Genomic DNA, 144,179 nt, shown 5'->3' with positions numbered 1-144,179 from the left:
TGATCGTATTATGGTATCAAATATAAATATTTAAGCAATATCACACTCGTAGCCATGCGATATGGCTCTATATCAGCACGGCTGTGATTCGGCTGAACGCAATGTATGATATTGCGTTTAAACAGTTCGATGGCACAAGTGTGTCAATAAATAAGAAACAACAATAGAGTGTCTTTAAAATCACCACCATGGATTTAAATCTCAATTTGCCAGTTTAGAACTAGTAATGCATGAATGTTGAGTTGCTTCATTGAAGCTTATTGTAGTATGTAGAGAAGAGTATTATGAAAGAGAGATTGACAAAATGAGTGCATTTATACCTGCATCTAGCTGATATTCTTCAGGACAATCTTAAATTCATAATCACAAAATCACTGAAACTTTGTTTCAGTCCCTTGCAATATAAAAGTCTTTGTTACTGACTGATGAAAGATCTAATAGTGTAATAATGTAACTTTCACTAAAGTCGAAATCACAATCACTAAAGGATCCTTTCTCAATAACAATTACAGCATGTTATTTATATAAAATACTATTATTGAAAAGTAATATTTAAATACACTTTATTAGCCTTTATAAAAGTTTAAGTTTTTTTACAGTAGGAAATAAACTCAAGCAAACATGTTCAGTTGAAAGTACAAAAGCAGCGCTAGTTATTACAGGATATATCAGTTAAATAAAAATGTATGAAAAGTAATGAAACTTAACTTTGCCCTTGGCCAAATCGTTTTTCTCTGGAACAAGTTATAGATAAATAAGACCAAATATTGCCTGATAGATATACCTAAAATGAATTATACCTCAAACACTATCTATGTAAGAGCCAGCGGCAAATTCCTGAAGGACTGGCCGAGATAAAGCTGATCTCGGTGGGTACATGAACGCTGAATGGCCGCTGATAGCCTGAAGCTTGCATATGTATATAGGATATACTAATTTTTGTCTTTTGGAAGCTGCATTCAAAAATTTGAGGGGCTCCTTTGGTTTGAATGGGCATGATGCCTTTGGGAATACTCTTAATTTTGTTTTCCAAAAGACACAGCTGTTTCATATTCTCATTGGTTGGTGAATGGCTTCGTCAGAGCGTACAGCAAAAGTCAAAACTTTTGGTTGCTTGATAGATCATTATTTTTACAGACCCTTACATTTTTCCTTTAGGCACATTGAAATGGGTTTGCATTGTTTTTTGACAGTGTGTAAACTAATGTGTAGTCCCTTGTGTGGGAATGCTTTCAATTTTCAACAAGATATATACTGTTTTAGAAGTTTGTGGAGCCTATGATTCTTTTCAGTGAGTAAACGTGTGCCACTACTGATTTGGGCTAATAGAAATGTACATACTTTTTGTATTTTCAGATAAAATACTGTGGAAAGGTATATGTATAATTCAATTTGTTTCAGGCCGTAATTGGAGTTCTCTGTCTTTTGTGATCTGGCAAGTTTGGCTGAGTTAACACGGGTTATCATCCTTTCATTAATAAGCTACTTGTGATTGTTGGGACTTTTTGTTTGGTTCAGAAACTTTCTGCAGTTTGGAAAAATTACTTTTATTTTGACAGCAAGAGCACCTTAAATCAGGAAGGCCTACTGGAGTCTAATAGCCAAGCCATGAAGTAGCACAGCAGCATGCATGTTAGGAGATCCTGTTTGAACCAAGCGGAACATTTGGGGGATTACCTGTTTCAGAGGAGTACCTGTTTTTAAGGAGTGTTTTCAGATTTGGTTTTTTTTTTTGGTCTTCTTGAAGTCGTTTATTGATTATTTGCCAATCAAAAGTCATAGTTATTATTAGTGATGGGAAACGTCTCAGTTATGTATGTAACCCTCGTTCCCTGAAGGAAAGTATGGGAGACGTTATGTTGACGTGACAACGTAATTGTCTACAGAAGACTCCTCTCAGACCCCCAACTGACTGGGGCGGAAGGCCTGCGTAGAGGGAGTTCAAACTGCTATCCCATTATAACCCACACAGTGGAACTAACAAGGCCTAACAACTAACAAGGCCTGCTCCTCATCCTCCCTGACTTTGCTCAGGGTCTGTGCTAGAAGGCTCACTGGGGGAAACGCATACTTGCGTAGGCCCGGGGGCCAGCTGTGTGCCAGTGTGTCCGTGCTGAAGGTGCCCTCAGTCAGGAAGTAGAACAACTGGTAGTGGGACGTGTCCGGGGTGGCAAACAGATCTACCTGTGTGGTTCCGAAGCGCCTCCATATCAGCTGGACCACCTGGGGATGGAGTCGCCATGTTCCCGGTAGCACCTGCTGCCGTAAGAGCTCGTCGGCTGCATGGTTGAGCAGACCCGGAATATGAATGGCACGAAGCAACCTCAGATGCTTCTGACTCCAAAGGAGGAGATGGCGGGCGAGTTGTGACATGAGGCGGAAGCGTAGACCACCTTGGCGGTTGATGTATGCAACGGCCGCAGTGCTGTCCATATGGACCAGTACATGCTTGCCTAGTAGCGGCGTTTTGAAGTGGCAAGTGCAAGGTGTACTGCTAACAACTCGAGGCAGTTGATGTGCCAATGCAGTTGAGGCCCCGTCCACAGACCTGAAGCTGCATGCCCATTGTACATGGCCCCCCAGCCGATGGCAGAGGCATCTGTGGAAACCACAACATGCCTGGACACTTGTTCTAGGGGAGCACCTGCCCGAAGAAACGAAGGGTCCGACCACGGGCTGAGAGTTTGGCGACAGTGCGGAGTGATAGAAACTCGGCACAAGCCCCTCTGCCACACCCATCTCGGGACTCGATCATGTTGAAGTGGCCTCATATGAAGCAATCCGAAGCTGCAGATGCCATATGCCCCAGGAGCCTCTGAAATAGTTTCAGTGGTGCCCACTGCCCTGCGTCTGAGCCACTGTTCATTTCGTTAACGAAAACAATTATGAAAAATATTTGTTTTTTTCCTGACAAAGACAAGACGATGAGAGACGACACCCACGTAATTAAACAATAACTATATCAACTATATCAACACATGCAATATCGTTGACGAAAAAAGACAAGACTGAAATGTGTTTAAAAAAATAAAAACTTGACCAAGACCACTTGTTTTTGTTGAATAAAGGAGACGACAACACATTATAGACTCTTTTTACGAGCGTTCATGCTTAAGGTTGCCAGATTTCAATCATTTAAACCCAGAGCTTTTCTGTTTAAAGAACACGTTTTCTACCCGGTCTTTTCAATAGTATCTGGCAACCATGCACATGCGCTGTTTCTACACTGCTGAAGAAGCGCTGATGATCTGAAAACACAAACAAGTAAGCTTGAGTTCAGCGATCTTCATTTGAGATTTTCTATTTAAATTAAAGTGTAGTTCAGTCACGTGTTCTGTCATGAGCCGCTTGCGCTCTTTTTGTGACTAAATCTGCGATAAAAATATATCCAGCAGTGTTTTTAATGTTTATCATATTATACAAGCAAGAATGCAATGTTTCCTGAATATCCACACAATTTCAAATGTGACATTGATTTTATACAACAGTTCAAAAAACAAAAGGGTAACATCAAGTGATGTACTAAATTTAAAACAGTATTGTCAGTAGGCTTATTGCTCTATTTTGCAACGAAAACCATAGCAGAACTGCAGCACACAGCAGTGATTCGTGAACAAATCTGTGGCTTTGAACGAATTGTGAGATTCAATGATCCATTCATAAATACAGCCACTTGCTTTGTTACTGAATGAATGGATGACTCGATGACTCACTCATAAAGACAGTGACTTTAATAATTTAATATTTAAAAGTATCACTTCGTTTTTACCATCATTGCATATTTATTGAACATTGTTTTATTTAAAGCATTATTTATTTTATAAAGGTATTTATAAAGGTAAAAAACTAACTGGAAAAATCGACTAAAGGGGGCAAATTTTGTCCCTTAATGGAAAAGGTGTGACTGCAGTCTAAGTGGAAGAGAGGGGGTACCAGGGGGTACGACACAGTAAAAAATTGGAGAACCACTGAACTAAGGAAAAGGGATATGTAGAATTGCACTTGTGCTACTGCTAAAGAGTGCAAAGTCAATACAGCCTGTTACCTTGATTCAAATGTCTCATAAGCTTAATTGAATTGGCCTAGAGAGAAAATGTATAATGAATTTTTTTTTTTTATAAAGACTACACATAAAATAGCTACCAAAATGAATGTCAGTTACTGCAGTTTTACTAAAAGTAATGACTAAAAGTTGACAAAAAATGCAACGACTTTTCGTCAACTAAAACTAGACTAAAACTATGAAAGACAAACCGACTAAAATGTGACTAAGACCAAAAAGCATTTTTGTCTGAAGATGAAGACTAAGAATGGAAAAATGGCTGCCAAAATGAACACTGGTCTGAGCAAGCTCACGCAGTCCGACACAGTCCAACGTCGAACGTGAATGACTGAAAGGGAACCGAGGCTTTCCAAAGCATTTGAGGCTTTCATGAAATTGTACCGAAAAACAGTTCATTACTCAAAGCTTTTGACACAATGCGCATTAGCGAAATCTGGTGGTCAGACTTGTTTTATCCACCATATCTAACAAATGATGGCGGAGCAGAGGATATACGGTTTGAAAAGCATGCAACCAAACAAAGCTTCCGAAGTCCATGACATACAAGAGTGGGATTAATACAGTTCTATATAATCTGATCTAATCTCATCTAAATTAAATTGTGCCAATGAGAGCACAACTCGTGTAGCCTGGTCAATGGATTCACATACTGATCAATAACATAAAGCATACAAGTATGTGATCATAATTAACAATTGAAGTGAGTATTTAAAAATATTTTGCTGTTTAACCCTTATGTTATGTTCGGGGTCTCTATAAAACATTATTAAGTGCAATAGAGGTGTGATGTGCATTCAGTTATAGAGTCGTTTGATCTCCTACTTGATCTCCTACTGACAGCCCTCGATGTGACAGGATAATGATCTCCCTTTTGTGCATCAGGTGGGGGTTTTAAATTTTGTTGCATGACTTTTGAAGCTTCAAACGTCATCAGTCATGTGGTATTGTCATTTTGATACAAGCATCAGTACAGTGTGTGATACAATAGTGCTTTGAAAACTGCGTCGGAGAATCAGAGTCCCGAAATCAACCATCCCATCGCTAGTTATTATATCAAGTTATTTTTGGTGCCATTGGTCTTTTAGCATATTTGGTTGATTGGATGATGGTTCATACACATGGACTGTTTGATCAAGAACCCTAGGTTAAATGTTATTTTTTTTCTGATTTGAGTTATCAATATACTTTGTGTGTATACTTTGTTAACCTGCTTATGCCTGACTTTCCTTTCTTTCAAGCATTTATGCAGCTTTCTTGCCTTTCATTCAGGAATTGTGAACACAGTAATTACTGGTTTACAAAAGCTGCAAGCCAAGTTTATTATCTTTTAATATTTATTTATTTTTAAATGTATTAGTTTTTTTTTTGTTTTTTTGTTTTTTCTTATCCAGTTGATGATTTTTAGATTAACATAGCAAATATGCACAGTACCCAGATAAAAGTTTTCATAGTAGCTGCCCTCCCTTGGTATTTGCAATTATTTTTCCATTCTGTACTGTAATTTCTAACACTGAATCTTTTTAAAATATTGAAGTAGATATTTGGGTCTTCTGGAACTCCTGTCATGTCAGGGCCATTACTAGCAGTAGTTTGCAGGCAAGACTAATGCAGTATATATTGAGCCATAATAATAATGTTTATATTAGGTAATTGAATTGAACATTTATACTTATTCTTCACATTTGCCTTTTGTTCTTTTATAATATTATGATGACATTTTTGTATAACTCATGTATGATACCCTGATTATAGGATATTTAAAATTGTGTGCCTCAGCAGAACTATAAAGTAGAATAATCCTTACAAGATAGTCTTTTATATGAAATGTCACACATCAGGGTTTTACATTAGGAACAGGAAAGTGGAGAAAACCAGTGTGAAGTTTAGTAAGTATTTCAGCTCCCCATTTCACTTTCTTCTTATTTCAGTTTCTTCCTCCTTATTTTTGGTCTTAAAATTAGGGACAAAAATGGACTGCAGTGTAACATGCTATTAAGGGAGAGTTGAAAGTCAGCGGGCGGCTAGTGTTTGCTGCGGGAATGCAAAAGCAATAAAGGCTCCTCAAATCATCCACTGCTACAGTGACAAAAGAGGCTCATGGTTTTCTGTTTCTTGATATGTAGTTTCACCACACACTGCGCATCTGACTTTGATGAGCTTAAAAAAAAAAGTATAAACTCAGGGCACGTCCTGGGGAACTCTGAGACATTTAATCTGTGGTGGAACTGATCGCAGTTGACCAAATAATCTGCCAATTCCCTTCACCGGACTGCAACGCAACAGAGGCTAAGTCCCTGGCCCTCTCATCCCAGAGAGCTTGCTCAGCACTATAAAGAAGTATTAAATCCCATGAAGAAAAAATGCGAGGTTTCAAAGTAAGAAGATGATGAGTGGACATATACGTTGAGGCAAGGTTTTCTATCTGGATATATTATAGCTGTCACAACTTTCTCCCAATCTCTCGGGGAGAATATTTGGCAGTTCTTTAGGTTACGTATTTGATTTTGTGATGATGATGATAATAAGAAGTACATGGGAGGTTGTATTGGGAAATGTACAGTACATATCATCTACAGCTGATGACAGCTAAAACACTTGTTACATGCCAGTCTGTTGCCAGGTCAGGGAGAAAGTTGAACAACGGGGATGATAACTGCTGCTCACCCCATGAAATGGATTATAAGTGTTTTAATCAGTGGTTTTCTAATTAATTTAGAGTGAAAATAAAAGCAAGAGAACAGCGCGTATACATGCTGTAGGTGTGGAGCTATTTCTCCTTCCTCCTCCTTCTCTCTCTGTTAATTTTTATATGCACAAATGCTTAAAACACAAATATCCAAATATCCACAAGCAGAACACACTCATAGGCCACATTTATAGAGTGAGACATTCTTGCCAGAAGCAATGACAATGTAGTCCATATGGAGTTATTTCACTCTACTAAATAATGACAAATTTAATGTGAGTTTTATTTTAATAGGATTTATGTTTGTTGAAGGGAACTATCATGTATTATTTAAATTTAAACATTATTATTTTGTTTTGTGGACTATATGTAAACACCTATTATGTGAAATAGCTTATTCAGGACAGTAGCAGATAAAAAATAAAAATAAAAAAAAAAGCAATTTTGATTATTCCTCATATTTTGTTAAAATTATTAACATTCTGCCAATTCTGCATGTTGCAAATATAGTTGTAAGCGCATGTCTCTCAAGGTCATATATAACGTATATTTGTATGACCTAGATAGACAAGGTACAAGTTAGTCTTTTTTGTGTGTGTGTGTGTGTGTGTGTGTGTGTGTGTGTGTCTGTGTGTGTGTGTGTCTCCTCTCCCTGCTTCATGAAGTGGTACTTGAGTTGTGTAGCTACATGTATTAAATTGACTGAACAAAGACTCCCCACTCCCCTACCACAGGGTAAGTCATTCAATCCAAAACGGAGACATTGTGTTTCCTTGATTTTGTTGTCATCACACACATGTTCTAGAGGTAGCTGTACTGGTTTCTCTGAGACTTTGTCACTTCTACTCTCTTACCATGCTGGCAGTTGGAGTGGGACAGCAGGCACAAGCTGGGAATCATTCCAGGAGCCTTTCTCAAGCTGAATATTCATCTTCATTAGGGCATCATCACCCCACCACACTCCAGTGCTGATTCCTTTTAACACTGAGTGAATGTGCAAAACGGGTGCTGGGTGAGGTGACATGATGGGAATGAGGCTCAAAGTAAGGTGGAATATTGAATGAGTGACAGAGCCGGGGAGGACAGGGCGAGCTTGAACAAGATTATGAAGGACATGCTGATCTCACAGCTCAGCTTCGGCAATGTGCCCCTTGAACTGATACTGCCAAACTAAAAAAATCAAGGACATTAGCAAAATAACTTTCTTTGATATGTTTCTTATCTTTTTAATGTTTAGTCCCTAGACGATTAATAAATGGGCTGATCATGTATAGGTTTTCTTGACACAGATTAATGTGCACCTCTATTATTATTATTTCAATTTAGATAAATTTGAGTGCAGAATCTTCTCTTGGGTCTCTTCTGTTTTTTTGTTTGTTTTTGTTTGTTTTGTTTTTGTTTTTCAATGAAAAAACTTTCTTTCAATGAAGTCAAGTAATCATTTATGAGAACATGGCTTGAAGCAAACTCTACATAGCTGTGTTTTACATTAACTGATACATATTAATACTAATGATGCATTTTCATCTATCTCATACATTCAAAGCTGATTGTGTTTACTCTCTTGATAATGAGTTTGAACATTGGTGAATTGGTGTGAATTTTCTAGATGCTTAAAATACGATTCAATTTACAACTTCAATACGTATGCTTCATACACATTATACTATCAATTCCATGTTCCATTTTACTTAATTTCTAATTCATGCTTCCTGGGTTTCTACTGAAATTGATGTATATGACAGAAAAAGATTTGAAAGATGTATATGTTGGTAATGGTGACCTATGTTGGAGGAAGTAGATTCCACTCTTTTCTTTAGGATTCAGAGACCGAGCCGAAAGTGAATACAAAAACAGATAGTCTGGGGCACTGGGTATTAAAAATCAGCATTACCAGCCAATTACAGCACTACATTATGGCTTGTGGGCTTTGGGATTCCATGCTGTAATCAGTGATGCCTGTCAGATCCTGTCTAAAATGTTAGAAAACCTTCCAGGGGTGCGTTCTCCGATAACGTTGTCTCTTAGCGCGCTACGAAGACTCAAAAGGTACACCTTAACTACAGGTATACCTTTCCTACGTGTGTTCTCCGAACTATACCTTAGGATGTTGCTTATGGTAAACCTTTTTAAGTTCGACCTTAGCAGGTGCTTTCCATGGTGGAGGCGCTGAATAGGTTGATATCGATGCCTCGATGATCGATTGTGCGCTCTTTCCTTCACAGCGGTATAGGTAAAGTATTGAGAAAACAATGTTCTTTATAAAGAAGCGTTTTAGAAATAGTACAAACTGCATTTATCGGGGCTCATTGAAATATGTACATGCAGAAATAATTATGAGTATGTGTTTATAATTTAGCAAGTGTGCAATCCCAAACCCTTACGGCCATAATAAGTGTGTTAATGTTCTCCACAACGTATGCTGATTATCCACCAGCCATGTAGTTGTCATACACTAACTGGCTCCGCGGACGGCGCCGTCTTTGATTTAAAACAAGTAGGCTACTCGCTGTCTCGCTGCCATAGCTATAAAGTTTGTGTAAACTCATCTTTCTTTATATAGACTCCTAAGCCTTTTCTGTCAAATGGTTCGCCAGCTGATGTGCCTTAGGATAGTAATTAAAAAAGCTAACAACCATTAGTGTATGGAAACTTTATTAATGAAAACACTTCCATACACTGGGTGTAGGCTATAACAACTTAAGTATTTTATGTGTAAAATTTTAAAGTAAAGTAAAAATGTAATTTTAATACTAAATCAGATTTTATATTAAATGTTCATATAAGATTTTCTATGTGTAATTAAACTGCGATGTAAAAAAGCTTTTTGCGTAGTGGTGGCCACTAGCGGTATGAACCGTCAGCAGCGATAAGGTATAGCTATAAGAGCGCTCCAGACCAACCTTACGAACGTATGACTTACAGAAGGTATACTTAACTAAGAAGGTTTCGGAAACCACGTATTAACGATAAGGTACTTCTTAAGGTACAACTTAAGAACGACGTAGCGTTAAGGTAGTTTCGGAGAACGCAGCCCAGAAGGGTATACATTAAAGCTTTGTTTATAGTTTTCTACTCCTGCATTTGCTACTAAATATCCTGTATGTGTCATGAGACATGTTCTTGTATGTATTAATGTGAACAAAACTTAAAGCTGTAGTCTACGATGTTGAAAATCGGTCGAGAAAGCCTGAGACAGTTGTGAAGTTTTAAAAAACTCATCCCGCCCCTCCACACACACCCCCCTCCCTTCTGTGCTACCTGATCCCTCCCACCGGGAAACGACCTAAACAACGTCACTCAGTCAAGCTGTGATCACCGGTAGTAAACATTGGCGCATCTTGTTCAAATTCCGATCGGCTCGAACAGAAACTGAATATATACTGAAATATATTCAAGCACTTCAAGAAATATAATCACTTTGACCCGTGATAGGCGATGCTAAACGGCTAACATTCCAATGCCGACCGGCAGCATAAGCATGTTGTCAGACTGATAAAAAGCTATTATGTAACACCTCACACCATAAAAGTAAAAAATAAATGCTTACCTGCTCAACAAAAAGTCAGCCGTGTCAGCGTCGTTTTTTTTGGTTTGTTTTTTCTCCATTGCTCAGCTGATGCTACTTTGCTAGCTACCATAGACTGTCAGCTGCTTGCCCGCGAAATTTCATGACGCAGGAGGGGGGCGGGGTGGGGTGCGGTGGGGTGGAGACGCGAGCGTCAAGAGGAGCGGGGGATTGGATGAGAGCAGTTGACCAATGTAAGCTGTCCGGCCGGACAGCTTACATTGGTCAACTTCTCTGCAGCTGTACACCCAATAGAGTGAATGGATTTTTTTCATTCTTTTTTCTCTTCATATTGTTAGGACTGTACTGTAGAACCATAACCAGCATCTAAACGAGGTTATTAATAATGAACAATCTTTGAAATCGTAGACCATAGCTTTAAGAGTATTTGGAGAGGAAATTGGCATGGTATGAAATACTCATAGTTAATTTGATTTTGACATGAACAGTAGTACACCTCTACTTTTGCTGCCGTGTCTTTGTCTTTGAAGTCTTTGAATAGAAAGTTCAAAATAACAGCATTTATTTGAAATAGAAATGCTTTAAATGAAATATAACATTACAAATGCATTTACTGTCCTTTCTGAACAATGTGATGTGTGCTTTCCAAATAAAAGTATTAATGTCTTACAAAAAAGAAAAATACTTTGAATGGTAGTGTATAATACTAATTTCATCTGTGTATAGCTTCTTTCTGATGGTTAAACTGATGGTTTTACAGCCGTGCCTGCTCTCCCCAGGGGGAATTTTTAAAATGTTTAACCTGAAAAAATCGACCTATAAATGTCTCACTTATAATTTGTCCACAATTAGCAGGGGAAGAAAAAGGTATTTTAACACTGAAAAAAATCACCTTTAACATTTAAACATTTATGTTTTGAGGAATATGTATATAGAACTGAAACAACTGATCCTGCAATGCATTTATTTTAAAAGCCAACACCATTATGAAGTCAGGAAGAGTTCAGGCAGCACCTTCTGTCGCTCCCTCTGTTTGTCTACCTCCCTTGTGTTTAATATCACTCCATCACTACGGGCATATATCACCAGTCCAGTCAGGCCATGATGCTGTGATAAGCAGCCTCCCTCATCAGGTCATGAATTTCTGGAGCTGGATTTCTTCAAGTGTCCATATTATCATAGCACTGAATGTGATATTATCATAGTGATATTGTGTTTTTCACCTGTCACATGCCATCAATGTGATGTTGGCACTGACTGAAGCAGATCCTGTCCTGATGAATTCAGTTCATGGTACACCTCTTGTATAGTGCTGTTTAAGATGAGGGTCATAATTTGAAACCATAAACATCAGTCAGAAGAAATGTTCACAGTCAGTCAGTCTTGTCTATGACAGAGTCATGGGATTCTCATGAGCTCCAGTCAGGTTGGGTTTTATGGGTTGTGGGGAACCCTTAGGGAATACTTAATAAACAGCCATAAAACTGACCAATAAACATGCTTGACTAGTCTCCCAATGGGCCAGTGGCATTCCTGTAAGGGGGAAATACTTGAGGGGATGATGTTGTAGAGTTTTTTTCTGGTTTCAAAAGAGGAGAAAATAAAATATCTGAAAAAATGCTTTATGGCTGTGCTTTCCTTTTATGATGGATGGTTGGAGACATCATGCGCTTGGCTTAGCTGTAGGATAATGTAAGATGTCAGTTTTACCTTTTGGACCGGGCTCGTTTTGAATGTGTTACACAGACTGCTGGTTTCATAAACCTCCCCTGAAATCATTTGCAAGTCAGTAATATTTGGACACACCATGCTTTCTTTCTCAATTTGTTGCTGTTGTGTCCAGTGTTTGTGGTTCTGCTTTAGCTGCCAGAATTCATTATCTGCCATGCTAAAAATATTACAGATTTGTCCTGAGAACGGGTGTCAGAGGGGCAGAGAATGGTCAAGAAAAAAAAAAAAGACTGGCACAGTAACAACTGTCCAGGCAAAATGAATAACCTCATACCCAGATTACCCCTAGTCAAACGAAAAGCAGCAAAGGCTTAATAAATAACTCATTGTCCACAGGCTCACTGCTTGCATTGATGTGAAGCAAACTATCAGGTTTGTTTGAAGCCACAACAAACTGTACTATTGAAATGTATAAGCTCACTGGAAAATGTGCCTCTACCTTAATTTTTGAAAAACTCAAAAAATAAACGTACCTATACACATCACTGCAGTTTCCACTACACTAGTGCCAATACAACAATGAGATTATGTTTACAGGTGCAAATTATTAATGAATAAAGACTTATTTTCGCATGGTTCCTTGCAGGATATGGTACAACAGGGCTAAAGGCGTACCAGGGTAAAGGCACATTTTATTTTATTCCCCTCTTAACCACTAGATTGTGCAAAACCTTTCCGCAGCACTTTCCTAAATATTTGCTTTGCAAAATGCACATGGAAATTCGGCCAATCGCGGGCAGCAGTGCAAAGTTAATTCAAAGTTAAAAGTGATCTAATATTTAATGTTTTTTTGTTTTTGTTTTTTATGTACATTTAAAGGCACAATATGTAACTTTTTTGCTTTAAAAATAGCAACAATTACTATATCTATGTTATATATTTTTTTTAGTTGTGTACTTACATTATCCCGACTGTTTCCAACAACTTTCAAACCAGGAGAAATTTGTAATTTAATTCGAAGACACGGCACGTTTCTTTATTTCCGTTTTGTCGCCGTCAATGGCGTCATATCCGCGTTGTCCCTGGTTTCCGCTCATACTGCCATGGTAACCAGAGCCCTCTGATAGTAACCAAAGCGACAGACGCAGACAACTGTGTAGTTCGCAATGTCTATTTGCACGCTGTTGTTGTTTCGTTCAAACATTATGGACCATGGCAAGCAGACTTTGGATAAAAAAGGAGAACTAAAACGAGAATCAATATCAGTGCGGTGTTTTCGAGATGCCTAGAGCTCCCATAGACAGTATATAAACGAGAGCTCCACGTCCGAGACTTCGACCGCTTCTACATGTACTTTATTAAACAGGAGAGCACATTTACATAAAACTAATCAATGTTATATAGTTCAACAATGATAAAATGTTATAATATGATCTGTATGTTATTCTAATGTTGATCTAGCTTACTGCTAGTCTCATACAGACAAACTAACACATCAATTTCAACACATTCAAATGCAGTTTAGTGTGATAGTGTAATGTTAGACCAGGTGAAACAGCACTGCGTTACCTCACAAGTTTAATTTGTCTAATAAACTGACCTGTGAGTAGTAATTCTGCACTTGCGTGTAGTTCGGTAGAATGAAATGTCCATATTCCTTTTATATCCACGGGACTCGCGTCGCGTGTGGAGCTGATAGCTGTCTCTTAGCAATCCCGAACTGCTTCATATTACAGTCATGATAAAAACATCGATGTATTTACTCATCCATAAACATTATTAGATCGGTTGGCTTGACGTTGACGACAAGATCCATAATTCTTAGCAAATGTTGCGTCATCAAACTACGCCTTTGTTATTGTAAAGAGTTTAGCGACCCTTAGCGGCGAAAAATTCCATACTGTACGTTTAAGTAGCAAATGAGAATCAATAAAATCTATATATTTTGAGTCAAAGGTCTTGTTAATGATTTTCAGTTTTGTTCCAGGTAAGTAAAGCAACAGTTTTGCAATAACGGAAGAATATGTAAAAGTATAGTATTTGGGGTAACATCTGCTGTTGGGGCTAAAGGCACAATAATTAACATGATAATAATAATCTGGCTGACTTTTCCATTTGTTTACATGACTCAGATGGTAAATATCATATTTGGGTGTCCACCTTAGAGATAATCAACATATTTATAATTAATCCATCATATTTAGAAATGTGATATTTATCATATTATATAATAAAATGTATGTATTGTTACTATTGTAATGCTCAGTATGTTTCAGAATGTTTACTTTTTTAAATAATTGTATTTAAATTATATATACATATTATACATGAACATATTTTAATGTCAGTGTATGTATTGAATTTTTTTTGTCGTTTGCCCCATGCTGGCGAGCCATTTACCCTGTGTGTGGGTTAAATGGCCCACTTTGCCACCTTATACATTTATACGATTTTTAAACATAAACTAATTTTTTTTACTGTATGAACGTTTTTATTGAACATTGATGGAGTAACAGATTTTGTGTAAAAAAAAAAAAAAAAAAAATATATATATATATATATATATATATATATATTTATTTATTTTTTTTTTTTTTTTTACACAAAATCTGTTACTCCATCAATGTTCAATAAAAACGTTCATACAGTATTTTTTCTGTTGCCATACATTATGGGCGTAGTGAAAAGCACATTTGTCTTTAGCCCCTTTAGCTAAAGTGTGCCTTTAGCCCCGTTGTACGCCATGACCTCAAAACAGCATTGCATTACAGAGACTCAAGCTAGAATGGCATGGTGGCGTCAGCAAATGCGTTTTTATCTAACGTTTGCTTTTGTTACCTATTGGTTAGGTTTAGCGTTGGGTTTAGTGTAGGTGGTACGTTATTTTCAAAAGCGATAGAGAATTAAACCTTTAGCGGCACTCGCCGGGCATTTTATTTCCGAACCAACATAATAAAACATTGCCAGATTCAGGTTCATCTGTTGTGGAGAAAACTGAAAGTGATTTTGCCAATCACTTTTAAAGTGTCCCAAAACATGCAAGCAGCAACATAATATCGTTTTGGTAGAGGTATTTTCATCATTTTCATTGAGGTTGAAAATACTAAAGTAGCTACTATATGCTCCTTTTGACGTTTCCTCACCCGTATGTACAGAGTTAAGTCATGCTGACCTGGATCTCAACAGGGATTTTAAAAAGGTAGGAGTTCATAATGAGGCATAAGTTGTGGTTGTTAGATATGTTATGCTCAATCAGCGAATATGGCCTCTAGAGCCTCTACATCCCCCCAGGCACTCTCCCCCACTTCTGACAGATAGCCACAGCCTCAGATACTCTTCTCTTTACAATTAAAGATTAATGGGAGAAAGGGATTTCAGTGTGATTTCAGATCACAGAGATTAATTGCATCCTCTTTTTCTTTTTGTCTTTTTACAACTCTCTCCCATCATTTTGCACCCACACATAAAACTAGTGGTGATTTTTGTCAACATGAACACTGAGAAATGAATAGCCCATTTAGTTAGATTCCTGCGGGATCTTGCCACAGTGTAGCTGGACAGGTTCAGGCTGAATTGGGCTATTTTATCATTCAAACCTTCTTTCTTCTTCCATTTGCCTGCTTTACTCTATTATTTTCACTTCTTTTTAACTTTGTAGCCTGACAAAAAGTCTCTTGTTGACTAAAGTCAAGTCATCTTTATAGCGCTTTTAACAATGTAGATTGTTCCAAAGCGGCTTTACAGAGATACAAGGATAGTTTAAAGTAACAGATATTGGTTTGGCTTTATAGCAGTTCTTGAATAAAGTTATTTTCCGGCTAAAGTTAATTTGATTGATTCACTTCGGTCGCAACGATCATTAGTTATTAACTTAGGGGCCGCTAACACAACACCGCTTTAACAGGAAACTCTACACTTTAAACGCGAAACCTGTGAGAAGAACGCTGATGGCAGACTAAACGCTGATGGCAGACTAAAGGGGTCAGTCCCTTGTAGGGGTGTCACGATATATCGCAATAAAAAAATGCAACTATGTATCGTGGATAGTGACTATATATATTGAGTATAGTTCACCCAAAATAAAACTTACTGTGTGAGAAAACAGTTTTAGTGTCAATACTGCTTTAAACTACTATATATAATGTTGAATATAATGTAAAATAGTACCCTGGTAATCCAGAGTTCTTGCGAGAGCACAAGTTGAATTTGCTCAGCGAGTTACTCTGGTGTCGAGTAATGATGCTCATTAAATATGCCCCTCGATCTGAGCTGCACCAATCACATCGGGTTATCTGATATAGGCGGGCCAGAGGTGAGATGACGACAGCGCTGTGACGTCGAAGTCATTAGTAAACATTGCAAGATGGCTATGGATGAATACCAGTTGTTTGAAACTGCTACAATGAACAAGTTAGACCTGGCTTTTTATCTAAAAGAGGAGCAGAAGATGCCGCTCGAATCGTTCCTTTGCAAGAAGGACGTTTTTGCTCTTTTGCTGACCGGATACGGTAAGAGTATAATCTACCAGTTAGCTCTGCTGGTAGCTAAGCGTATGGGGTTTATTGTTGTGATTGGTCGTAGTGTTATCCAGTTGCGTGCAATGAGATTTTCAAATGCATGCTTGGTGCCGCCCCTCGAGCTGAGCGATTTTCATTAGTCGATGCCAGGCCATTAATCTTTTAGATTTAGGTCTGGATTTCCAGGCTGGTAAAATAGTGCAATTGTGGAATATTTTTTTTTGATAATGCCAAATGTCTTATGTTACCAGTACAAAGCAGCCTACATTATTTTAAATATATCTAGCCAGTGACAGAGTTCAAGCATATTCCTCTAAAATAATTTTGTATTTTCAGCTTCAGAATCATGAATATTTTTTATTCTGGTGTCACTATTGCCCTGTGCATTGGGTTTCCAGCACTAAGACCAAGCCTATTAATTTACACTCCCAATGTAATATATACAAAATAAATAAATAGCATTTTAATCAACAGTACATTTTTTGTTAACTTTTTATCATATGTCTTGGAGTATCGCAATAATATCGCATTGTGAGTTCAGTATCATGATATGTATCGAATCGTGACATGAGGGTATCGTTACACCCCTAGTCCCTTGTACTGATGAGAGAATTATCTGGCCACTAAAGCTTGAAAAATTATGCACCGTCTTGTATGAATAAATCATTATATACACTATAGATCCTTCAGAAATCATTCTAATATACTGATTTGGTGCTCAGGAAACATTTATTATCAATGTTGAAAGCGGTTGTGCTGTTTAATATTTGTTGAGGGGAGGTGGGATGGGGGGTTATGGTACTTCTTCCAGGAATCTTTGATAAATAGATATTTGGGCTTATATTATTGTGCAAGATACAAACACCTGAGAACAGCTCATGCTGCTGATTTAATAGTGTAACGATCACCAGTGAGAGTGCCCGGGATAACTATCGGGCACTCCAACCCGGACAATCACCACACATCCACAGACTCCATTCCCCATAATCCTTTGTCCAGACCATCATCACATTCACCTGTGTCTCATTATCTTGTTTACTCACCCTATATAAGCCTGGTTCTTTCTGCCATTACCTGTGAAGTCTTGTTTAGTGCCTCTACTGCAATCCCGAGCATTCTCTCTGTTCTTCCCATGTTCTTGGTTTTTGATCTTTGCCCGTTTCTTGGATCCCCCTTTTTGCTTGTGTCCCCTGACTTGTTTGTTTGTTTGGACTGCTTACTTTGTGTTTATGATCTCTTGCCTCTAATCGGGATTATGCTTTTGGATTACCCTTTAAAATAAATACTGCATTTGGATCCTCAACCTTTGTGTCTCAGAGCAGTGTGTGACAAATAGTTTCAAAAATTAAATGATACTAATATAATTCACTTCATGACCTCATATAGTACCAGTTTACAGCAGCTTCATCAAGTCTTGAAACATAATTTATATTTCTAGGCCACTTTCTAATAATGTAAAGTGCAAGGCCATAGTAAGAGGCTTCAGTTCATCATGTCCTGCACTGTAGAGTTTGTGCTACAATGCATGCTTTGAATCATGTTCTGCAAGAGTCTTGAATTCTGCAGTAGCATTTAAAGGGTTTCTGCTGCTTTTAATATTACCTTATAATATTAAGAACTTGCTCTGTGTGGCAAGTACAGACTGGCTGTTGTTGTAGTCTTTGTATTGCTCATTGTATTATTATGTGTGTATTCAACTGTAAAAACTAGTTTGTGACGCATTGGCACGTGTCAGTGTATGTGTGGACTTTCAGTTTGTGTTTTGATTGGTTCCTGTTTTCCTTTGTTCTTTTCCCGCCACTCCTTTGTTTCTATGGTTACTGTCATTGTCAGTTCAGTTGTATCACCTGTTTAGTCTATCATCGTTATCTGTATCACCTGTGTTCAGTTAATCAGTGTCATCTGTGTTTGTATTTAAGTTCCGTCTGTCATCGTCCGATTTCAGTTACATTTAGTTTGTGTTGTTACCTGTTCTGTGTTTAATTACAATAAACCTTCGTTTTGGAAAATATATCATTGTCTCCGTCTGCCTTCCTGAAACCACCCGTGACACATATACTTTAAAAAATCCTCAATGGTGATCTTTTTGGGAGTTGTAGGTATTGGCATGTAACGTTTACACTGACATTTTGACATTCACTAAATATTAAAATATTGACAAAACATTTAGAAAAGTACAAATCTTTATGAATCATTTTGCATCGTTTATATTTATTTTGGATGGCAGTGAACATTTAATGTATGAAAATAAAATATATTTACTTGCTTATAAACAACTAATTACTAATAAGATCACATTGAAGAATCAGTCCAAGCTCAGGGCAGCTAAATGGAAAGGGAGCAATTCTAAAAATGCTGGTGATTTGAGTAAGTATCAGTTTTTGTCAACTTGGCCACTGCCAATGCCGCACCATGACAAGATCGACATGACTTTGAAATCCCGCCACCTGTTCAAGATATCCAATTATCTTCTGTGCCCTACACCATCATCACCACCTTACTGCATGTTGAGGACTTTTAATATGATACATTTGTAACAAACAGCAGCCACTTTTCACACATTCACAAACTCCACAAACAACTGCTTTTCTTCAACCCCAAATCCACTTCTAAAAGGCAACCGTCCTCTCAGCAATCGCACAAATCTGCAACACATCACTTGACACTGGCATCTTTCCCAGCACTTTTAAGCAGGCTCGCTAGCCTTACTGCTCAAAAACTAGTGGAAGATTACAGACCAACTCCTGTTCTTGGCAAAACAAAAACACTTGAACAAATTATTGTTAGTAAGGTCTCTTGTTTTCTTTCTTTGAACAACCTGCTGGATGACAAACAATCGGGACTCAAAATTGCCCATTTCGTAGAGACCAGCTCTTGGTGAAAAACCCTTTGAGTGGTGAGAGGTGCTCCCAAATCATCTGTCCACACTGGACCTGTCTGCCATCTGAGCAGTACATCAGTGTATGACCCTGTCTACTCTTGGATACATCACAGGAACCGCACTTGGTTTGAAACCTACCTCAGATGTCGATCCTTTCAAGGTAACTTGACCGTTTGTTTCAGAACCTGGTCCATTTTCTCCCTTAGTTCATTTAATTTAGGCATATATGAACACAGCAATTGCGCTCGGATCCACACCAAAACAATCGCTCCAAAATCGCCTGAATAAGGGTGTCTCGGCCCGATTAAAAATTAACTCGGGTAGTTCGAATGAGGTGAGAAAGCAATATGACCCAACAGATCAAGCGTTATCATAATTGATAACGGTAAATGTGTTATATAAAAAAACAAAAAACAATGTCTGATTCTGATGAGCACATTAGTTATTGCAGTTTATAACCAAAGAGCACCTCTTCATCTTAAAATGTTGTGTATATGTGTGTGTGTGTGTGTGTATATATATTAGGGCTGGGAATCGATAAAAAAAAAAAAACGAATTAATTGCACAATTTGCTGTAATTAATTGCAATTAATTGCATTTCCCCCAACCGTGTAATCATCAATATTTAAACTTAGAATCACAGAAAATAGCCCTATATTAAAATAATATTAAACATCAATATATCAATATATTATTGTTTTTCAATAATCAATTAACATAATTTAATAGATTTTTTTATTTTTTATTTTTTTTTAACTAATTATCAAAATAAAATATAGTCCTACAAAGCTATAATTACCAGAGCATGTGATCAGAGCAGGTCATTTTACCATTGTTGCCCAGCATGACTATACCAGCTCAGTAGGGCTATTGCAAACAGAAGTCTACTACTGAGAAATTTCACATTATTTGAGTGGACTTTGCTTTTCCAGCTCGTGATCGGAACATGATTGGAGCATTTGGGCCGTTAACGACAGAGCAGAACGCGCAGCGCAAACACGTGAACATTGAGCACATACACACACACACACACACACACACACACGCGGAACGGAGATCGCGGCGCATATACGGAGTGGAAAAGACCCGCTCATGAAAGCTGCGCGAGAATGAAACCTGATCGCCGAACACGGAGGGGCGGGACGGCATATTTTCGGCTTTTTCAATAGCAGCCGCAACAGGAAATCATTAAAACGAGGCAAAAAAAAAAAAAAAAAGTGCTGCGTCAATTTTTTTTTTTTTTACGCTTAAACATCTCAAATTAATCGCAAAGATTAACGCGTTAATTCCCCCAGCCCTAATATATATATATATATATATATATATATATATACACAATATTTTTTTAATTTTGTGATTTTGTGAATAAAAATAAATTTTTATTTTAAATATAATTTAATGTAGCTCACGGAGTGAATTTGTCAATCCATCTTGATGGGAACTCTGACCAATAAGAGTACAGTTTACTCACATGTGTAACAAATTAAGTCCATTTTTTTGGAACAAAGCAAACGATCTACAGGTCTGAAAACTTCTAACCACTTTAGCGGTTGGCCTCCTTCTCTCAATTTATCCAACCTCACTCGGTCCAACCATTCAGACACACTGATTTTCCACCTATAGGCTGATGACATGTAGACCTACCTGTCATTTCAGTCTGACAACCACAAAGTGTCTGTAGGGGCAGAGTCACAACTCTCTTTGTCTTGCTCCACTGGATTCTAGTAGCTGCCTGCATCAATTTCAAAGTGTTGGTGCTTCTGTACAGCCACAGAATGTGTATACTACACTTACTGAGGCTGATGGGAAGGAGAGTTTTCTCCTATTCCTTTTCCTCTTCATTTTCTTTCAGTGGTAGAACTTTCATTAAAAGTTCATAATCTTCAAGAAACTGAAAACAGTTCTGCATGCTCTTGATCTGGAATCACTTAACACTTTTTTTAAATATATTTATTATCCTTTAAAATTTAGTATTTGCAACTTGAACAATGATGAATATAATCAACCCGTTCTCATACCCAAGGCGTCACTTTCAACCATGCTTCAATATCTAAACCTACCCAACCGAAGCGTCACATATTGACGCTAAAGGGTGCTTTGAGCGTCAGATATTGACGCTTCCGAAAGCGTCAGTTACATGACGCCTAAACCTACCCATAACCGAAGCGTCACATATGGACGCTAAAGGGTGCTTTGAGCGTCAGATATTGAAGCATGGTTGAAAGTGACAAAAAGTGACGCCTTAGGTATGAGAATGTGTTGATATAATGCAGAAAATCTCCACCTTCAACCTCAGCAAATTCTTCTTATGTACTAAAGAGACTAAAGAGTTGAAGAGACTAAACAAACTGATATTTGGGCATTTAAAATCCCACACTGAAATACATTCTGCTATCAGAGATACAAAATCTCTTTTTTATAAAAGAGGATTATAAATAAATAAAGCAAATTTAGTACTTTACTAACTATGAGCAAATTTAGAAGGAATAACAGTGATGGGCATGCTATATAACTAACAACAACTGTGGGCTAATCTGACTAGTAGTTTCACGTGCCCTCTGACAAACCTTCCCTTATTTTAGCATCAGCCTCTCATCTGGTTATGTGGCCTTTTACACAAATTGTTGCACTGTGTTTGAATGTCAAGGGTTGTTGCAGGCATTTTAAATCTGCACTGATGGATATTGGCAAACAGCTTGCTTTTGTGAGTAAGGATAACCTTCCATTTGATCAATCTTGCACCTGTCACAAAGACTATTCCCCCCAATAAATCAATAACTCACGTTTGTTTGTCCCAATGCTTTATATTCCTCTCTCACCCTCTTTCTGCTTATCTGTCTTTCTCTCTCCTCTTTTGTTCTCCCACTTTGTCTAGTGATAATTCACAGCATATACACTTAACATTTTATTATGTAATTGAGGCTGTCACTGAGGTTGATAGAAACAAGCATATTTTGATGTTTAGTACATGCTAATTATTACTTCATCGTTATCCTTATAAAATGAAGGGGTGAATTAACACAATAACTTTTCATGCAGCCTAATAATCTAGACTGGTTTCCTAATGACTTTCACAATCAGACTCGGAAATACCTGGCATATTATAAAGTGTTTCTTTGGAGAATAAATAAATGAATTTAAAGGCATATTATAAACCAAATATCACATCCATTAGTAAGAGAAGCTCTTAATGTATCTGTTGTATTGTTCTTGGTTTTCTTACTTCCTGTACTCTTTTCTTGCATACAACTTTATGACACACAACCAAATGTGTGTCATTCTAAAATGTCCCTTTCCAAATCTATGCATGCCTGCAGGATTTTTTGCCACAAATTTTGCATTCATTCAGAGATGTTTAGTTATTGGGGGAAAAGGGGGGAAATATGCCAATTCTAATTCTCACCTTTTAAAAGACATTTTCATTCTTGACTAACTTAGATAGACAAGACAGTTGTTATGGTAACAGTATTGCTGCTATTTGCAAGTGCTGAAATTGTGTTCAGAATGTATGCAATGCACATATGAACTGTTTCCGTCTGATTGCTGAATTTATGATACACATAAATGGTGCTTTTGGAATCTGCATATGGATTGGATTGATTTCAGATGGAAGAAAAATCTGTGCATGCAAACCGTCTATAATAAATAAAAATTACACTTCTGAATGTTCATCCCACGTAGAGTATAAAGGAAATTGGTTGTCTCTGCAGAACGGCCTACACTGTCCTTCAGAGAAAAGGTTTATGGAATCTCCGTATGGATGGTGGCACTGAATATATCTGGAGTATCTGGATGTGTCTGACAATGTAGACCAATGGGAGTTTTAATCACCAAACAATTGCAATGAACTTTAAAGCTGAGCAGGACTCCTTGCTTGACAAAAAAAAAAATGTTCTGTTAAGATTATCTCAGCTCATAGAAAAGTTATTTCCTTTTAATTTCATGTTCAAACTGAGTCATTATGTTGTAATGCTCACAGGAACAAGTCTGTAGATTGTGCAATTACATTTCTAGAACAAAACGCTTTTGGTGCAGTGGTGCATTCCCAGAGGCGTCCCGAGATCCTTGGTTGCAATGTTAGAAGGGGCTGTTCTAACGTCTTTTGTACCAATCTTATTGGGTGTAGACCACATAAACCACTTATTAATTAGAAGATAGGAATCCCACTGTGGACTTTTTTTTTTTTCCAGTGAACGTGAGGAGCCTCAATCCCCATCTGCACGGAAAAGTCCTGCTTTAAGCTTTGTGTAAGCACAGCAAGCAATCTCCGCACATGGCTGAATCCTCAGTGTGGGGGGTTCACAGGATAATATTCTCAGGGTGACTGTCATAGAGGATTAGATGTTCAAAATGGTGGCACTGCAGTGTTTCCAAGGTAGTCATTTGTTCTCTGCAAATCTGCAGTCCTACAGAGCATTTCTCATGTTTTTTTCTTTTTTTCTTGTTTTTTCTTGAAAGCTTATAAATGGCTGAGCTGTCCAGCAGAGTTGATCTAAATATGTTAATATTCAGCACAGAGAAAGATTGATAGATCCACTTCAGTCTCTGTTACAAAACAACAGCTCATAGTCTGTGTGTCTGTCAAAAATAAAACTTCCACACACAAAAAAAAAAAACAAAAAAAAAAAAAACACATGAGCAGGAGGCAACAACACTGTTTACACTGTCAGATGAATAACTGTCTTTGAGCATGTCAGCTTGACGTGTCTGTGGCTTCAGCTGAACAATGACATTTGATAAAAAATGTGTTTGTCCTAAAATAAACTAAGTGCCAAGGCTTTTGCACTTGCAATATAATTAAAATGCAGGTCTCCTTTTAAGTAATGTAGTGTAATGTATATAAATAAACATGCTAACACTATAAACTAAGGTTCATTTTAACATTAGTTGATGCATTAGGTGTTAATGAATACTAATGCACCTATCCTTGTTTATTTATTCATGGTTAATATTAATTTATTCATAAACTTTTTAACATTTTCAAGTTGTATAAATTCACATTAGATGATATATTATTGAACTTTATTGTACTGTGCTGTGTTGTGTTAATATTAATGTTGATGTTAATTGTATGAACACATACAGAGATCATTATATATTTTTTAATTCTGTTTTAATATTAGAAAGGTCCACAGTGGACCACATCTGGTAAAAGGTTATTGTTGTTAAAATCATGTTTTAAAAAAAAAAAAATATATATATATATATATATATATATAATGAGACCATTTATTAATTGACTTCAGTTATTTAAAACATTCTAATTTCATCTGAGGAGAAGTGCATATTTCATAAAGCTTGCCATTTTTAATGACACACACATCAATGAATGTCTGATCTAAAAATAGTCTCTGCTAATCTCTTTGCTATAGACAATCCATAAACTTAAGTCATCATTTCAAGTTTATTCCTTCGTTTTAACACATTCCACTGCAATCGTCTTGTTAGTTGTCTTGCAATACTTGCCCAAACACCCCCCCCCCCAACACACACACACACACACACACACACAGACACACACACACACCCCACACACACACACACACATTCTCTTTAGAGTCTGAGTTGTGCATGCGGAGTGATCATAATGAGCCTCCTCTCATCTCCTCCCAAATGGAGAAGGTGTCAGTCTTAATGAGCGCTATTAAAGGTAACTTGTGCCATTATCACGCCACCTCTGTTATTTATGGCAACCATCAGAGCCTACTTTTAGAAGCCCAGCTCAAATTGGATCATGTTAAATGGTTGTTCATGTCCAGTTGCTTCCTTTCATGATGGGAGGTCTGCTACTGTATCCTATTCTAATCAACTTGTACAACTTATTAAGACAGGTAGATGGAGCAGCTTTGCCCCGAGGAGCGCTTCATTCAGCCGCATGACAGTTTATGAATCTTGGTGCCAAAGAATGAGCACTTGGCTCATGGCTAAATGTGAGTGAGGCTTGTGGCCCACCATATGCTCATACTAATTCGGTTCACATCATATCACATTCTAGTGAAATAAGTTCACTGCCAAGATATTATCATGTGCAAAATGCACGTTTGTACCTGGTATTCCCAGCAACGTATTTGACACGGGTCCATTTGTGTGCTTTAAGTTTTGGAATTATCGGAGGACAATTTGGGTAAATGCAAGTGGGGAATAATCTCAGTAAATGTAAGTGGATGTAAATAAATAAATAAATAAGTTAAGTGTAATTAATAGGAGGGCCAATATGAAACCCATGATAATCAAATCTGGTGTGTTTTTCAATTTGCGTGATTAAGATCTTAGTAGGGTTGTTCGTTTAGAATCCAGGTTGTTCATTCTCAAAATGTCAGCATATCAAAATTCTGAACACTGCACTTAATTATCTGCAGAGCTTTAAAATCATCAACGTAAAAACTAATTAACTTTAATTTGCTACCAATTAAAATTTGACTTTTAGGAGTGTTAATATGCTAATCATGGCACTAAACCTATGCTGGAAACTGTTTACACATCACAGGCCCCCGAGGCCATGAATGGAAGCTTGTGTGTGTGTGTGTGTGTGTGTGTGTGTGTGTGTGTGTGTGTGTGTGTGTGTGTGTGTGTGTGTGTGTGTGTGTGTGTGTGTGTGTGTGTGTGTGTGTGTGTGTGTGTGTGTGTGTGTGTCAGCACAGAAAGATGGGGAAGCGATGGTGGGAAGTCTTGTCATAAATTTGTAAATCATTATTCATGCATTTGGAGTGAACTTTGACTATTTAATTCCTTTGCTGGATTGGTGAGCGACCTTTGGAATTCTGGTGAACAGATGTTATGAGTGCACACTTGATGGCTGAATGACTAGATTTTCCAAAATAACATGGAGAAAACAAGTCAACATATCGTGGAATACTTTTATGACAGTGAATATGTAAGTGATTACAGTGCTTGATATGCATTGCAATGCAATATTTCTTTGTGTTGAGCCCAAACTTAACATAATGAATGCATTTAAGCTCTTTTGTAGGTCATCTTAGTGTGCTATCTATTTTTTGTAAATTTTACAAAATAAACGTAAGGAAGGATTATAGAGTATGTTTGAAAACTACCTATTAACTTAGATTTTGATTGCTGAACATTATAAATGGTATGGTCATACTTAGTCTCACGTAGCCACTCCTTCAGACTGACTGCAGAAGGTCTGGGCTCCATAGCAGCTTTCATTGGCTAAGGACCGCCTAGAGGCCGTCTGACTGACATGAAAATTAACTAATTACTGCTCGTTTTGTTCAGAATCATGTTTAAAGGGACAATGTGTAGCTTTTTAGGTATTTTATTATCTAAAAGCAATATTTTTAATCATAAATATGTCCTCAATGGTGTACAAATACATATGCCAATGATCTGACTTATCCTCGTAAACGAAGAATTTATTATCTTTATATACATGGGACGGGTAGGTCCACGGAGGCTTCCATGTAGTTCCGCCATCTTGAAAAACTATAATAGCAGAGAGGGACAAAAAGTTCTAGGCCAACGAAGAATTTATTATCTTTATATACATGGGACAGGTAGGTCCACGGAGGCTTCCATGTAGTTCCGCCATCTTGAAAAACTATAATAGCAGAGAGGGACAAAAAGTACTAGGCCAACGCGTTTCCACAACGCGTTTTCGTTCAGAGCCAGTGTCACGTGACTGAAGCCAGCAGAAGCGGAGAAGCAGAGCAGTGAGAGGTGCTTGTCACTGCACCGGCAAGTTTAAAAGGCTGCACTGCACGGTTATTTATAATGGAGGACCATACATATGCCTAAGGAGTCACAGGATAAGGAGTCCTCGTCGTCGAAAAAGTCCAAAATAGACCGTAAATGGAAACGTGATCGGAGATTACAAAAAACAAGGGTTAATGTCGGGATAGCTAATGCAGGAGAAAGCTTTCAAAAGAGACGCTGAAGTTGCCTGCTTTCTTCTCGACAGGTAAGTCATTGTTACGGTCTTAATTACAAGCTTTTCATTGCTTGGTTGTGTACTTTATTAGTTTATAGACAGTATAACATTTATAGTTAAAAGTTAAACAGGCTCTTTGATGAATAGCAGCTACTGAGTAAAGTAGAGAAGGTCCTAAAAGCAAGGTTGTAAGTTTTGTTTGTTCAAAACTAACATTCGTTTGTTCGTTGTGTCAAGTTGCAGTTTGTTTGAAATAACAAACCAGTTCACCCGAAGGAAAACTCGATGAAGTGCTATTAGAAGCTTAACTTTTTGGTACATAACGGCTACCGTAGATGCAACACGCATTTTAAAAAGTGAGGCGCTGTAGAGCACTATTCGTTTGAATGCAAAATACAATTTCACCACTAGATGGGAGAAAATCCTACTAAATGTCCCTTTAAGGGCGTGACAATTTAATGTCGATGTCTCTACAGTAACAGACCGCCGTGTAAAACTCTTGGATGTATTTTAAAGAGTCTATGCTGTGACCTTCAATCCAACAGTTAGTTTATCCTGATAAGTGTTTATTGTCACAGTTGTGAACACAATGACTTTCTTCTTCCATAAGGGGGTTTGGCATCATGACATCTTTGTTTCCAGGCAGACCGTTAAATAATGTGACATACAAGTCTCCTGGAAATTCTGTAGAACTCAACTAATCAGATGACAAGTGCTTCCAATTGTGTGTGCCACATGCATCAGATGTTCAGACAACGTTCCTTGTGACGTCTGAGGCTGAGTCTAGGTCATACATGACTTTTTTTCCATTGATTTAAATGTGAGAGATCAGAGACATAAGCACATGAAGAAGTTTTGTTTGGTGTGAGCTGACCTACAAATTTGCATAGCTAAAGGACACTTGACCAATAGAAGATCTAAACATCACAGGTGACGTAATGAGCAATTTTGCATGTTCTAAGTGATCACTGTAAAATTTGCACATGCGTATGGTGCAGTGTGTTATTTCTCAAAGTCGTTGCTGAATATTGTTGATATTTGAAATCAACTCAAACAAACACACCCCTCTCTTCATTGCTCCGCCTCCAATCCTAACCGCCCTGCTCTGAGTCGGTCTCAAACCCTGATTGCTGGCATGCGAGGCTGGTGCACTAACAAGGACGCTAAACGGTAAACAACGCATTTTCTAACAAGGAAGGACAACAAATGAACATACAGTACAGAAGAGTAAATATAAGCAAGAGTTTGTTGTTAGTTGCCAACAGCACAGTAGCTCCAGACAAACAATGACACTCAAACCCAGAGTTACTCACGTATGGAGAAGAATCAAAGTAACCTCCGCGTCGGTTTTCAGGCCTTCCCGCTTCGCTCTCTCTAGCGCTGGAAATCTTTTCTAATATTAATGCGGGTCCTAAAGCTCTTTCCTGATCATAACCCTTCATTTTCCAGTGATATTCTTATGAGCTTTTCTATTTTGTAATGTCTCTCAGCCATCTCTCTTTCTACAGTCTTTCTTCAAATCTCCCTCTTTTGCTTGTTCTCTCTCCTCCACCGTCACACGCCCCCCTAAAGCTGATTGGCTGCTTGTTTGTTGTTGTGTCTGTGCGACCAACTTTCAAACAGCGTTTTTCAAATATTGCTTACCCCACCTTTATCTGTTTAAACCTGCCATTATGAGGCACAGTTACAGTGTAGATCCTTGTGCACAGCTGACAGAAAACAAGACATTTGCTTAATGTCATGACAATGGCAAAGCAGCTCTGATTTGGGATTTCATTTACATAAAATCATTTACACAGAACCAAAGCCAGTGAAATCTAATCTTACCTAAAACTTGAACACTTATCTTTTGCTGCTTTACAAGCGCTTGCATTTCTGTCAGGAAATTCAAATCCAGTTTTACTCATCCCCTTAAATAAGTTAGCCTGGAAATCGAGTAATGAAAATCGCCCAACTCGAGGGGCGGCACCAAGCGTGCATTTGAAAATCACACTGCACGCAATTGGATAACACTATGACCAATCACTGCCATGATTGCACTGTCACTAGCACTGTCATCATCTGTTAAGCTCCAAGCATGCATTTGAAAATCTCACTGCACGCAATTGTACAATACTACGACCAATCACTGTCGTCATCGTGCTGTCACTAGCGCTGTCGTCATCTGTTTAGCTCGCCTCTGGCCCGCCAATATCAGATACACCGATGTGATTGGTGCAGCTCGGCTACAAGGGCATAGTTAATGAGCATCATTGCTCAATGCCAGAGTAACTCACTGAGCAAATTCAAATTGTGCTCTCGTGAGAACTCTGGATTTCCAGGGTATAAATAAGTTAGGATAGAGATAGAAAGAGGTTGCTGTAGGGTTTTTCTAGAGTCAGACCACGCAACTTTATTTGTTATTTGTGTCATAGAGATTCTATTACACTGAATGAACACTCAATTTGCAGGGATGGAGAGTCATCCACCTGAAACCGTTATTATACAGTTGAGACTGCTCTTTAAAGAATAGTGTCTCATTCTTGCTTTGGTTGAGGTGAAATCGATAAACACAGTCCATTATCTTTTTGTCTTGTAGGATTGTGTTTTGAATGGAGAGTCCAACGGTGATGCTTATTTACCACCAGAGCTGTGGAAAAGTTAATAGTTGCACAACTCCACGTCATTAAATACTGCACATGCTTGAACATGGGTATCAGACATTTCACAGTTAAATCTCAGATATGAAAAAGGGCATTTATAAATTCTTTGTGTATTTATTTATAATCTCTGAATGCATTTTTAGCGTCTTTGAAGAGTACTATAAATTGCTTCCTATATGCCATATTGGAAGAAGCATGAGGGTACAAAATATTGAGACATGCCAACACTATGATTTATGAATCACAAGAGATTAGAATGCTTGGCAGGCAAAAGTCTTCAGTAAGAAAGACAATTGTTTTAGACATAACCTCACATCTATGTGAAACAGCTGGGAAAATCCCCAAGTAATTGCCTCTCTAAATGATTTGATGTAAATTTAGAGACAAATGAATAAATCACGGCTTGTTTCCTGTTTGTTTGCAGAGGCTGTTGTCGCCATTTGCAAATGACAGGGCTGAGGTGTGTGGAGAAGGGTGCCAGCAGTTCACGGCGCACCAGGCCTGTGATTAATTCCACTGACAATGTAGTAACCAATGATCGATTGAGGAAGCTTGGGCTGTAAAGACCGTTTCCCCTTCACTTACTTTGCCTTTTTCAGAAGACGTCTGATATTTTGATCACCGGTAAAGGCTGTGTCAGTGGAATTAATCAATGACATAGAGAAAGAACCACTGGAGAGCAGCTTGACAAACTGCGCAGCAGAACTGAAATAGAGTTAAATAGGATGTCGGGCATGATGCAAATGTGAGCAGTTTTATACCCATGATCATTTTGTGAGGTGACAACCACAAGTAAACTATAAAATTAGTAAAGAAAAACCAGGGATATAAATGACATTGTTTGGATTGTGATTGATAATGGTGATATTGTGGTGCTCATTGTGACTTTGTCATCCATGTAAGGGTGAGGAATAAATCTCTCTCTCTCTCTCTCTCTCTCTCTCTCTCTGTATATATATATATAAGTTGTAGCAAAGCAGCCCTTTTCAAGCCTTAAAAATGTAGCAGAATGGCTGAGGAATACTAGTATACTCTATAATATTACTACATATTTGAGTAATATTTAAAGATAATAGGTAACATGTAGATAACTATATTTTTTGGTTCTCAAGCATTATCGTCACCATCTTCAAGATTTGGCATCTGATATATTATGATCAATATCTTGTTTTATCTATCCGTGAAGGCTGCTGTGTTATTGCACAATTATTTATATGTATTTATAATCATATATTATTTTTTTAATATAGATGTCTCAATATCTTGAAGTGAGGCTAAGAATTTATTGAACATCTGTATCTGCAAGGTTTAATCTCTGAGGTTTAACTGACCTCAGCCAAGAAAACTCCTGATGTCTGCTTGATGTTTGGCCACTAGAGGGAGCCAGTGGAAGCGGAGCTTTGTCTGTATCTCGACCTGAAGAGTCTTCCATTCATGTGGACAAGACACATGTCAAGATAAATCCTGTGTGCACTAATGAATGCTGAGGAAATGGTGTGTTTATTTCAATGCATTTTCTCTTTGAGTAAACTGGGCTGAATGTTTGCAAATAATGCATTCAGCTTATTAGGAGTTGATATTTAACAGAGCTCCTCACAGCATCAATTCAGGGTCTCATGTGAAGATACTAAAACAGCAGATTATTGTTTATTTATCCAGTGTGATCAGAACATTTAGCTGTATAGTTGTAGGTTTAAACATGAAATCGTAAGATTGGGTGCCTAATGCCAACATCTGGAGTCTTTTGTTTTAGATTAATTGACTAATTTTCATTCCTCATTTTATTCCAAAAAGCTTTGAATTTCATCCCTCATTGCCACAGTGAATCTCTCAAAGTCTCACACATTCTAAAATAAAAGAAGATCTCAGTCTAGACTTTTGGAAAACAATGGCTCTGACTCAGACTGAAATCATGATAAGCATGTATTGCCTAATTTTCATACAGGCCTGGTTTCACAGGCAATGCTTAGATTAAGCCAGGATTAGGCCTTAGTTCAATTAGGACATTTAAATAGCTTTTATAAACGTGTCTTAGAAGAAAAAAAAAAGAAAAAAACATTGTTTGTTTAAGTGTTTTAAAGAAGTCTTAAATAGGCATAATTGACTGCAGTGGCACCGAATTACAATTAGCGTTGCGTAATGCAAAGCATATTGCATCACATAAAAATATGCAATCACGCCAACATTTAAATTTACTTTTAAGAATGTGGCATATAGCCCATTTAAAATGATTGCACAATGCGAAAATAACTTAAAAGTGAAAATTGTTTAATTTGCTCACCTGGCCAAAATTAATTGTGGCGATGAGATGCTTAAACAGTATGTAAAATCTCATTGCATTCCATGCACGAGCTGGAATGAGACGGAAAAAAAGAGGACCGTCGCACAAGTGTCCAGACGCGTCACACGTATGGATGCTTTGTTAGCCGAATGCGTTTGATAAAGGTAATGGTAAATGGACTGCATTTATATAGCGCTTTCACAGACCTATGGCCACCAAAGCGCTTTACATAGCCTCACATTCACCCATTCACTCACTCATACATACACCGACGGCAAGGTAGGGTAAAAGGGAGATAGGGAAAAACACCAACGCACTGACATAAAAGTTCAGTATTCCCAAGGTAGGGCGCGTGCATTCATTGCCAGGGCTGAGGACCTGCCTCTTTATCAGCCCAATGAGCGCGACAGAGGGGAGGCTCTTCCCACCAAACACCTCTCGTCCATCTCTCCTCACTCCTCCACTCAGCGAGCGGGCTTGCCGGAGCTCACCGACACGCTGTCAACGCCAAGCCACTAAACTCTACGGATCCTAATTGTTCCCAACCGCGTCTGTCAACTTATTCTCCTTATTATTTTCTTGACTATATTCATTTGACAGAAAATTGACAAAAAAGACAAGTACCAGCAATATTGCAAAACAAGTCACGTCTTTTTATTTTCCTTCTCTGATATGTTCTATCCCCTGTGAATGACATGGAACGGACGTCCGGATGATATACAGTAAGTACTAAAGACTTATTAACAGGCGGAGGAGAGGTTTTACACAGTATATGTCGTTTGGCGGAAGGCGCGTGCATTTTTACTCGCCTGAAATACTGGATGTTTCGTTTGATGCTGTTTGCGCTACAGTGATTGATCCGAAAGCGAGACAGATTGACAGCCTGCTGACCAGACCATAAGCTCCCGTTGCCCATCATTTGTTTTGCATCGTTCAAGAATGTCGTGCATCGAATTAATTGTGTTCACTTCACAGAAGAACGTGGTCTGCGAACGTCTTGGTTAATCAACTTGGTCAACTCGTCGTGGCATGTGTGTTTTGCAGTTCTCTACTGCTTCTAGAGTATAATTTTCTGCTTTTAAGTATCATGCTTCTCTTACTCATTCGAAAGAGGCAGAAAGCGAGCATAAATATAGTAAGCGACTTTTTTTTTTTTTTTTTTTTTGAGGAGCTGTCCACTCATGGTGGTGCTGAAACCGCAAGTGATTTAAGCATCGTCTTTGCTCGCCGAGTCTCTATATGGTGTTAGAGTGCAATAAAGCTTTACTGCTCGCTGAAGTTACACTGTGGAAGGAAGACTAAGCGGTGCATGTTTCAAATGTGTGGCTTGCTTACTAGCAAACAGGTCAATTATTTAAATTAATTGTGTGCACAACTATTTCAGAAATCAAACATGTACTTGTCTGCTGTGTACTGCATTAAAGACTGAATTTCTCTTAACCTTCTTACTGGTGCCTGGTTGCATCAATGCCTGGGAACATATGAAATAATAGATAACAGAGTTCTCCGGAGGGTGCTGCTTGAAACCATTCAGCTAAATAATCCGGTTTAGTGAAATGCAGATTATGATTTTTGTATGGTCAACCAAGAAAAAAAAGGACTTGCTGTTTGTATTTGAATTGAAATCAAGTGCATGAACAAATTGCAAATTGCAAAAAAAACAAACAAAAATTGTGTAAGTACAGACTCTCTTCTTATAAGCATTGCAGAGTAAATTGTTAAAAATAGTTATATCATGTATGTTATGTTTTCAGATATATAAATCCTGTTTTTTTTAATCATTCTGCAAACTCTAAATTATACCGTATTGTGATAATATGTCAAGGGCATTGAAAGCAATTGGTTTTGGGAAATGAAAGCAGCTCATGAGCATGATGAGATACTGTTTTTTCTTATCTACCCTGTGATTTTCAAGCATTTATACTTTATGCTGCAGTCATGTGTCGGAAATTATTTTCTTTTTATACCTCAAAATTACTGTAGGATGACTGTTTTCGCATTAACAAGCATTGCAATCTGAAACATTAATTGGCTTGATTTTATAGTTCCTATACGTTTCCAATAGCTTATGTTTGCACTGTACTATATACTCCTATAGAAGACAGATGTGCTCTGACTTGTTTATTTGGCATTCTGATGTCATATCAAACTGACCTTGAGACTTCACTCCTCAAGCTTGTCAGTTTTATTTACATGCACTTCCTGTAAGTCTGCATTTGTCTCTCCCCTCTAGATCTCTTACATTGATGAACCAACTAATGGATGTCACATTTTGCAGTACGCCTTCCTTCTCTGTGTTCTGGAGACAGATCAGAGTACATCCGTGACCCTCCTCACAACATGAACTCAACCTGGGGGATACGTAGAACAAAAGAGTAACCATTCAGCTGTTTGTCAGCTGGTCAACCCCTGAATTTTGGAGGGGAAGCAAAAGAAGAAAAAAAAAGGCTACAAGAAAATATTACAAAAATGCTAAAACGAGGAGAGGAGATGCAGCGAGATCTATGGACTTCTCTCCTGCTAGTATGGATTACTTGTGTGCCGTACTCTTCCATGGCTTCGTTAAACAATCAGTCGCAAAGTTTACAAACGGCATCAGCCATGATCCCGCGAAACCGGCCAAGCGAAGGACAAAGAATCCTCAGTCGTGCCAAGAGAGGATGGGTTTGGAATCAAATGTTTGTGTTGGAGGAGTTCTCTGGACCCGATCCAATTCTGGTTGGCAGGGTGAGTAGTCTAATTGTCGGCTGAATATTAAGCTTACTTATCATGTGGAAACATTAATTCTGCTGCCTCAATGCCTTTTCGTTTGACATTTTGTGAAGGAGCAATAATTGCCGTGAAGAAGAGGGCAAGGTTGGCATTGCTGACTCTCGCACACTTTCCATCTTTTACAGTTCAATTAGGAAAATGCAGCTCTGAATGCTAATTTATGCATGGTGTTGTATTTCACAGAGTCTGAGAAACTTCTGCAACACATATCGTATGAAGGGTTGCCCCAAATCTAATTTTATAGCTGTAATGTGCAGCGTGCTGCATGCATGTGTGTGTATGCAGAGAGGTGAAGTGGTATGGAGATAATTAGGGGATAGGAGAGTGACCTGGCACCGGACCTGTGCAGAGAGCTCTGGGTCCTGAGAGGACTGCAGTATGAGCAGGCCAAAGCAGCTTGTTCACAGATCACTGCAAGCGTGAACCTCGGGAGCCCAACCTGGCACTATGCTTGTCCAACCACTTGCACATTACCGTAGCCAACAAGACAATGCTCGTTCCTCAAAATATAATTTAGTTTTTTCTTCAAACAAGATGAATCTTTCATGTTACTACCTTGCATTGACAACTCATTTTTATAAGGTTGATTTGACCTTTCATAGTAATTAGTTGTTAATCGAAAATTCTCTTAAGACATACTTTATATATATATATATATATATATATATATATATATATATATATATATATATATATATATATTTTTTTTTTTTTTTTTTTATTAAAACAACTTTTAATTAAAAAAAAAAAAGTTTTCTGTAAGGTTGCATTAGCTTCACCAAATGAACACCATCTCCACCATCAGTGAGGTGGAAAATAACATCCTTTGTGTGTCCAAAATTTGGCAGGACCTCAGCTAATTAAGGCCTCTCACTTGAATTCTCTACTGTGTCTGCTCTCCCCCCCTCCTGTCACTCAGGCATGTGAATAAAACATGTGCTCTCATGTGGCCTTTACACCTGTGTTTTCCCAATATCGGCGTGACACAAAAAAGTCCTTAAGAGCAGCATACATTTTTCAAGAGCTGCAATTAAGCAGCCTTTGTTGGATTCTGCCGTAGCTTTTGATCAGCAGAAATGCATAAACAAACACAACAATTGGGCCCCCCGTGATGATCTCCAAGGTATAAGGGCAAATGAATATGATGCTTTCAGACTGACACTTTCACAATGCTATAGGGCTCTCTGTGTGTGATGGAGACTGCTGGGAGCGCTCAAACGGTGATGTGCCGTTCTGCTCTTCTCTAATGTGCTGTGCTGTATTTAAGGTCATGGAGTACTGTATTTGTGCCAGTGAGCAGAATGATTGTCTGTAGGAGGACAATGCATGGAAAGTGAAGGTGAATGGTTGGACATAAGGGGTGCAGTCTGTACTCTGCTTCATTGGTTGGTCCAGTATTGATTGAGCTTCAATTTTATTGCTGTTTTTTTTTTTTTTTTTTTTTAAACAAACCACAAGGTTAAGTGCTCAAGAGAATGGCTTGCAGAGCTCAGATAAGTTCCATGTTGCAGCGAGATAGGAAGCCATGCTGTTAGAAGAGATTGAACGCTGCTCCTCTCTCTCACCGCCTCACTCCATCACCTAAGATCTGCAATCCTCCCTCACTCTGTCTCTCTAATTAAAAAATGAATCAAATAAAGAGTGGGAGGTGTGTGATTCAAATGGGTCATTCGAATCAGCATGTTTTTTTTTTTTTTTTTTTTTCCTTTTCCTGCCATCTCTGCCAGGCATGTGGTTGTGGGCTGATTACCGAGGAACCTCAGGCCGAGATTACACTCATTTCATCCTTTAGCTTTTATTACGTGTCGGTCTGATGTTTAATTATACACCCGGCTCCTGTCTTGTCAGTGCCCGAACTCCCCTTGAGCACCAGCTGCCAGTCGGAGGAGACGATTAGCATACGTGTAGAAGTGGGCATGGCAGGGCTAAGAGAGACAGTAGAGGGAGAGAGAGGAAGAGTTAGCTACGGTAGATGACAGCACGCTTCTCACTGTTTCACATGGTCTCGGTGGTCTGACTCAATGGGAATACAGCTCACCATCACCTGGTTCTGAAAGGTGCGGCACACACACGGCAAACTCCTTTAACAAGACTGTAGGTGGTTGTGGAATTATAGGGGAATCCAGGGCTAGCTGTCACACTCTTTACTATAATAGTAATTCTAAGGGTTTGTTTGAAAGTTAATTTCTGTGTAGACACTTACACTACCGTTCAAAAGTTTGTGGTCGGTAATATTTTTAACATGTTTTTGACAGATGTCTTCTAAGTCTGCCTTTATTCGGTGAAAAAAATACAGTAAAATCAGTAACATTGTGAAAGAGTATTACAATTATAAAGTATAATAACATTTTTATATTTATTCCTGTGATTGCAAAGCTGAATTTTCAGCAGCCATTACTCCATTCTTTAATGTCACATGATCCTTCAGAGATCATTCTAATATGCTGATTTTCTGCTAAAGAAATTAATGTTTCAGAAACCGTGGTAAATAAAAATAAATAAATAAATAAATTGTTTGATTTATAGAAAACAGTAGACATTTGCAGTAGACATTTTCTGTAACAAGTCTATGCTGTCACTTTTGATCAATATAATGCCACCTTGCTCAATAAAAGCTTGTGTAAAAGTAAGTTGTGTACCTACCTAGTCTAAATTTGGTACACCTTGCATAGTACACATTAGTACACTACATGGGGTAAGTTTTAACAACCTATGACTTTTTAATAAAATGAATCAGAAACAGTTCAAATGTAATAAATGGAAATGTTTTTGGCCATCAAAAATAATTTATAATATTTGTCACATTTAAAACACATTTATTAGTATGAATTTTGGTTTGTAGGATACAATTTGCAAAAATGATATGTTATCTATTCTGCGTAATTGGACTATTAAGTAAAACCTTACTGAGAAATAGCACTGCATCCCAGTGTACCAACTAGCTGTCTCCTGTTTTGCATTCATAAGCTTTCACCACAAATAAATGATTTCGGACATGAAACAAAATGACCACTGTATTATTTAGCTATAAATCCATTATATCCTTAATATATGGATTGCACATGGGATTTCTAACTAAGTTGTAAGTGTATTACATTTGAATGCAGGACATTTTTATATAAACACTCCTAACAGTGATGGGCAGAACAGAACAAATTGTAGTCTTTGCCCAACAAAGAGTGACATGGATGTGTTTACTTAAAGTATTGTCAGTTTTATTACAGCATATGTCAGTTAGATGCTATCTCACACATGGCTTTGTTCCCCCTCTTTTAGCTGCAGCGTGTTTTGATGGCTAATCACAATGGACATCATTATTTTCTTTGGAGTGCAGATGTACTCTACAAAAATTAATAGCACTGCTGTGTGATGTCTTGTCTTACCATGATGTGCTCAGTGATGGGATTATGTGTGTTTGTAGCATAAAGAGAATGGATAATATGCGATTCGTATTTAGAAATCCGAGCTAAAGAACAAGATCACTGGAAATGAATACAAGAGAATGGCATTGATTCTTTATTCACAAAAGAAAATGTGTCTGTGGACATTTGTTTGCTTTACAGGAGGGAATGACAACACTTGATAGATAGTGTGCATGAACTGGAAAGCCATCAGCCAGACTTTAGACATTCCCTGTTACTTTTATTATAGAAAGATTTATCAAGAAATTGTGTTTTGCTCAAGCAAAGTTGATTTGACACATGTCTTCTTTATGCTGATGTCCAGTGTACTGTGAAGCTGATTTCAGCATTAAAGCCAGAATAACTGCTCATTCTATGATTTTGGGACATATTTTTTTAAGGGGGAGGGACATTTACCAGCACAGATTTGGCCTACATAAAGGCATGCCTCCATTTTGAGTTTAAACCCATATTATTATCTCTCATTTTCTCCATTCAACACAAATTAAGCAATAATGCATCCATGTAAATAAGCGTGTGAGCACAGTATTATTCTCCAACGCTTCATTAAATGCGAGCCTACAACTTAACCCTGAAATATTCATTATGTTATTATTAATTACATTACAATATTAAATATGAATAACTTTGCTATCAAATATTAATTAGTAGCGCTCTGTCATTTTGTAATGAAAGCCAGAGTGGATTAGTTTCACTGAGCACAATGACTGGAGCTAAGAAGGGATATAAATCTAACGTTGGTCCGCGTTAAAGCTACACTTCTCTAATTCCAAAATAAAATAGCCGTTTTACAGTCGAGGGACACTGTAGAAATGCAGGTTTCTAAAAATGCTTTAGTGGCATTTGTAAGTGTGCCCTATAGCTATGGAGAAAAGAAAAATATTGTGACAGTTTGAATGTAAGGTGCAGTGAATCCCTGAAACGGACAATCGATTCATGTTCTCTGTGCTGCCTGTGATGGGATTTGCTGTTAACTGCCACTTTGTTTTTTGCTACCATGACACATTGCTGGGAATCCACTGAAACTGTCCCAACTGTTTTACTCCTCCTTTCTCAAGGAGAGATAATCTCTGTGGAGAACAATATCTCAGTGATTGTTTCAGAAGATTTCTTGATGAAGCTATGGTTGATCACAACAAGTACGACCTTTTGTATTGCTACAATTGTAATATATGCGCACAATGAGCATTTCTCTGGTTCATTCGCTCCTGGTCACAGTCTGTACTGAGTGGTGCAAGTTAGACCACAGAACAGTACTTGCCCTGTTCAACCTTCTTGACACCTCATGAATTATCTATATTCCTCCCACTGATCCACTCTGGAGAGTTACAGCTCTAACTCTCAGCTGTTTTGCTCCGTGTTTCTGGTGCTCTGAAAAATGCTACAGTTTCTCACTTTCAGGTAACTGAACCTGTTTACCAGTCACCTAGCCTCAGACTGCATGCCTACGAACCACCCACAGACATTTTGCATCTGATGCATGTTGAATACAAATCTGGAAAGCACTTTATCAAGTAAATTATATCCTGATTGGATGATTTTACACAACTTGTGAGAGTAAGGTCACAGAGGTGTGTGTGCGTGTGTGTGTGTGTTTTAATCAGTTATTTTGGAAACAAATGCATACAAATATAGTGAGTGCTTATGAAAATGAAATAATCATGGATTTGCTTGTTTGAGACTTTGAGTTTTGCGTGAGCCAATTAAAATAGACATTCACACTTGAAACTACATATTCTGGATTGATGTGAAAAGATTAGACTAGCGTTTGGAAAATTTGTGTATACTGAAAATTACTACAAAGTATTTCTATTTTGTTGTGGTTATATATATAGCAATGTATTGTTCACCCCAAAAATGAAAACTGTCATTTACTCATCTTCATGTCATTCCAAACCTGTATGATTTTTTTTAATTTAATTTTTTTTATCTTTTGTTCTGCAGAACACAAAAGAAGAAATTTTGAAAAAAACATTGACTTTCATAGCATGGAAATGTCTCTAAATTGTGTTCTTCCATGTTTCTCAGTAGAAAGAATATCATACAGGTTTGGAACGATATGAGGGTGAGTCAATTATGACACCATTTTAATTTGTGTATGATCTATCCCTTTAAGATGTGATGTGTCAGTATTTGTATTGACCTGAAAATTGGTCTTTAGCTTCTCTCTTTAATGTTTGGTGTGATAATCTTAAAGTGATCATAAATGTTACAAGATTATAACCAGTGGGTCCAGGATACTGCTGTGAAGTATAAGCCGGTCCTTCCATTTCATTACATGCTTATGGTGCATCACACAACTTCGTTCCTTGCTTCTATCAGACGAGGGGATTTTTAGCAGATCAAAGGTCCACCTCCTGATCCCCACACGATTCACCCCTGCCAACACACAGTCTGATCTGAGACTGTCTTGTGTGTTAATCTGCATTTGCTCAGGTTAGGAAGGAGGCAGCGCAGGTTGTAATGGATATCGAGCAGTTGCGTGTGATTGAAGGCCCGACGAGTGGGCTCTAACGAGGGTATTAGTGGACTTATCAGTAACCGAAGTAATGAGATGCTGATCATCACCACTGGCCACTGCATCCATCTGAAGCTCTTGATCTGACCTGTGATTGGGATTGTGTCATTGGTGATGCAGAAGGAGAGATGAATGGATTGTCTTCTGTTTTGAACTTTGTACCACTTTTATGGATAGGGCTGGTGAAGATAGGACAGGTAATGACAATGTGATCTCATTAGTAATCACAGATATTCACATTTAATAGACGCAGTCTTCAGTGTCACGTAATCAGAACTCATTCTAATTTGCTGAATTTCTTTTTGTTATCGATGTTGAAAACAGTTGTGCTACTTAATATTGTTGTGAAAACTAGTACTTTTTTTTCTGGATTCTTTGACAAATAGAATGTTTAAAAAAAACTGAATTTATAGCAATCTTTTGTAGCATTATCCATTTTTTTTGCTGTTACTTTAATCAGTTTAATTGTTGCTGAAATATTCATTTCTTAAAAAAGAAAAAAAAAAGACTAAAATATTTTATTCACACATTTTGTTTTTAAATGTTCTGTTTCTACAGCTGTGCATACTCTTATTCTTAGATGCTGTCAATATGTCCAGTATTAAACTGTATATCCAATTGTATAAACATGTATGTGTAAATGGTACAAATACCTACACATACCAATTAGATCAAGCTGTAAATAATGAGGGCAGCAGGATTGGACTATGACGAAGTGAAAGCCTAGATACAAATTCATATTGTTTGCATGAGCTTAACCACTGACCAACACCTGCTCCGTTTTACTGTTATCAAAATAAATATCTCACAGTGGTTTACATATCAGTGCAATATTATCAATATCCAAGAATCCTTCAGCACAAGTCAGAGCTCCTCTTTTTCTCATTGCCTCACCATTAAATTCAGCACAATTTGTTCTGTACTTTCTATTTCATGCCTCTTATTCAATGTGTTATTTCACCCAAGAGCTGTGGGTCCTGCGGGCCTTTAAAGCCATTGTGCCACTGCTAGGTGAGCTGAGCAAAGTCTGTTGTCTCTCTGTCTTTCTCAGTGTCTCTCTCTCTCCGCACAGTGCTGTAATAAAACACCAGAACCCTGCACAGCGTCCAGCTGAGCTGTGGGATCACATTAACACCTCTCGGACCAGCCCGACAGCTTGTCTATAGCTCCGTGTTGTTGTCTTCGTCCCCATTAATAAGGTCTGCTTGTATATGTGTGTGTGTGTGTGTGTGTACTTGTCTACCTGTCTAATAGGGGACCTTGGTGCCGTTACACACTCACCAACAGGGGACCACCGAGCCAAGTGGGCTAATTTTTCAAGTCCCCTGTTGGTCATGCTTTAAAACAAGTTCAAATCAAGTAAAAAAACGTTATGGTGAAGTTCTTTACATTTTTGACCAAGTGGGGACCTGTGTGTGTGTGTGTGTGTGGTTTAAGTCCATACTCAGCAGCCCCCCTGTAGGCTGGAGCAGGAACTGTAATGTGTGTGTGTGTGTGTGTGTGTGTGTGTGCGTGTGATTGCTACATGTGTGTGAAAAGTTTTAACTTGACAGAAGAGCATTTCTTGAGCTAAGCATATTTCCATTACAACACGAGGTCACTGTACAATCGCAATTACAGACAAAAGGCCTTTTCCATCTGCCTTTCAGCAGGTGCTCTTGAATCATTAAATATGTATACTGGCCAGCATTTAAATAAATAACTGCTGGCATTTTATTTCTCTCTCCGATTGCCATGTCTTAATACCCCTCGCAGCATCTCTGCTCTCTCTTTCTCGCTCTCTCTTTCTCTCACACACACACACAAACACACACAGAGCATATGATATACAGCTCCAGGAGGTGTAATGAGCCAGTGTGGCAGAGGTGTGACAACACCAGAGCACCTTTGCAGTGACTTATAGGGTCTGGTTGCGGCGAGAGTTGTTTGAGGTGTAAATCCCACATCCCTCGGTGGTAACAAGAACACAAACAAACATAGGCACACTTTGTCCCTCTGCTCTGAATCCTCTTCCTAAGTGACACCAGGGCTTGGGATGAGGAATCTGCATGCCGTCCTCATCTGTCCTCCTCGGGATGTTGTGGGAAACCACAATGAACGCTGTGTAAACCGTTTTTTTTTTTTTTTTTTTTCTGCTGCGTTGAAGAGGCAGGAGCAAGCGCAGTCTTATAGTCTCGCCAGTGAGGAAAAGTGAGATTACACGGGCGGAAAAAAGCCAGACTCAACCAACTGTACACAGAGACAATTTTATTCACGCTGTCAGGAAATGGCAGCGTGTATACTGAATATCCACAGCCATCTTTTCTGCTCATCTCTGTTCATTAAGTGAAAAGATATCATCTGTACAAAGGCCGCCCACCTCGATTCGTACAGGCGAGGAAGAAAATCCATACATCGACAAACCTTTTATAACCGTCTTTCTCTGTGGACCAGATAGTCACATGCTTTTTGATGCCTTGCTTTAACCTCAGAGGCTGTGGTGGATTCTATCTCATTTCTGCTCTTTGATTAAATTTGTGCATGCTCAGGTTTGAATAAAACATCTTAGGTCAAGTATTATAGCCTCCTTTAGAGGAGTTATGAGACACTAATCGTGATCTGGCCTTGAACAGGATGGTGGAGACGGCCTATACCCACCTGGGTACTTCACATACCTGATGTTACCTTTGTTTGCCAGCAGTCTCTGGGTTTTGGCTGTTGAGAGAATGTGGAGGTGGTGCATGTAGCTGCTAAATGAAGGCTTTTGGCAGAGCGCCTTGAACTCTGCGTGGACTAATCACTGGAATTAAGTAGTTAACCTTTACTGTGTCGCCTGGGCTCAATCTTTCACTGCTAAAGCGTGTTATATGGCCCTTTCACTCAGCGCTGTGAGAACCTCTGTATCACACTGTGTTTACTGTAGTCAACTCGCTATACAAACTGACCGAAGGTATTATGAATGATTATTTATTTAGTTAGTTCTTCTTATTTTTTATTTTATTTTTTATTTTTATTGTTTCTCTAAGTCATTGCTGGAATTAGCATTTTGAATGTGTGTATTGCTATACTGCATAGCAGAGTTTTGGTCAGCAGTAGTGACACACAGGGGTCAGTGTTAATCTGTTCAATGAATGTTTGTTGACGTCTCATCTTTGATTACAAACAGGGAAGGGAGGGGAGGGGAGGGTAGATATTTTTAATTAATGAAATATTTGATATAATGAACTGAATGAAGCAGAACACAACTTAGAACTCACATCTAGAAGGAGAATTCTAGAAAGAAAATTCTAGTCAGAATGTCATAAATACATGGTTGCATGTGATATAGTACATTCCTAAACATGTACTATATCACTTGTCAGTCTTATCAATCACTGGATACTTAACACTCCATTTAAAAGTTTTGGCGTCAGTAAGATATTTAACATTTTTGACAAGAGACATTAACAAGTCTCTTGTGCTCACCAAAGCAATTGAAAACATTAAATCAATAATATTGTGATTTAAAAATAAAATAAAATAATAAAACCGTTTTATTTCAATGTATTTTACAAATTCCTGTGATTGCAAAGCTGAATTTTCAGCATCATTACTCCAGTCTTCAGTGCCGCATGATCATTGTTCAGAAATCATTCTAATATGCTGATATGCTGCTCGAGAAATAAGTGTTTTCAGTGTTGAAAATTGTTATTAATGTTCAATGTTGCTTCCTGATTTTTTTTTTTTTTTTTTGTAGAAACTGTGATACATTTTGCTCAGGTTTGAATGAATAGAACCTTCAAAAGAACAGCATTTATTTGAAATGGAAATCTGTTGTAAGATTATAGATTTGTATGGTCACTTTTGATCATTTTATCATAAAAAATATCCATTTAAATTTAATAGTGCACACTTTCACTTGTTTTCAATTCAGCAACACTTACAGGTTGCATTTTATGTTGATATCTTTAGTATATCGCTAGCCTTTAAATGTTAATTAGAAATGCCATGGTTGATCTATTACAGGACATTATTGCCTGCTAAAATGTTATTATCATAGACTAAAATTATATGTAATATTTGTCAGAATAAAATGGACTATAATTAACGAATAACACTTAAATAATGACTACATTTTTTGAGGCTTTTTCATTAAGACAGAGGAAAAAAAAAAACAAAGAAGAAGAAAAACCACTAGTTATAGCTCTGCTTTAAAAAAAAATGTACACTCAAAAAAAAATTCCCACTCAGTTCTGTTGGATTAAATCTGACCAGAACAAAACCGAACTACATGTAACTGCTCTCTTGCTGAGAGCACGTGGTTTAGTTTAAGCTCTGGCAGCTAGGCTAATTTCTCCATCATTTTCGGATTGCAATTATTCAATCCTGATTACTTTAACACTTGATTATAATTATTTAAACCTTCTAATTGCTCAGTGGTATAGTCATTGTGGGCTGCTAAGTCGTCATCCAGTGAGTCAGTGGATGCTTGGCAGGGCTGAGCAGCTCGATTCTGCAGACGGCACCCTGCGTCAGGGGAACTGCAGTCGGAAGGGCTTATCCCAGGCTCCCTCATCCCATGAAAAGCCTAGGAGCCAAACTGGGAAGATAGAGTAATCTTGTTGAAAATGGATGTCGCTATTGTGCTTTTTGATGTGTAGTTGGCCGCATGGTTAACTGGGAGCAAACGTGGGCAGGCGAGGTGTAGACAATGGGAGCGGGTGGGAGGAGAGTCCTATTTCGAGATCTTTAAAAACAGCCACCATTCACTGCTGCCTGCCCGAGCTCCAAAATAACAACAAAAGAGGAAGTAAACCCCTTCTTCCGGTGCATTCTGGCATTGTTGGACCTCCTGTTGTTGATGTCAGTTACTGCTTGCCAGCCATTTTGAGAAGAACAAAAAGTAACCATGGTGAATCGATTGCCCCCGGTTGTCTCAGCGACACACCTGCGAGATTGTCTGCCAGTAAAGTGTGGCACAGACCTTTATTGAAAATTAACTATTTTCGTTTAATGATCCAGCTTGAGAGAGCTGGAAAATAACCCAGAAAATAAGCAAAGACCTTGTGTGACGTGCTTGTGCATGGGAATCAATAATCAGCATGTGATATATTGTTTCACGCCATTGTGATTCTGTGTAAATTAAGCCTCCTTTGCGCTGCATTAAAAAGTCTGCGTAAACACAGTATGTTTTCCTGCTTTTATGCAGATTGTACAGCATGTAGATCAGCGATTCTCAACCAGGGGTCCAGGACCCACTATAGGGGGCCTTAGCAAACTGGGCCTCAAGATGACTTAAGTCAAGATGATGTAGTCAATCATTTTATCCCTTAAGACTCAACTTCAATCAACACGAACAGGAAAGTTTTTTTTTTTTTTTTTTTTACTGTGAAGAAATGTTTTATTCATGCCTTAAAATAGCTTAAATGTAAGTATAAACCCTTGTTTCATAAATACGTGGATTCATAAAAATGCAAATGAGCTCCACCTATTTTAATTATTTAATTAATTTAAAGAAAGTAGGCCCATAAATTAATATGTTTTGAAATCAAAACTCGGGCCAGGGAGCTATTGAATATTGTGGAGGGCAATGGGTGGTCTTGGACAGAGGTTCTACAGAAATTGTTAAATGCATGCTGGTTTGTATCAACATGAGGATGTGTAAATTATGATTTTTTTTTATTTTTTTTGGGTGGACCATCCCTTTGACAATAAAATAGTCTCATAACGCTGCATATAATCAGGTCATATGCCATTATGCACACATACACGCGCTCGCTCACACACATCAGTCGCAAATGACTTTTCTCACATCTACATCCCGACAATGTCCAAACATGATCCATTCTAGTCTAGCCATCCTAAAAAATACTGATTAAATCCAACAAAACGAAGCAAATCTCGTCACAGATCCTGTTGTAATAGTAAAAGGTTTTAACATGTTAATGCGCTGGGTGGGTTTTGCAGACAACATTTCATCTAATTTCAATTCCACTTTTCCTCTTCTTGGCATTGAGAGGTTGCATGAAAAATTCAAGCCGTTATAATATGAGATCCAGATGAATCATGAATCCTTAATGGCTATCAGGCTTGTATAGGCCGGCCTCTGGAATTACACTCAAAGAATGATGACTTTCTTTGTACTGGGTCAGTTGCCCGTGTCTTTGTATATATGTGTGTGAGGAGTATTGTAGTGTGAGGAACAGAACAAGGTCCTCTGTTGTGCCGTTCATGCAGATGTGAGCTTACACCTGCATGCTATAGAGACAGAGAAAAGAATTGGAGACACACTACTCCACATGTATCGGTTTTTGTCATTTTGTCAAAGGTAGGCCTACAATATGTACGATTTTTGTAAAAAAACACTTGCACAGTGTTATATATTTTGTTCAATTGCGTACTTACATCATCCTAAATATTTCCATGAATTTGTAAATTCAGAGAAATTCACGATTTTAAATAGCGCCCGTCCCTTGTCACTTGTCGCCTGTCAATGACGTAATATTTTACGTACTGGTTTCCACTTGTACTGCCACAGTAACCATGGCAACAGATGTGGACAACTGCATAATGTCTAGTGGAACACTGTTATTGTTTCGTTCAAACATTAAAGACCAAGGAAAGCAGACTTTGGGACAAAAGGATAAATAAAACGAGGATAAATATTGGCGTGGCGTTTTCGAGATGCCGAGAGCTTCCCAACAAACTTCGTCTTGACAGAGATGCCACTCTTACATGTGCTTTATTAGACAGGTGAGCAGATGTAAATAAAACAAATCGACGTTATATAGCTCAACATGATGAAATATTCGAATATGATCAGTTTGTTTTTCTAATGTTGATCTAGCTTACCCCTAGTCTCATACAGCCAAACAAACTAACACATACTGTAGAATAGCATTATAACTTTCAACACACTCAAATGCAGTTTAGTATGATAGTGTAGACCAAGTGAAACAGTGCTGCGTTACCTCACAATTTTAATTCGTCAAATAAACTGACCTGTATTTAGTATTTCAGCACTTGCTGGCAAGTTAGTTCGGTAGAATGAAATGTCCTCATTCCTTTATATTCCCGGGACTCGCGTGTGGCGCTGATATCTGTATCTCATTAGCAATCGTGCCCTGCTTCATACCACAGTCCTGTTAAAAAACACACTCATCCATAAACATTATTTCCCCATAAACATTATTAGATCCATCAACATGACAAAAAGTTCCATGATTCCACGCTCATTCACTAAGCCATCAATCTACGCCTTTGTTATTGTTTTGAAGAGGTTTTGCCCTTAGTGGCAAAAAAATACATATTGTAACTTTAAAGTTCATTAGCTTGTGCTGCTGTAGTGGACGTGTATGATGGTGTGAAAAGATATATAAAGGAAGTGTGGTCTCTCTCTCTCTCTCTCTCTCTCTCTCTCTCTCTCTCTCTCTCTCTCTCTCTCTCTCTCTCTCACCTCCTACACTAATGTGTCAAAAAACAGAGATGTCAAAATCATTAGTATCTATGATTACTGTTATTTAGGACTTTCCAAGAATCACATTTTCTATTGAGTTGCCAAACTGATTGGTTACAACATTTAACAAAAATGGTTTTCTGAAAGAACACACACATGGCATGGCGTTGAGACACATTGTGCAATTTCTCCAGATGGTGTATGATTCCCTCAGTGTTAGAGAGCTATCGGCATTTTCAAAATGATATTGGGTATCTGTTGTATGTCCTTGCTACAGGAAATTCATATGTGTTCAGAGTGCAAATGTTTAAATCCTCATGTTCTTTGACTACCTTCCTTTTTTATTATAGCATGCTCTCAGGCAAACACAAACACATACGTAAAGCCTGACGTGCAATCACACAGGAACATGAACACATAAGTGGAGACAGACTGTGCGCCGAAAATTCTTGGCCAATAACACATCTGTGATGTCATGCCAAACATTACAGGTGCTCACATTACAAATGCAAGGTCACTGTCGTGCTGCCGCTGTGTATTTTTATCTATGTGGAGGAAGCTGAAAACAACATGTCAGGAAGTCTTTCTAATGCTCGGCTAGCTGTATGGCTCAATATTTTCACAAATCCTGAAACTAAGAACACTTAGTCAAAGGGGATGACCAGGCTAGCCAATTGTGCTCCTGCAGATCGATGCAATTTCACATTGCCATGTTTCAGCCCATTTGTCTGTGTCTCTCAGACACTTTTAGAAACGTTCCAGGGCATGTTTCTCCAGTTCAAGAAGGCATTGCGGTGTGTTGTTTTTCCTCCAGACCTTAACCGCGGACTGCAGTTAAATGGGAATGTAAGTTTTGCTTATCAGTCGGTTGTGGGCGTGCCGTGTCTGCTTGCCAGAAATCTATCTCAGAGACGACCCGCCCGTGTGCATGACCTTGTTCTTTTGTTAACGCATAGAGTTTTCATAAATACCGTGCTGATATCGCAGGCTTGATAATTACTGCGTTCCTTCACACCCGGCCTCTTTTATTAGTTTCCTGACAATGGGCTACATCGCTGCAGGGCCAACAAAAACTCACTCCCCCTGCCTCCTCTCAGGGACACTGACATCTGAATATTGGTAATAAAGCAAAGAACACATGATTTTAAAATATCACTCTCAGAGCTTAGTTTGAAAAATATCCTCCTTCTAAGCACTACAGACATTGAGTCTCATTCACTTATATAATACGCACATGTAATTTTGTGCAAATCCCCACAAAGATGGTAATATCCGAAATCCTTGTCCTTGCGGGGACATTTTGTGATCTCCATGAGGAAAACATGACTTTGTCTGAAAATGTAAACATTTTGAAAGTTTTCTGTGATGGGTAGGTTTAGGGGTAGGGTTAGTGTGAGGGATATTGTGTGGGTTTTTTTTTTTTCTTTTTTTTTTTTTTCTTTTTAAGTAGAAATCATGATTTATCACATGATTAAATTTATTTGGATCTTTAGGATTTCATTTAGAACTAACTGAAACATATTAACGCAAATTACGGAACACTGGTGAACCTTAGAACATGTGAGAAACAGTTATTTTAGAGTAAATTGTAATAATATTTCACAATATTACAGATCTTACCGACCCCAAACTTTTGAACTATAGTATAGATTTTAAAAGTAAATAAGGAAGTTATGCTACATCTTATTGCAAAGTAATATACATGATATGCAGTATATTTGAATCTAGACCTCTATAGGTGTTAATTATGTTTTACAACCTGTATGCACAATATTTATAAAGATTTGAGCAAGGAGACGGTTACCTGTGCACTTCTTGAATCCATCCATCCAAACTTTTTTTTTTTTTTCTGGCCACACATTTGTAATTATTAATAATGAATGAGATAGAATTATGTCCTTAAAATTTGTGTGACTGTTCATACATAATGGAGAACTACAGTTAGCTCTGAATCTGCAGACTTATTCATTTACTTATCATTCAAAAATGTTCAGTTTTCCAAAAAAAAAAGAAAGAAAGAAAGAAACACTTTATTTACTTCGCTACATAAAAAAAAAAAAATATGATTATTATTTTTTCCCCCTTTTTTTCAGCAAAATGTAAAAGTATGTTGTTTAGAAAAATAAAATACATTTTGGCAGTATCACTCTATATGCTCTGTCCTTGCCTATATACTTCGGTAATAAGCCTATCAGGTGATTATGATGGAGAAATGATGAGGAGGAAAAGGAGATTACAGCAGTGATGTTCAGGCTGTTGGAAGGACCTGTACACATGTTATTGGATTTTTTGGGGTCTCTTGCCAGGAATTTGTCCTTGTCAATACAGATCACACTCTATAGGTCAGACTCTGGGGAATAGGTCACAATGTGGTTTGATCTGAACGAACTGAGGGAAGAGAGAGAGAGGGAGAGAGAGAGAGAGAGAGAGAGAGAGAGAGAGAGAGAGAGAGAGAGAGAGAGAGAGAGAGAGAGAGAGAGAGAGAGAGAGAGAGAGAGAGAGAGAGAGAGAGAGAGAGAGAGAGAGAGAGAGAGATAGTTATAGTCTTAACAATATAGTTATATTGGTTTACTGCTCCTCTCAATATATTATATATGGCAACACTTTATAATGGAAAACTAACTTTTATTTTATCACATGTGTGAGTGATATCAGTGCTTGGTAATAAGGACACATCCTGTGTGCAGGAGTACAATCTGGACCCAAAGAGGGTGGATGGCGATGGGAACTAACTACTTATGTGTGAGAGGGGCTGAGTTGGATGTGTCTGTTAGGGAACATAATTACTACTAATGACCATTAGGAGTTCAGTTTTCACCCTCCAGGGATTGGTGAAAGGGCTTTCGCCTTATCAGTTGATTAGTGCAAATCGAGGAGGCCGGATCCAGCATGTTAAGTAAACGGGACTGAGAAGTGTAGCATTATCTGGGGAAGACTAATGGAGCAGCGCAGAGTTCATCCTGAGCTAATGTGAGCCCGCATATACGGAACCACTTACAGATAATATCAAAAATGTAACCACCTCCCCATCCCACCCCAAACACCACACATCCTCGGATCCACCACACACATCACTTTCCTTATTACTAGGGTGGCAAAATTCCGGGAATTTTCAAGGCTGGAAACTTTCCATGGGAATTAACAGGAATATATGGGAATTAACGGGAGTTAATTGGAATGAACTGGGAATTTGCAAAAGAGGAGAGATTGCTCGGGAGATTGGTATGGTAATAGAGATTGGCATTGTAATAGTTATGGCAATGTTAATGTAGTTTGGTCTTGGTGGAATAGATCTGCTATGCTGCTGCTGCTGCTGAGCAAGTACCGAGAATTGCTACTGCCAATACACTGCAAAAAAATGCTTTTCTTACTTAGTATTTTTGTTTTGTTTCCAGTCCAAATATCTAAAAATTCTTAAATCAAGAAGCATTTACTAGAGAAGTAAAATGACATAAGAAATTCTATTTTGTTTTAAGATAAAAAGAAAGTAATTTAAGTAATTTTTTCTTAAAACGAGCAAAATTATCTGCCAATGGGGTAAGCAAAAAAAATCTGAATAAGAATGGAAAACAAGAAAAAAAATCTTAATTCAAATGGATAACAAGATTATTTTGCTTACCCCATTGGCAGATAATTTTGCTTGTTTTAAGCAGAAATTACTTAAATTACTTTCTTTTTATCTTAAAACAAAATAGAATTTCTTATGTCATTTTACTTCTCTAGTAAACGCTTCTTGATGTAAGAATTTTTAGATATTTGGACTGGAAACAAAACAAAAATACTAATTAAGAAAGCATTTTTTGCAGTGTACATTCACAGACATTGCTGTGAGCATGCAAGACATGCTGCATATATGCTGCCTAATAATTCTGCACACCTGAATTTAAGGCGTTTTTCATTTCCAGCCTTCATGAACAATTATATATCACTTATAAATGATTAAATACAAAATTAGTAGTAGTTATTAAGATTATTATGGTTTGGAATTGGCAAAATATTCCTGGGAATAAGATATGATTAGAAAATAAACGTGCCTAATAATTCTGCACGCACTGTATATCAATATGCAAAAAAAAAAAAAAAAAAAAAAAAAAAAAATGTTTATGTTTTGTATATGATACAGTTTATATACATTTCCACAAATTTCCAATTAATTCCCATAAATTCTCTAAAATTTCTGTTAAGTTTCCAACTTCAAAATTTAGTTTCTGAAAATTTACCGGATATTTTCCGCCCATTGTGAGCGCGGCCCCTACTTATTACACGGCTCTGTGGAATATTTGATTCTGATTGGTCATTCACAACATCCGATGGGTAATGTCCCCATTAACAACCGCTAAAAACTAATAACACAGGCTCATCGGGTATCTGTCACTGAAGTTGGCGCTATAGGATTGCTAGTAACGTTGTTGTTTTTTTGTTTGTTGTGTTTGCTAGGAACGTTCTTTCCTCATGGAAGTTTTGTGTTTCATGAGCTAATAAAATATTAAAACTCCGTCAAATCAATATTTTGTTATTTTGTACAGTTGTTTAATTAGGCCTATGTTATCCGGTATGGCGGACTCGCTCTCTCTTGTTTCATACAAATGCAACTGCTGCCATTTTGCGACTATTGTTTTGTACACTGTAATGGATTATAAGATAACAAACAGGATTGTTAAAACAACATTTTAAAACCGTTTCATCAAATCAATATATCTTATCCCCATAATTATTTATGTGGCGAAATGCTGTGTGGTTTGACAGTACTTTATCCCTTAAATGTCCGTCTGGTTTTAACTTGCCGCTTGAACAACAGATTATTCCTCTGAAGCTTTACGTTTAAAGAGCTAATAAAATCAGATCAATATTTCATGTGTCATTTCATATTCCTCCGCATTGCATCGGGGTCCTGATCACCCTATCGGGGTTTATTCTGTGATAACAACCGGCTGGATGTACATTATCCCTTACTCATAGCACTGCTCATGTTGCTTTTCCACTAGCCCTGCTTAATTTCATATGCAAATGAACCGTATATATATATATATATATATATATATATATATATATATATATATATATATACAGTTCATATTTCTTTCTTCTTTTTTTTTTTTATATATTTCTTTCTTCTTGGATTTGGCCTCTTGTGAAGGAAATTACAGCCAAAGCAATTAGTTGTTGATGGAGCAGTATCGCCGAAAAGATCACATGAGGTACACACAGGACCACTTTTGATGTGTTCTGATTAATCCATAATTGGACAAGGGCTGGGAGGGATAAGACCATGTCATACACGCCTGGACATGTTCTCTCGCCTCTGGTATGCTAATGGCATAGGTTTAGCATAAACCATATAATCGTGTTTACTGGGTAAACTCACATTCAATTTCAGGCCGAGCGGAATGATGGAGATTGAGAGATGAAAGTGGGTGGATGATGAATAATCTTGTGCGTCACATGCACCGCAGATAACTTATCAGACATTTATTGATTATTCAATATTTGTACTCATCAATCCTTACTTTGAATTATTATATCTTTAAAAAGACAGGAGGTAATAATCAGTTTCATATTGATTGCCATATAAACCAAGCTGTGAGATCCTGTTAAACAAACATTGTATATTAGTTGAGAGTCCTTGTTAAACAAATATCTCAGATTGGCTTATACTGTAGATATACACAAACCCCATAATTACTCATTGAAAAGACAAATTGAAGCAGACCCATATGATGATGCATCTTCTGCTGTACATGTGCGAATAATAAACCAGCAGCTGTATTGTAAATATGTAGGCTTGTACTGAATGAAAAGACAGCAGGTGGTTTATTGCCCTACAACTTTATGTCTGTGCTCTCATCCAAGCGGCAGATAGAAACATGCCATGTAAAAAAAAAAAAAAAAAAAAAAATTCAAATGAATGCCTCTGTACTGTAGTACAGATATATCGAGAATGCTATTTGGAATTAGTCTTTGGAATACAGACGCATTATTATAAAGTAATACAGAAGGTGTTTTGAGTCTATGTATTTATATAGTTCAATGGCCCTACTTGTTTGATTAAATAATCAAAATATGAGGAAAATATTTTAGATGTTTTAAATATTTTAAATGTTAAAAACAACCACTAAACCACTTTGTTTATCTGACAAAAATATTTGAAAAAAAAAAGGCAAACTACAGCTAAAGATTGTATTTGACTATGCAAAAAAACAAAAAATGCATAGAAAAAAACAGGATAAAAACACACATTGACTACAACATAATCAGTTATTAATATTCCGGATCTCTCAAGCACAACTATGCTTACACAATCTTTAAAAACACTTTTAATAATATTTAAATAAAGGGTGACGATGTAAATTTTCCTTGGCCGGACATCATTTTGGCCACTACTACATAATATTACATTCTTTATCCCTTCTGGACTAGCATGTGTATCATCATGCCCAAACCATAAATGGAGAGCAACAAAGAAAGGGAATACAAATTGGTGTGTGCAAAACATCCTGCTTTGAACGGGAAAATAAAAAGCCATTTATATGTATTTTTCACCCAAAATTAATGTCAGCATTTACTCACCCTCATGCCTTTCCAAGCATCAGGAAAACAGCAGATTCTGCTATAAATAACTCCTATAGTATTTCATGAAAGAAAGGAAGTCATACATCAGGGTAAGTAAATTATGTCAAAATGTTCATAATGAGGGAACTGTTACTTCAATATGATTCTATGACTCTGTCCTGTAGACTTCTGTCCCCTTCAAATAGCTCCCACTGATCTAATTTATAATCCCATTATATTATATTTCCTCAAGTGATTTTTTTTTCTTCAAAATTTGAATTGTCTCTCTCTCTCTCTCTCTCTCTCTCTCTCTTTTTTTTTATCTTCCTGAGTTGGAGCATCCCCCAAATGTAGAAAAGAAAATAAGTGAGGAAGAAAGAGATGAAAAAAAAAAAAAAAAAGTTGTGTTGCAGCATTTTTGCCTGTGCAGTGGAATCCCTTGAAGGGATTTCATTTTTATTCATCTCCTTGGGACCACAGGACCTTTAAACAGAGCCATGCGCTGAAAGAAGAACACAATTATAATTCCGATATCTTGTACAGTAAATGTAAACAGATAGCAGTCTGCCTCTCTGCCCTCCTCTGTCTCCCAAAAGGCAAGTAATGAGGTAGAATAGATGTAATCGTCTTGAGCAGCGGCTTTTTACCTCAGTGATTCTTTTTCTCAAATTGAAAAGTATTGGCTGGTCTACGACTGCGAGCCAGAGAGATGGACTTTAAAAATTTATGGGAGCACTGAGATTTCACCGTAAGCATTAAAGTGATTTGTAAACAGTATAATATATGACTGCTTATAAATGGAACAGTCTTTTTTTCTTCTTTCATCCTAACAAAGGAGGAATATCTTAATTTCTTACAAGAGCTGTGTTTTGTCGCCAGCTTAATTTCAGGGTGGTTTTTAAAGTGCCAGGCTCAAAGGGGGATATAAACAAACACGGTCCCCCCAGATGCCCTCACAAGAGCAAAATGGTGGAAAACTTTGATTTGATGTCTTTTGTTAAATTTGTGAATCTGGAATTCTCCATGCAAGAGGTTTTTTTTTTTTCCTTTTTTCCTTTCCCCAATTTAATTTATTACAGAATATTTTGAGCTGCATATTGTCTTGGGACCCATATTAGCCTTTCTTGTGTGTGTTTCAAAGCTTCTAGTGAGCAGAAACACTTTCGATATGCTTATCGTACTATTTTAGGCAGCAATTTTAAATGCATTATTGATCTTTTGCATTATTAATAGCATACAGTATTGAGATTTTTGCTCCTTCACCTCATTTCTCTCACAAACCGGCTCGCAACTTCAAAATGCAATTTGTTAGAGTGCATTTTGAACGGACTCAAGTCCTTTTTCTATGAGCTCTCCGACTGATGTATCTCAATGGTTTGGCATCAGGCTTATGCATTAACAGACCGTCCTTTCCCCTACGTTTTTCATTAGTTTTGTGTGTGTGTGTGTGTGTGTGTGTGTGTGTGTGTGTTTTGTGTGTGTTTGTTGTACTAAACCACAGCATTGTTCATTTTAAAGTCACCATGAAATCATAATTGACAATTTTTGTCTTTTGTGTACAGTAGTCAACATTTGAAGTCGATCACAAAAGTTGTCCTAAGACAAGAATGGGTATTGTTTAAAATTCATGTATAACTTTGATGAAAGGTTTTGATCCACTTCAAATGTTGACTACTGTATTATTGCAATGTTTATTATATTTGATATATCCATGTACGTCATTATTATTTTCAATTATTTTCAATTATTTATTCATGTGACATGTTTACAAGTGCAAGGATGGGAAAGTATGTCAGTCACATGAGATCACAGCAATTAGAAAACGACATCTATCCAACAATCCAATCAGTTCCTGATGGAAAAAAAAAATGAAGTTCCTCCCTACATACAGCCATTTCACTCAGATATACATAGGAAAGAAAAGACGGTAACAACTTCCGTTTCATGTCGACTTTAAAACCTGGCTTGGCAAATTATAAAAGAAAAATCCTGTAATCTGAAACCAAATACGAGCTCATATCATCCTACAGAGCCTTGCACTCACTCCATGTATTTTTTTTTTTTTTTTGCATGACATCCCATGAATGACTTGACTGACAGCTCAGAGTCGACACCTTCCACTCCATAGATTTTACATTGTCTGTGCATCACTAAGCGTGTGGGTTTTAAAGATAAGGAAAAAGTTAACCCCCTCCCCAAAAAAGTGGGAAAAAGCTGGTTGTGCATTCCGAATCCTTGCCTGGGGACAAATTTTACGGCATCAGTGTCACAACAGACGGATGACTTGCTACAGAGTGTCTTCCCAGTCTTTTTAGACAGTGAAGACAGACTCTGCCTGTGACTTCCCTTCACGGCTCCCTCGCTGATTTACGTGTGGTGGGGGGCGGGCCATCTGGGATCATCACATTTACTGCCTGCCCGGGCTGGCCCCCACTAAATGACTAACTCCATGAGATTGAATTTGTATGCTAAAGGTCAGAGTAGTAGATCAAGACTGCATATGGGTGGAGAAATACATTCTGGAACTTAAGTAAATGGATAAACTTGCTATGCTCCAAGGGGTGCTTCCAACATTTTGTGTTTTAGCCACATTGAAAGTTCTGGTTTAAATCTATTAGGAGATGCTAGATAATTGACGCTTTCGCATTTTACTGGCCGTATATGCGTGTGGTCTAGGCGGATTCACTTGTCCTCATGCAAAACACAGCTGAACTGCTGTGTCATTACAACTGACCTGTTTATGCTTCATAGATGTCCAAGACTATCCCCTAATTCTTCTCTGAAAGGATAATGTATTCTAGCATTTGCCCTTGCAATTTTTCCTCGCTATTTTTTTTTTTTTTTCATAATTTCTATTCAAGCAAAGAAAAGTGAAATTTCTTTCAGATAATGATACGTTTAATAATATTAAATGCCTGAACACGCTTCACGAAAGTACAAATCAAATATATGCCGAAGTCCATTAATACTAATCTTACTGCAAGATGACAGTCCATGCGAGAATTACTTTACTTTTTTTTTTTTGATTGTCCTCGTTTTTCAGTCAGATGTTCCAAGACAGCCATTTTGCTTCAATACATGTCACCATTTTTTTTTTTTTTTCTTGTGTTGCTGGACCAAGATTATAGGTTTGAGACCATTACAATGGCAAGGTGGTTTGAGGTCTATTTAGTGACCCATTTTTCAGGAAAAGTTGTTGCTATCAGAGCTTTTGTAAGCTATTTTAATAAGGCTTGGTGACTGTAGATGTAAGTGTGCTGGGTTACAGTGACACTAATCAAAAGCATCACAGTGTGAGTGACAGAATCAAAGTGAACGCGTACAGAGGGGAATTCGCTGACATCCTGTTTTTCTGTAATTAAATATGTGTGGGAAAACGCATGATTTTTTTTTTTCCATTCTGGCAGAGAACAGAGATGCAAAAAGAAAAAGAAAAAAGGAAAACAATATGAAAACAGATCTGCATCATCCCTTGGGTACATTATTTTTCTTAGTGAGAGAGAGGACAAATTATGAGAGATGGGGAGCGAGAAAAGTCCTCTCGTGACATTTGCATCTTTTCATAGCCTGATAGTAGATCAGTACCATGGAAGGTTTCTTGGCTATTACTCTCTCATTCTCACTTTCTTATTTGCTTTTCTGCTACTCAGGTCAACGGATTAGTGCCCTGGTTCTGTGGATGGAAGCATTTTTTCTCATGTTGTGACTAAATTGTTATTGGGACCTGTAAGAGCAAAGGCAGGAGCACAGGGCAAAAGTGAGATTGATGAGTGTTTGGGCACTTTCCTCGAGACCCCTTCGCATCTGGCAAGAACAAAGGCAGGCGAGTGTGACAGCCAGCATCCATCTCCCAGTCAGGGGTGACATGAAGGGGCCGTGCATACAGGGACACCCCCAACCGTCCTCCTTCCAGTTGGCCTTCATTGTCAGGAAGGGCCCCATGTGTTTGAGTGGCCTTCGCTGTTAGTCCCTTTTATAAGAGAAGGGGTTTCCAATCCTGCTCCTGGAGGGCCAATGTCCTGCACAGTTTAGCTCCAACCTGCCCAAACATACTTGTCTGTAATATATCTGTCTGTCTGTCTGTTCTATCTATCATTGTTTCGTTCTGTCATTTTATTGTTCTGTTTGTGTGTAACTAAGGGCCCTTTCACACCTACCTTGTTTGGTCCGGATTTTCAGACTTTTCAGTTTGGTCCGAATCAAAATTACAGGTGGGAAACCTCCCCCGGACCACGGTCCGGACCAAACAGACAAAATTTGGTCAGACGAAAAGAGGTAGTCTCGGTCCGGATCAAACTGAGCAAAGGTTTGGTTCGTTTCTAGTGTGGAAGCATTTTCTGTTTGGTTCGGAATTTCAGACCATTTACAGGAAGTACCGGTGGTTCCCACGTAGCCTAAACAACTGAAGAAGAATATTTATGTGCAGATCTGTCAGTCCTACCCACAGCGTTTCTTCCAGCTGATTCAAACACGCGCCCGTACACACACACACACATACATTTGTCCTGTGTCCTGCTGGCGACGATAAAACGTTCGCACAATGAGGACGTTCATTTGGCGAATTTGAACTAGCCTCGAGTATAGTTGGTGCTGTAGGGAGTAATGCCATAATAATAAAAGTATAGTGGCAACGATATGCGTCTGTTCATTCAGTCAAAGTTACCCGCCGACTTGACAACACGCTGACGTCAGACGCACGTCCGTTTACAAACCAATCAATGTCAAGATGCAGCCCACATAGATGATGATGACAGGACACAAGTATGTCATGTAAAGTTCTTTAGTGCGCTCGCATAATTGCAATGTGAAACCAAACCAAAACTAACCAAATGTATACAATGTATCAAAACATGACCTTTGTGCGGACTTTCAGGTGTGAAAACGCCCTAAAGCTTTATTGCTTGAAAATAACAAGGCTTTGTCAAGCCAACATTCAAAGTTAGTCTTGGCGTACTTTGCTTTTCTAGTTAAACATAAGTTATATGAAATTAAATTAAATTTGAAATTTGACATAATTCAGATTTCAATATAAGGAAGTTTTTTTTTTTTTTTTTATTCTGCATCCTGTTTACTACCTCCATTAAAATTAATTTCAAATTTGGGAATCAAATTGGAATTGAAAGGGCGTTCTCTATTTAATCGAATGCTACACAACTATGCTGATCCAATCTAAGTAAAGCCATTGAAGAGAGATTTTAAATTATTTTATTTACAGTGAAATTCAAAACAGGATATTTGTTTCATGAATTTATATATAGCCTAAAAACAACAAAGACTGGAATCCACCCCACTATTTAGTATTTTTTTTTGATCCGGAGCCTGTAAATGGGCAGCCTGACTTCATGGTGCTGGGCCTAAAAGCAGGGAGGCAGTGAATACTCTTCACAGTGGTGAGTAGATGACACATTGTTCGAGTTTTCAGTCATACCAGTCCATTCACCAGTAATGCTAATCGCACTATGCATGCACTCTGATGTAAATTGCTGGTAAGGGGGGAAAGCTGCTGTCAGCTGATGTGCCTGCAGTGCAGCGTGAAATCTCTGTTGACACTACTGATGGGCATTTCAGACAGAGAATAAAAATGGATGCATAATTTGACCGTGGTCATTTGAAGGGTCCATTTTTATGTTTTTTTTTTTTGTCTTCTCTCCATCAACAAGCACTATATTTGTCAAGAGGTCCAGCTGAACTTCCAGGAATCTGAATTTGTTACATTTAGGAATGGGTTCTTTTCACAATTGATGTATATGTTAATTAAACAATCTCGTAATTTCTGCTTGGGTTTAGTATATTCTTCAGACTGTTTTTCACAGTGATGATAGGTTCACAAGTAATTCAAAAGATAGAGATTACCTCTATATTTGTCTTCCCAAAGAAAGAAGATGAAAGTAAAATAAATATCTGCTGTGGGAATTTATATGCTGGGTAAATTGCTCAATGTTGCCCTCGGCACACACCAAAAAAGAAATTCTAGAAACACAGGTGCTAAAACAGTGCAGCAAAACAATGATGTTTTGGGACCTGTGAAATTTGTAAGATGCTTTCATCATTTAGTATGGCTTTCATGAAATGTACACTACACCTTAAGGGGAAAACAAGAAAGGATGCTCACCCTTTGTATTCATGTGTATGAAACTACCCCTTGCCTCTTGCCTGCTGGTTTCTAAACTCGAGACTTAGTCGCACATACGCATTTGTGCATGCACACACAACAGGCACACACATATTCGGTTTGCATGCAGTCTTCAGTCTGTAAGACAAAGGAACTGCTTGTTGCCACATCTACTCTGCCATGATGTGACATGTTAAAACAGAGTTCTCTGTAATTCTACATTAGAACAGACAGCGAGCATAGCTAGTGCTGCCTGAGCACCGAACCCCCCTCTGTCCCTGAAGCCTTTTGTAGGGACATCCAATAGACACTTTAAAGAAAAGAACATGATAATTGCAGCTCCTATCAGTCCATTGGTCTCTGCCAAGGAGAGATGGATGAGTTATTTGCATGTCTAATGACTCTGTAGTAACTTCATGGCCTTAGGGATATGCTGGAAAATAAAAATGAACATGACATAGTGGCATGTCATTTTCAGGTCAGTGTGATGCTTACCATGGCTGCATTTGTTTAATCAAAAAAAATACAATTTGATAAAAATATTACTATATAAAATGACTGTTTTCTATTTGAATATATCTTACAATGTAATTTATACCCATGATGACAAAGCTGAATTTTCAGCATCATTACTCCAGTCTTCAGTGTCATGTGATCCTTCAGAAATCATTCTAATATGCTGATTTGCTGCTCAATAAACATTTATTATCATCAACAAGCTTGAAAGCAGTTGTGCTGCTTAATATTTAATGAAAACTGTCATACACATTTTCTTTATTTTTTATTTTTTAATGAATAGAAAGTTCAAAAGAACAGCTTTTATTTGAAATAGAAAACTTTGGTCACACTTTAGATTAGAGTCCAATTCTCACTATTAACTAATAATTAACTATGACTTTTGCCTCAATAAACTTCTAATTACTGCTTATTAATAGTTAGTAAAGTAGTTGTTAAGTTTAGGAATTGGGTAGGACTGGGCATGTAGAATATGGTCATGCATAATAAGGTATTAATATGTGCTTCATAAGTACTAATAAACAGCCAATATCCTAGTAATATGCATGCTAATAAGCAAATAGTTAATAGTGAGAATTGGATCCCAAACTAAAGTTTGACCAAAGTTTTTGTAACATTGTCTTTACCGTCACTTTGATGGGAAATTAACGTGGGTTTGAGTGTCATTGTTTGTCTGGAGCTGATGTGCTGTTGGCAACTAACAACAAACTCTTGTTTGTATTTACTCCTGTGTATGTAGGTTCATTTTTTGTGCTTCCTTGTCGTTCGTTCATCATCTTCGCTCTATTTTTCATGAAGAATTGTTTTGTTGCACTTCTGCTACGATAAATAGACATTCACTCTTGCATTGCATGTGTAACAGAGGCCAGCTAGTGAGAGTTGTGCAGGCTGATGAATGCTAGAGAATGTGTTGTTTACTGTTTAGCGTCCTTGCGATCAGGGTTCGAGACCGACTCGGAGCAGGGCGGTTAGGATTGGAGGCGGAGCAATGAAGAGAGGGGTGTGTTTGTTTGGGTTGATTTCATATATCAATAACTTTCAGCAACGACTTTGAGAAATAACATAATGCACCTTTAATCTTATCACACCCACCTGAAAATGACATTCCAGTACCACTAAAGTATTAGTGATACAGTTGACAATTTAATTTCATATTTCAATTTAGTCAGTTTGTCCTTGATTTATTTACTTATTTACTGATTTATGGACTGTGTATGTCTACACGATGTACAGTATATTACCAATTCACCTGTTTAAACACACCTTTATAATAATAATAATAATAATAATAATAATAATAATTATTATTATTAGTTGTTGTACAATGTTAATGGTTGGCAGATCTTTGAATATCAGATCAGTTTTTAGCACACCAGAAGTTCAGAGTCACAGCCAGTCTTAAACAGGAGCCGTCCCGGGCCAGACCCGACGTGTTGCTTGTGATGGTGTTACTTGTGTGAAATCAATGCATGTTTTAACAGGAGAATTGGTAATCACATCCTGTAGCAGTCCACGGTCCATTCAGCCACTCAGTAAATGAAGTGGGGGAAAGAACAGACTACACTGAAATATGAAATTAGAATCTCAATGTCTAGTATCTGGACACAAATAAAGCTCCTTTACAGAGTCTTGTATCTTGATCTGTAGCTGGATCTTCTTCATGCAAATCTATCTGTTTTTGGTTTGATTACATTTGCTTTGCGTGGCAATAACAATTTCTCTATTTGGTTCCTTCTCAGCACAGTAGGAATAAATCAGGAGCACGGGAAGGGTAATCATGTACCTAGGAAGGTTACGGAGAAAGCCACTCCATTCAAGGCACCGTGTGGTATTCATTAGTCAAGCATGCATGCTTACTCTCATTGTTTTGCATCAGGGCATTTTTAATTTTCTCTGAAGGTAGGATTCTTGTTTTATTGAATGCATCCAGTATGAAACGTAATTACAAAAAAATATATAATAATAATATATATATTATATACACTAATTCAATTGCATATACTGTATAATTGTTTCAATTGCACATTGTGTTTGGTGGAACCTATTAAACGTGAAACAGGTTTTTATTGGCAGAAGAGTAAAGGTGGCATCTCTTTTGATAAAACAATTGGCAATGCAAGAATTTAAGAATAGAATCAGGCAGCATGCATTCTTTTTCTTAAGGAAAGTATTTGTATTCAGATTAAGGTGTCATTCATCCATTCATTTTGTAAGTATATCTGCACTTACCTTATACTGCCCATTTTCAATGTCTGAAACAGAATGAATTCTACATGAGAAGGAGAAACAAGTCTTACATTCATGCTTATGCATAAATAATGCTAAATAAAGAGTTATATTAACAGGTTTTGAATGACTGATAACATGAAATACACTTGAATAAAAAAAGACTTATAAAAACCATAATTAATAAATAAAGTATAGTGTTGTTGAATGACATATTCTTGCCGTTATTCGTAGTTTCAGTTTGTGAAAAAACATAGCAGATGGTGAAAGTAGAGAGTTGAGAAATAATAAGGGGAAGAGGGAAATGAGTATTCGACGCGACACATGACTAGATTTGAACCTACATCTCCCACATGAGCACCACGTGCCAAACACAAGGGCTGTAACTTCATCTAGATTGGCAAAATTAAAAGATAATATAGTAGGGAAGGCGTGTTGCACTACATATTGCCTATATACAGTAGCATTGACATGAATTATAGCGATGCTGATAATGAGCAGAAGTAATTTAATGTCATTAGTGGCTGGTAAAATATAGATGCATTGCTTCTGAAATCCATTACGCGGATTTACTCTTGCAACATGCATGATCTCCATAAACCCTTTCAGTTGGCACTATGCACAAACTGTGGTGACACTTAAACCATGCCTAATTGACTGTTGAGATGGTCCTTGGGTTGGGGCTCTGCTGACATTTTTTAAAGCTGAGTGACACCATATCTCTGTAGGTGATATGAATCTTCTCTTCTGACTCAGGTCATCTCTGCCAATTGCCTTGACAAGAGGCAAAATCATTAATTTGCAATGTCCGGCTTAACGCTCCACTTTAGTGTGCAGCCGGTAGGCGTAGGGGGATTGAGGGGTCCTCATTACGGAGCCGCTGATTGTTCCACGCGCTACTATAATAAAGGTTCATCTCCAGCAGCCACTGACATATTTTCTCCCGAACTGACAATAAAAGTTGTACTCCACGGCAGTGGTACAGAGAGAGACGGGTGTAAAACCAACCGTTGTTTCTCTTCGGCTCCAGTCGGGCAGCTCTGAAGGCTAATCCACACAAGTGTGCTGGCAGATTTAAGATGGCCCAGGATTTTACATATCCCACTTTTGCTGTTATATTTTTCAGTGTCATACTCGAAGTTTTCTGTTATGAGTTTAACAAAACATTGGTATGTTGTTGTTTTCTTTGACCTTCTTTCACCTTTTTAGCTTTAATGGAATGATTTTTCTACATTTGTATAGGATTATTAAAACAAAACTATTCATAAAAAACATTACCAGACCATGCGTGTTAAAGGATTTGACGGAAAAAATATGGACGCCGTCAGATGTTAGTGCACTGGTGTTGCCTTGGCAACCCGGATAATAACAGACTGCCTCCACTCCGCAGCCGTACTTTCAGTCGATTGTTTGCACATTGAGATTAAGCGATCACTCGTCAGAATGGTACTGGTGTGAGCACAAGCTTGCAATGTTGTCTGTATACATAGGGCATAGGGGTGAACAAATGGAGGAAGTGAAGTTTTGCAGCGATGACATTTTGTTCATTGCGGAAATCCATACTAATATTTATTATCGTTAATTTTATTGAATGCATGAAGTGAAAATCACTGGAAAGAAAAAAAAAAAAGTTTCCCATCAGAAAATGCACATCATTAATTTGGGCTAATTCAGGGGTTTTCGTAGAATGAAGACTGTTGTGAAGCTGATGTGTTAATGAGATAGATATTTCATGTGGAATGATAGGATAATTAGGAGAACAAAAGTGCAAGGTGTGACAATTTAAGTGTGTGTGCTTTGTCAGTGTCTGGAAATGGCACCGCTGAGACAACATATGCATAAAACTATAGTTATTAAGCAATTGCTTTTTTTTTTTTTTTTTCTTGAAGTCTGCATTTCAAAGCTCACGCTGTCCTTGTTACTGCATTCTCAAGTGTACTTCCACCTCACACCAGGCTGTTTATATATTACCTCAATAAATGGAACTAAAGTTGCTGTACAGATGTGTTTTGGGAGGAAAAATAATGTTAAGGCGATGGTTCACCCAGACTGAAAATTCTCTCATTATTTACTCACACTCATGTCATTCTGAACCCATACATTTGAATTATTATTTGTGGAATACAAAAGAAGATAATTTGAAGGCTATTCAAAAGTTTGAAAGAAGTCGCTCGCCAAGGTTGCAGTTATTTTATCAAAAATACAGTAAAACAACAATATTGTGAAATATGATTACACTGTAAAAAAAGTGATTAACTTGAAAAAATAAGGCAACCAATCACAGTCAACTTAAGTTACCTCAACTAATTTGCCAAAAAAAAAATAAAAAAATAAAAAATAAATGTTCATCCGATGAGTAACAGGCAGTCCTTTGAATTGAAATATTCTTGTCCAGGCAGCTGAAGATTAAAGCATTTAACAATGCAAGGGGCTATATAATTGTTCTTTCATCTCCATGTTTGATTTTCAATGTTAACTATATGATATGAACATTATTTGCCTCTTAAAACTAAGGGCAAACATTTTACCATTATAGGCAAATGTATTGCATATAAACGTTGCAATAAGATCATATTCTGTACCTCAACACACAAATCTCAAACATGAACTCTGAGAAATATGACAGCTAAATTACATTGACCACAACAGCAGCAGCATTAATTAAGCCAGTAATGCAGAGCAATGATCATTTTTAAATAATAGTTACAACTTTATATATATATATATATACAGTAAATATATATATATATATATATATATATATATATATATATATATATATATATATATATATATATATATATATAGAGAGAGAGAGAGAGAGAGATATATATAGATAGATCAATGTAAAAATATTTTGTTCAGATAACTCTATTTGAAAAGTTGGGACAACATTTGGTAATGTTTTGAACAAATACATGAGAATCTAGGTAAGGTCAACAAAACATTGTTTGTTAGCAACACATTTACACATCTTGTTTAGTTCACTCAAGTTAATAAACTGACTCATCCTTCTAAATCAGATTTTTTACAGTGTACAATTTAAAATAACTGCTTTTTAGTATATTTTAAAATATGATTCCTGAATTGAACATGGTACATAACATAAACAAATAAGATTTGTGAACTGTAGATGATCAGCGATTCAATTGTTCCAGTTTCTACCAACCTTCCACTGATACATGATTTCTATAAAGTATAGTGTCATATATAATAAAAAAAATGCTCAATGAATGCATTGTAAAGAAAAAACAAACAACAATTTATTTATTTATTTATTTAAATAAATAAAGTGAGCTAAAAATAAAAGTGAGAATTTTTTTTAAGCTTCTTTCCTTTTTGCTTGGCAGGTATTTGTCCGTCAATCCCCCCCTTCCTCATCCCTTTTTTTTTTTTTTTTTGCACAGCCCAATTGCCTTCTCGTTCTGGAACTGTGACCTGATGACTGGTTTCAAGTTGGTAACAGGGCCCTGAGGCAGCTGTGAGCAGAACGCTTTGACCTCCACTCTCTACTAGCGATGTATGAAGAAGTGAATGACAGATAGATGGGATACACAACCCAAGCATTACCTGGAAATCCAGGACTTACCCTGACCTTTTACCATTTTTTTTTTTTTTTTTTTTTACAATTCAGCCGTCACAGTAAAGCACTAGAATTTCGAAGAGACTATGCAACATTTGGTGGTGGGATTTAATTATTTTATGCAATTGATTACAGGCATTGATCTGGTCCGGCTCGAGTGGTATTAGCTACATCTTGAAGTAACCTCAAACCTCCTCCTTTGTTTCTCTTTTCAGCTCCATACGGATTTGGACGTGGGGAATAAGAACATCAAGTATGTGCTGGCAGGGGAAGGGGCGGGCACCATCTTTGCCATCAACGAGAGGACGGGGGACATTCACGCCATGAAAAGGCTAGACCGGGAGGAGAAGGCCGAGTACACGCTCACGGCGCAGGTCGTCGACAGAGACTCTGACCATCCTCTGGAACCACCGTCAGAGTTCATCATCAAAGTGCAAGACATCAATGACAACCCCCCACAGTTCATTGAGGGGCCTTACAAAGGTTCAGTGCCAGAGATGTCCCAAGTGGGTGAGTGATCTCCTTTCATCATCTCCGGTTGTCTCAGCTGAACAATGACACGAGGCCCTTTATCTCACAGTGAAGCAGACAAAAGCTCTGACAAAGTATACAAGTAACAGAAATAAAGACGCCATGATCTAAGAATAGACACAAAGAAATAGGAGGTGACTGGAATTTCTCATTACTGTGTCTGAAGATTGATATGACAATATATGTGTATGCTGGTGTCCAGTCATATTTTAACCTTACAAACTAGTGAACAAAGTTCAGCATTGAAGCATAATGGGGTCCACCACTGAGAGTGTCGAGTTTCACCATAAAAAAGCTTTTTCTTTTTCAAGCTACATACTGTAATGTATTCATAAGTTCTCACGCATTTGTAGCAATGCATTCTAATGAATGTCTCCTTAACACTAGTTTTAAATAGAGCTCATACTCAGTTGACAAAGCCTGCGTGAGATTTCTCCGTACTATCCCGTGCCTGACCTTGAGATGGATCTTGAGTACGCGTAAGGCGGTGAAGGGAATCTCATAATAGTGCCACTAAAGGGATTCATTATAACCCCCATGACATTCTGAAAGCCGTGTTGTGCTGCAATGTGCACTGCATGTTGTGTTATGCTGAGAAATGTTCTCATTTTCTCCGGAAAGTATACAGACGGCTGTTGTGTGTTTTTCAACTCTTGCGCAAAGAAATGGCTGTATAAAGAACCTAAACTCATGACTTGATTTGTTTTTGCTGTTTATGGTTTATACACAACATGAAGTAATGTAATGCAGACAGGATAACTATATGCATTAATATAGATTATAGATGAGAGTACATGGAGTTACAGGAAGTGCTATTAATAAAATGATTAATGGAAAACAGAACTAAAGCTGCCCTGCGCTTCAAGTGTTTTTAACTCCCGACCCAATGCTTTCTTTTGAAGTGTAGAAAGCAATTGGGGGAATATCGCCCTTCTTCAAGTACATTATAACCCAGTCATGTGTAGCACAGGGCTTCCTTGTTTCCCTTAAAACCTTGACTTCTTCATATGGGCATTTTCCCCTCTGCGTTTGTTCTGTCATATTTTCTCAGCACTTAGAGCATACAGAATTGGAGCTATAGGTGAGAGTCTTTTTCTCTGTTCTGCTTTCAGACTAATGCACTCAATTGAAATCCTCCGTGTAGTTTTCTGAGGGATTTGACAGTGAAGTGTGGGATACAGCAGACGGTGAGGGTGAAAAGCACAGTGATGATGGAGGAGGGCAGGAAAGGGAATACAGCAAAAGATGCCTGAAGTTGAATTCTTTCACGATTGTTCTTTCCTTTTGTCACTGCTGATCAATTAAACATTAGCTGATGTTCTCTTGTTTGCTTGAAAGGGATTCTCAATGACTTGTTTTGGTCTTATAAAGTATTTATGTTGTGGGAGACACTCATAGAGAGAATCAAAAGCTCTTTGGCTGGGAGAGAAAAACAACAAACAGACAAATGAGGAAGCCTCTTTTATTTTCTGTCTCATGTACACAAATTACAGAAGTTTACTTCTCATCCTCATGTCGCATGATTTGTTTTCTAATAAAGGTCTGACAATAAGTTTTCTGAAGAAGTTGTGAGGTTTGTTTGGGTTCCTGAAGTTCAGAAGATGTGTTATAGGGGGCGCTATTAGGCACCTTCTGAAAGAGGACTGAATCTCCTGATCAAAAGACATGTGAAGAAGAAGCAGAAACAAGCGGTAGCACATGTAAGCAGATGTATAATAGCGCAATCATCAACATTAAACAGCATATAAATCAAAACTGCTTAATGTTGAATGAAATATCGACCCAGGACGAGGACTGTACAACCTTTGTGGGTGATGATGGACTCGATCGACTCCATATATGTTTTGATCATCATTCTGAATCCAATCTGGATTAGAGCCTTTGACAAATAATGTGATTCTCTCAGCTTTTTGCTCAAAATGTGGCTTTTTTTAATGAAACTTACCCACATTCAAGTGTTGATATAAAAAAGAATGCATTTAGCACGAAAACTTTTTTTTAAGCAAGAGGGTCTGGTTCTTTCTTTTGATATATTGCATATACAGATATTCATACAGCAAAATATTCTGGGGGCGATGACAATTTTGTTAAAATGATTAAAAAAAATAAAAATAAAAAACGCTGGCAGGGAAAGTTAAACTCAATATTAAAGTATTTGTCTGTAACTGTGTGTACGTTAGTCTTGTCAAAATGTTGATATTTCAATACATTTTAATTCAGAATATTTGCTTTTAATATTCAATACTTATTTTCAGTGTTGGGGAAAATTCCTTTTAAAAGTAATGTGTTACAATATTGCGTTACTCCCTAAAAAAACAACTAATTGCAATACTTACTAACTTTTTATTGAATTTTTATTTTGCATTGATTTTTCTCACCTGGGTTGGTCTTGCTTGTTTGTTTTTAGTAACACAAACAAAAAAATTCTATTTTTGGCAAATGTAAAGACCCTTTCACACTAAAAGTGAAATGAATAAGCCTCAGGCTGAAGAGCAAATGTGTGTCTGTACAGTAGAGGGCTCAGCTCAAATAAGCCTTTCAGCTGTGCTGCCATGCTGGACCGCAGAAGAATTGGATACAGGAGAAGAAAGTTCAACTCTCTTATTTCAGCAGTAAAAACACACATACACACTTGTTAGTATGGTTGAATTGGATCAGCAGCAAAGACAATGGTTAATAAAGTGAGATCAAATACATAAAGTATATTTGTGTAATTTAACATATTCAATGATTATAATTTGCATTTCACTGTTTTTATTCATTTTGATGAATACTGAATCTGTGTTTGTGCAAGCGAGATAAGTAAATGCATGCTAACATTTAGTCAAGAACTGCAATAACCATTCTGTTCACACTGTGCAGTGCACACAACGCCTCTGCACTTACTCAAGATTTATCTCAACATAGGGACAGGAGAGGTGTCAGTCAATAAAATGGAAAACAAAGAAATTTGCATTATTTATTTTAAAAAGTACCTCAGATATTTTGTTGTAAAATTAAAAGTAATGCATTACATTAATAGTTAATGAAAAAAGTTATGTGATTATGTAAATCGTGTTACTTAAATTAAACTCAACACTGCTCCTTTTCCACAGTATCGAAACTCGGTTACCAGCTGCTTTCTCGCTTTCTCTGTAAGTTGACAAGTCTCTTTTATTTTCTCATTCACATAATTTCCAGTATTTTTTTTAGACAGAGCTACTGGGCATGATGAATCTACATTGTAGAATCTACTCTGTGGTCAAAAGTAAATAATCTTGCCCCTGTGTTATCGGGTATTGAATATATTACTATATAATACTATATAATAGTATTGAATATTGATATTTTTCAAGGTAGTTAAAAAAGAAGTTAAAAGTTAGAAGTTACAAAATTCCAGTGTTGTGACAACACTAGTTTGTTATAATGTTTTTATAATGAAAAATAAAGCCACATAAAGAGAAAGAGAAACCAATGGTAGTGTGAAGTCATTGCTCAAACTAATGATTGATGGAGTTATTTTTAGTTGGGTAGTATGTATGAGTAAAATAATGCAATATAATACATATAATATCAGACAAATAATGCTCGGCTACTACTGTACTTTGCGTAATGTCATCAGCAATCTCCAAGATCTTTAGATCATCAAAGCCTCGAGAGACCAAAGAATAAATGAGTCGAAAGGCCATGTGAGGCGAGACAAATCCTTCACCTTCTCAACTATAAACATTTCATGATGCAAGGTTTCCCCCTAGAATATTGTATGGATATTCCAGAAATTGTCTATTTTTTCAATTTAACTTTGAATAATTTAAGACTATTATTCACTGACGTTGGTCTGTCCACAATGGGCAATGATCACTCATTCGCATGGATTGGACAAATCTCATGGATTACGGAGTCTGTTTTTTCGCTAATGGGGTCTTGACTCTAAGGCCAGTACAAGCAGGCGAATTCCCCCTTCAGGTCTTCAAACCATATGCTGGCATTACAAAGCTCCCTGCCTTCTGCTGCTGACAAGAGGATTGTTACATTGTTGAAATTAGCAAGTCTACTTGAAGTGACTATAGGGGTAATTAACGTTGAGTCGTCCATACCACCTCCCTTCCACGGAAGAAGGAATAATTGCTACAAGGAAAAATAAAGCTGGGAAAGTTGTTTTTGTCATCTGAAAGTCGAGTGTGTGTGAGGCCTCAGCGACGGGGGCTTCATTATGGAGTCGGGTAATAAAGTCGGGAATAGACAGATGGCACATGGCTCCTCCGCCCTGCTTGCTGTGTGCCCGCTCTTTCCTGGCAAAACCCGTGTACGGAGACAGTGCGCAGGAATGTGTCAGGATCTGCTAAATTGGAGTGCTGATATAAAATTGAAGTGACATTAATAGATTACCCAGAGTTCATTTGCATTTTCAGAGTTATTACGAGCTCCGGTAACAGGGCTAACAGGCGAGGGGTCTGTTCTTCTAATAACATTTCTGATTATGCACGCCATATTCCTGGCAGGTAAAAAATAAATAAGGTCTTGTCAGGGGGATTTTTGACAATGATTTGGAAGCTATTTTCTGAGGCATATTTATGGAAATAGATAACACATTTCCAGCATACTGCTCACACATTTTAAGTTATCAGCCCATGTACATTTACAGTCTGCACACTGCCTTAAATACGCTAAAACGTATTGGAATATTTTTTAATGGGTTTATTTTACAGGTGTGTATTCCTGTGCATGGTAATGGCAAAAGTGTTTTTTTTTTTTTTTACATTACTTCTGCTACAAGTTGTCTATTATTTAAGCTGTAAATTATCAGTGTTTTATGGCTATGTTGTCAGTGAAGTTGTAAAATTGCATATAACTTTACACCAAAAAGGTTGGTAAGTGATTTTTTTCTTACACTAAAATCATGTTAATGCACATTTTTACATCTTGTGGCTATGTGGCTATACGCTGAAACGGTGAATATTTTAAGGATTACACATTAGCCTCATTCATTTCTATTTTTAGTGCCTCACTGTAACAGTTTTTTGCTCGTTCATGTTTGTGGTAAGTGCTGTGGATTAGGCCTAACTTGTATTAAACTTGGAATATTCCTTTAATGCTTAACTCTTGTTCAGTACTTGAAAGTACAGCTTTTAATGGATGAAGCTCATGATTTAAACATTTACATTTTGAATTACATTCACCCCTGCATCTGACAAATTACTGCCTTCAGAGCAGACTTCCTCAGCTGCCAAACCAGAGGCAAGCAGACATTATGTCTGGCTCAAAAGTTTCTAGATATGCTTAAATCTCTCCAAGAAATATATCTGTAGCATTAGTTGAGCCTTGAATTGGCTATAAAGGGTGTGCTCACAAACAGTTGAACAAACAACTGGGGAAAAAAATAAGTTTTATATAAGAAATGCGCAGGGCAACATGTCAAGGGCTTATTTTATTAATATTGCATCTAAGTTTGCATCTAAATCACCCTGCTTGGATAAGCATTCTGCAGATAAAGTCATCCCCTTTTGTAGCTCTCTTTAACACTCTAGGGCAGCTTTAGTTGTGATCTAATTATACCGAGGTACATGCTATACATTCAGTATCACGCCAAATAGAGACTGCTTTCACATCAAATTGTCAGAGCCATAGGCAGTACGTAGGTTTGTGTACAGTAATTACCAGCTTCGAATTATTCTATTTTGCTGTCAGTATCTCTAATGACTTAATTCCTGTCAAGACCATGAAAATACATTATTGCTTGGCCAAATTTTATATATGTTATGTTCTGTTAATAAGCCATGACAGATCTAGAGTATATTTGTTGCTCATTTTGGCATAGGGTAAAGACAGGGATGCACGTAGCAATGGTGCTGCAGAGGTTAAGTGTAGAAATTAAAGGTACAAGTTTTTAATATTAAATATTAAATTGTTATGATAAAAATGTGTAATTTATTTATTTTTGTCAGAAAAGCTTATGCATTCACTGAGAGAGAACAAAAATCTACTGTACACTTCTCTACACTGGAGAAAAAATTATTTCCTATATTTTTCATGTAGTAGAATGTCTGTTTCATTCATACTCATTTATTTTTCATTTATTTATTTAGTCAGTTCTGTACTCTCCACTGACAGCTCCACAACTACCACTATGGCGCTTCAAAAAGTTTGTAAAGAGATCTTAAAACTAATCCATACGAATTGAGTGGTTTAACTAAACTTTTCTGAAGAGACACAATAGCTTTATATGATGAACAAATTTAATTTGGGCTTTTATTCACATATAAATATTGATCAGCGAACATAAATAGAAGCTCAACCAAACCTGCTTGACACGTGACAACAAACCTCTTGCGGAAGCTCAAAAATGCTGCGTAACATTTTCGATCTGCAAGCAAGCATGTTCGAGCTTCTATTTATCATAACTGATGAGTGCGTTGATGAATATTTATATGTAAATAAAAGCCTAAATTAAATCTCTTCAGCATATAAAGCGATAGCGTCTCTTCAGAAAATTTGAATTAAACCACTCAATTCATATGGATTAGGTTTACGATCTCTTTATGAACTTTTTAAAGCATCAAAGTGTCAGTTGCGTAACTGTCTATGGAGGGACAGAAATCGCTCCGATTTTATTAAAAAGATCTTCATTTGCATTCCAAAGATGAATGAAAGTCTTACGTGTTTGGAATGACATGAATTTAAATTTTTTGGATGAATCCCTTTAACGTTTGCATAACAAAAAAATACACTGAAAAAAAAAAAAAACCTTTTTAAAACATTTAAAAAGCTGGATGTTTTGAACTTTCAGAGAACATTCAGAAATTTCAGAAACATTTTCATAGCTCAATGGGAACATTAGCAAAATGTTGACATAACACATTTTTGTTAGCTGGGATATTTCTCTGGTATTTTCCAACGGTTTACGGTTTCATACTTGAGCATGTAATGTGGTTTGTGGCAGTGGCAGATGGAGGAGGAAGTAGGGGGTGCTGGGCCTTTAACATGGTGTGCAGCTGGGCCGCTGCGGAAGCACATCTGCTGGTCAGACTCCACGCTGAGGTTTGCCCATGGCCTCAGCTGGGTTTTGAGGGTCAGTGAGTTAACCCACTGCAGCCAAACCACGTCCAGCCATCTTCAGAAAAGACCACGAGGTAGTGGTCAGCAGAAATGTGTACTACTTTTACTTTTAATATATATATGAAAATATCTAACTTCTTTAACTACGTTACTATATATATATATATATATATATATATATATATATATATTAGTGGTGGGCATAGATTATTATTTTTTAATCTAGATTAATCTCACTGTAATCTTGGAATTAATCTAGATTAATCTAGATTAAAATGGCTCATTTGAATTCTGCCGAAGGCATTCAGAATATGTTTGCTACCCAAATAATGACTAAAGGGCACGTGTTTCTTAAATACAAAGTGACATTTAAAAGAACTTGTGAAAAAATGCCAGAGATTTTTTTTTTATTATTATTAAAACTAACATAATAAAGTATGATTTTTTTTTTTTTTTTTTTTTTTTTTTTTGAGCAATGATGGAGCTATAATAAACTCTTCTTAGGGGCATATAAAACAAAACAGCTCCTCAGAAAAAAAATAATTTAGCCTAATATTGTAGTAGTTATAAACAAAGGTCTATTTTTAGTTCAGATTAACATTTGAGGGCAGCAATTTTATTCATAATGTCAAAATAAAACCAACGTAATGTTACTTGAAAGCATTATAGCCTACTATTCCTGCCAAACTTCCATGGTTGCAGTTAGTGTTACTACAGTAAATCCATAGCCTGGTTAAAACCAGACCATTCTCAGTAGTAACTGAGCAAATCTGAATTTGCCGGAAGTTGTCTGGGTTTTCCCAGGCTAGTAAATCCATGGTAAATGTTGCAGATCTGTGGACACTGGATAGTTCATTCATGGCACAATGTTTCTTCCTGGCTTCCACGCACTGTTTGATCCGTTAATAACGGAGAAATGTGAATGTTTCTCACTAGATCTCGCAGCGATGTTATTACTTCAGTGGCGAATTCAAATGCTTTCTTTACTGGATCTCTTAGCGCTGTGTAGTAACAGTGTGTAGTAACCACACAATAAGGAGTAGCTCAGTTTAGTTCCGCTTACATTACTTTTGCCATTTGATGTCGGACAATGTTGTGGTCGCGCCGGCGTCTCTTACATTATGAGCGCGCTTGCCACGCGCGACCCACCCTACATTTGAAATAACAAAATTTTGGTCGGCAGGAAAAATGATCCAACATCCGCGCTAAAATATCAAGGTGAAAGTCATCATAGCTTGCGTAGTATAGTAGACCCAGCTCCCAACCCAACTTTGAGAATAGATTAACGGCGATATTTTTTTTATCGCCCAATAAGAGTCTCACGATAACGGCCCACCACTAATATATATATATATATATATATATATATATATATATATATATATATATATATATATATATATATATATATATATATATATATACAGTAGTAACGTAGTTAAAGAAGTTAGATATTTTCGCAGAGAAAGGATCATTATAACAGAATATACAGTATCTATATCATATGATATGATATATTATGTTATAATGATCCTTTCTCTGTGAAAAGATCCAACTTATTTTCCTCTCGTTTCATAGCATATTCAGAAACAAGCTGTTGCTATTACAACGGGGCTGGACTTCTTTTTGCATAAAGCCTGGCTGTCAGTTACTATTATATTTATATTACTGACTTATAAATCCACAGAGGTTTTGCAACAGGTGTGAGTGAAATGGATTTTCAGTTGAAATGGCCTTGGTGAATAAGATGTAAGCAATTCTTCCCGTAAATGTGCTACTGTATTACTGGTTTCAGCACATTTTCTTTGAAACCACCTCTCTCGCTGCCTGGACATCAGTGCCATACATAAAATGTGAATCATGAAAAAAGAGCTTACAAAATGATCCTACTCCACTCCACCGACTCTGCCCCTTATCCTACTGCAGTCATGTTCAACTGCTCATGAAAAGAGATGAAAGTACAATAGACAGTTAAATCCATTTCCATCAACTCTCCTTTTGTATTGTTGGATTTTTTTTTTTCTTTTTTTTATGAAAAGCTAACTTCATCTATATGTCTTTCCATTTTTAAAGCATACATATTCACTGTGATTTCTGCTACAATTTACATGTTTTACATTTATATTATTAATTTAACACCAAGACAAAAAGGTGTACATGTTTTTTTAAGGTTTAAAGTGAGCTATTAGTGTCTAACTTTCTACCCATCAAGAATTGCTTAGACTAAAACCAGTGCAGTATTCATGTACTAGAGCTCAAAATAATAATGGAAATTTTATTTTATTTTATTTATTTATATATATATATATATACCGTGCTATGCATAAGTTTAGACACCCATACTAAAGTTGACTAAAAAGAGGAATAAAAAATCATCTTTTGGAAACTGAACTTAATGCCTTAATTTAAAAAATTAGGAAAAATCCAACCTTTAAGGACACCAATTTTCTTTGTGAATGAATAATGCATCGTAAATAAATAAATGTTCTTCCTTAAAATACAGGGTGCATAAGTTTGGACACCCCTATGTTAAATTCCCATAGAGGCAGGCAGATTTTTATTTTTAAGTATTTTTTTTTAGGATACTATGCATCCTGATAAAGTTCCCTTGGCCTTTGGAATTAAAATAGCCCCACATCATAACATAGCCTTCACCATATCTAGAGATTGGCATGGTTTTATTTCAGTTAGCCTAATAGCTAATAGTTTGATTTGCATTGAGAGATGATCTTATGGAAAGTACCCCATGCCAATCTCTAGGTATGGTGAAGGCTATGTGATGATGTGGGGCTATTTTAATTCCAAAGGCCAAGGGAACTTTATCAGGATGCATAGTATCCTAAAAAAATAAATAAAAAAAAAATACTTAAAAATAAAAATCTGCCTGCCTCTATGGGAATTTAACATAGGGGTGTCCAAACTTATGCACCATGTATTTTAAGGAAGAACATTTATTTATTTACGATACATTATTCATTCACAAAGAAAATTGGTGTCCTTAAAGGTTGGATTTTTCCTAATTTTTTAAATTAAGGCATTAAGTTCAATTTCCAAAAGATGATTTGTTATTCCTCTTTTTAGTCAACTTTAGCATGGGTGTCTAAACTTATGCATAGCACTGTATATATATATACAGTATGCTTTTCAAAAGTTATCCCTTTCACAGAGGAGAACCGCAAAAAAGAAGTAGGGGTGGAAATAGACAACAGGCGATGAAAAAGAGAGGAGAGAATGTTTTCGCAGTTGAGCAATGAGGAGAGCCCATAAATAGCCCAGGCCACCACTAATGGGCCCAGGGGGGTATTGTGTTGGCTTAGAGAGTGACACTGATGCCATATGACAGTGTAATCAGCACTGAGGTGGACACTGACATTATCTGTCTCTCATGATAAGGGAAAGCATGGAGGTGAAGCTAACCTCACATCACTCAGACCTATCTCCCTCATCCTAAACGTGAGCTGAATGATAGATACATGCCATTTTTCAATGCCCCAATATGAGATGGAGTTGTCGTTGCAGTTTCAGTAGCCCTAATTGACCTGATTCACTGCAGATTGGTTATTATCTCAGAACAAAAGCCATGAAATGCAGCCAAGAACCTTCAAAAACTGTTGAAGCTTAACATATTTGCAGTAGCTTCTATTCAGCTATTAAATCGCTTGAACTATACAATGAAATATTTGACTGAGTAGTGCAAACACATTCATGGCATGTCTTAAGAAATGTGTGGGATACAAATTCGTGATTTTTTTCAAATTGTATTTTAAAGGGGACCTATTATGCCCCTTTTTACAAGATGTAAAATAAGTCTCTGATGTCCGCAGAGTGTGTATGTGAAGTTTTAGCTCAAAGTACCCCACAGATCCACATATTTTTCAACGTACTAGTAAGGTGTTTTCTGTGAATGTGCGGGACTTCCGATTTATTATCCACTATTGGGAAATAACGAGAAGAATATATCAAATTTCAGAAAAATGTAAAACGTGCGCTACAAACAAGCATGATTATAATTAAGACACTACATTATAATAACATGGTAAGAAGTATATCAAGCAGCATAACAAGCTGTTTTGTACAGCTTAAAATAACTGGAAGCGAATGACACCTGAAGCCAGACACATTAAGATTACAAATGGGCTTGCCATATCTTACCTGAAAAATAAGGTGGATTACATGTTAAAATTGCCACTTTTTCGGAGTGTCCCTTTAAATGCAAATGAGCTGGTGCTCCTGGCCCCCTTTCAAGAAGAGGGCATTGCTTCAAGTGCCGGCATACAGGCAACAACAATACAGGACAATCTCACGCACTGAAAATGTCAGTAACTGTCAGTAGCTTGTCGCATTCAAGTGGCGACTTCAAAGGGCGTTCATGTGCAATTTTTAACTGGGAAATTCGTTTTTACAATAATTCTGATAGCACGTGAGGGCAGCATCAGCGAAAACAGGCAGAGACAATGGTAGCTTTAGCAAGATTAGCCGTACAGAGTGCCAACAAGCTATTTTAGAAAGGCAATTGGGAAGGACAGCATATGATGTGTGATACTTTGTCAGGGTCTGAAGTTTGCGCACAAATAGTTGCTATTGACCCATCTTTCAGGATCAACCTTTTTGAAAATCCAGTGTTGAAAAGAACCCTTGTTTGTGAAGCAATATGGTACAAAAGGATTGGCGCCAAACTTATGAGACTTTAGCGGTTTTCTTTGTGACATTTCCTTTGCTTTGGCTTACAAATGTAGGATTGAGTGCGAAACAAACACAAATGAATCTTCCAGGTGAATTGTTCAAACATAATGTCTCACAGAACTGAACATTCCAGACACCAAATCACCAACCCCAGAGCCATAAAAGAAGGCTCCAGCCAGCCAGTCTCCGTTGACCAACGAAAACCCCCAGCTAAGAACTTTATGGCCATGCAAGCTTCAAAGAAGATGAGCCCAACTAAAGAAAGAACTGGTCAATGTAAGATAGCTTGGAAAAGAATGATTGGCTCAGAGATAGCACAATTCAGCCCGATCAAGATAACAGCAGAAGCTGCTCGAGCCCACAACATTCCAGACCCCTCCTTAAGGACCTCTGATAGACCTCAGGGTGTAAAATCGTTTCAAACCACAGAGCTGAGATTTTACCTATAACATAAATAAAATCATTCAAGAACAATTTTCAATGGACTTATAGATCAAGCATCATGCAACGACATGATTCTATATTGTTCCTACAATAGATGGGTGTATCTGATATGCTTAGATGCCATACAATTCATGTAATTGTTATTATTGTTAGATGTTTGAATGAAAATGTGTTGTGTTTCATATCAATATTATCGTATGTTCTTAATTCAAAGGATGGCTTGATTGAAATCTGTGGAAAATGTTTTGGATTCTTATAATAGTAATAATGTCTTAGCTGTGGCCTCTGTACTCTTTGCTAGAGCTTAGAGAGTAAGGAGAGCACAGATAAGCTTGATTTATGATAAGAAGTGAAGAGAACGCCACCTCCTAAACAAAGACAGTGTCTAATTGGTTAGAACTGATCCAGGAGGCTGGGCGGACATTTGAGTTTAAAATCTTAACACCAGAACAAAGTTGAGAGTTTCAGTGCAGAACCAAAAATGCAGCGGGAGATGAAGATCTAAGACAGACCAGTAACCATGTAAAACGCGCAGACGAAATAACCCAAATCAAGATCTGAAGAACATGGGTTAAACAGCTTCATTCAAGCCATCATCTACTCCTCTCAATTTCCTTTCTTTTCTTAGTTTCCTTTCTTTTCCGTTGTGAGTCTCGGTTCTAAGTTAAGTTTTGCGACAAGATTTCGAGCCACGTTTCTTCTGCAAAGCCAGCTTCAAACAAAGACTTTCATTCCGCCAGCACGCCACGTGACTGACCACGTGACCCAGACATCAGGCACTCGGAGACCAGCCAACGAACGGACCAGGAAAACCCCTTTCACGCAACAAAAAGGGAATCCCCAAAAGCAAAGACAAGCAAGTACTGCCTCCAGACTCTTAAACTGAACTGGTGTATTTGATACAGATTTAATAACCTAGGAAACGATAAAAGGGTTAAACTAATGATTGATGGTTCATTCAGGTTGTGTTTTATAAGTGCATAGAAACTTGGGATTACATCATCTCACTCCTAAACTCACTCTTAAAACTTAATCTTTCCTTACTCTCTTTCTTTCTGCAACGCGTATGAATGTGTGTGTGTCTGTGTTAGATATTAGTTATGTGTTAGAATAATCAATAAAGTCTTGTTTGTATTTTAAAGAGAAATATTACTTGTGTTATTGTGCTTACAAATTTAATGTCTTAAACTTCTGATCTAAGTTACCTTGCTAACTATATAGTGTTTCACTATAGTTCGGATATTTATATCCGTTGCAGAGTTGATAGTTACAGCCAGTTCAAATGAACCGCGAACGAGTCATTTGCTCGGTTGTAATAAGTGACTCTTTTGAATTCCCTATAAATTAATTAATAATTCCTTTGAGCTAAATTGTAATCACTACAAATTACAAATATCCTACACAAATTTATCCAAAATGTACTCATTGACTCGAATGGCGGGAGTCTATGGAGACTCTTATCTGCATTGGAACATCCCAAAACACAACAACAGCTGCTACAGCGAGGATACAGAAATGGTGGACACTGTGCTTCTCACTCAGGGCTGTAGGTGCTTCTCAATATCCTTCCTCGTCTCCTCGCTCCTCAGTCCTCCATCCTATGACCCAGAAACCGTTTGAGTCCAGTCATCTTGAAGGCCATCTCAATTCTCTAATTGCACAGCGAGGAGGTGAGGATCGAGGAGTGAGGAGGCTTCCAGAGGGGTTATGAGCGAGGAGACACAGGTGTATCCTTTTGACGCACGTATAAATTCTCCTCCCCCTTCACATCTGTCAGAATAATTGTAATTTATACTTTACCTTTGCAGTTTAAATAAACCACAGATCTCACATATTTCAACAGGGTATCTTGCTTTATTATTATTTGTTATGAATTCCTTAAATAACCAAACTTTAACAACATAAGGGCAGATCCTTTGAGCACTGCTGATGACGCTGTGAAGTGACGCTCGAGTGATCAAATATTCCAATGTATAAATAAGCTTTACTTCGATTCCTCCGTCCTCGTTTTCTTTCCTTGCAGCCTTCCCTCGCATCTGACAGGGGGTGGAGCTGAGACGCGAGGAAAGGAAGCAAGGAAAGGAAACGAGGATGCAGAAATAAGAAATGAGAAGCAACCTATGTCTATGCTCATCACTGCATATCATCACTGGCTGTGGGCAGGGCTTCACTTGATGATGTCATTATAGGGAAGAATCTGAATCAGCTCGTTTGAAGAGACTGCTTTTGATTTAGGGGAATTATAAATAAAAATGAGTTAGTGGATTTTTACCATTATAGGTTGGTTGTTCTCACACACTGCGGACACACATCGGTGTTCAAACACCTTATAAAAGTGAATTTTGCATAATAGGTCCCCTTTAAAAAGATTGTATTTGGAGGCAGTGGTCAGCAGAAATATGTACTACTCTCATTCTGAAATGATATGCATGTATGTGTAACGTGTGTGTGTTTGTGTGTTTCCTTGAACACAAGTTTACATACTGTATGCATTTAATATGACTGAGATAACCACATCAGGTTACACTGTAGAACTCTTTGTCAGATCCGATATAAATAGCTCTGTGTTTTAACAACTAGATAGATAGACAGATAGACAGACAGACAGACAGACAGACAGACAGACAGATAGACAGATAGACAGATAGATAGATAGATAGATAGATAGATAGATAGATAGATAGATAGATAGATAGATAGATAGATAGATAGATAGATAGATAGATAGATAGATGGCAATTGAAGGAACATATGACTTCATAAAGTTTGCATGGTCACAAAATTGCTTATTTGATTTGTGATCTCGAAATGTCTCATAAGGTAATGTATTTGTATTAGCTGTGTTAAATTATATTATAATATTATTTAATTTAATTAGATTTATATGTTTCTTATTTTACATCACTCATTTTAACAACAATTTAAAATTTGTATAATTTGTCTATGGATGTCTGTACCTCTTTAGATCAGACTGCCTTACATGAGCAGCATTCGGTAGAGGACAGCTGAGATTTTGGAGAATGTTTGAGTGTTCTAATCTACACTCTTGCCGGTGGCACTGCTTATTTATATCTGATATGACGCCTGGCCGCTTTCTCACAGACGGCCCTCTGTTCAAAATCTCCTTCATCTATTAATTATGCAAGAGACACAGTGTGGATATTTAATGTTGCGTCAAGGCTTTCTCTTTCACTCCTCACCCTAGGACCTTATTTCATTGTGCTCCTATTTCTACTTTTCTCTGTGCTTTGCTCTTGATTACCATCATCTTCCTAGTACAGCGATAAATCCACAGTCTCTCTCTCTCTCTCTCTCTCTCTCTCTCTCTCTCTCTCTCTCTCTCTCTCTCTCTCTCTCTCTCTCTCTCTCTCTCTCTCTCTCTCTCTCTCTCTCTCTCTCTCTCTCTCTCTCTCTCTCTCTCTCTCTATGAACGTTATTAAGCAATGGCATAGCAGCAGTATGTACTCCCCATAGGCATTCAGCGTTGCCCTCCCAAATTAAAAGCGCTGATTGCATCCTGTGGGCAATGTGTTTTTATTTGCTCTTTATAGTCCTTTTATTGGTGTATATTCTGATGAGCGGCAGTATTCAGAGTAAATGCACAACCACAGAGAAGCATGTGATCAAGATCTCTCATTGCGCCATTACACATAGGCTTTTCAAGCGAAGGACAAGCGAAGGACCAGAGCTCAAACGCATTTGTGTTGCTCAGGCTAACCGGAATGATGTGTCAGGAAAAAAAGGTGTTTGAGGAAAGGTTTCCATGAAAGGTCTTCTTACAGGGGTCGCACAACAGAAGATTCATTGGTGGCTGTCTGGGTTGGGGGAACATAAATGTGAGGGAAATGCATCCATCACACAGTGCAGATCTAAGCTTAGAGGAGCATCCAATCATGGCTCAGAATAAAAGGCTAGGCATAAAAGTCTGCACCGCAAGGTCATTTGAAAAAGAAACAGATAAGATGGAGAGATCAAACGGTAAATCTCTACTGCATGAAGTCTTTGTGGTTCTCACAGGGGACTGTCCCATTAAAGCAGGCCTGTGCTCCATTGAACATCTCCTCTACTTATGAAAATCGCTGTCATCTCCCCCCTCCTGTCCCAAATAGCTATACTCCAAACATTTAAAAACAGGTTTTTGTGGTTAAACCTGTTGCATCATTCAGTTTTGAATTCAGATTTTTATTGCAATCCAAGCATCTTAGACAACACTTATGTTTGGCTCTTATAAGAGCTACGGTGTCAACTCAGGTCTTTTGGCTAATTGTAAGCACCTATGGCGAAGAGAAACCTTTTTAAATGCCACACTTAATCAGATATTTAAGAAAACCCATTCATTTTCTATGTTTTTCTTTCTTTTTATCCATCATTTATTTTAACAAATCCCTGCAGGTATATGCGTGTGCAGGTGTGTAAACTGGTGTATATGAGAGTATGTGTGTTCCCTTTGATGGATTGCTTGTCAGAAGGCACCAGGAGCGCTTCCTATGGCTGACTGAAACATTTACTCTCCAGTCACGTTCGCTGGGTTTGGTCTTACCTTTGAGAAGCTCTCAGCAAATGTGTTAACCCTTCTCACCCAGGCCATTTTGTCTGAGGCCAAAGGTTTGGTTTGTGAGATTCCCTTTTCCCTCATACTACCAGTCAGGGTGTAGCCGAAGCCATCACTGCATCCATATCGTGTGCAATTGTCATGTCAGAGGTGCTATGTTTGGTGCCGTTACTATGGCAGGGGATCAATGCCTTCGTCCACTCCCACGTCCTCCCAACTCCTTTGACCGTGATGCTTTTCATCCCTGTCTGACTGCTCTGCGCACACCGTGATAGTTATATGTCAACTTTGATGGTCCCATCATGCTTACAGAAAGTCAGACACACCGTTAGCTCATTGCCTCACCTTTACACCACACTCACAGACACACATACCCTCTTCCACCTGCTCAGTGCTGCCGTTTATCACCTATCCTTTCCTCTTTTCACTTCTTCTGGTGAGGGGGTGCAGACTTGGCCGGCGTGTTTTGTGATGATCACAATCACTTCAATGTGTCATTTATTCTCCTGAGTGCTTCAATACTTATCTCAGTCTAGACACAGCCAAAAACTGAGCTGTAATACACCCAGTACGTCAAGCCAACTGGAGGGCCAGAAATATTCCCTTCGACCACATTTATGGCATGGCTTAGGACATTGCCACATTCCAAATAAATACAATTAAATATATCAAATTGTTATACTATAAAATATTAATAAATTATTAATAATATTAATAATCACGCACACACACACACACACACACACACACACACACACACACACACACACACACACACACACACACACACACACACACACATTCAATATATATATATATACATATACACAGTGCTGGTCAGAATTATTTGCCCCCTTGGGCAAATAAAAAAAATTATCTGCATTGTTAATCCTTTTGATATTTTACTTAAAAAAATAGTAAAAATCTAACCTTTCATTGAAGTAAAAGAATTGAAAGTGGGGGGGAAATCACAGTATGAAATAAATATTTTTCTCCAAAACACGTTGGGAACCATTATTTGCCCCCTTTTATTAAATACTTTGGTCAGATGAAACAAAATAAAATAGCTTTTTTGGCAGCAAACACTTAAGATGGTTTTGGTGCACACAGGGATAAAAAAGTACCCCATGTGTAAAATGAAATACTCTGCTGAATCTTTAATGCTGTGGGCCTAATTTTCTGCCAGAGGTCCTGGACATCTTGTTCAGATACATGGCATCATGGATTCGATCAAATACCAACAGATAAAATATCTAAACCTGACAACCTCTGCTAGAAATCTTATAATGGGCCATGTTCAGATCTTCCAACAGGACAGTGATCCAAAAACAAACATCAAAATCAAAACAAAAATGGGTCACTGAGCACAAAACCAAGCATCTGCAATGGCCATCCCAGTCCCTGACCTGAACCCTATAGAAAATGAGTGGGCTGAACTGAAGAGAAGAAGCGCCAACATGGATCTGGGAATCTGAAGGATCTGGAGAGATTATGTATGGAGGAATGGTCTCTGATCTCTTCTCAGGTGTTCTCCAAACTCATCAGGCATTATAGGAGAAGACTCAGAGCTGTTATCTTGGAAAAAGGAGGTTGCAAAAAGTATTAAGTAAAAGTAAAAGGGGACAATAATTGTTCCCAATGTGTTTTGGAGAAAAACATTGATTTCATAATGTGATTTTCCTCCCACTTTCAATTCTTTCACTTCAATAAAAGGTTAGATTTTTGCTTCTTTTTTTTTTTTTTATAAAATATCAAAATGATAAACAATGTAGATTTATATTTTACAGCCATCTTTGATCATATTTACCAAGGGGGCAAATAATTCTGACCAGCACATCACACAAGTAGGATAACGATACGGCTCTATATATCAGCACGGCTGTGATTCAGTCGTAGGCACGAGACCGCAGGCCATTAAAAGTTTGGGGTCTGTTAGGGTGCATTTATTTGATCAAACATTAAGTAAAACTAACCATTATGTTCTGTTAGTGTCATCATCATGGACTTTTAGTTTGTTTTCAATTTTCATCATGTGTTCCTTTGTTCAGTTTTCCCGCTCCTCATTTGTGTTCATTGGCTTCTGCTGTGTCATATTAACTATCCTCATTTGTGTTTGCTTTGTAAGTTGATCCCTCACATTCATTCTCTCTTCGGTCTATGTTACATTTAGTGTGTGTTGCCCTTCCTGTCTGTTTATTCTTTGTATTATCGTCATTAAACTTTGTGTTGGAATTATACTCATCGGGCCCTACTGTATTTTAACGATCTAAGCGCATGGTCTAAAGCACAGGGCGCAAGTTCACTTAGGGCGTGTCCGAATCCACTTTTGCTAGTTTAACGATGGGAAAATGGTGGTGGTCTCAAAGGGTTGTCCCTATTCTCTTAATGAGTAATGGGTGTGTTTTGGGATTTACGTGCGTTAGACCAATCAGAGTCTCATCTCCCATTCCGTTGCGCTTTTGCCATGGCAGATTCGCTATTTAATTGATGGAATTTGATAGTGGAAAGACAGAACACTAGCCTAGAAATCTAGATGCACCCTAGCGGCAGCAAAATTTATTTTGCAGCCAGTGTAGTCTTGCAACTCTCCGTTGACTTTCGAGCTGGAAAAACTCTAGTCAGGCCAATCACATTGTGTATAGAGTTGGTGGGCGGGCTTTACATAATGACGACAGAGTTGTGACGGTTCCGCGTGAATTCCCTGCTACTTGAAAACAAAGAAGAGCTGCTGCTGGCGAACAGCGGTCTTTCGAGCGGTCTTCTGGAGGACTTGGAGTTAAGCTTTTCTTTGAGAAAAGAAAAACGAACAGCACTTAAGTCATTCTTAAAACAGGAAGATGTGTTCGTAGTTTTGCCGGCCAGATATGGCAAAAGTTTAATCTATCAACTAGTTCCGCTGTTGGGAAAACGCTCTGGGCCCGGTTTCCCGATAACGCTCACTCTTAGCCTGCTAAGAAGACTCGAAAGATATATCTTACCAAATTTGTTTATTTTCCTAAGTGTGTTCCCCGAACTATACCTTAGAAAGCTGCTTAAGATATACCTTCTTAAGTGCGACGTGACCCGGCGCTGTCCGTGGCCATGGTGCTGAATTGTTTGAAATCGATGGCTCGACAATCAATTATTCTCTCGTGCAGGGGCTGTTTATGTGAAAAAGCTGTCATCTTTATAAAAGAAGCACTTCAGAAATAGTTGAAATTGCAATTTATTATGATTATTGGATATTATAAAAAATAATCCAAACTATAATAGCCTATAATAGCCTAACCTACATATTTTAAAATTGTAACATATAGCCTATTGCTGCCACAATAACCTTTTCAAAAATTTACGTGCCGCCTTTTCTTTCCCATTTTTGTTCGCTGAGGTGGAGCTGCGATGAAATATTGTTCTTGTGTAAATACTTTCCAGCATTTCAGTAATAAAAGTTTACATCTTGCGTACGGTGCTCGGCAGTGATCAAAAAGGATTCAAACCGTGAATTTTGAATCTCTTGTAAACTCGGAGATTTGGATTCAGACGGCAATTAAATTACCACACGACCTGTTTGTCAAAAAACAGAAGGTACCAATTTGGCCAGGGATTTTTACGCGGATTGGGTGAGAAAAACACTGATATTATGGATTCGGACGGCACTAAAATCACCGACTTACCCCTGTAAATGTTTAAAATACCGGACGAGCCCATGAGAAACAATATTAGCGTCCGAATAGGACTTAACTGACAGTAGCCTATGCTTTCACTGGCCTTTAAAAGAGCGTTTTAATTCAATTAATAATATTGTATAATAATATAATTAAAAATCTTACAACAATCAGTGTAATGACAATTTTATTCTTTGCATGAAAACACTTGAATTAGCCTAATTTAATACTGTCTGGGTGTATTAAAACTTCAGAATTATATTCATTTAGACCTGCAACAACGCTAAGAGAGAGCTACGAATGGTCCAGACCAACCTTACGAAAGTGTGACTTACAGAAGATATACTTAGCGTACGAACGTTTCGGGAACCGTCCCATAAGGTTAAGAGAGAGGTTAAGCAATAGGTTAAGAACTACTTAGAGATAAGAACGCTTTGGGAAACCGGGCCCTGGTTGGTTGTAGCGCTGTCCTATTGCATGCAGAGCGAATTTGAAAGACAGCCGTTTATCCTGCCCCTCGGATTGAGCCCTGACAATGGTGAGTTGCCAGACCTAACATCTTGATGTAGGTCTGGCTTGCCAGGCTAACCGAACACATCTCCAGAGTGCAAACGGAACTGCTCGTGTGCGAGGTAAAAGTGCGCAAGCAGACCATCTACGGGACAAGCCGGATTCCACCATATCTTTATGTACGCAATAATAATCTTTTACATTGTAATCCCTTTAATTTAAATATTTGGCATGTTTGTGTGCTGTGTGTCCCTGTGTGTTTAATAAGCAGAATGTACACGCGTTGTGGACCCACCTATAGGCGCACTTTACTAACGCACTCTTTAAATAACCAAAAAAAAAGTATATATATTGCGCCACAGACTTTAGACCAGGTTTCAGTTGGTCAATGGCACAGTCTATTTCTGTTGCCTCAAAATAGCAACGCGCCAACAATGCGCCAGAACAGACCTCGTTTTCAGGCCAGCACGCCCATGGGCGCACAAATGGGCGCAAATGCATTTGCTATTTAAACAACGCGGCGCAGGACTTGAAAATGATAACTGAAACTAGCAAAAAACACTTGCATCTCTTTTTTGATCGCTGCATTGTGCCAGGTGTAAGATAGGGCTACATCTTCATCTACCTTCATGCAACCACCTGTGACAAAAACAGCAATATTGTGGAATGCTATTACAATTTTAAAAAAGCATTTCTATGTTAATACATTTTAAAATGTGATTTATTCTTTTTTTTTTATTGCAGAGCTGATATAGCAGCCATTACTTCAGTTTTTAGTGTCACATGGTCCTTCAGAAGTCATTCTGATATGCTGATTTGGTGCTCAAAAAACATTTCTTATTATTATCAATGTTGGAAATGTTTTCAGGATTTGTTTTTAATTTACACCAAGCAGCAATATCTTATATGTGGTTAAAGTGTATAAAGGCATATGGCGATTATAAATATTTTCTCATGAAGCTATTTTTTAGTATGTGACTTGTTTACTTGCCTTTCTGTCATTTGCTTTTTTTTTCTAAGTGAGAATGAAACAGAAGAGAGCAGAACTCCAGGCAGATCTTTTCTGGCGGTATTTTTCTGGTTTGACAGCACATGCCACCGTTCTGACAGGCCTCATGTCTTACTTGTTATATATTTTCAATGCAACTAGATCAACTTTATTTTTATTTGACTTGTTCTTACAAACAGCGCTTGGAATGTGAGAAAAAATGTCCACCTTCACCATGTCCTCTTGACTTATTGTCCCTCTCAGTGTAACTTATAACTTACTCTGTCTTGTTTAATTTTGTTCTGACTATCTAGGGGACAATTAAAAATGTGAAGTGTAGCAATTTGTCTATCCCGCACACATTTTCTAAGAACTAATTAAAATGAATCAATGACATGGCACTTCAAAATGGCTGCATATGTCAAAGCCATCAGCAGCAAGCAAAGGACACTCTTAATTGTTTTTTTTTTCCTGTGGTTCTTGTAAACAGCTTGTCAAGGACTGCACTCAAGCATCCATGTTACACAAGTCTTTTTTTTTCTCCTCTGCCTCAAATGCCTTTCACAAACACATACTTTACAACCCTTGCCGCCCTGCTGCCACATTAACTCACCCCAGGCTGGTAGCATGTTGTGTTAAGTGTTGGTTGTCTTGCTGTCTCATCAAAGGCCATTAATTGTGGCACCAAAGCGATGGTCACTTACACTACATCAGCCTGAGGCCTCTTTTCCATGAAGGAATCAGATTTCAAAACATTGACAGCCGTAAGTAGAGTCTCTCATGTCTTCCTCGCTGGCCTTTTTAAAGCAACTAGTCATTCCTTTAGCTGGCAAAGCCTGTCATACGATAAACAGAATGCAAGATTTAGGTAAATCAGATGTGCCAATATTTTCCCCTTTATACAATCCAATGTTTTGAGTGTGAATGTGAATGAATAGCCATTAGGAGAACAGATCAGGTGGATATAGAGTGCTAGATGAGACTATTTTATTATTTATAGTCTCCTTGACTAAGCCTCTCAGCAACATTCATGTCCCTTGATAAACAACACAGAGAAAACACCCTTTTCAATTATACCTCCAGCTGTAAATCATGCAGGAATGAGTGGCGGCCTGAAAATTACACCCTTCCATATGACAGGCGGGGATGCACACACCTTGATATCCTTCTCCTGCTGATAGCTTTTAGCATTTGTCGTAAATGTCCACCTGTATCGACAATGAGACAAGCTTTGCTGTTATGAGCGTAAATTGGCCTCAGTCCAGCATGTTTCAGCGGACTCTAGTGGACGTTTTGACTTGCCTCCTGTACCGTGATTCACAGTTCCTGAGCAAGCCTGAGCTATTATCCCTGCCAGTTGGTTTAGGCCGCAATTTGAGGAGAACGATGGCTCCTTGATGAGAGCCTTCAAGACTGGTAATACATGTCTGACCAATGCATTTCAATCACGGGGGTCAACTTGACTCAGTCATTCCAGCTGCTGGCATGGGTCTGTTATTTTAACATTCACATTGTATTCCACGAGTCAAACTGACTCGTTGGCTCTGTATAATCTTTTCCAAGAATTGTATCCTTTTAAAATTGTATATTAAAATAATTGAATAATAATTAACAGGGCTCCAGACTAACACTGGCTCCCCATGTTCTACAGATGGTGGCACTAGCAGGGGGGCCATTAAATAGAAAAATTAAAGGAAACCAATAATAACAGTCACATTGTTATTGTTTTTTCAAATGCAATTAACAATAGTATTGCATATTTTGTACCCTCAGAAATGGATATTGTATTATTACTGAATATATTAGTACTTGATACTGATTGGTCAGTGCAGCATTGCAGCTGTGGTTGTTCTGTGATATTGTATTCATTTTTTACCTGTTCACCACTGTGCACCCATAATGGATTTATTTTTATTTTTAGCATGCATAGCAACATTATTATTTTGCGAATATTGTAGGTTTTAAGGATTATTATTATGTTATATTATTAATTTGTAGTTATAAACGCAAGTTTTTAATTGCATAATATGGTACTATACCTTTTAGTATGTGATGTTATACAAGTCTTTTTGGTGCCAAATTCTGAAGCCATTTTTTTCTGAAAGTTCCAATTGTGATCCCATTCCAGATGCCACAGATTCAGCAGATGACATGAGTAAATAGCTTTCAGCAGGAAGCTGAGTGGTACCATGATGGGATACCCGTTTTTCCAGCCACGGATCCTGCCGAGCTCAGCTGCACACCCAAAACAAGCCCATTTTAGCCATAGAACCACTCATTATCCCAGATCTCTTTGTCTGACATTGCTTTGAAATGATAGAAACTGTGAAGAATTTCTGTGGATATGGGAATTGCTACATGAAACATATGCCAATGAATTTTTTAAAAGGTCTATGATTCTGTTTATTGATCAGAATCTAGATATTGGCCAGAGGTCCTGATGTTGGTGTGTGACTGCATTCCGAGTGCTCAAGTCAAAGACCAGAATCCTCTTAAGACCTACGTTGGTTCTTGCCAGCTTCATCACATTCAGTCACTGCACTGATAGTATCTGCCTCAGACAGCATGCCTATGGACCTCCAACGGTCCTCTAACTGACTGTCTGATGCACACAAAACTGGCAATCTCTAATCTGATTGGCTGACTTTTCTGTATTTCTTGGAGTAAAGACAAACAGGTGGTGTTTTTTTTTTTTTTTTTTTGTTGCTTCCTTTTTCTTTCCCCCACCTGGAAACACAGTCATGTTTACAAGGTACCAAGTTGACACAACAAGTGTTTGAGGATGAAGTTATCACTGGATCTGCTAAATTTTGTCAGATCCCAGTAGATCTTTGAAATATTTTTAGTTAACTAGATGAGCAGACTGGTATTATTCTGCTTTGTTTTCTGATACGAAACTCTCGAATGAACGGATTCCTTCTAAAATGACTAAAATTCTCCAGCAAAATATATGTGTAACTCTGTGCCATTTTGTACAAAATAAAAGTTTTTCAAAACAAAATTCCTGGTGAAAAATTAAAGTAGACTAGTGTGATCAACAGTGCCCATTTTCTTCAGATTTCATTTAATATTTACAAAATTATTCAAAAATAATGTTTTTTTTTACTCAAAAAATTAGATGCCTACTCTCAATTAAATGAGGCCTACAATTAATCAGATGCAAATAGAAATATAAAACCAGTCCTAATTGGAAGAGAACAAGTGGACAAAAAGATTGAATCCAATATTGGGTGATAATATTGCATAACGAGTGATTTATAAGCTATTTTTTGTAGGCCGGTCATTTTTGACCGGGAACACCACAAGAGTGACAATGTGTCATTTTGTACAAAATAAAAGTTTTTCAAAACAAAATTCCTGGTGAAAAATTAAAGTAGACTAGTGTGATCAACAGTGCCAATTTTCTTCAGATTTTATTCAATATTTCCAAAATTATACAAAAAAAATGTTTTTTTTACTCAAAAAATGAGATGCCTACTATCAAATAAATGAGGCCTACAATTAATCAGATGCAAATAGAAATATAAAACCAGTCCTAACTGAAAGATAACAAGTTGACAAAAAGATTGAATCCAATATTGGGTGATAATATTGCATAACAAGTGATTTATAAGCTATTATTTATAGTCCGGTCATTTTTGACCGGGAACACCACGGGGGAAATTGGGTTGTGAACACCACAGAAGGGTTAAGCAGAAAGTTTACTCTAGTGTCTACTCTCAAAAACTCTAATGATTGCTAGTTGACATGGATTTGCAAAGTTACTTATAGTCAGCAGATTGTCTTTAGCCGGGTGCACACTGTGCGATTTTGGCTATGATTTGGCTGTCTGAGACAAATTTTGCAAATCCTAAAAGATTCCTCTGATCCTAGGCTAAAATATGAAGTCTTCTGAAGTTATCGTTAGTTTGATATATTTACCGACAGCTGATTAATGACCGTTGTGATCAAATTGTACCTCTGATGAAATTCTGGTAGTGTCAGAAAATTTGACTCACATTCCCGACCGTCAAATTGTCTTCGTTTTTCAAGACAAGCCATGACCAAAATTAACGTTAGAGATTTCTTTGTAGCCACCATCTCAATCCTGCGTGTAATGCAGTTCACATCAACAAACCTGTCATTGATTGATGATGTAAAACTCCGGACAAGTTTTCTTGAGTGCATCCGTTTTTAATGCGTCTTGACTATTGTACAGTCTGACATTAATGACAACTGAGATCCTACAGTGTTGCATGGCTTACAGCGTTGATTATGTTCGTACAGTCTGACAAGCAACAATCGTAAAGGATTATTATACTGTAAATTGCACAGTGTGCACCCGGAAAGATCAAGGAAAATGTTTTTTCTTAATTCATGGCCCCTTTAAATTGTTTTAATATACGCCTCCCATCCATTTAGAATTGAGTATTCAGAGAGACCATAAGATATGAAAAAGACATTTTTAAGTCAATGGTCTCTAATGTTGTTTGTTTCCAAACATTGTTAAAAATAATTTATTCTGAGTTCCACTGAAGAAAGAAATGTATATTGGTTTGGAACGACATGAAGATGAGTAAATGTTGACAGAATAAAAAAAAAAAAAAAAAGTGGTCGAACAATTCCAATAAACAGTGATTTGAATAATTTCCATATGAAATTATAATAATTTAGTAATCAAAAAAGTTAATATTGCTTAGCAATAATATTCTGAATTTTCAGTAACAACTAAAGCCCAGATAGTGATGTATGTGTACTTTGAGCTATATCATGTAGAGACCACAACATTTAAAGACATTCACTCAATAAAATGAAATGACCTGACAAGTATAATATAATTTTCCTACTTCGAATTGATTCACACCATTCGGTAACTGTTGGCACAGAGTGTGATCGCGCTAAAACTACTGTGGATATGCCAGCGTATAATGATGCCACCGCAGACAGAACCACAGAGAAGCACAGCATGGCCCAGGGCTATATAGGAGCAAAAGCACTGAGATGTAAACAGCTTGGAAGTGGCCTGGCCCGGGGACATGTGGTGGCCTGCTCAGGGTGATGCTTCCCCCATATTCCTCAGTGACTTCATGAATATACATGAAACCCCAGTCATGCAAGGGAGGGAAGTTCATGCATGGACACCTATCTAACAGAGAAGATTCTGCTCTCCCAAAACTCTGCCATGGTACAGCTGACAGCACATCAGTGTTTATCCACCGCCCACCCAAAGCCCACTTCATAAGGAGGTTTGGTATTGATTTTCTTTCACGGCATCCATGTATGCAGTAAGTACAAAGAGCAGTTTCCCTTTATTTTTTCATTAGGCCCAATGCCCCGGTGCAGTGTTTCAAGCATGCAGTTGACATTTCTCCAGACACAAATACGATTTTTATGGCTGTTCTGTTTGAGATCCCCAAACATCTCCCATGGCTGGAAAAGCAATGAAGCATCCTTGATTTCCCAAATGCGATGGAAGAAATGTCATAATATTTAGATTAATGTACGGCAGAATTGCATCAAGCTAAGTATTATCTCCGACTGGGTCAATGCGATCACAACTCTTTGTATGGTTTGTCAGGGACCCTTAAAAAGTTTTGTACTAAAAGAAAGAATCTCGCTCATTTTCACTCATCTTTTTTAGATTATGCAGATAACATCTCAAAATCAAGTTTCCACAAGTTTCCACTGCCCAAGGGTGTCACTGACCCGTACCCACGAGTCTTGGACTTTGCGGTGCAATACATTGCAAGGACAGGCTAATCTGTACTGATTTGGAGCTCAGCCAGTGGAAGGCTCCTCTAATCCCTCATTCTTTTTTTATCAGAGGAGGAGAGGCAAATTTCACTTCTGCACAAGAGGGGGAAAGGAGCTATTTCATGCCTCACTGACTCTACTGTTTTTTTTTTTTGTTTTTTTTTTAAATGGTTGTCTTCTCTTTTTTAGGCCTTATTTTATATGCTGCATCGCAGCATTCTGTGAAAAACTTGCTGCATGTGTGTGTTGTTGTTTTTTTTTTTTTTTTTTTCTAGGGGTACAGAGATATTGGAAAGACACCTTTGCCAATTAGCATATTGGCCCTTAGTTGTACTGTGTTAACACCGTTGCTCTTTCATAGAAAAAAAAATGAGGTCTTTAAACTTATTAATGCAGCATTCAGCATGTTATATGCATTACAAAGTAAAGACATTCATTACAAAATTCCATTACATTGTTTTCAGTTGGCCTCCCATTCGTAGCAAAACAGAGTGTGGGCTGCCTCCGCCACTCTGCAATAGTAAAACAGATTAAAGACTGTACGTACCTGTTCGGATGGTGTGCTTGATGTTCCTACTTTGAGTTTTTTAACAGCTGTCCGGTACAAAGTAGCAAGAGGAAGTGACAACTGCGGTATCAGGCAGCTTTCAGCACTCCACAAGTCAACAGTAATGTCTTTATTAATCTCTCTGCCTCTAAGGCAGCTTTGAGAGGAAACACTGAGAAACAAGAGAAATATTCCAGTCCTGGATAAAGATAAAGGGATTGCTTTTATCAAAACATGAATCAGCTGTTTTACGTGAAGGGAGCCATAGAGTACCTCCCCAGGGCCAAACGGAGAAAAAGATCATATACTGTTAGCAGCGTTCGGGATTGAGATAAGGAGACTATTGTGCCATCAACATACACATGCATTCTGAGAACACAAACACTGATATTCTTTGGTAATGTAATTAAAGCATTTGATAACACAGTGCAGTATGTCACGATCCTGCTGAGTGAAAGGAAGTTGTGCATTACTAGTAACAGATATCCTGTGGGTTGAATCGCTCATATTTCCCTGATCATGTTTCACACGTACTGTATCATCCGCATACATACTGTACACACTCAGGGATGTAAGTAACAGTCATCAGTCTTTTTGAGAAATGCTCAGAAATGCTTAATGTGTCTAACACAAACTTTCTGACACACATGTAGCATTCCACTGTCAGCATTTGTCACGTGTAGCATACAAAGTATTTATTTTAGTGTTGATTTCAGTTATCTTTCTTTACATGAAAATATTTATATCATATAGAGTGCTGCAGAGATAACGTATTTTTGTTGGCCAAAACCCAGAAACGAGTTAGCATTTTAGCACTTTCAGTTCCATCTTCCCAAAGTCAATGGGTTTTTTCAAAGTGTTTTTGGTTAAATGCCTGAAATAAGGTCTGTGGTGAAGACAAGCAAGATATTGTCACATTTTATGCAATGACATAAAATACACCCTCTTGTGATTTTTTTTTTATTATTAGTTTTTTTTTTTTTTTTTTCACAAGATTTTACTTGTATTGAAATAAGATGGTTGCTAACAAGTGGCTAAAAGGGACTGCAGAGGTTGTTGGGTACATAGATATATACATTGATGTCTCGTTGTCTGTTTATATGGGCTACTATATGTAAGCCGTTCGCCATATTGGAATGGTTAAATCTGGTCTGCATGTGACCAATTGAGAGCAAGTTGACTGTGCATCTGCAACCTAGTTATTCACATGTATGAATATCTTTCTGCAATAGACATTACAAGTGGATTTTCACAGCATTTAGTATATCGTTAATGTAATAATTGGATATTGCATAGTGACTTATAAATACACAAACCAGCATTTTTTTCTGGAATTTAGCTCGTGGTTTTTACAGCCATGGGCTGCACAATGCTGTGACATGTTCAATGAAAATTCCTTGATTTATTACAGTGATGAACAGCATCTTGTTAACCATTCCAAGATGGTGGACGCATCGACATGTCTTGATCGCTCAAATGTGGAATCTATGTATACATATATGGTCGGGACATTAAACATCATCAGCCGAACAGGTAAACTCATCTACTCACTAGTCCGCTTTCACAGCCTCTTTGTGCTTATAATTGCACTCTTGCAAACTATTCTAACTCAACCTTTCAGAGAAAATGTTTTTAAACAAAGACTGAAAGAGTTCTTGGAAGTTTAGTGATGGTGCTGTGAAGTCATGTGACCGTGGTGTAGTTATTTTATAGCCTATGATTAGCTTTAGACTACTGCGATTGTATTTACATTAAAAAAACTCATAAACGTTGTGTCCATTTGTGAAGATTATCACGATGAACAAAACGTAGAATCGTAAGCTTTTGTTATTCACAGACCTTATTTTCTGCAATGATCCAAAAGCCAATAAAAAAAAAAATCATATGTTTTTTGTCAAGGGTTACCTGGGTGATGCTAACTTCTGGGTTGGCCTACAAAAATACATCATCACTGCAGCACTATATTTCTCATATACCGTTGACATATTGTTAAAAACAATTATTTAAAAAAAATAATTTCTCAAATTTTACAAACCTCCAATGTTACAAATAATCCAGCTGTCCTTGATTTAAAACTAGTTTGCCGATCTGACATATTCATGTCATCTTAACTGTGTATTGGATGTAAAATTAGTGTCTTTATTTGAGAAAATATGATTCCCAGTGCATATAGATTTACTAGATTACTCTAGATTACAGTGTTTAATTCCCTTTCGGTCATGTTTTTAACAATTTCTTTATTTGTGAAAAAAAAAACAACTCTTTATCTTACAGTTTATTTTAAGGTTATTTTACAATTTTATTATCAAGTTAAAATCTTTTTTTTTTTTTTTTCATATTGATTAATTTTTAAATGGCTTCTAATTTAGTAAGTATTAGGTGAAATGAATATAAAACTCATTGCACCACATGGTATTTAAAATCTTTAAATTAAATAGTGTGATGTGATATATCCACCATCGGCCACTGCTCTCTAAGATATCTGCATCTGCCATCAAAAAATCCTTATTGGTCCACCCCTAATCATTTCATCCCTAGGTAGTATTTTTTTTTTTCACATTTGCTAGTTTTTGTTTTGTTTTGTTTTGTTTTGTTGCTGCTTTCTCAGCAAAAAAGAGAAGTTGCAGTACACCATATTCCTCACTGGAGTAAATACATAAGGGCTTCACTTGTGTTGCTCCAGGGAGACGTGGAGATACACCTTTTCTTAGGTCTGAATCAAGCCGTGCACATGGCAGTACTCACAGTGGACGTTTTTCCTGCTGCTTCCGACAGCTCCAGATACCTGTAGTTGTAGCACAGGCACGCTTGCTGGTCAGATGCTTACCAAGCTGTCAATGTGCTGTGGAACATGCTTTACAAACAATTACCACACCATCTGCACTGTCAGTGAGCTGTTTAGCATTAGCGTCTCAGTTTCTCTCGCACTCTCTTTTGTGTGTCTTTCTCTTTTGTGCTTCTTAGTTTTCCTCTTTCTTCTCAATTCATCCAAGCCATGGGTTAATGAAGAGGAGGTTTGGAGAGCAGCTTGGATTTTTTGTTTGTCTGACTTTCTTTCGTTTTGATCTTGTTAAGGCTTGAAGCTGTGATGTTTTTTCCATCGTGGATGTCTCACAGCACGAGCGAGCGCTTTTGCACATCTGAACAACAAAACACACTTTTATGAGTTTATTCCAGAGAAGCTCTTATACCATGGCCGGAGGTATTATTGAAACATTGGTAGGGTGAGAATAAAATATTTGTTCTTAAAGAAAACAAGTTCAGAGCGTGGACACCGCGGTGCGGTAAATGGAAACAATTGATTTATTTGTTCATTGCAAGTTATTTTTGTTTATTGTAGATGATTGTTTTCTCTTTTGCTTCACAGGTACATCAGTAATGAGAGTAACTGCAACGGATGCGGATGATCCGGTGTATGGAAACAGTGCCAAACTGGTATACAGCATTCTGGAAGGCCAACCTTATTTCTCCATCGACCAATCCACTGGTAAGTTAGCTACATTAAATCCAAAAAGTTGACCCACAATGACTAGATGGTCATGAATCATTAAAATTATTCAACATCCTGATTAGTATGCCTGTGAATAGCTTTGGAATAGGTGTAAGATGAAGCAGAACCTGATTTCACCAAGTACAACATGTTCCTGGATCAACAATCCAATCAACCAATCAGATTTGAGGGACCAGTTTACAGTTTATGCTTCCAACCAGGTTTAGGTGCTTCTACATCAGTGTTTTCCACCTATCATTTCCCTCTGATTTTAGGGATAACTTATGGGTACGGTTAATATGTGAATATGTTGACCCAGGAACACGTCTAACTCGGCCAAATCAGGACGTGCGTAAGATGAAGATCCCTTCGTTTACCAAGATGAGTTTTATGTGTTAGATCATTTATTATTATTATAATCATTGTTATTATGATCATCATTATGGGAGACAGAAAGAAATATTAGAGAAAGACCAAATAAACAAGATCATTTTACCTGAAGGACACATGCAGATGCTGATTTTGTTCTGTAATAGCGCACAAAGCAATTTGCAGCTTCTGATTTAAATGACAGGGCTATCTTTGAATTCCATCTGCATTCTGCTTCCTTTTCAACCTTGACTTTGTTTTTTCCCTAATTGCATTTTCAGCTGACTTGTTAACAGTGTGTCTGTAAGCAACATGATTAAATAATGGTGAAATTACATTAATAAGCAATGAGATGGAAATGAACAGCTCGTAATTTGGAAAAACAACAGACAGTAAACAAGTCTTTAAAAGACTTGTTTAAGTCTTTAAACAGACTTTAAATATATATATATAGTTTTTCTTATGAGAACACCTTTAGAACCTTTTGGTTCATAACCCCATGCATTTCAATCACTCACTGTCAGCTTTGTCTAAGAATGCAAATGGTCGAGAGGAGGTGCAAAATCCCAAATTGAAGTGCCTTGTGCATGGTTTGTGTGATTACTGAACACATGCAGATGGCTTATTCAAGTGAGCCAGATGTTTTAATGAATGTTAATGAAAAATAAGAGGTAAAGGGAAAACAACCATTAGAAACCATTTGACACTTCCAACACCTCGTAGGAAATGAGACACACTTGATAAATAAGTAAACATTATGCACCAATTCATTACTTGGTTAATGGCTAGCAAAAAGAAAAAAAGAAAAAAATGTAAATAAATGAAAGGAAAGTAAACCTTCAAATACATACGGCAATTAATGTTTGTGTTGCCTCACTTCTGTGATCATCAGGAATTCATTTGAATAGATAATGATAAATCAGGATGACAATTGAATGAGTATTGCAGTGTGCGTTTGTGTGTGTAAGAGCATCAGATTCAGTGTTGCACCGCACGTGGTGCACACACAGCACTCAGAGCGGTGTGCATTACCATATTCCTATCAACAGTCAGAGCACTTCACTTCTAAAAATGCACATCCTTAGTTCACTGAAATTAATGTGGTCTGTTGGTCTCCATGACAGAACAAGAAACAAAGACATGTAAGTGCAGCATGAAAAGTCTAGAAGACAATGCATGCGCTCTGTGAATTATTCATGTGTAATGGAACTGGAGCTGGTCCTACTTATTCCACTTACCTTTCTTCCCATAAATTTTTTTTTGTTTCCTTAGTTCTTTACTTATGTTATTTGCTATCTCTTTAATTTAGGTCCTTCTTATTATAGCATTTCTCTTTCTTTACACAAAATTAAATGTTTATAAAGGTTCTCAGTCATCCAGAAATTGCATAGCATTTTTTTTTTTTTTTTTTTTTGAAGATACGTATTTTGTCACTTCCCCAAGTGACTTCATCAGAGTCATAGTGATTTCCCTGGATTTAATCTCATAACACACCATAACATCATAAGACTCGCAAATTGCTGTGGGAATCTCCTCCACAATGGTAAAAATTGTGATCGCAGTGTGAATTGGGGTGAAACATCTGTAAAGATGAAAGGATAGTGTTAAATGTTAGAAATCTCAATATGCCACCAACGAAGCTGTGCGAATGAATAGCAAAACACCTACAATAAATGGGGGGAAAAAAAATATGTCTAGAAGATTTCAGATTTATTAACATGATAAACTGAGACAACCTTTTATTTAATACAGAGGGCTTTCATTTTATGATACTGTGGGTTTTGTTGTTTGAGTAGATTACCTGTTGTCGTATTGGGGATTTATTTTTTATTTTTTAGGCTGAGTCAATGATAGTGCATACAATATTAAAGATTATAAGAGACAGACAGCATAATTCACATTCAGTCGGAATATAAATGACTCCAGGTGCTGGGACAAGTCCTCGGCAAACAAACAAGCTAATTTGCAATGCCAAATGAAAGCAGCACAGGCAATGCATGGCACACACTAAGCTGGTCGGGGTGTCAAGGACAGGGGAAGAGCTAACAGATTTGGCAGGCGGCACACCTCAGAATCTACAATGGCTTGTCCATCTAGATCCTGTTCAGTATAAAGATGTGGCATATTCTTATTTATTTTTTCATATTTAAAAGAATAAGATATTTTCTTGATGCTTTTTGTAATAGTAGTGTTCTTTATAATATCAATTAATTATATATGTCAATTAATATATTTATTGTGATTGTTATAGCAATTATTAGGGTGGCTCTGGCAGGGATGGATCGTGAGATGAGGGAAGAGTATCTTGTTGTCATACAAGCTAAAGATATGGGAGGTCACATGGGTGGGTTGTCAGGAACCACCACTGTGACAGTCACTCTAACCGATATCAACGATAACCCACCAAAGTTCGCAAAGGGTAAGAGGGACTATCTTTTATAAACTATATCTACACTACCGTGCAAAATATTGCAGTCAGTAAGATTTTTTTTTTTTTTTTTTTTTACTATTTTTATAGACTTTTTAAAGACTTTTAAATGTTACTAAAAATCGCTGTTCTTTGAACCTTCATTCATCAAAGAAAAAATAATAAGCAGCACAATTGTTTTCAACATTGATAGTATAAGAATTTTTTTCCTGAGCACCAAAATCAGCACATGATTAATGATTTCTGAAGTATGTGACTAGAATAAGGCTGAAGAAAATTCAGCTTTGCCTTTACATGAATTAATTACATTAAAAAATATATTCAAATTAGTGCTGTCAAATCAAATAATCCTGATCTAACATAGATAAGAGTACATAAAAAGAAACATATATATATATATATATATATATATATATATATATATATATATATATATATATTTTAATGTTAGCAAATTGTGATTAATCGATTTGACGGCACTAATTAATATAGAAAAAAAAATTGTATATTGTAATATTTAAAAACATTACTGTTTTTACTTTTTTTTTTTTATCAAAATAAATGCAGTCATGGTGAGTGCAAGAAACTTATTTCAACACGTTTCAAAACCTTACCAACCCCAAACTATTGAATGGTAGAATCTACCATTTACTATATACATATATAAAATAAATGTTTAGTACTTTTTGTCTAGCATTTTACAGTAGTTGTTTTATTGTTTCTCTGAGTGCTATTTGTCACCTGATAGACCAGATCTTCTTCTTGTACCTCATCTCTAAAGGCTCTTATGAGTTCAATATTCCTGAGGATCTTGGCATTGGGAAGCCTGGAGGAAGAGTAAAAGCGAATGACAGAGACATCGGGGAAAATGCTAAATCAACTTACAACATCATAGGTGGAGACGAGAGGGATGTCTTTGAGATTGTCCCTGATGCTCAGACTCAGGAGGGAATCCTCAGACTCAAGAAGGTAAGACCAGAGAAGTGGGCTTAATGTGCCAAAGGGACTCTCTAACAGTTGTAAACTGTCTGTTACACAATTGTCACTGAGCTACATATTGTGAAAAATATGAAAAGTGGCTCATTACTGATGACAAATGACTGCTAATATTGCAGAGACAGAACCTCTCAGTGTGTATCGCAGGAGTCGGAAACCTATTTGACACGGCGTGCCATTTTAAATGTAATTTTAAACACTGTGCCATACCCTCCAAAAAGAAAGAATTAATCATGCAAATTAATTAATTATGCAAATTACTGCCTCAGTGTTTAGTGTTTTACGTTTTGTAAGGTTTGCTACATTATTTTCACTGACTGGTGATGTGTTTGTTGTTCCCTATGAGTTATGTGTCATGTGGTGATAAGTTGAGTCTTTTTCTATAATTATATAGTTGTTAGTCACCATCATTGTGGTTTGTGTGTGGAAGGGGAAGTATTGTGTACAGTATGTCTGGTTGTTAAAAGCAATAACTTCTTATTTATAGCAAGTATTGTTCTGAAACCAAAATGCAACACATTCAACAGAACAAACTGTGGCCTATCATCCAATCAAATAGTAAAGAAATAGTGTTTAACTTCCCATTCATCTCAAATCTGAATAATACAGGATGAACACTGCAAGAGTTAGAGTGGCATGCATGTGCGAGAGACTTAAATATTTCCAAAATGCACACCTAAAATATATGTAATAAATTCCTAAAGCGTTCAACCCCTGCTGATTTGTATAATCTCTTTTCCTGCAATAACTAGATTTTCTTAGAGATACTTTTAGTTTTACACAGCTGAAAACCCACACTTAAAGTCCCTGTACACCTAAAATTGGTAGTAAAACTGCAGTCCAGGTGTTCTGAGGTTTGAGAACTACTGTAACTCTAAACCCCTCGACTTTCTATGCTCAATTCTCAGCCCTTGTGTAGCAGTGTATATTTGCATATGGAATGGCCATTGTATGCAAATGAAGAACCCTTCACAGTGGATAAGAGGACAATGAAGTCATTTTATCTTACAGGAACATCTACAGTGCAACTGTGTGGCAACAATGCAGCACAAACAATGTGACAAAAATATGGGAAAATGTACACCATAAATGTGTCACTACATATTTGAAGATGTGCATATTATGCGTTTGTAAACAACATGATGAGTATGTCATGTGGGATTAGTCTGGAGGACTATTAGTCTGGGCATGACTGAGTTAAAACGAAATGTGTGCTTTAAATAATCTGCATTATTGAACAGCTTGATACACCATCCTCAACTAGTTCTCCATAATCAATTTGTGTGCAATCAGATTGTCTTTTATTTTGCACAGCAGATTTAAAGCAAATATTTAATAGGTATCACTTAATTTTAAGGTGACGTAGTTGCATGTTACAGGTACGTATTATCGTAATAATAGTAAATTATGCATTAGTAACTAACCCTAATCCTTATCCCTATACTAAGTGCATGTTTTTAATTAATATTTCTCAGTACATATTTGTTACAATGTAATTACATTGTAGCAACGTCACCTTAAATAAAGTGTAATAATAAGAATACAATTATATAGACATAGTAATGGCCTATTTAATATTAGAATCATGAAACAAAAGAAAGACAAAGTGAGGAATAAAAAAGTCATTTGGTTTGTCCCAAGTCTCTCACAGCTGAATGTGTAATGGCATGCCTGTTTTTCCTCGTCTTCTCATCCCATAGCACTTGGCCTGGAATCTGTTGTCTGCATTACTAATAGCATGATGGATGGCATTGCATGAGAAAAACAGGCAATCAACAGCCCACTGCCTGCTAACCTCTATACCTCCAGACGGTGCTGGAGTTCAGGAGAGCAGAACAAGCTTGTAAAGCACACAACCCTTATTTTTCCTCACTTTTTTGCACCTGCCACTGTGCGCAGACACACGTTTTCCCCAGGTGCTGGGGCTGAGCCAGTGTGTGCCAAACATCCTCTGCAGCAGGTCGGTCGATGCAGCCCTCACCAACAATTAAAATTTGGTTTTACTTCTGCTAAATATTGAATGGGCATGAGCCTTTGTAGCAAGGTTAAACATATTGATTTGAGTGAGATGCCACAGGCTCAGACAATCAAGATACTGCTTTGTTGTAAAGGGATGCACGCTTTCATCTCCTCTCTGCCCCCCTAGGCTTTTGTGGTGCTGGTGATGGTGGTGGAGAGGGATGCTGTATTTCTCCCGCTGCTGATCTTTGATGCTTCTAAACACACACTCTTAAACCACGCTGGGATTTTTTTGGAGAGTCAGCTAGGTGCTCTAAAATAGGCATGTACTTGGTAAAAATCAATCGCAACAAGGCGGTTCAGTATTTGTTCAATGGACACATGAAAGCCTGAATTGCATCATCTGCAAACGATGGCGGTCAAGTTACAGCCATAGTCATATTCAGACCTTTCTGAACAATGAGTGCCAAAATGGAGACCCAGAGGAATGCAAAACTGCCAATTTCACTGTAGAGAATCAAATGGCATGCATGACTATCAAAAGAATGAGGTGTTGGCATGATATTTTTAGATGGAACAGATTTGCAGTGTCTGAGATGAGAGGAGCTTGTTTCAGTCTTGCCAATATGCAAAGCTGCGCTTGAATCACATCCTCAAAAACCTCAACTACAATTAAATGGTAACATTTCTAGCATGTTGTCTTTCTTTCTTTCTGTTGCTGCTTTATTTACCCTCTTTTTTTTTTTTTTTTTTTTTACATTTAAGACATAAAACTCTATGAACTGTCACCAAGATTCAATAGTCTTGAACAGCACTGACCTTTTCCAAAAGCAAGCAAGGTGCCAGCCTGCAGCTTGTTCTGAATTTTACATCGTAGGGAAACCTCTGGTTGTAAAGTCTCGGAAAGTGCTCTGTTATTCTCAGCCCTAAACCATTTTCTCATTTTACAGAGTTCCAGATGCTACACAGAAATGTTGTTCTGGGTTATTTATTTACTCATCAGCACTGAAACCTTTGTTTTATTTAGATGCTTTTAACCTTTTGTTAGATAGAAATAGTAATGAAAAAGACAGGAAAGTATTGGGAAGAGAGAGGACAAATAGGAGGAGGTCAAGGTGTCTTGAAATGCTTATCCCTCAAAACTTTGAACTTTGAAGGAGCTATAGAGTAGAGAATTGAGTAACGGTGCACCAGTCAACCATTTCAAGAGCTCTGTAATATACAGGAAGTTGACAGAAAAAAAGTCTTTACCCAAGAAGTACTTTGTCACAGCACATCTGAAGTTTGCCAGAAAGCCTTGTGGCAGATATGAAGTGAATAAAACATTTGTGTGATTTCTAAAGACTGGTTGGACTCATAGTGTAATGTTGGGGCCAAAGAATGCAGAAGATGAGGCAGATCTAAGTGCAGGAGTTGAATGAAAATGCAAACATAAAAACCAGGAAACACAGGGAGCATAGAGAACACGTGCACGTAGGGAACACCAAACATCGACTGACCAAGCACAAGAGAAACACAAGGGCTATATATACACAGGGGGAAACACATTTAATAAGTTAACGAGTAAACAAGTCACACCAGGGGAGACTAATAAACAGGGGAAAACTACAAATTACTTCAACATGGCACAGAGGACAGGAAGTAACATAAAAGTCCAACCAAGACTAAGGGAACAATTGATCAAAAGTAACAGTAAAGACAGTTATAATGTTGTACATTAATTGCAAAAGATTTATATTTAAAAAAAAAAAAAATGTTGTTCTGAACATTCTATTGATTATAGAAACCTGGAAAAAAATAAAATAAGAATTTGCATCAAGGTCCACAAAAATGTTACGCAGCACAACTCTTCTCAACATTGCAGCAAAGCAGCAAATCAGCATATTAGAATGATTTCTGAAGAATCATGTGACACTAAGACTGGACTAATGACTGCTGAAAATTCTGCTTTCCCTGTAATAATATTTCACAGTATTACTGTTTTTACTGTAATGGCCTCTTGTGTTTTCCACTCCATCCTGGCTTGACGGTAGTAGCATGGAAAGGGTGAAAATAAAATCCCCCCAAAAGCTTTTGTGGACTGCAACAGACATGGGCTGTTCTCTTCCGCATGCCCTGCTGTCCGCCGCACTGACTTCAAAGCGTGCTGATAGAGGAAATCCAGCTGCTCTCCTCTCCCAGCTGGGGCTGCTCTCGGCCCGGCTCCAGTGTCCGCCTGACCTCCCCTGTGGGACAGAGGCTTTTTTTGACAACATAAGCAAATTCTTCACTCTACCACTTCTCTTAATTCATAGAGCCTGTTTCTTTTTTATGTGTACTCCAGCGGTCAGGTCTAGTTTATTTTGTTGTCAATAAAAGAGCAAAGGGAGGACTTCGAGCCCTTTATTCAAGTTAAATTGAGATAGAGAGAGATGTGATTCAGAATACAGTGGTATCAGTACAGCACAGTCATGGAGAGAGTAAAAACATTTTTACTTAGTGAAAAAAATGGCCATAAAATGGTCTGCTGTGTCAGGTTATCTTCTTGGTAGCTTGTACTTACAAAGGTGGGGTGAACACTGGGTCTTTCCTTGTACACTGAAATCACAAATATTTATCCTAGAGTAAGAATAATTCCCAAATTGTATTTTATCTGCTACTTCAATAACATCTCACCATTGGATAATTGCCTCGGAGAATACATTAACAATGTTAACGTCATGGTATTGTGGGCAAGGATTAATTTTGTTTTCAGACAACACAAACATACAAATTGTATTTTTTTTATGATTTCTTAACAATTTGCAATGCAGTCCTTGTGCTTCCATTAGATTAACCTTATTTGCAGCCTCATTTAAATCCCAAACACATGCTGTCTCCGCCACAAATTAATAACACATCCCACGCTCCAGGTGAAAGTGTGGTTATTGCTACTAAATATTATTTTTTGTTCACCCTGCAATTGGGCTCACAGCAGCTTAAATCTTAGCCACTGCAAGGTGGGAGGAAGTCGGTGCAATTACAGCCAGACCTGCAAGCCCAGCAAACTGAGTCCGCTAAAACCAGGAAACCGTTTGTCTTTGTTTTTTTGTGCCCATTAATAATAAACATCTCTCTTTCTCTCTGTTTTCCAGCCTCTGGACTTTGAGTCAAAACATTTCTACAACCTAACAGTGGTGGCGACCAACATACGTGCTGATTCGATTACGGGTGGGCCCTACATGGACCAGGCCACGATCAAAATCATTATTGAGGACGCAGATGAACCCCCTGTCTTCACAAAGTCAAATTATCTCTTCGACGTGCATGAAAACGCTGCAATCAACACAGTCATAGGAGCGGTAGTGGCCATAGACCAGGACGCCCCACACAGTGAAGTCAGGTAAAGGCTATCATTTCTAGCTAATTTGACCTTGATGAAAGAGTTATGGTGCTTTGTTGTCCTCCTTGGCGAAATTGGGGCCAAAACTTCATTAAACCATGAGAAGATCAAGCTCAAGCTTCTACATCAATCTAATATCCAAGTACTCCTTCACCGCTGCATCCTACCAGCCATTAAATGCTGCTGATGAAATTGCCTGTAGAAGTGCATTTGCATTCAGACTAAATGGAGCTCTCACCTCCACAAAATTTGTTATACTGTGAAAGAAAGAGAAGGGGAAAGAGAGATAGGACAATGACACAATAGGATTCCTCCCCTTCCTCCAACTGATGTATTTTAGTTCTGTGACTTCCTTCTTGAAAAATTGCAAGGGCACCTTCAGTATAGGTTATACAACCAATTTCTCTCAGTCCAACCTAGCATTCCATTAATTCTCCAGTGACTTGCGATGTTTCCGGGACAACACGCAACAGGTTGTGTAATTACACAGGAAACTGGGAGCAGCGGAGAAATCAGAGATTGGGTTTCAATGCTCCAATGGCGTTTATACCAAGTGAACGTTCTCATCCGTGTGATATATTTATTCTCGGGTTTAACAATATATTAAAATCAAATCAAAATTTTGAAATGTGAATATTACATTACAAAGGCTGTGATTAAAGAAACACTTTATTTTGATGGTCCACTTTAGACAAACTATAAGTAACTTTGCAACATATCAACTAACACTCATTAGAGTGACTGTAGTAGACTGTTAAGCTATTGTTAGGTGTTAAGGTTCAGGTTAGTAGAATAAGTTTTAAGATAAAGGTCTGAGGGACTCAGGAGGATGAAGATTAAAAAGCCTTTATTAATCCATGGCTAGTCTCATAAAAATAAAGATTTTGTTCCTTTTTTTGTAATTTAACACTTCTTTTAAGTTTAGTGGCTTTATATCTTTAGTAGTAAGGTTTTTTTATTTTTTTATTTTTTCTAGTTTAATTTTTGTAGAAATGTATACTTTTTCTCTGTAGTCAAATTTACTAGTTTAATTATTTAAGGTGTTTTTTTTTTTTTTTTTTTTTTCTTAGTGTAATTTTTGTAGAAATATATGCTTTTTCTCTGTAGTTAAATTGAACAGGATTAATGATTGTAAGCAATTTTTGTGACACTAGTCATTTGATCATGTGACTTCCTACCTGCTCAACCTAAGCAGCTGTTATTGATTACTGGTCTTAATAAGGAAGTGAGCTGTTTGTCAAAACACTTCAAGCCCTGACGAAAGCCTTGTTGGCTGAAACGCGTAGGCATGTTTTTATTTTTATGAGACTAGCCATGGATTAATAAAGGCTTTTTAATCTTCATCCTCCTGAGTGCCTCAGACCTTTATCTTAAGATATATGTGGATCCCTTTACTGAAGAGCACCGGAGGTATCTACATATTTTTATACCCAAGAAGCACTCCCAGCATTTTCCTACTTTAGTAGAATAAGTTGTAGTAACATGTAGTTGCAAACTTGTTTAAAGTCAGTAGAATGTGTGTCTGGAGAGCATCAAAATAAAGTGTTAGCAGATATTAAGCAGGCAGTCTACTAGTACTCTAATGAGAGTTAATTGACATGGTTAATATGGTTAATTATGGTTAATAGAATGTGTAAAGTGGACCATCAAAAATAATTGTTACCAAAATAATTTAAATAAATACGCGTGCAATCTGTTTAAAAGTTAAGAGTGTTCGTTCACACTGTTCCTTTACACTCAAGCAAATCATGCAATGGACAGTAAATGCTGATCCACACAAATCCATCCATTTTATAGTATTATTGAATGGGTAAAAATAAACTGAGAACATAGGTACTTCTCTACAAAATCATCCTAAACATTCCAGATTTATTTATTTATTTATTTATTTTCCAAATAGAGCTATTCAAGTTTTTTTTTTTTTTTTTTTTTTTTTTTTTTTTTTGCAATAAACAAAAATCACAATGGCTGTTTTTTTTTTTTTTTTTTTTTCAGTATTGTACAGCCCTAATTTATTAATTCGAAGAAATCCAGTGTCCATGTCCTCCTCAAGTGTATGTCTCTGTAAGGGTGTGGCCAAGAACAGGCAGGACAGGTAGTGAATAGATTAGATTTATTTCTTCCAAAAATTCATTATATCTGCCCCTGTATATAATTTAAGTAATTTCCAAAAATAAAGTCCATATAAAAATCAAAGACTTAAGATGGAAGTTAACTGAAACTAACAAAAATAAAACAAACCTAGAAAATAAATAAATCTCCCCTGTTAACAAGATAACAAACAAACAAAAACACTAAAGATCAGCAGATCATGATGTTACTGTGGCTGGACAGATCTGACACCCCTGATACTTCCACCACTACTAGATATACCCCTTAGCCTCTACCAAACAAAAATAGAAGTAAATATCAAAAGAAAACCAAATTAACAATAATATTTACAACAAAATATACACTGTATCATACCTAACATAATGCAATCAAGTACTTGAAGCACAATACAAAAACTACTCCAAACAAACAAACCAAAATGAAACTGAATGAAATTAAATAAAAGATCCCCCTCCGATTTGGATCATGATGGTACAGTCCAATTTCCTCTGGAACAGTACAAGTTTGGAGGCTGATGCCCCGCCTCTCCCTTTGTTTGCTGACACATGGAATGCGGCCGTTCACTCCATGAACCAGAGGAATCTAGAACTCAGGTAGAGTTTAACAGCAAAGAAGAATATAAGTAGTGTGCACCCTTCTATACATTCAAACTTTAATAAACTGTTAACTTGATAACTTGTCCTGTGTTTATTTCTTATACTAAGGGAATTTAAAAATAAAATAAACTATATTAAATTAAACTTCAAAATAACCAATTTAAATCATGGTAGAGTTAAATATGTGAAGTGAGCTACGCACCCGTCACAGTCTCTCTGTTGAACAAGAAATGTGTATTTTATATTGCTGTGTACTTTGTATTACATAGTTATTTTCTTTGACTGTCTGGCTTCAAAATATGAGATATAATTTCCGTGTGATTTAAACATTACAGCACTGACATCTGTGCATAGTGATAGGAGTTTAAGACTGCATTATTAGGAAGAAAATCTGTTGCATTTGCTGTTCCCAAGGTTGGATGCTTTGTTTTTTTTTTTGTTTTTTTTTTATTCGCCTTTCTGGGTTGGAATTCATTTTCCTTGCTGTCATTCGCATTTGTGCACCCATTGGTCTGACATTCAGGCTTTTCGTATTGATACATTTGTGTTATTTGGAAGATTAATTACTTCTATTCTGAGGCCATAGAGTAGATTGTGTTAAGCTATACATGACAAGGTCCACTTAAGCATTAAAAGATCTTTTCTAATGTGATCAAATGATTTTTGTTGTTGACTTTTTTTTCTGAATTTTGAACCATAAATTGATAAAGCTGCATGTCTTACCTTGTGGACCAGAAGGGTTAAACTAATTTTAAAAGGTAAAAGCCTCTTAGTAAATAGAAATCCAGATGAAAAATGATGACTGACTTTATCTACCAAATAGCCCATGGCAAATTTCATAGAGACATAACTATACCTCACCTCAAATGACAAAATTTCTGCTTGAATACAGCTAATTGTGCACATCGGTGTGGATGTCACATCAATAGAAGCAATCAAGGTGAACCGAAAAAGAATAAAAAATAAATAAATAAAAAACCCTGTAATTGTGGCTTTTAAAGGGCTCTGGTAAATTTAAAATGTCCGTTTTAATCGCAGCTTGGCATGGAAACAGTCATTTAAAAAAACATTGCTCCTCGTCAGTCTGACCTCTCAGACCACCACTACCTTCCCCATCATATCTCTATCTCTCTCTCTCTCTCTCTCTCTCTCTCTCTCTCTCTCTCTCTCTCTCTCTCTCTCTCTCTCTCTCTCTCTCTCTCTCTCTCTCTCTCTCTCTCTCTCTCTCTCTCTCTCTCTCTCTCTCTCTCTCTCTCTCTCTCTCTCTCTCTCTCTCTCTCTCTCTCTCTCTCTCTCTCTCTCTCTCTCTCTCTCTCTCTCTCTCTCTCTCTCTCTCTCTCTCTCTCTCTCTCTCTCTAACCTTTCTAAAATGTATCTTGCTATTGTGAAACTGGCATGCATCAAATGTTGTCAAGCTGTGTCCAAGTTCAAATTAGCCTTGTTAGAAATATTGTCTATCTGTCAAAAGAAGTGTGGTTGTAATCAGTGGGGATATTTTAACCTTCTCTGACAGAAGTCCCTCTGGCTCCAGATCTTCTTGTGGCACCTGATATCTAGCATATGCTAACACATGGTGTGACTGCTCTTGATGGTGATTGTGTTATATTGATGTATACGCTTTACTTATATAGAGGAAGCAGAGTCATTTGATTTGGTTACTGCCCATTTACAGAGTGCAGCCTACTGAAAAACATTTACAGTAGAATAAATTGCATAATTTTGTCAAAGTCCCCATAATTACTCTTTTACTCAAGATAATAACTTGAAAGCCCTAGAGAATATTCCATTATGCTTTTTTTTTTCTTTTTTTTTTTTTTTTTTGTAAAAAGGAATAGATTTTTAGTTTTTAATATAAAAGTTTTTTAGTTACTTTTTTTTTTTTTTTACATCACAATGGAGAGTGTTTTTTTCTTTCTCTCTTTTGCCATTTTCATTTGCGTAATGTCATAAAATGGTCACACTTCAGGTTACAGTATAATTACATTTGCAAGTAGAGCAATACTAATCAACAACATGCACTTTATATGTTATAATTTTGTGGCATGACTTGTAATTAAATGCTGTTTTTGCTACCATAATTAATTAATTAAATTAACATGTAATATATGGTTTGGCTCTTAGGGTGATAAAAGAAGGTGGTATTGTTTGATTTATGTTGTTCATCATTTGTGTAAAGCATATCCTGTAAAATAAAAAAAAATAAAAAAAGCTTAATGTAGTAATAATGTCTTAAATGATTTTACTCAACACACAATTTTTTTAAATGAATTAATTCTAATTTATATAAATTAAGTGAAGAAATGAATTTCTTAAAGTAAAAACAAGACATTTTGATCAGACTGTAAACACTTTTTTTTACATGTGAGATGTCTCGCATCGAAACAAAATAATGAGATACAAACATTCCAAATGCAAAATATCAAAATCCGAGCTACATACTTAGGATAACCCTGAGAGATTTTTCTTTTTTTCTTTACGCCACCCCAAAAAATCCAAGGAATAATTAATTACAGATTTGATTGTTTATTCTTAATTTGTTTCTCCCACTCCATCCCCCACAGTAACTTTGTCAGTTTGATTGACACATAGCAGAACATTTCAGGGTCTGTCTCTCAGTGGTACGTGGAGCTGTCAGAGCCTGACTGAAATCCACTCAGCCTCCTGGAGACTGATCCCAGGTGGGAATCCTGTCTGGCTGCCTGCACAGCAGTAGAGCACTCCTCCTGGACTTCCACCCTCAGTCTCTGGATGTTTCCCACGGCTGAATATTTTCCTCACGTTCACTATCCAGACCAATGAATTATTTATTTTTATTTATTTTACAACCCATTCTTAATCCACTAAGGGCTTTCTTGACACTTATACCTCACACACAGATTGTTTTCGAGACAATGCCCAAGTAGATATCACCTTGATGATTCAAAGATTAGTCAATTGTAGGTGCTTATGCTTGAAAGTAATGAAATCTCAGAATTTTTTCTTTTTCTTTTTTTGTAAGCATGACAAAAAGGCATATCTTCAGGAAATAATCATTTGATTTGTGATAATCATGACATTTAAAACCATGATGCTAAAAATGTTATTTTAATGTCATATTTTGTGTGCGTTTTTATTTTGCCACTGACTTTAATATTCTATGAAATGCTTTTACCGAAATATGTGGGTCATTTTACCTCATATACTAAGGGATGTTGTTTTGTTCTCTCTCTGTTTTCCTTCTACAGGTATTGTATTGATAGACACACAGATTTAGAGAGGCAGTTTAACATTAATGTTGAGGACGGGAAGATCACATTAGCTAAACCTCTGGATAGAGAGACGGATATGTGGCACAATATCACCGTGACAGCCACTGAAGTTCGTAAGTTCAATTTCCCTTTCTTTCTCTTATTGATTGAAACAATAAGTGTTTTGTGTTTCAGAATGCTTGTATAACAATTTCAAATAGATCATTACAGTAATGTGCAACGAGATCATTAAAATCTGTGTAGAGGCACTTCAGACCAATAAAATTTTCACATCACAATTAACACCTTTTTCTTTTTTTATTATGTCATAAGATTTACAATAGAGAAACACACGCTTGTATATATTCAACATCTCAAAAGGCACTACGATGAAAAGACCAAAACCTGGATTCTAACTTTAAATGAACCATAAGAGCCAATGCAAAATAAAGCTTGTCCTAACACCTCGGGTATTAATTTACCATCGACAGATTTTAAGGTATAAAAGTTTCCTCTCAAAAACTGAAGACACTGAAATTTTACTGAATTAAACAGCACAGCAGTCAATTCATGGACATCTAATGAGTAATTTCTACTCATGCCAGAGCTGTTTGCTGTACATAACAGATAAAAGAACATCTGTTGACTGGATAAAGAACTTATTAAACACAAGCTGTGGACCAGAAATAAACACTGCACAAGCCATCCATAAACCACGAGATTCATTTTGATTGGCATGTACAGCTACATTATTCGGATATTGGAGCCAAAAATGTTCCCCTGGAGGAGGGAAAAAAATACTGATGTTGTCATATACAATTAACTTAAGATGTCTAAGAGCTCAAAGAGTAGAATAAATGTAATTATTTAAGGGCTGTTTGAAAAAATGGTTGTCTTTTTCAGTGATTTAACACGATGACCAACAAATCTGGATTATTTTTTGGCTGATGCCTTTGCATGGTGAAACATAATTTGAACAGAAATATCCACACAGCATGGCTATGAATACGAGTCTGCGCTATTGCATTATGTTGAAACGTCTGTTCTAGGCGCAAATATTTGTTTCTTAAAGGGCGATCAATGAGGGAAATTAATTGACAGGTCAAATGCATTTCAAATGCTGTGTGCTGCTCTAAGTGTCACACATTACAGCGGTATGCCCTGAATTGCCGTGCACTAAAGCCAAACGAATAGATAATTGCTTTAAAAGTCAGTGGTTGCAACCCTAATTAAATACAATAATTTACATGGGTCCTCAAAAGGGACTGTAAATTACTGCCGATGGATAATTCCAATGAAAAGTTCATTTAATTAAATTGCCCTGTATTGTCTACTAGACTTCATCTGCCACCGTTTTATTAATATTCATTTTTTTAACCTTCATTTATAAAACATGCACCTGTACAGGGGATTTCAAAAGCACTTTGAATGTGTTGTTTTTTTTCCCCACCGTAATCCTGTTTTGCATACTTGATGATGTCTAAAGCTCAAACGGATGATGCGTCTCATCTGTCTCTCCATCAACCCGGAGGATGGGGGGGATGGGGGGAGGATGGGGGAGAGATAGGGGAGAGATGGGGGGGGGGGGGGTGAGAGGAAAAGAGAGAAAGAAATTGGTGTGAGGCAGAAAAAGAATGGTAATACAGTAACTGGGTCATTTTATTTACCTGGGATTTGCAATAGCTCCCTTCTATACTTGGCCACTGTACTTCTATTTTCATTGCTTTAATAGCTTGTCTCTTTTTGTTTTAGAAAACAACAGGCAGATTTCCAGAGCCATCGTGGCAATCAAAGTGCTGGACATAAATGACAACGCCCCTGAGTTCGCCACCGAGTACGAAGCCTTTCTCTGTGAGAATGGCAAACCTGGACAGGTAAGAGGGCATCAATCTGGCCCCCCAGCAGCATCTCCCTCTCTATACAGTCAGCTATGGTAAATTAAAGCCTATTGATTTAAGAGAGAGAAGTAAGCGACACCTGGGTGGCCCTTTTTTAGCTACTCTCTCCTTCTGCAGAAAACGAAAACAATCAGATCCATTCAGGCCCAGTCTGAGCCTGCATCGCTCTAGCCGACATGCAGTGTCTGTGACTAACAGTGTTAGTATGTACTTCCTTATCCTCCGCCCTCTAACACACTCGCCGTGAGAACATTCTCCATCCATGTGCGGAAAAGAATGACCGGAATGATGATGGCGGGGTTCTGCTTTTCAGGGAGCTGTTAATCATGAAGAAAAATAACTTGTCTTGAACGGGGTGGCAGATATATAGATGGACTTGGCACAGAAAAGTGGGCTGCCAAAGCCGCGGCCCTAAGCTTAGGGTCTCTACTTTTATGAGTGAATGAGACAGATTTTTCATCCCGTGTTGTCTGCTGTCAATGTCTGGCCCCATATGATGTCAAAAGTGGAGTAATGGATGGCCGGTCCCTCTCTGTGTGTCTGTGTCCACAGGTGATTCAGACCATCAGCGCTGTGGACAAAGACAATCCTTCCCAGGGACACACTTTCCACTACCGCCTGGAGGTGCTTAACAATCCCAATTTCACCATCAAAAACAATTTAGGTAAGACAATATATGACTATAATTGAAGTGTGCAACATCGACATTGAACTAACTCAAACTAATGGTGTCTTCTGTACACTGTAAAATCTAATTAGTTAGACTTTTAAAAAAAGCATGCAAACCGATTGCCTTAAAAAACGAAGTAAAGTGAAATAGGAATAGTATGTTGTACTGACAAATGCTTGGTTAGTTATAGTAACTAAAAAAAGAATAAATAATAAATAAAATGTAATTGTTACCATTGTTGTGTTTTGCATGCTGAATGTTGAAGTCTGTGTGTGACTCAACATTGGTCATTTGCAAGATATTGTCACAAATATAGCGGGATTGTATCAACCCAATTACAGGTTTCACAATGTGTTTATCATTATTCGACGTGAAAAATAGACTAGTTAATGATTTCGTTAGAAGCTATAGGTCACCTATTTATTACTTCCCTTCCTTTGAAACCAAACAACTGATTTCTTGTTGCAATTGCTGCATCAATAGGAAGAGAATTACATGAGTTGGTGAGTTCAAACAAAAACATTTGAGGAAAATCACAATCATTGTGTTGAGAAATATGAACATAAATGATAAAATCAGATGTCACATAGGGCAAAATATACTAACATTTTAAGAAGAACGCTATGCAAACATACTAGTTTTACATCATTTGAAATTGCTATAGCAGAGGGGAAGATGTATGGGCATTAAAGGGATATTTCACCGCTGGAAAGATGAATGTGTATTTAAATTGGGTCATTTATGTAGTAGAAATGTGAAATTATTTTAGAAGTTGGTGCCTTCTAGACTGAGAAAAGCCAGAAAATGTATTTTTGGCTCATGTGGATGAAAGACAACAACTCCCGGAATGCACCTGCTTCGCTGCCCTGTGAGGCCACTCCCAAGCCACGCCTACCGTTTACAGAGGGCAGTTTTAGAAAAAAATAATGCAACTAGGCTACTAGTTGACTCGAAACTGAAAAGATGCAGTTTTATCGTGAGATCCTACCCTCTATGGGCGGGTTGAAAACATGCGGAACTAGTTCCTACTACTGGCTGTAGCCTCTAGCCTCTGGCCAAAAAAGCCTCAGATGACGCAAAATGATGATTTCTGCGTCATCTGAGTTTTTTTTTTCCAGACACACAATACAGAAATCTCTCGTCTCAGGGGGACATGAGGGAGGGAAGCACGGCCATTCGAAAATACTACCGTGTTTCTACTGATACAATGCTTAATGCTAATCGGTGAAGTATCCCTTTAATTTGCGTTATTTTATTGTTATATTTAGCTTTGACCAAAAACCTACCTGTTTTTTTAATGAAATTTAGTGGAGTAAAAAGGACAATATCATGCTTTGGAACGTAATGAAGTACAAGTAAAAGTATTCCAAAATAAAAATGTACAAATACTTTGTTACTGTCCAGCAAATGTGTTTTTATCCCATGTTGGCTTTAACACTATTGGTCAGATTTAGTGAAGGTGGCAAGTTCTTTTTTTTTAAATGTAATGGAGCATTAACGACACTCACCGGACATTTCATTCCCAAACTGACACGATATGTACCTGAACCAACATAATCACGTTCATCTCTTTTGGATAAAATTAAACACGCCTTTAGAGCCACTCACTGGACTTTTCACTTTTAAGGTGTTGCGAATGTGCCAGAAGCAACGTATTGGGCGATTTTTCACAAATGTCGCCACAGGCATGTTTTTCCATTGAGCCTGTGTTAGAATTAACACTGAACTGACTTGAGCTGAATAATGACACTGTTGTCTTTGTGGAGCTGCTTTATGGCAGAATTTAAATTTGTCTCATTTTTGATGAAGTTTGCATCATTGATTCTGTTATTTTAGTGTTTATTACTGTGAAGCTGCTTTGAAACAATTTGTATCATATAAAATGCTTTATAAATAAAGGTGACTTGACTTGACTTGAAAGAGAGCAGGGAAATAATAATAATTATGAGAGAGAGAGAGAGAGAGAGAGAGAGAGAGAGAGAGAGAGAGAGAGAGAGAGAGAGAGAGAGAGAGAGAGAGAGAGAGAGAGAGAGAGAGAGAGAGAGAGAGAGAGGGAGAGGCATCTGCAAGCGCAAACATTGTGTGTCAAGTGCAGACCGGAGGCGTGCGTTTGAAGGGGAAATCTGGCGGAATTAGTGTACCCAAAAGTTAGCAGATGCACAATTGTCTGGACATCAGCTATTTTGTACTCCCCAGTGCATTTTGAAAGAAAGCAAATGAACAGAATCCAAGCCGAGGTTTAGCGATGCAACTCGATCTAGGGTGACTTACTCAGAGTTGAGGCTGTGCAGCAGATGGTTCTAAATTTGTTTGCTAAATACACTGATTTTTTTTCTTTCTTTTTTGTATAACCTATCCGACCTTCCTTTTCACACTGTGCTCCTGCTGTTCTCACTGCACAACCTAGTATTGCACTATGCTTTCGAAGACTTGAGAGAGAACTGTATTGATCTAGTTCCATTTGGCATGTGGTCTTATGGCTGACCGTTGAAGGAGCTGTTGTTTTGGCTGCTCACCAAAAAGAGGAAACGTGATATTTTTGAACCAGACAGATCAGACGTTACATCAAAAGAGTTTTGCCTTCCAAGAGACAGTCATGTTTTGAGTTAATATGAAAGTAAGAAAGAGTGTCAAAAGGAAAGAAATTGTGGATCTCCCTAGTCTATGTAAAGAGCTTTGAGTTACGTGACAGAAAAGATATATAAATGTAATTATTATTAATGTGATGGATCTTAATAATAATAATTTAAGTAACACTATATGGTGAGTTAGCATATAAATAAAGCATGTAGAATTGTTTTTATCATTATAATAAATATTACATTGCAATATGTTATAATTATAATCTATAATAAATTATAGTAAATATGTTATGTCTGTTATTAGAATGAAGAAGGAATCCACAGAGAGCATCAGTAATAAAAATGTTACAAGGGGAAAAAAAAGAAAAAAGAAAGAAAGATGAAAACAATGATAGGAAAAGCATTGAACAATGGACTAAGACAAAGACAGACCTTGAGAATTGTAAGATGAAGCAGACAGGCGGAATGTCATTAGTGACAATCTCAGTGATATCTTGAGAGGCAGCATGTATTATGAGTCAGCCTGAGTGAGTTCAGGTTAAAGATGGCCACTCCATCACAGAGACAGGAGAAAGCTCTGTAAGGACACCAGGCTTTGATGCACAGCCCGAGGCGTCTGGTGCACTAAGGCCGCTTTCTCATCTCTTCTGCTGTGCGCGAATGTGAGTGTGTGAGTGTGCATGTGTGTTTGATCGCGCTTGGCATCAAAACTTGTGCAGCGATTTGACAACATGTCCAAATTTGTGCTATATCCTGTTTCTTTTCATCACAGTATATGTTGTTACTTGTGATTCATGATTAAAAAGCAAAATGTTGTGTACTGTTAGAGTCCCTTAAAAGGATAGTTTATTCAAAAATTAAAATGTCGTCATCATTTACTTACTCTCATGTTATTTCAAACCTGTATGCCTTTCTTTTTGATGTGGAAAACAAAAGAAGACATTTTGAAGAACGTTTCAAAAGTTTTGTCTATATAATGAAAGACTTTCATTGTATGGAAAAAAAAATAAAAATTAGACTATATATTATATATATTTTTTTCCAGATATCTCTTCCTTCTGTCCAAACATACATACATAAGGTTTTTAGATACTGTGTACATTTACTTTTTTTTCTGGCTATGCTCTACATACCTTCTGAGGTAAAGTCTAAAGTCACATTCTCTTCTAGTCATACAATTATAAATCATATTTTCCCTATGTACAGGGAACTTACCATACAATTATGGGTGCATTTTTTTCAGTAGCAGTTAATTGCATGATTATCCATCCTGAAGTCTCGTCTCAAAGATCATGTGCAATGATCTAGATATGCTCATCACGGAGGCACACATGCGGTCTTTGATGGTTCCCACCTGCACACACCAGGCAGGTTGTCTGAAGCACACCTCTGGAGCTGAGCTGAGGAGGTTTGTTTGTGATTATAACTGTAATTGCAGTGGATGGTGACACAGAGAGGCCGATATGAGCTGGGAACTACCAGCAGTTATCGTAACCTTAAAATTTGTGCTTCAGGGTATTGTGCCGTGAAAAAAGAGATCGAAGTCTTGAGCACAACTTAATAGCTCCCATATACTGTCAGAATATTACATTAGTCTTCATTTTGCTATAAATGTGACTAGTATGAAATGTTCGAATCCACTTGAAACTATGAAGATTTAATTTGACCATAACTGTGTAGACACGTTAAAATATAGTCAGATAATCATAGCAACGAATAAGGACTGCATATCAGTGAATATTCTTTGGAGAAATAAGATACATTAGTTCAGGACCATGTTCTTCACACATAGTGACACATAAAAAAAAATAAAAAAAAATGGAACTTTAATTACATTGATAAATCATCTCACAGCATTTGCAGATAATTGCTTTGTGATCTCAGGGAAACAAAAAGAAAGCCATATTTACATTTTTCATTAGCATGTTTATGAGCGGAAATTAAATTCCGACCCTGTTCAGCTATTGATATTTGTTCCAGTGAGTTCCGTGAAGTCCTTTTATTCTGTAGTTTTAAATGATGAACTTCCAGTTGTTCACCCTCATGAGAAGCAATAAATAAATACATACATTAACATTGCCTTGGTTGCTCCCAAGACTCTATTAAATGATAAAGCTTTTTCCATAACTTGGTTATTTTGGCATGGAAGCATAGGGGTAGCAATATTCAATTTGAAATGTAACATGCAAAATGACAATGCATTTCTGTATTTAAATTTACATTTTCCATTACATTTGTGCAACGTTTGGTGCAAATGTAAATTGAATACATATTTTAACGCTTTATAAGTTGCAAAATTAAAATGAAAATGTATTAGAAAATAAAATTCAATGTGCAAATTGAAAATGCATTCCATTTATTCAATTTACATTTTAAAACTAGTGTATGAAATAGCAAATGTAAATTATATAATTGAATTTTCATTTTCATTTTGCACCAAACGTTGCACAAATGTAATGGAAAATGTAAATTTAAATACAGAAATGCATAGCCATTTTACATATTGCATTGTAATTTTGCATATTACATTTCAAATTGACTATTGCTACCCATATGCTTCCATAATTGTGTTGTATCCGTCTGAGGTATTATCTAAACCTTTCACTCAGTAGCTGATTTTCTTTTCTTTCTTGAAATAAAAACTGAAGGCTTTTACGGAGATATTGTTCAGTGTATCAACTGAAGGAGCTCATTGATACACTGGAGAGCGTCAACATATGCGTTGAGGTATGAGGGGGCAGATAATGAAGTTACAACTTCAGAAAAGAAGCACCAGTGGAGGCTCCAGTACGTTTTTTTTTTTTTTTTGTCTGCCTTCCTGATACACTTTCACTACTCCCGTAGCCTTTGCAAGAGATTGACAGCAGAGATGAAGCTTTTTATATCCATCTGTTTATTTATTTCTAGAATTGACATTGTCTTGTAAATTTAATAGTGTGTCGTTTCCCTACCATTTACTTGCATGGATTGTCTTTGATTTCATACATCACAGCCAAACTTTATCTCTCCCTAGATAACTCGATCAGCGTTCTTGCCAAGCACAATTCCTTTCGGCGTCAGAAACAGGAGACGTACCTCCTGCCCATCGTTGTGTCTGACGACGGAGAGCCTCCAATGAGCAGCACAAACACTTTAACTATCCGGGTGTGTGGCTGCAGCAGGGAAGGCATTGTGCAGTCGTGTAACGTCGAGGCTTTTGTTCTACCCATTGGTCTCAGCATGGGAGCTCTGATTGCTATTCTAGCTTGTATAATTCTACTTCTCGGTAGGTCATTTCAGCTGCCTCTTTTAGTCCTTACTTATTTTTTAATTTATAAATTCACTTTGTGATTTGCATGTAAAATCTGAATCTAAAAAGCACTTGGTAAAAGAATAACTGCACAAGGCAAAGGTGGAGATCACTAAGTGGATGTTCTTGTGCCTTTCAGTTATCGTGGTCTTGTTTGTGACATTGAGGAGACACAAGAACGAGCCTCTAATCATCAAAGACGACGAGGACGTGAGGGAGAACATCATCCGTTATGATGACGAGGGAGGCGGGGAGGAGGACACGGAGGCCTTTGACATCGCCACCCTGCAGAACCCAGATGGCATCAACGGCTATCTGCCCAGGAAGGACATCAAGCCTGACCTGCAGTTCATGCCCAGACAAGGTCAGCACTCGGGTCCAAACGGAGTAGACGTAGATGAATTCATCAACGTACGGCTTCACGAGGCAGACAACGACCCCACGGCTCCGCCATATGACTCCATTCAAATCTACGGCTATGAGGGCAGGGGCTCTATTGCGGGCTCATTGAGTTCCCTCGAAACGGCCTCTTCGGACTCGGACCAGAACTATGACTACCTTAGAGAGTGGGGGCCGCGCTTCAGAAGACTGGGCGAGCTGTATTCCGTGGGCGAGAGCGACAAAGAGACTTGACCTCCAAGCACTATGGACCTTTTGCTTTCATCCACATAACGTGTGTATTATGCTACAGGGATGTTAGACACTGCTGTTAAAAAGGGGGAGGGGGGGGGGGGCGCGCCTTTTTAAAAAAAACTTCTTAGCGAGACCTAATAGCATTAGTCATCTACCACATCAGCGTGCATCGTAACGTCAGAACTTAACAGTGTCTGTAGTAGGAGGTCAATGATTCTTGTGGAGTGTGAGTTTAGATTAACGTCACTGAGTGTCTAGCAGTATTTTGGGTATTTGTTGTTCACTGTGACCACCAGAGGCATCAGAACTTTGATTCTTGGTAGTCGCTTGAAAAGACTGGTTGGAAAGAGGACAATTGGGACACCTTGTAGCCCACTGTGGTTGGGAGAAACAGGACTGCAGAGGCCTCAACATGACACTGCTCCCCAGCGACAACAGATCTCTTGACGTCATTTAGCCAATCAGATAAAGGAACATTTAAAAAGAAGGTAAACTAAATAGCAATATATTGTCTACATTACTTATGAATGTATTTGTGATTTAACAAATGCGAGCGCAATGAAAATACATCACACTGGCTTTAGGATCTGCCTGCTGAGATAAGATTCGACCCTTTGATACTACGTGGCCACATTTCTTGAGTAAACTGGAAAAGCCTTGAGGCTTGCTTTATACAACCCTTTGTATCCATATGCTTTAAGCGTGATTCACACTCAAAGATGATTAGAGTGTGTAAGACTGATTTGAGGACAACAAGAGAATTGTGGGAACAATGAGGCCTTCGTTTTACAAAAGCAAGCATTAAATACAGTCGTATTCCAATGTTTTTTGGAGCATTGATGTGTTTCTTCATTATTGTGTATGTTTTATATAAATATATAAATATTAATCGCCAGTCGTCTGTTTTGTGCTACAGGTTTGAGTATATTTGTACTTTTTATTTTATTTATTTGAGTGAAATTGTTATTTTTTATTAACTTTTTCATTTAAAGTTTCCAGCTTTTCCTCTTCAGCTTTGTTTCATTCTGCTCCATCACTGTTTTTTAAAAGCTGAACTGAATTTCTGTACTGAAATTCACATAGTGAGATTCGTTAACTACACTGAACTGTGAAATCCACAGAGGATTTGTTCTTGACCAGGAAAGACAAGTCAATATTTTATTGATACTGTGTGTGTGTATATATATATATATATATATATATATCCACATACTATATACAGTGATATCAGTGATCATTCTAAGCACAATAGCTGAAATCATCTAGTTCATGTTTATATTTGACCCCTGCCATTTTTGAAATCAAAAGTCAGAAACCACTGAGTATGAAATACAGAAACAGACATGTGTAATGTGCTGCACTGTATGATATTAGAGCAAAAAGAAAAAATATGTACATAGAGTCATTGCTGATTCTCTTAGCTTTTCTTTGAAGTGATAGGTTTTGTCTATGCACGTTAGCTATTGCACATGGGGATCTGGCACTGGAGCTGCGTGCATATTCTGTTTGTATCGATGCGATTCTCTTGGATGGACAGTATATATAAAATAGTCTTTCATGCAAATCATATTTTCTACTGTGCTTTAATGCTCATACACTTGTATGTTTAATTAGCTACTCTATGTAATGTAATCTAAGATATCCATGTATTGTTTCCTACTTTGTGAAATATATTTTTATAAATACTTATGGGTGTAACGTTTCTTAAGCCAAGTATGTCACCGGTCCTGAGACCTGTACACCAGATCTCTTTCTTGCTTTTATGTTTTCATGAAAATGATTTTCCCATTTAGCATAAAACTAGGGCAGTTGATTAAGAATTGAAACTAAATTGATTACATGAGATGCTTATAAATCAAATGAATCGAATCTATAATTTTTTGCTGAGAATTATTTTATTTTATTTTATTTTTTTTGGCAGACAACCAAAGCATTGAATAGACATCACAAAAAAGGTAACTTTAGAAGTCAATATTGTTTGTTGGATTTCAAAAACCCATCACTGGCCAACAGCCAGCGGTAATCCATTATGCAGTTGAGTTTGTCAGTCATGTCCTAAACTTATAAATCTGTTCAGGATATATTTTTCCATTACATCTGTATTATTTTGTTTATGACTTCTTTGGCCAGTTTTGATGGGTTATTTTCAGCATCTCGTTCTCATGCCATGAGCTTCGTATTTTTTAGGAGACTGTGTCAAGTTAAAAACTTGAAAGGTCTGGGTGTTTCTTTCCTTTGCACTCCATTTAGCTTTTTCCTAATACAAACAACACGTCCTGTGTGACCAGCTTCTCACTCATTTTGTCCTGTCTGCGTCAAGTGGTTTGGCAAGGCATGCTGCATCTGGTACATCTATTTTTATAAATAATACATTGTATAAAATGAATATGTTAAATTGACAGCCCTACATTAAAACAAATGAGAAAAAAACGTTTTACTATGGTTAGGAATATTTTGCTAAAAATGTATGCATTCGTTGCCTTTTGTGCTTGATCAAACCTCCAGTTTCCTTCACTTACAGTACCAGTCAAAAGTTTGGGAGCATTACAATATATTAATGTTTTTGAAAGAAGTCTTATTTCTCACCAAGGCTGTATTTATTTGATCAAAAATAGTATTGTTGTAAAATATTATTAAAATTTTAAATAATTGTTTTCTATTTTAATACATTTACAATTTTAATTTATTCCTGTGATGGCAAAGCTGAATTTTCAGCTCAAGAAACATTTCTTATTTTTATCAATGTTGAAAACAGTTTCTGCTGCTTAACATTTTTGTGGAAACAATGATACCATTCAAACATTTGTGGTAAGATAAATAAAATAAAATAAAAAAGTATGAGAGAGAGAGAGAGAGAGAGATTAATACTTTAATAATTTTATTCAGGGATGCATTATGATTTGCATTATTTATGATTATTATTGATGACATTTATAATGTTACAAAAGATTTATATTTGATAAATGCTTTAATAAATTTAATAGATACATTTAAAAAAATACAAATAATTGCTGTTCATTGAATTTTCTATTCATCAAAGAATTTCCACAATGAATTCCTTTTATGAGAGATGCTGATAGATTTTAATGATCTATCCCCCACAGTGTTTTCCAACAAAGTGGAGGCTTATGAGTCATAATCTGCTTCCATCTCTCTTGTTCCTTTTGAAAGATTTGAATTTATCCTCTAACCTATCTTCTGATATTAGATTGTTTTCATGAATAACAAAAGCTCATGATCTTGTCAATTGCTGTGCTGGAGTGGATTTGTCATTTGTTACACTGAAACTAAAAACAACAACAACAACAAAATCGGTAAAACTTTATAATAACGTTCAGATGTAAGTCATTCATAAGTGGTTAGTTAATGATGAACGCATAGTCATGTTTCGTAAATAATTAGTTAATCATTTACTAATCACTTGTAAATGACTTGTAACGGAATTTACAAAACATACATAAAATGTTAGTATATCACTTTCTAGTCATTTATGAATGTTTTGTAAATGATTAATTCATCATTTACTAACCACTTATACATGACTTACAACTGAACGTTATTATAAAGTGTTACCAAAAAATCCCTACAAGATTACTGTGCAACATCTCAACTGATATGCACCCTTACTTTTTATTTTATCTTTATTTTTATGCCCTATAGGTTAGAATTATAACATCAAACTTAATATTAGATTGTTGTTGTGGTTGTACAATGTCCTCAAGTAGGTTCAGGCAACACTGACGAATACAGAAAAGATATAAACAGTGTTTTGGTGCATGAGTTTTAAAATGAATCAAAAGAATTAAATAATATCTTCAGAAATCATTACAAATTTTGGTTAGTGGCTTTAACTGTTGCACCCTTGAGCATGGCACTGAATCTTTTTCTCTATCTTACTGGAAGTGTACTGTATATTTCTCTGGGGGAAAAAAGCATCTGCCAAATTAGAATTAACCAAGGAGAGAAAGAGAGAGAGATAGGTATGCGGTAAAAATCTTGAATTGTTGGAAAGCCATGTTTGAGTTTCATATATGATAAATGTAGGTTAGAAAGTAAGTTCGAGACTTACGAGAAAAAAAAAAAAAAACACTCAAATTTGAATTCTGCTCTATTTTCCGTTCTATGCATGAGAAGCAGGCTGGTCAATTAAAAATCATTTAATTTAAGTGGGTAATACTGTATGACTTCAGATGTACTCTCTGCATATTCATCATTGGCATTTTCTATGCAGACTAGGTAATAAATTGGAAAATGGCATATGTCCCCATTAAAAGGACATCTTTATAGAAGTCAAGCAAGTTGGAACAGACCATTACTCTGAGTCTCCCACAGATCACTGAAGCAGTGGAAATACACAGGCGCCATATGACCACCCTGACACATATATTAATATTGTTGACAACTTTCAAACTTCTGATATGCCAGAGGATTTATTCTCTGATCCTACAATGTCTTTGTGCCATGTGCTGATCTAAGCTAGTGCTTGATGGTAAAAGTTTCAAAAGTGCCAGTAATATCAGAAAATGAGAGAAAAAAGAAAACAACGGGTTACACTTTATTTTAAGATGACCTTGTTGCAGTGTATCTATACATTTAAGTACTTAGTAATATTAATAAACTGCATGTACTTACTATAGGGTTAGGTTTTGGTTTAGGGTTATTTGCATGTAATTATGCATAATTTATTTGTTACCACTATAGTAACTACATATAACATGTAACAAGGACACAAAAACTAAAATAAATTATGCATAATTACATGCAAATAACGCTAAACCAAAACCCAACCCTATATTTCAGCATTTGTTTCTGTGACCAAACTTGACAAACTTTACTTTTTATTAATTTCATAAGTTGAGATAATGATATTCAATATTATATAATTATAATCATATATTATTTCCTTTTTTTTTTCATATTTCATATTTCTAGAATTACTTTTAATCCAAAACAAATCCAAAGTCTGTCTGCTTCTTCTGATGTATTCGGTATACATTTCTAAAAAGGGCTGCGTGTTTGGCAGCTATTCTATTTATTTCCAGTTCCAGACATGAAAAGAAAAAATTCCATAATTCTCTCTCTGTCTACATCTTTATTGGACTGAAACAGCTTTTTCTCTGTGTTCATCTCCATCCTCCCACAGACATGGTTTCATTTGGGAGACCTTGGATATGACTAAGCAACACTTCAAGTGTCCTGGTTTGTATATATATATATATATATATATATATATATATATATATATATATATATATATATATATATATATATATATATATATATATACACTCTACTTTGTGATAGCAAGTTCACAGTAACTCTTGATGGATCTTGGACAGTTATCGAGGTCAAAACTGAATGATGATTTAAAGTGACTAAATAACATTATTGGTCCGTAAGGCACTTGTGGTATATTCATGCATATTCATCAGAAATGCAGATAGGTTTGATGCATTGACAATTCTAATTAAAGCAACCATGATGAAAATTAGATGGACATGACCAAATGATGATAGACGTTGATGGTGGGTAATAAACAACAAGCCAACTTTTGTGGGAAAGAATCTGTCATATATTCCTTTAACGCATGCCTCGGGTCTTTAGTGACCTGGGACGTCTTCCACTACCCTCCTCCTCGTTCATTTTTTAAAGTTGGATATCAACCTTCTTAGTATTCCTCAATCATTTCATTATAAACAATGTAACAAAAAAACAAAAAAAACAAAAATATATATAAAAGGATGCTTGTGTAACTGTTGTGCTTCTGTTCAGCCTTGTTAGTCACATGTCTTTTGTTGTCCCGCCACTCATCCGTTGCCATATCTACCATCATTAGTTCATTATCATCACCTGTGTCTTGGTCTGTTCTCGTCTATGTAATGTCGTTACCAGTGTGTGTATCCTGCCTATTTGTATCGCTTAAGTTGTATTTGTAAGTAAACACTTTGTATTGGAGCCTTCTGCCTTCCTCGTCTTCTTCTGCCTGCACGCACCCTGACAGAAGAACGGACCTAATAACAGGACAAGATGGGCATACTCATCACCCCTGCCAACTCCACCAATGGTCTTCTGACCTGTTTCCAGGACGGCCGTCACCTAGAGGAATATGTTGCCGAGTTCCTGGAGCTCTTGGACGGGGTAAGCTGGGCAGATGACGTCCAAAAGACTGTGTTTTGGTACGGGTTGGACGATCATCTGCACCAGCAGCAGCGATCCCGGGGACGTTCGTTCGTTCGTTATCTGGATTAGGTGCTTTTGTTGAGCGGCTCAGCCTACACTGTGGGTGAGGCTGATGTTAACATCGCCGCTCAACCACCGTCACCAGCCACCGTCACCACCCGTCCTGAGTCTCATTCTGCCGAGACCGCCCGTCCAGTGTCTCCTGTTCCTGTCCCCGTCCAGAGTCCGGACGTGAAGGACTTAATTGACCTTTTTTCCGAGCCTGCACATCACGTCAGTCCTGCCGAGCCTGTGCATCACGTAATGCCCGCCAAGCCAGAGACTGTAAACGTTTTGCCTGCCGAGCCAGAAACTGTAAATGTCATGCCCGCTGAGCCTTTTTCACCACTGGTCCCATCCAGCCCAGAGACCTTTTCACCGCTGGTCCCATCCAGCCTAGAGCCTTTTTCACCGCTGGTCCTGTCCAGCCCAGAGCCTTTTTCACCGCTGGTCCCTTCCAGCCCAGAGACTTTTTCATCGCTGGTCCTGTCCAGCCCGGAGCCCATCTTGACACCAGAACCTGAATCCCCACCCAGCCTCCCTATCCCACCTCCTCCCGTCTACCACCTCTCAACCCTTCCATCACTGCCTGTCAGCCCCTCTGCTCCTCTCTCCATCTTCTGGGAGGTGGAGTCGCCATGGGTCTGCCAGCCTACAGCTCCAGCCTGGTCGGTGGATCCCCGGTCTCCACCTCCGACCTCCGTGACCAGAACTCCGTCTCAGCCCAACAGTCCATTGACGTCCTCTTGGCTCTTACCTCCTTCAGTTTCACCGTGGCCCATCAGTGCACCAGTTCCGCCAGGCTCCCTCGTCCCCTCGGATCCACCTTGGTCACTCGTCCACCTTCCCTCACCTCTGGACTGCACTCCTCTGGCTTCGCCTCGTCCCTTCGTCCCCCTGGCTCAGTTGGACTCCTCACTCCCTTCAGTTCCTCCTTGGTCCTCACTCCCTCTGTCTTCACCGCGCCCTTCTGTGTCCCCGCCTGCACCTCAGGCACCTGAGCCGGCGACCCCGCCATGTCCCGCTGGATCTTCGGCGTCGCCTGGGCTCGTCGGCTCTCCGGCTCCACCCTGGTCTCCTCTCCCACCTACTCTGCACCCGTCAGTCGGCCCCCTGGAGTCGTCATCCCTACCTCCACCATGGCTCCTCCCTCCGTCTGCTCTGCCCTGGCCGCCTGCTCCGCCCTGGTCCCTCTCTCCCTCTGCAGTTGGTCCCTCCACGGAACGAGGACGCGCCTACCAGGAGAGGGGAGTACTGTAACTGTTGTGTTTCTGTTCAGCCTTGTTAGTCACATGTCTTTTGTTTTCCCGCCACTCATCCGTTGCCATATCTACCATCATTAGTACATTATCATCACCTGTGTCTTGTCAATCATTTTCATCTGTGTCACCTGTTTTATGTTCATCAGTGTCTGTATTTAGTTCCCTCTGTTCAGTCAGTCTTGGTCCGTTCTCGTCTATGTAACGTCGTTACCAGTGTGTGTATCCTGCCTATTTGTATCGCTTAAGTTATATTTGTAAGTAAACACTTTGTATTGGAGCCTTCTGCCTTCCTCGTCTTCTGCCTGCACGCACCCTAACAGCCTGTTTTTCCATATATATATATATTTTTTTTTTTTTTACAAATTGTATAGGATCGCTAACAGAGGTGTGTAAAAGTGTAATTTTTTTTTTTTTTTCTGCACAACAAATTTTTTTATCTTTGATGGCTGAATAAGTGCAATTCACCTGTCTGTTCATCAATGTCTGATACACAATGATGAACTGATGTTTCACTCAAAGTCATCACAGGCAGAAAACAAAAGAATAGGAAGTATCATCAGCAAAACTTGAAATGGCGCAGCAATTTACCACAAGTACTGAACGCAATCAAATATTAGTATCACTGTCACTTGATGGTGGATCTGGTGAAGAAGCTGTCAGCGATCAAAATATTGAATTTGAAAATGATAGTTTTGAGAATATGTTTGAGATTGTGCTGAATGTACTGGGAAATGAGCTCTGATGAGGACAGTGATGATGGTATAAAACATCTGCTCAAACTGAACCCTTCCAAGTTTCAAAAACTAACAAAATATGCTTTATTTTATTCTTCTGTAATTGTTACTCTAATATCAAGACAGTTTTACATTATTGCGATCTATAGATATCCATCCGTATTAGATATAGGTTTGGGTATACTTGGATTTAGTTTTTGTTTACTCCTGATATTGTTTTTAATTAAATACTGCTAGAGGAAAAGTTACTTTGCAAACTTTGCAAGAGAACAACACAAGTGCTCAGAGCTGTGGTCAGTCCTCTGACTAAACAGCCATTAACATCAACAACTCAGCTCTGGATGGCGAGAAATGTCAAGCTGATGAATTATACAGCAGTAGAGAAATATGAAAGCACTTCGACGCTAGTGCTCCTGCAGAGAATCAGATAGAAGGCAAAACCTCTTTTGCAAGTGCCGTATGTAGAAAATCAATGGGTTCTGGTCAGAGGCTCTTCACCACAGTACCTACCCCATTTCAAGAGCTCAGGCGCTGTTAATGATAAGACGAGGGCGCACAATCAACCGCAAGCCATTTCACATCTCTGCCTCTGTGGAAGTTGGGTCAGCTTAGTGTCAACTAAGTCTCCTCACAGACAAACAAAGAACAAAGAGAGCACAACATTCCCGAGACCAGCCACAGCTGATCAAATTAGGTATTGACCAAATGCCAAGAATTGAGTGCTAGATGCTTTTTTGAGCCAGAGCCCAGTTAGTCTTTACCAGAATCCTTGTCTGTGTAGTATGAAACGACATTAGTATGAATTATACCACAGTAATACAACATGCTCTTCCAGTACAAAGCACTTACCCGATCTTAGATTATTTGTATTATACATACTAAACAAGATCGTATGTACAGTCAGCTGGTCCTTAAATTTAGACAACTATCCAGCTCATTGTATTTTATTCCACCTTTTCATGGCTATTACTAAATTGTCATAAATTATTGGTTTCAGTTTCATTTATTGCATTATGAAAAAATATTTGCAGAACATGTTTCTTCAGCACTCAATAAGTGTATTTGAATGATTTCTGAATGAGCACTGACTGAATATTGGAGTAATGCCTGCTGAAAATTCAGCTTTACAATCACAGAAATATATTTCATTTTAAAAGATGTTAAAAATACAAAAACAGTTCTTTTAAATTGTAATAATATTTCCCAATATTAATGTTTTAATTAATTTTGTTTATCTTTATTTGTAGCCTTGATGAGCTTAAGAAACTTTTTTTTTTAAATCTTGAATGCATATCTTCGTCTGACAACAAAGAGAGCAGTGAGGTGAGCACATTCCACCACAGACAGACACACACACACACACACACACATATATATATATATATATATATATATATATATATATATATATATGCATGAACAGGAAACACGAGGGAACATAGACAACGAACCAGCCCAGGAGTACAAACACAGGGAGACTAAATAGGGAAGCAAGCAAAAGAGGGTAACGAGGAAAGCAGGTGGGGCAAATTAATCAATTAATCAAAGACAAAGAGGGGAGCCAGCCAAGTCAGTGCCCGCATAGCGGACCAGAAAGTCTTGAGTGACCAGGGAGGGATGGGAGGGACGGGAGGGTTGAGCCAGGGTGACTCAGGTGGGTCAGGATTCCTGGCTGCGGGCCAGGGTGGTGTAGGCCGAACAGGCATCCAGGGCGGAGTAGGCCGGGCAGGGGTCCAGGGCGAAGCAGGCTGTGCAGGCAGCCAGGGCGGAGCAGGCTGTGCAGGCAGCCAGGGCGGAGTAGGCCGGGCAGGTGTCCAGGGCGGAGCAGGCTGTGCAGGCAGCCAGGGCGGAGCAGGCTGTGCAGGCGGCCAGGGCGGAGCCGACGGTTCAGGGGGCCAGGGCGGATCCGACACCTCAGAGGCAGAGGCGTTCATCTTGTCTGAAGACACTGGCGTGGCTTACCTGGTGTGAACAGTCTCTGGCTCGGCAGGCATGATGATAACAGTATCTGGCTTGGCAGGCCTGACATGAACAAGCTCAGGCTCGGCAGGCCTGACGTGAAGAAATTCAGGCTTGACAGGTAACATGGGCGGGGCCGGCAGGGCAAGGAGCTTGGGCAAAGCCGGCAGAGAAAGGAGCTTGGGCATGGCCTCCAGGCCTTGTGGGATGGAGGATGCCTTCCTCCTCTTCCTCTTCCTCTTCCGTTTACGAGAGCATGGCGATACTGCAGCCTCTTCGGCCACCACTGGGGCCGCGACAGGGAGAGTGGACAGCTCTGGGGCAACCGGCCCAGGGGCCGCCAAAGTCGGGTCCTCCTGGACCACCAGACTTGAGACTTCCGAAGTCGGGTCCTCCTGGACCACCAGACTTGAGACCCCCGAAGTCCTCCTCCTCCTGCGCTTGCGAGGCGATGTGGGAGTAACCGTCTCTGGGAAAACTGCAGCAATCCCTGCCACCTCTGGGGAAACTACAGCTTCCACAGCCACCTCTGGGGAGATTGAAACCTCTCTGGCTGGAGGATTCCCTTGACACTCCAGGGAATTTAAGAATTCCCCAAACGTCAGATGTTCCAGCCCCCTCATCCTCCAAAAATGTATGGGTTTGTCAAGGGCATACTCAAATAAATCCTTGAGAGCCGCATCATTCATCCCTAATCCCTCTGCTGCCACGTTGAACCTCAGGGCAAACTCCCTCACGTCGGTCCCCTGTTGACGGAGAGAGGTCAAGTCTCTGAACTTCAGTATGCCTTCATAGTGAGGGCAGGAAACAGGGGAGGCCGGTGGCCGGCGTGAATCCTTATTCCGCTGAATCCTCATTGTGGCTGGTTCATTCTGTCATGGAATGGTGTAATAGTGAAGCGAGGATTCATGTGCAGAAATAAGGATCTAGGTAATAAAAACACAAAACAAAACTACAAACAAAAACTCCCTGTGGGGAAAAAAACAAGACAGGCATCTGACATGAACAGGGAACACGAGGGAACATAGACAACGAACCAGCCCAGGAGTACAAACACAGGGAGTAACAAGATGGGAGGGGCTAGACAATTGACAGGAGAGCACATGACACAAGGAAATACATGACAAGCCATGTGCTCACAACAAACCAGACTATACACAAACACATGACAAACCGGAAGTGTCAGAGCTCTGTCACCAAACCAAGATATAAACCAGACAGAAGTGACAGAACCCTGACAGTAGTTCTTTGAGAGTGACTAGATCCGTGTTTCCAACGCTGAAACTTTACCCAGGAACATGGGACTTTGGTGTGGTACTCAGTGTGTTGTCTAAATAAAGTTTGGGGTAAAAATCCCTCAGAAAATCCCTGCTCATGATGTAGTACTTATTCAAAGTTCAGGAACTTTCAGGGGTGGTTGAGTTCACGCAGCATTTTATTTTAACCACCATTTTTTAAATGTCTGTTGCAGTGCGTGCAGTAAGAGTTATTTGCTATTAAAAAATGCGGCCGATGGACCAACGACGAGGTTCAGGCTTTATTAAGCCTATATGCAGAGGACGAAATCCAGCGGGAACAGCAAAGTCGCTCGCAGTACTATGTCACTGGACTAATTTGACTAATCTTCACAGTACTTAAAACCGTGATGGAAAAGACAGCAACAGGTCTGGGGGGAAAAAGTCCTGGGACAAATTGTTCCTGGTAATTTCAGTGGAAACGCGTCTTAGGTATTAACACAAAGTAATGACCACGTTGAGAGTAAAAAAGACAATTGTTAATGTTGTGAATAGTAATTAATGGGTAATTCTTTATAATTTTTCATAGTTAGTTATTAGTCCTTAAAGGGACACTTCACCCATTTGCATTAAGCTTTGCATTGTTAGAAACCCAGTCATACTATTGAATGGTCATGCAACATTTTTTCATTTTCCCCCGAGACGAGAGAAATCTGTATTTACCTCTTTACACTTCCTCCTACAATGACGCAAAAATCGTCATTTTGTGTCATTGTAGGAGGAAGTGTAAGAGGGGGGGATTTCTGTTAAGACTACAAGCACTAGATCCACCCTTTCAAACCCGCCCATAGGGGGTTGGACCTAATGCGCTAACAGACCTATCACAGATCAGTGCGAGTGCGTTTGATTTCAAACGGCAGAAACCTGCAGAAAACAGGGACGAAGAAAGCTGAGTAGTAAGTTAGGGGTTACCATACTCTATTTCCCGGACATGTCCGGCCGTCGAGATCGACAAAAATGTCCGGGATTCAGCTTTTGCTTTCTGCGGTCGCCATCCATTGTTTACATGCTCACCTTTTGTTTCAATCTAACTGAATTCACCCCGATTGGTGAATCTGAATGTAATGTTTACATGAATGCTAAACAAGTAATCGGTTGATTTGCGTTTTAACATTGCTAAGAAAATACCCGCACCTCCGTGAGAGATAGCCCATGAGACCGGTGCATCTCACAGGCGCGCTCATCAGTAATCACAGTAATACAGGGAGCAGGACGAGGCTAGCGCCGCGGGAGAAAGACGCGAGGCCGGTGGCGTGATCGGTTGAAAGACGCGAGGCCGGTGGCGTGATCGGTTGAAAGACGCGAGGCCGGTGGCGTGATCGGTTGAAAGACGCGAGGCCGGTGGCGTGATCGGTTGAAAGACGCGAGGCCGGTGGCGTGATCGGTTGAAAGACGCGAGGCCGGTGGCGTGATCGGTTGAAAGACGCGAGGCCGGTGGCGTGATCGGTTGATGTGTGTTTTACCATTGCTAAGAAAATACCTGCTCCTCCGTGCGAGATACGAGAACAGTGCCTCACGGGTGTCGGTCGTCAGTAATCACGCCACCGGCCTCGCGCCGTTCTCCCGCGCTCCTCAGCCTCGTCCTGCTCGCCACAGTAAACATGATAAATGGCGACTGTAGAACGCAAAAGCCGAATCCCGGACATTTTGGGCAAACTCGTCACGGAGACTCACTCGTAGCCTAGCCTTGCCTTGTTGTTTTAAACTGCGCTCTCTTACCGGTAGGCGTGGCTTGGGAGTGGCCTTGTAGGGCAGCGAAGCAAGTGCATTCTGGGAGTTGTTGTCTTTCATCCACATAAGCCAAAAATACATTTTCTGGCTTTTCTCAGTCTAGAAAGCTCCAAATTCAAAAATAATTTCACATTTCTTCTACATAAATGACCCACTTTCAATACACATTCATGTCTCCACGGGTGAAATGACCCTTTAATAAAGCCAGTCTCAATCAGTAATTATTGATTACCTAAAAAGTCCTAAATTTGCTATTACTTGGTGATTAGTTTATCTTGTTTTCATATTAGTTAATGGTAGCAGCTGAAGTGTTAATGTAGTACTACTCATTTGTCCTGTACTACTTCATGCATAGTTTAATTATTCGAATGGACTATTATTCTAAAGTGGCACTTCCTGATTTTGCAGAGTTAGACGCGTTCCAGGGTCAACATATTTTGTTGACCCTGGAACAACATTCCTGTTCGAAAATGTAATCTTAACCATATTCTTACCCCTAAACCTATCCCTACCTTTAAGTTATGCCTAAAATCAGAGGGAAGTGATAGGTGAATAACACTGATGTAGAAGCACCTAACCCTGGTTGGAAGCATTGACTTGACATAAACTGTAAACCTGTCCCTCAAATCTGATTTGATAATTGGAATGTTGTTCCAGGATCAACAAAGATGTTGATCCAGGAACATGTTGTAAATGTTGAAATCATGTTCTGCTCTAAACCTCTAACGTTTGTAAATTACATTTCGCTGTGTTAGGCTTTGTTATGAATTTTTTTCACAAAAAAAAAAAAAAAAAAAAAAAACACTAACAAGTATTATACAGGGACAAATGCACTGGACCAAATTGATGATGCTAATAAACAAATAAATAACTGCTGAAATGTTTGCAATCTTGTGCTGAAATAGGGATAAATTACTGATTTGCTTACTGCAGAGAAAGTCGGCTCACTTTTTAACTCAGCCATCAAAGACAAACTCAAATCCTAGTGGATTACACTATTTTGATGTAAATGGGGCACATTAAACTGCATGTCTGGACAATATGGATGTTTTTGCAGTTTGTTTATTCACAGAGGTTAACAAAAGACCTCTGGTTGATTGGTCTCGTGCTCTCAAGGATAGTGAAGAGACCAGAACAAGTGGATCAGTTCTGTGCTAGATCTGTCCAAACACATATGCACATCAGCACATCTTGTTAATTAGGCAGAGAGACTTTAATACTTTAATCGGAAAATTGTAAGCTTTAAAAAAGAGACTATTTCTAGCTGACTCTCAGCTAAGAAAGACAGGGACTGATTGAAAAGTATATGCTAAACTAATTAAACCTGAGAGAACATGTCAAAGGGCAAAGCAGACACAATTAACTAGCCAGGCATCTCATGTGTACAGCTGCAAATGATGCTGTGCAGGACTGAAATAACATGCATTGAAAGCTATGTGCATTCATCCACTGCAAATGTTAGTTTTCCCTTTGCTCGGTGTCAGGGAGCACCCTATGATTACTCCAGAGGTGAACCTTGATTACATCTCACAATGCCACAGGACTCCATTTGTGATTAAAATCAGGGGCTCTCGGCTGGAAAGATTAATGCATTGATATTAACAATTCAGCTAAATGACACCTCAAAGTGATTCTTTTTAACTTAACGAGCACAAGCCACATGGATAAAAATAAATGGTTTAGATGAAGTGTTGGAATTCAAGGCCTTGACACTGGGGAGAATCTGGCACATGGCTGTACAGCTCAACAATTAAACTCGTCTAAACTCATTAAATGGCATAAACGAGCCACTACATGAAGAGTTGTGTGTCTTGAGTGAAGAAAAAAAAAAAAAACAATGCTTTTGAGATGTGACAGTACAATGTCTCACTGGACTGCTTTAATGCGGGATGGTGATTCTGTAAAAGCGTGTGTTTTGCATCTGATGTGTCAGAGGACATAATCATGCCATGAGGGAATTTTTGCAGCAGGCAAGCAGGACCTCTTCTTACAATACAAGTCTAAAGGCCCTGATATACTTCAAGCAAAACGAACTGGTGTAATGTATTTTTGAACAAAATCAGGCCAAAGCGAAGTTCGTTTCTTGGAGTTCAAAACCCTTTTTGGGAAAAGTTCACTCTGGCTGGTAAACACCTTCGGATACATAATAGGAAGGTATGCTCTGGGGCTCTGCCTTCTTTGACATAGAGCATTTCTTTTCTGCCCATCAAGGTCAGACGTTAGTGAGTAAAAACACACTGGAGAGATGCGTTAGAGTACTTTGCACTTCTGATTGAAAAGCGACACTTTCTGAACTTGATCCTGAACTTTCTTGAAAACTCATGAAACTTTGCACATGTGTCAGAACTGGCGCAATAGCCAGATAGCGCAACCGATAGCGCAACCTACACCATTTTAACGAAGTGCCCCTCCCACTACATTTTACGTATGTGTAAGAAATTCGGTATACTTGTAATGTTCCAATACCAACAAAAAAGTCTCTTGGAGCAAAGCTCTGAATGCAACAGGAAGTCAGCCATTTTACATTTCCTCTGCCATTTTTGTGCAGTTTTAACAGATTTACACCTCCTACAGGTCACTGTGATTTTGCCAAGTAAGATGTGTTCCTGGATCAACAAATTTTGTTGATCCTGGATCAACATTTAATCAACCAATCACAAGCCTCTGATGTCATCAGTGTGTGCCGACCAAATCCAATCAGTCCATTTTGAACGTTCCCTCCTCTCTTCCCTCGGCTGATTGACAAAAGGTAAGTTATTTTGTCTGTCCTCTTTCTTTGACCCTCTCTGCAACTAAAAATCTGACTTTGTAAATCTATTTATTCACTAAAAATACCCAAATAAAGTGTGCAAAAAATATATGACATTTAAAAAAAACAGTAGAATAATTGCTTTTTGAATCTGATTGTAATCAATATTTTGATAATTGCTATCGTCATCATTTCAATATGGGGTAGATTCACTAATGTTGATCCAGGACCATCATGACCATTTCAATATGGGGTAGATTCACTAATGTTGATCCAGGACCATCATGCCCATTTCAATATGGGGTAGATTCACTAATGTTGATCCAGGATCATCATGACCATTTCAATGTGGGGTAGATTCACTAGATCCAGGATCATCATGACCATTTCAATATGGGGTAGATTCACTAATGTTGATCCAGGATCATCATGACCATTTCAATGTGGGGTAGATTCGCTAATGTTGATCCAGGACAATCATGACCATTTCAATTTGGGGTAGATTCGCTAATGTTGATACAGGACCATCATGATCATTTCAATATGGGGTAGATTCGCTAATGTTGATACAGGACCATCATGATCATTTCAATATGGGGTAGATTCGCTAATGTTGATCCAGCACCATCATGATCATTTCAATATGGGGTAGATTCACTAATGTTGATACAGGACCATCATGATCATTTCAATATGGGGTAGATTCGCTAATGTTGATCCAGCACCATCATGATCATTTCAATATGGGGTAGATTCGCTAATGTTGATACAGGACCATCATGATCATTTCAATATGGGGTAGATTCGCTAATGTTGATCCAGCACCATCATGATCATTTCAATATGGGGTAGATTCACAATCAGTTCAATATGCGATAGATGCACTTCTGTTGATTCAGGACCATCATTTATTCAGAATAAATGAATCACCAATCCCTTTACATTCATGTGGAGAGCTTTAAAATATTTTAAAATGTAATCTTTCAACTTATCAGCTCTTTGTTAGTGTTTCCCCATTTAAAGTTAGTAAATATGTTTGGTGATGCTGATTGAAAATGAATTAACTAAGTATCATTTTTGTGTGTATACATTTCAGAAATGTTCCATGATGGAGGAGTTTATCAAAAAGTCTGTGGAAAATGAAGAAAGGAGAAAAATAAGAGAAAAACATTAAACTCAAGATGCATGTTCTTAAACCAGATGATCAAGAAGATAACTTTATCACATAAATAATTAACAAAGAGCACGCAAAATCATTCAGGACCACAAATTGTTCCAGTTTAAAAGATAAAAGAAGATTATATTTTTCATTGCAGAAGATCTGGAAATGTATATGAAAGAAGTCACAGAGCTGTCGGGTGTAAAGCATACCTCTCTTTTAATATCAATATTCTCAGTGTAAAATAAGTTTCTTACATCTTTAATATGTGGAATAATTAAAAATGTTTTATTTGATGTAGGCGTATGATTCCTTCTTATGAACACAAACAGAAACATACCATCTATCTAGCCACATTGCAATGGTACTGTAACGGTAATAATTAATAATAGATCTAAAATATCAAATTTACATTGACGGAATCTCTTTTTAGCACACAAATTACATCACATTGAAAACAGGCCCAGACAAAACGTTGCACAATGTTTTTTAAACAGAAACGGTGATGCATTGAACACATTGTTCTGATGACGCAAGAGATGCAACTATGGCAGCTGAGAAGGCCATTCTTTGTGTTCTTTGTGAAGAATTTTCGGAGCCTGATGAAGTCGGTATAAATATGTGTTTAATACTACAAAATATGCCCGATGTTACATTTACTGCACTTGCCGCCCAAAACAAAAGAGAACATCCCAATCGAGTGAAGGGATTTGTGGAAACTGTAATGGAAGCACACATCTTACCTAATTCAGACTAAAACACATCTATTTAGCCTCACATACTGACTTTATTTGTAGTTCATACTGTTTTAATACCCTGTATTTTCTCTCTCATTTTTTAGGAAAAGCACTTAATTACCATTGTTTATTTCTATACCAAATGCCATACACTTGCAATGAAGCTAAAAATATAAACAACTACATCATGTTGATATCCTATATATTTACAATAAAACTTATGACAAACATGTCTTCTAATATCCTCCGTTGTTGTGTATACCGAGCTGCATCGAACACATTTGTAAATTACTTTCCTTGAACCCATTGTGCGAGTTCACTTTAATACCACGTGCTTTATATACATGTTTCTGCTGATTGGACTGCAGTTCTGACACACCCACCAAACAAGAGAAAACGTATCTCAAACCCCGTTGCACACCGGTGCACGCCGTTTCCAGGAAACATGACGTTCAACCCGGAAACCGTAGCAAAACGTTGCGCACCGTTTTGAACTTGAACGTGCCCCAGCTTTGCAGATTCTTCCGAAAACAGTATTATTTTGAAATTAACATCAAGTTAAACAAAACATTTGGCCACACTAAAATCAGCTCTTCATTTGATCCCAAAATTTCATACAAGATATTCTGCACCCAATCCTGTATTCACGTTTTCTTTCATTTTCTTACTTTTTTAGGGTTGTCTCTTTCTTCTTTTAAACCCTCCGGAATTTGTGTCAGAAATGCAGGTTTTCTTGGAAACCTTGGAAGTCTTTTTTCTGTTTTTTTTTTTTTTTTTTTTTGCATTGCATGGGAAGAGTGACTGTATCTTCCTTGAAGTGTCATTGGTACAATGACTTTTTGACAAAAGACTTCTGTCTTCTTGTTGCACGTTAACATAGAGATCTTTTGACAATTTCAAGAACATCTTCTAGTCTCCGGAAGTCTGAACTTGTGTTTTTGTTTCTTGTTGCTTTGTTAAATGTTTCCTCCAACTTTATGGCAACACAGCAAGTGTTTTATCACCTGAAAGTAAGTCTCTGTCTTGCAAAGCAGGACGTCAAGCAAGACATCCAAACGCTGATTTCTTATCCAAGATAAGAATTGGTATTTCAGTCAATAGAAGAACCTGAATAAAAGAAAAACAATTTATAGTGCCAAAACAAGTTCATAATTATATGTGGAAAAGTTGCAATGACAGTGAATGATAGGCTGTAAAGCAGAAATCAATTTAAATTCACTAGGGTCTTATTTTACCTTTATGTAACACTTTATTTTGATAGTCCACTTTAATTCAATTCAAATTCAATTCAAATGTATTTGTATAGCGCTTTTCACAATACATATTGTTTCAAAGCAGCTTTACAGAAAGTGCATTTCAGAAATGTACATAGAAAAATAAAGTTAGTTAATCATTTATTAATTTAGGGCATAACATTGCTGGCGTTGAGTCATCTCTTCACAGGCGTCGAGTCGTCTCTTCACGGGTGTTGGGGCATCTGAAGTCTCCATGAGAGGCTGGATACAAACTGGAACTGACGAACTCTATTTACCTCGGGACTAGCGTCCCGAGATGACAACAGAAAAGCAGATGGGAAATAATTAGCATAGCTGCTGTTCATAATATTAATGCATTCGATCTGATTCAACTGTAGTATAAAAGGTAAGTATTATGTGAATGCTTGGCTAAAGAGATGCGTCTTTAATCTAGTTTTAAACTGGAACAGCGAGTCTGAGCCTCGAACAATATCAGGAAGACTATTCCAGAGTTTAGGAGCTAAATGTGAAAACGCCCTCCCTCCTTTAGTGGACTTAGATATCCTAGGAATGGACCAGAAGCCTCAAATTTAGTGATCTTAAAGAGCGCGATGGATTGTAGGGCGATAGAAGATCCGTTAAATACCCAGGAGCTAAACCATTTAGGGCTTTATAGGTCAGTAGCAATACTTTGTAATTGATACGGAACTTAATAGGTAACCAGTGTAGAGATGATAGAATTGGTGTTATATGATCATATTTTCTTGACCTAGTAAGAACTCTAGCAGCTGCATTTTGGACTAACTGTAGATTGTTTATTGAGGATGCAGGACAACCAGCTAATAAAGCATTACAGTAATCTAGTCTCGAGGTCATGAATGCATGAACTAACTTTTCTGCATCAGAAACAGATAGCATGTTACGTAGCTTAGCAATATTTCTAAGGTGGAAAAAGGCTGTTCTTGTAACATGTGAAATATGATTTTCGAAAGACAAGTTGCGGTCTAGTATAACACCCAGGTCTTTTACTGTAGTGGATAAAGTAACAGGACATCCTTCTAAATTAAAGTTGTATTGCAAGAGGTTTTGTGGGCAGTTTTTTGGACCAATAAGTAATACCTCCGTTTTATCTGAATTTAATAGTAGAAAATTACACGTCATCCAGTATTTTATATCTTTAACACACTCTGTCAATTTAAATAATTTAGCGTTTTCATCTGGTCGTGAAGAAATATATAATTGAGTGTCATCAGCATAACAGTGGAAACTAATTCCATGTTTTCTTATAATATTACCAAGTGGCAGCATATATATTGAGAATAGCAGAGGGCCTAACACAGATCCTTGCGGCACTCCATAGTTTACTGACGTTATCTTCGATTTTTCCCCATGCATTTAAACAGACAAAATGGTAGCGGTCTGATAGGTACAATCTAAACCAGTTTAATGCCTGTCCCTGACCACCCGTGTAATTTTGTAGTCGATCTAAGAGTATTTTGTGAATAATATACTATACTAATACTATAGTGTCGAACACAGCGCTAAGATCGAG

General features: G+C 37.7%; 1 protein-coding gene across 2 annotated transcripts; it reads left to right on the top strand.

The window, feature by feature from the left end:
• Window positions 1–31,305: 31,305 nt before the first annotated feature.
• On the top strand, window positions 31,306–124,414 carry cdh8 (cadherin 8). 2 transcript variants are annotated; one of them, XM_079867077.1, is made up of 13 exons: window positions 32,266–32,322; window positions 32,454–32,880; window positions 34,392–34,885; window positions 67,486–67,780; window positions 99,305–99,424; window positions 102,048–102,215; window positions 103,006–103,193; window positions 108,293–108,540; window positions 114,473–114,609; window positions 116,228–116,349; window positions 116,926–117,037; window positions 122,639–122,890; window positions 123,054–124,414. In XM_079867077.1, exons 3-13 carry the CDS (start codon window positions 34,628–34,630, stop codon window positions 123,545–123,547), a joined length of 2,394 nt encoding a protein of 797 aa, XP_079723203.1. In that variant the 5' UTR covers window positions 32,266–32,322; window positions 32,454–32,880; window positions 34,392–34,627; the 3' UTR covers window positions 123,548–124,414. The 2 variants fall into 2 exon arrangements, with proteins under 2 accessions (XP_079723204.1, XP_079723203.1); XM_079867078.1 differs by lacking the exons at window positions 32,266–32,322; window positions 32,454–32,880 and adding an exon at window positions 31,306–31,371.
• Window positions 124,415–144,179: the final 19,765 nt, after the last annotated feature.

The sequence above is a fragment of the Squalius cephalus genome (genome assembly GCF_949319135.1).
Source record: "Squalius cephalus genome assembly, chromosome: 3".
NCBI classification, from domain to species: Eukaryota; Metazoa; Chordata; class Actinopteri; order Cypriniformes; family Leuciscidae; genus Squalius; species Squalius cephalus.
Note: the sequence above shows the minus strand (reverse complement) of the source record. Positions and strands in the feature narration are given on the sequence as shown.

What these genes read in the sequence shown, in the direction of transcription:
- cdh8 (XM_079867078.1), top strand. Translation starts at nt 34,628, where the DNA reads ATGCTAAAACGAGGAGAGGAGATGCAGCGAGATCTATGGACTTCTCTC. An exon ending in AGAATGGCAAACCTGGACAG is followed by an intron (nt 116,350 to 116,925) that starts GTAAGAGGGCAT and finishes CTGTGTCCACAG; the next exon opens with GTGATTCAGACCATCAGCGC. An exon ending in TTGTATAATTCTACTTCTCG is followed by an intron (nt 122,891 to 123,053) that starts GTAGGTCATTTC and finishes TGTGCCTTTCAG; the next exon opens with TTATCGTGGTCTTGTTTGTG.